Here is a 144,179-nt window from a genome sequence, read left to right as displayed (position 1 = left end):
ACATATTAATGCTGCTGTCCATCCCACATATTGGTGGTGCCAAACCCCTAAACTCTCCTCTCCAAAATACCCCCTACAACTTCTTTCTTTTCCATCCTGGACCTAAAGGATGCTTTCTTCACAATTCCTCTCCACACGTCTTCCCAGCCACTCTTTGCCTTTATCTGGTCTGACCCCCATATTCATCTTACTCAACAGCCATCCTGGACAGTGTTACCTCAAAGTTTCCAGGACAGTGTACACTTCTTTGGATAATTCCTCCAGGCAGATCTAGCCTCTATTAACCTTAAACCCAGCACCCTTCTTCAATATGTTGATGATCTTCTATTCTGTAGTCCCTCCTGAGAGACCTGTCTCCAACATACCACTAGTCTTGAACTTTCTAGCTGAAGAAGGTTATAGGGTATCTCAAAAAGAAGGCTCAGCTAGTTTCCACTTCTGTCACCTTCCTGGGACTTCTCGTGATGCCAGGCACTAGTGCAATTCCTCCAACCTGAAAACAAGTGATATGCTCTCTTCCTTTCCCATGTGCTAAACATGACCTCCTCTCTTTCTTGGGACTTGTGGGATACTTCCACAGATGGATTCCAAATTTTTCTTTTATTGCTAAACATCTCTATGAAGCTACCAAGGTTGATCTAGATGAGCCCTTACAGGAGACCTCCCTCCTAGAGACCACATTACAAACCCTAAAGAAAGCTCTTCAACAAGTGCCTGCCCTAAGCCTCCTTAACCCACTTAAGTTGTTCCTCCTCTATATCCATAGCTCTAAGAGGCAAGTACTTGGTCTCTTGTCCCAAAAGGTCAAAGACTCTATTATACCTGTAGCCTATTTCTCCAAACAATTAGATTGGGTTTATTAAGACGAGCCCCAGTGCCTAAGGGTTCTGGCCACAGCAGCCCTTCTAATACCTGAGGTCCAAAAGCTGACTCTTTATCAACCCTTACAAATTTGTTTCTCCCATGGGTTGTTAAGACCACCAAGTTTTTCAATCTATATCAGCTTCTCGCATCCAAGTTCTTCAGTCTACCCTGCTCCAGCCCAGCACTACTTTACATCATTGCTCCTTTCTCAACCCAGCTTCTCTCCTCTCGAGTGCCCTTTCTGATCCCCTTGAACTCCATTCCTATGCTGACTTCCTTGATTTTTCCTTAACTACATTTCACCACCTTATAAACACTCCTATTCCCAAAGCCCCTGATTGGTTCATTGATGACAGTACTTCTAAAACTACCCCCTTTTCCACTGGGTACACACTAAATGAGGGGTACTGTGATGATGCCTCTTCTTCTTTCCCCCATAGGGTCATAGAGGATAGGCCCCTACCTCAAGGCACTATCTCCCAACAGGCCGAATTGTTAGCCTTGATTTGAGCCTTCACCTTAGCCAAAGGAAAGACAGTTAATTTATATACAGATTCCCTTTATGCCTATAATATCAGCCATTCCAATACCCAGATTTGGCAAGAAAGGGGCTTTCTGATAGCCCAAGGGACCCTTAAACTAAATGGCAAGCTGATTAAAACTCTTCTTGATGCTGCCCAGCTGCTAACAAAAGTTGCTGTTATTCACTGCAAAGGACACCAGAAAGGTAACTGATATTGGAAGTGACCCCTAAAATATACATATAAAAATGTGGTACTTCCGGCGCTGTGGCTCACTTGGCTAATCCTATGCCTGCGGCGCCAGAATCCCATATGGGCACCGGGTTCTAGTCCCGGTTGCTCCTCTTCCAGTCCAGCTGTCTGCTGTGGCCCGGGAAGGCAGTGGAGGATGTCCCAAGTGCTTGGGCCCTGAACCTGCGTGGGAGACCAGGAAGAACCACCTGGCTCCTGGCTTCGAATCAGCGTAGCTCCGGCCATAGCGGTCATTTGGGGGGTGAACCAATGGAAGGAAGACCTTTCTCTTTGCCTCTCCCTCTCACTGTCTGTAACTCTACCTCTCAAATAAATAAAAAATCTTTAAAAAAATGTAGCCCTTAAAGTTCCGCAGAAGTCCCATCTGGGGTGCCACCAGAATTTGGGGTGCCATATGATATCACCATATGCTTATTAATAAATCCCCAATATTAATAAGTCCAAGAGCACTCTTGCCTAATATTTAGAGAAGAATTCTAAATACTGGCATCAATAAATGAGGCAGCATGTTACACTTTAAGTTTTTATTTAGTGCAAAAGATGCATAGAAGATTGAAAACTTTATCTAAGAGAGAGAGGGGTAAATCTGAGTTCATACTGAGCACCTGGAACCAGCCACATGGAGGAGCATGTAGGCCAGGAAGCCTAGGGCAGATGGCCTGAAGGCCATGCACCCTGGAGGCGCAAGGCTACAGCAAGCCCCTTCCTGGCAAGAGGCCAGAGAAAAGAAGCGAGGCAAGAGATAAATCTGGGTTCAAGAAGCCAGGGAAGAAGAGTAGGGGAGGACAACCCTTGTTCCAGGCTTTTAACCCACTTCCAAAGGGGAGTGGTTAATTAACCTGATTGGCTGGTGGACACCCAGGTGTGGCCAGGTAGGAGCATGAGGTCACACAGGGGTGTGGTAAAGGTATCAGGTAGGGTGTGAAGTCTCACAGGGGTGTGGAGAAGGTGTGGTCTTCCAGCTCACAAACCTAATGAATTTTAACCTGTATGCCTGCCTACTTTAGTAACCAATACCTATCTGAAGCTAACAATAAGGCTGATCTGTCAGCTAAAGCAACAGCTCATGGGGAAACTATCCCATCTTTTCTCTTTAACTTAGCTCCTGTATATTCAGACTTAGAAATCTGTCAGTTCCAATGACAAGGGGCGTCTAGACAGGACTCATGGTGGTTTCTAGGTGAAAAACTAATACTTCCTTCTTCTCTCCAAGTAACCTTTCTAAAAAACCTCCACTCTCTCTACCACTCAAATCCGAACTCTCTTCTTCACTTCTTGAGATCACATGTACACCTAACTCCTGCCATACAAGAAACTCTGCATAACATATCTCAAACATGTAGCATCTGCCAAACCTTTAACCCCGTCTCTAATATCAGGCCACCCCCATTCCCCACTCACCAGGTCAGTGGATCACTCCCGGGGAGGACTGGCAGTTTAACTTCACCCACATGCCACCAGTTAGGCTAACACATTACCTTCTGTTTATGATGGGCACCTTCTCAGGGTGAGTGGAAGCTTTCCCTACTACTAATAAAAAAGTTTCCACTATACTCTTAAATAATATTACCCCAAGATTTGGATTACCAGCTTCTATTCAATCGGATAGTGGACCAGAATTTACCTCTCACATTATTGCAACAATAGTTGCCTCTCTTCATATTTCATGATATTTTCACATTCTATATCACCCCCCCCCACTCTTCAGGAAAAGAACAGATGAATGTAATTTTAAAACAGGCTCTAACTAAACTCTCTACCCAGGTCCACCTAGACTAGGTAAAACTCTTTCCTTTAGCTCTGTTAAGAATTAGATCTCCCCAGAAGCCCATTCAAAATTCCCTATGGAAGGCCTCTTTCACCTAACTTCCATCCCCTGCAAAATTCTGAAGCTATTCCTCCTCCCCTTGCTTTATCTCTTCTTGCCAAAATGCGCTCCCACTATGGACCTATGCAGACATACATCTACCCAAACCTCACTGACTGTACCTTCTGATTATACTCCTACCTTTCAACCTGGAGACTGGGTTCATCTAAAACAAAATGAGGCTACTCTAAAGTCAAAATGGAGCAGGCCCTACCAGGTGAATTGACTACCCCCTCCACTGCCAAATTCAAGGGGCACACCCTCTGGGTACATTTTACTTCATTAGAACTAGTAACATCTCCCTTATATAAGTCTATTCCCACAGGACCCACCACTCTCAGGTTGACAAACATTCCCTGCAACACCAGAATAACCGTCTCACGTCCCTGACAGTTCCTGAATTCCACGAATTTCTCCAAATTATTCTACAGGAGAGCTACTGGTATTCATCTCCACCAATTTACCTTCCTGACCTCATCTCAGATTGCTGGCTTTAGGGAGATCTCTGTGACTTCACACCTATGCAGGTATCCTTTTTGACCTTCTGTTTATGCTTCATATTGAAATGTGCTGTCACCTTCTTTCAGTGTCTGAAGCTATAATCCTAGTCCTAACTTTGGCCATAGGCTTGACAGCAATTGCCCACACTAGCTGGACCTGTAGTACAGAACTTCTCTTAGCATGCTTTTGTCTTTTCTGGGCAGGATATTTTTCTGCTATCTTCTGCCTCTAACCTGGTCCCTTATCATGGTCCCAAGCCCCTATATACCTCTCACCCACATTCCCTCCCAAAATTCTTTTTTTTTTTTTTTTAAAGATTTTACTTATTTATTTGAGAGGTAAAGTTACAGACAGTGAGAGGGAGAGACAGACAGAAAGGTCTTCCCTCCATTGGATTTGGCCACAACGGCCAGAGCTGGGCCGATCCGAAGCCAGGAGCCAGGTGTTTCCTCCTGGTCTCCCATGTTGGTGCAGGGGCCCAAGGACTTGGCCATCTTCCACTGCTTTCCCAGGCCACAGCAGAGAGCTGCATTGGAAGAGGATCAGCTGGGACTAGAACAGGCACCCATATGGTATGCCGGAGCCACAGGCAGAGGATTAACCTACTGTGCCATGGCGCCGGCTCCTCCTCCCAAAATTCTTCCATACCTCTCATCAGCATTTCTTCTAGCCTACTTTTTTTTGAAGATAATCCTAATGTCTCTTCATGTTGGATCTGCACACACTCCTCTCCCGAGGGCTGACAAGCCCTCCCCACTCCCACACAGCTCTGGGAAGGGGCCTATGGATTTGTTTATATTATAAGGACCAGAATCCTTCTGGCAGAACCCTAGGAGCCATATGTCTTTTGGAGTTCCCAGGAAGAAATGCCAGCATGGCTAAGGAAGAAACACCGATACTGTATAGAGAAATAACACCTGAGGATCCATCTGCTATACCTGTTCAAGACATTTTTGATACGGCCTTGCTAATCGGTCAGGCTCCTTAATGCATCATGCATGTTTCCATTCCTTCTTCCTACAATGTGGGTTCATTACCCACAACACCAGTGACATAGTTGTCACTCTTCCAGGCCCACCCCCTACTTAACCACCTCTACTGCTCAAACCCAATGAATGCAGCTTCAATGGCATTTACTCATCTTACTGCCCTGCTGAATGAAAGCATAAAGGTTATCTCTTACCATATGGTCACATGCGTAGGACCAGCAACAGGGTCATTCTTTATCTGTGGTAACCAAGCATGCATCTGCTTCCCCACCGACTGAACAGGGACTTGTACACTTGCCTTCTTATTTCTTCCTTTGGACTATAGCCTAGACCAAGCTCTATTTTCTGTCCCTCTAACCCACCACATCAAGAGGAATTTTGGACTCACCTCCTTGATAATCTCGCTGGGTTTCTTGATAGAAATGGAACAGGAACTACTAGACTGGCCATTTCAGTAGGCAAGGCAAATAAAATTGAAGGTTTATCTCTCAGTCCCAAAGAAAACCTAAATGACCTAGCATAGCAACTGCCCCACCTCCAGGGTCAGGTGGATTTATTGGCAGCAGTAGTTTTCCAGAATCACCAGGGACTAGACCTCCTCACAGCTGAGAGAGGAGGGCTTTGCTTCTTTTTGATTGAAGAATGTTGCTTTTACACCAACAAATAGGGTGTAGTAAGAGATGGGATCGAATGCATAAAAAATGTGCTAATGAGATGTATTCCCAAGATAATTCTGCCTTGTTTTGGCCATCTTTTCTGCCATGAGCAATGACTCTAATACCTCTTTTTATCTGAATAATAATTGTGCTCCTATTTCTACCATGTATAATTAACTTATTCCAAACGTTCATGCAGGAATGAATGACTGCTGCATCTCAAGCCATCTGGCAGGAGCAACACAAGATTGCTCTTCTTTAATCAACCTGATCCTGAGTATAGATCCTCACTCAGATCCTTGCCCCACATCTATACACTGTACCAGCAGGGAGTAGCCAGAAAGAAATCGGCACCCCATCTCCTTATCTACACTCAGAGGCAGGATTGGATTGATGGAACAAGGACATAAGCCTCAGCTCTTCTAGCTCATTGCCCAAAAGATAGATAAAATTGAATTTATCCATTGTCCTTGAATCCCAATTCAGTCTCACACCCTATTGTTTCTTACCCCACCAACTGCATTTTCCCTCGGGTTCAGAAGCTAGTGGGCCAAACTTGAAAAACCTGTATGGAGAAGCTCACCTTGGCCTGCTGCCCCCCACTCCCACCCTTAGCCCACCTAAGATATAAAAAGCCCAGACATGTTCGGTCTGTGTGCATGCTGGCAGTTGGTCGAACTCTGCGAGTTTGCTTTCTTTGAATAAATTCCATCTGGCTACAAGTCCATATTTTGTCTCCTATCTGTTCTGCACCCTTTTCCTTACATTGGTGCCCACTTGAAGAGATGCCAATCTGTGCCCCTTTTCTTATACTTTCCACTCAAATCTGACGCTGGAATCCCCACTAAGCCAGTCCTAGCCTCTTCCCTCTGACCCACACAGACCTGTGGCCCTGCCTTCTATGACAAAATGTGTCCATGCTCTGTGGTCATTTCTTCCTAGGCTTCTAGTGTCTTCCTGGAACTTTCAAATCAAAGTTCAGTTTCCTAGAAGGCAGAAAGTTGAGCCAAAGCAGGAAGAAAGGACTGCTGGTGGAGTGATGTGCAAAAGGAGAGTGGGAGACTGATGTTATAGGCACATCCTGGGGTGCACTGTACCTCACTTGTTCTCTAACCTTTGCTTTAATATTTATTTATTGATTTTATTTCTTTGAAAGAGAGAATCAGAGCATAAAGTGAGAAATTTTCCATCTTCTGGTTCATTCCCCAAATGCCAGCAACAACCAGGGTTGGGCCAGACAGAAGTCAGTAGATTAGAACTCCATTGGTGTCTCCTATATGGGAGGCAGGGACCCAAGTGCTTGAGCCACCACGTGCTGACTCCCAGTGTGTGGAAGCTGAAATCAGAAGTGGAACAGGACTTGAACCAGGAACTCTGTTATGGAATGTGGACATCTTAAGTTGCATCTTAAGTGCTACACCAAACGCCTGCCCTTTGCTCTCTAATCTTATGCAAGTCTCCTTCCTTCTTGCTCTGATTATTTTTTTTTTTTGCTCTAAAAATGGGGGCTAGAGTGGGGGGTCGGGATTATTATGAGGAGGTACATGGGTAACAGGCATTCAGAGTGGTTCCCTGGTAGAAATTCGGAGTTGGGAAGTGCCTGAGAAAGAACAAAGACCATCTCTTTGAGGCTGTTTCCCCACAACACTATTACCCATGGACTACCTAAATAATCTGTTCCAAGCCTTTAGTTCTGGACTGGTGGTATGGTGCCTCTCAGTGTATCAGAGAGGGCTCAAAACTCAAATATGCTTGGAAAATGCTATGAGCTGAGGCTGACTCATGGCACATGGAGATTGACAAGGTTCAGATGCAGTTGTTACCCTGGACAAGTTACTTAACTGCTCTGCTTCCATCTTTCTCATCCTTGAAATGAGGTGAATAATAATTTGTTTCTCCTTTTGTCTTTGTGAGCACTAAATTAGGTGTCCTATGGCAAACATTTTGAAAAATACCTGACATATCACATGTGCTCAGTAAGTGGTAACAAGTGTCATTATTTTTGGCTGTTATGAACTTTGCCTATACAAGATGACAAACACAACTGAAAAAAGTGTTGTGTGTTCTGGCTGCTCCCTCAGTGAGCCATTTGTTCACCTCATCCTATTCTCCATCACATTCCTATCCCCTGACACCTAAAAATGTTGAAATTGTGTTAATGATGCTAAAGTAGTCTCTGGGTGTTCAAGTAAAAACTTGGATTCCCACTTTCCTCATTTCACGTAAACAGCTAGAATGATTAAGTTTAGTGTGAAAGGCATGCTGAAAGCCAATACAGGCCAAAAGCCAAACCCTTTCCATCAAACAGCCAAGTTGTGAAGGCAAAGGAAATTAAAAGTGCTACTCCATAGATCACATGAACAGCCTTATTTCGGTTGTTGAGAAAGTTTTAGTGGACTGGGTGGAAGACCAAACCAGCCATGGTATTCCCTTACATCAAAGCCTAATCCAGAGCAAGGTGATAACACTCCTAATCTGAGAGAACAGAGGAAGACAAGTTTGAAGCTCGAGGAGTCAGGTTCATGGGTTGTAAGGAAAGAAGCTTCCCATAACGTAAAAGAGCATGGTGAAATAGGAAGTGCTGTAGAAACTTCAGTAAGTTATCCAGAAGATCCAGCTGAGGGCACTGATGAAGGTGGATACACTAACAATGGGATCTCAGTGTAGACAAAACAACCTTCTCCTGGAAGAAGATGCCATCCAGCACCTCCATAGCTACGGAAAGTCAATGTCTGGCTTCAAAACTTCAATGGACAGACAGACTCTCTTATTGGGGGCTAATGCTGCTGTGATTTTACGTTGAAGCCCACATTTTACCATTCTGAAAATCCTAGGACTGGTAAGAATGACACTAAATAAAGTGATGAATCCCAAATTGCAGCACAACTATTCACAACATGGTCCATTGAGTATTTTAAGCCTACTGTGGACACCTATGTATGAGAAAATAAAGAGATTCTTTTCAAAGTGTTACTCCTCATTTATAGTGCACTTTGTCATCCAAGGATTCTGATGGAAATGAAGAAGGAGATTGATGTTGTTTCCATGCCCCTAACCAGTTACATTCTGCAGCTCACAGATCAAAGAGCAATGCCAACTTTCAAGTCTTGTTATTTAGGAAATACATTCCCTTAGCCTAAAGCTGCCATAGATAGTGGTTCGTCTCATGAATCTGGAAAAAGCACATTGGAAATCTTCTAGAAAGAATTCACCAATCTAGATGCAATTAAAAACATTCATGATTCATACAAAAAGGTCGAAACATTAGCAGGGGTTGGGACAAACATAATTCTAACCTTCGTGGAAGACTTTGAGGTGTTCAAGATTGCAGATGTAGTGGAAACAGCAAGAGAACGAGAAGTAGGAGTGGAGCCTGAACATGTCACTCAATTGTTCTGGTGATACAACTTGAATTTTCAAAGAGTTACTTCTCATGGATGAGCAGAGAGTGGTTTCCTGACATGAACTCTACTCATAGTGAAGACACTGAATCTCTTGAAACGACAGAAAAGAGCTTAGAATGTTAAATAAACTTAGTTGATGGAGCAGCAGCAGGGTTTGGGAGAACAGACTTCAATTTTGAAAGGAGTTCTACTGTGGGTGAAAGGCTATCCAAAAGTATTTCACGCTACAGAGAAACCTTTTAAGAAGGGAAGAGTCAATTGAAGCAGCCAACGTCATTGTTGCCTCATTTTGAGAAATGCCACAGCCACACCAAACGTCAGTGTAGGGTGAAGCTCAGGTCAGTCATGAACATTGAACACTTCTATTTTCCTTCAAGAATTTTTCCTTTGCCTTCACAACTTGGCTAAGTGATGCAAGAGGCTTAGCTTTTGGCCTCTCTTGGCTTTCAGCATGCTTTCTTCACAGAGCTTAGGGCAATTACATAACATCTGTCATCCTGGTCAGGCATCAATAAACATGGGGGCAAGACCTTCCCCTAGCAAAATGATTACAACTTACTGGGGGCCCAGGTGATCATTAGCATTTTTAGTAATAAATTCTTTTTAATTACAATATGTACATTAGTTTCTCAGACATAATGCTTTGGAACACTTAATTAAGTAGAGAGTAAACATTTATATGCAGTAGGAAACCAATAAATTCTTGTGACTCACTTTAATGCAACATTTTTTGTATTGTGGTGGTCTGGAATAGAACCCATGGTTTCCCTAATAAAATTCGTGTTATGTTAGATTGTGCCTTAAGTTTAACTGAAAAGTTCTCACATTGAGGAAGCAAAATTTTGTGGGAATTTTATTTTGCAGGATCCAATTTTCCCAGAATTAGTCTGTTAACATCAAGATCTCAGTGGCTCTGAAAAAGCCTCAGAAAAGTTAAGCCAAGTCGCTAGAGTTGAAGTCAGTGTCATCCACTGAGTTCTGAAGATTGTGTGTGAACACAATTATATGAAAAAGGATACTTCTCATAGCAGATGTCTGTGATCTGAAATTACCACCTTCTATAGCCATTCACAAGACAGAACTGTGCTTCCTTGGCTGACTACACCATGCAGGCAGTCCTATGTTACATTTTTATTTATATTTTACAGATGACAAAATAGGAAGATTAGTCATAGAAGGATGTCTCCTTTTGGGAAAAACTTGAACATGTATCTTATTTTCAGACAATTCTATTTTGTGAACAAATTCATTGAAAAAGAACAAACTGTTATCTGCTTCGTTAATCAATAGGATTCTTAAAAATAAACCTTTATCTTTCAATGTAATAAGCTTCCTTCATGTGCATATGATTATTAATTTTCACTACTTACTTAAGCCATCTATTTCATTATAAAGATTACATCTGAATTATAGTTGGAAGATAGTATGATGTGAAGTTTTCTATTAATTAAGCAGTATTCAGCAAAACCAATATAGTTCCATTGTGCCAGATAACTGCTAAACATTCATATTCTTGAAATGGAGAATTTAATTAAGCAGTATTTCTCACAAATGGGAATGACTAATCAATTTGGGTCAGTTTTATTGTTGGCTAATTGTCTAGAAATACTTGGCCACATCTTGTTCTCAGTGTATTTTACTAACATAAATAAGAAAATGTTAAGGAAATAGTATTTGGATTTAAAATCAATTACTTATTACAAGTTTTGTTCAAAAGTCTGTTGTAAGATGAAATTCCTTGACGTTCTTAGGTAATACTAACATAAAATGAGAAATTTTATCACCATCGCATTTGAGATTTCTAGGCAGAACTTTAAATGCCACCCATCCATATGATCACATTCAAGTCCTTATAGTCTTATTTTTATTGCTTTAGAAGACAAATTTGTTACTTTTACCTGGTGACAGAACTACCGCAAGAGGGCACTATGCTCCTAAATCACTCAAAAAGACGCTAAAATTCACACAGGGAACAGCACTGTCTTGGCTAACCCCAGAAGAAACTAGTTTTTGTAAAATGAACGTTTTCACGTGTTTGCTGTATTTAGGTGAAGACGAAACACATAAACCATTATGAGCCAATTATTAAAAAGCCAAGAAAACACATGCAACAACTATGGGTTTGTCAGCACTACAAGTCATTTCTTATTCTTGACACAAGATGGCGCCTCTTACTTAATTATAACTCCACTGCTAACACCCAGCCAAATGACAAATTTCTTTTACAAAATTTAGGACTGTGTATCAGCTCTGTCATTTTGAAAATAGAATATTTCTTAGAAGCTTTACTTGGAAATCTTACAATGGTTATGTTATCTTTCTTTTTCGTCTACTTATTAAAATTTGCCACTTTTAATATGTTCCTGTTAAAGTTGATCAAATGTTAGAGTAATGAAATGAAGTTTTTCTACCATATCTGAAGGATTTTTACCATTCTCTGAGCAGAGGTTCCATCATTTGTAGATAATGCTGATTTTCATATTGTCATGAAGTTCTGCTACGTTAAAGCTCTCTCTACAAAACCTTTAGCTTTTTTTTTTTTTAACAAATCCATCAGTAATAATTCACGCATCCAAACTCTGAAAAATAATGTAAAATTATTTTGGGTTGGAGCCAACATTGTCACATTGTAATTAAATCTGCCACCTGCAATGCTGGCATCCATATGGACACTATTTCATGTCCCAGCTGTTCCACTTCCAATCCCTGCTAGTGGCCTGGTAAAAGCTGCAGAAAATGATCCAAGTGCTTGGGTCTCTGCTGCCCACATGGCGGACCCGAATAAAACTCCTGGATCCTGGTTTTGGGCTGGCCCTGCCCTGGCCATTGCAGCCATCTGAGGAGTGAACTAGAAGGTAGACAATTCCCTCTCTCTCTTTCTCTCCCTTCCTCCCTCTTTATCTCTCTCTTCTCCCCTTGCTCTGTAACTTTCAAATAAATAAATAAATCTTTTAAAAATTATTTTTGGAACAATATACTTCATTACTTTTTACAAGTAAGATCTGTATTTATTTATTTATTTAAGAGGTTGATAGGTAGAGAGAGCTCCTCTCACTGATTTACTCCCCAAATGTTTGCAATAGGAGCTGGGAACTCAGCCCAGGTCTCCCACATGGCTGATAGGGACCCAGCTACGCCAGACATCTCTGCTCCTCCCCTCCCAGGGTCTGCATTAGCGGAGGACTCATGTGCACACAGTCTGATACGGGACTTGAGAGCTTTAACGCCTTGGCAAATGCGAATATTGCAATTAAATTTTCAATTATGCTTGATGAGTTCAGTAGAATAATCTATTCGTTTATAATTCTTGATCTTATTTTTAAATTTGGACTTGCACAGTCCACAATGAACATTCTTGGGCTTTGTTTATCAATGGCTGTGTTGTAGCACCTTAAGCCTTGGTTTCCCTTCATCATGTAAGGGAAAGAAAAGAGCAGCAGGGTTTATATAAGCAGTGTCTGTGGATTTATATAAGAAATACAGACTGATCTTATTGTTAATAACAACAATGATGAGTATTTTTAAAGAACCTCTACAGGGCTTCAGTGAACCAAGTGCAGATGTTCTTGTCCACCCATGAGACTGCGTTTTATTCAGTAGGTGTGAGGTAGGGATTGACAACCTTTATTTTTAGAAAATGTCCCAGGTGATTCTGATTCATATCCAGGTTTTACACTGACTGACAAGAAAACCATGAGAAAAGACCAAATGACAAAGAGTGACAACTTGAATTAAACCCATAGCAGTGAGGAGGACAGAAAGTATTAAGACAGGGACAGCTTGTGGGGATGCATGGATAACATCTATCATGAGCCCAAATGTTAGAGTGCGAGATGAGATGATGGTAGTGACAGTTCACCAAAAGAGGAACAGGAACATGGAATTTTTGGAGCAAGCTGAGTTACATTAGAAATATAATAAAATCAAAATGAATAAATATCCCCAAATTGCTTCTCTAGTCCTGTTTGGAGGTCAGGAATTATCAGAACACAAACAATGCTGAGTCCCAAGGAGAAATTGAAACCCTGGTGAACACCAACACTTAAGATGGAAGCTGCAGAGCCACGCCAAGGCTCACTAGGCTAATCCTTGGCCTGCGGCGCCAGCACACCAGGTTCTAGTCCTGGCTGGGGCGCCAAATTCTGTCCCGGTTGCTCCTCTTCCAGTCTAGCTCTCTGCTGTGGCCTGGGATGTGAAGGATGGCCCAGGTGTTTGGGCCCTGTACCCGCATGGGAGACCAGGAGGAAGAACTTGGCTCCTGGATTCAGATCAACACAGTGCGCCGGCCGCAGCGTGCCGGCCGTAGTGGCCACTTGGGGGGTGAACCAATGGAAAAAGGAAGACCTTTCTGTCTCTCTCTCTCTCTCACTGTCTAACTCTACCTGTCCAAAAAAAAAAAAAAAAAAAAAAAAAAAAAGATGGAAGCTGCTGAGTCACATAAATGCATATGGCAGGAACAGACCAGAATTTTTCTAATTAAAAAAATGAAATTTTAACTAAGTTTTATGTTCTATAATTTTGACAGAGACCCCTTTGTTTCAATTTTTTTTAAATCAAGAATGCAATTTACAACACATTCTTATTTGCCAGTTACCGAATTTGTGAGCCTAGTTTTTTGAAGTGGACAGAAAAGATGAAGATTGAGAAAGAAAGATTGGGAAAACACAACCAGTGGAGAAAAGTATGAAGTATAGAGTAGGAGGCAACAATCATTTTGTGAAATGCAACAGAGAGGTTCGATACATTGGCCTCAGGTGCAACCTGATTTTTCATTTAATAATTCACATAAGAAATGTATTTATTCAACAAATGTTTGTTGGCCACTTCCTTTGTACCAGGTAACATGTAAGGAACAAATGAGATAAGATAAATGTACTTCTTGTTTTCATGAAATTTATTGGCTAGAATACAGAAAATATACAGGAATGTAAGGCAATAAATCCTCTGAAAAAGGCAAATGAGCAATGGAGTAGGAACAGCTAAGCCAGATTTGGGAGGAGGGAAATGCCAGGGAGTTTCCTAAAGGACAGGATAGGACACCTGCAGCTGGCTTCTGTTTGGCTATGTGGCTTCCTATGGTGTGGGTCAACCTGGCTTGCCTTTGGCTTTCAGTTCTTCCCTGGCTCTTCAGTCTCTCCTGGTCTTAGCTGGCTCCATAAGATGAGTAGAAACTTTATTCCTGTCCCATCCACAGAAGGCAGATACATTCCCAGAGCCAGCTGCCTGTGGGTGTCCATCTAGGCAGTGTGATATTTTGAGAAGCTGGGGGCACCTTAAAATCCTCTGTGGGTATCCAGCCCCCTGTCAATCCTCCCAGTCAGACTCAAAGTCAGTGGGCAATGCAGATTTTTCCCTCTGGTAGAATTCCTGGATCATATGCATGTAAAAGAGCTACAGGCTGCAGCCCCTGCTTGTTTCACAGTGTTGCCTTCTTATGGGTTTTGCCAGGTGTATCCACCTGAGCTGCTGCTGCTGCTGCTACAGCAGAAAAGATGGCCTCTTGTCCCAGCCAGTTGCTGGGCATGCTCACAAGAGCTTCCATAGCTGCTGCTAAGGCACCAAATGGCACCCACCCTCTCTCAGCCAGTTGCTGGGAACTATTATTAGGAGCATGGGAAGAGAGAAATATACTCCCCCTTTATTTTCATTGGGTTAGCAGGTACCCTCTTCCCCTTAGGGCTCCAGGCCAGACTCATGCCAAGCTCTCCCTCAGGCTATATTGCCAGGGTCATGGGCTGGTGCAGTCTGGCCTCACCTCATTCTCCTAAGCTGATGCTTCTCTGGCTCTCGACCGCAGGGGTCGTGTGTTGTGTCCATGCTCATGCTATGCATGCACACCTTCCACACTGATCCACTGCATGCCTATTCCGTCTGTAGAATTTTCACTGCAGTTTTCTCTCTAACTCTCCCCCGAGAACGTACTTCCTTCACTTCTGTTTTTACCCAGCCTAGAGCAGTATGCCCTTCCCTCTTCAGCCCTCCTAGGATCCTGGAAACTTTCTATTCCTGCCCTAGCCACATGAATCTTCATGAATCACGTAGGTATACTTTTATTCTTATGAAAAGAATTTGGGAAGACAACAAGTTATTTCAGGTATCCTCCATAATTAGATTTTTGGACATGTAAGCGTATCAAAGTCATGAGTATGATTGGTATCAAAGGTGCTCAATAGTCTCAACTGAGGAGACGGAGCTGGTATTGTAGGAAAGACAAAGCTGCTACAATTCACAGAAGTGTGTGAGAAAAGAGGGAGTTGCACAGAAGAAACTTCTAGGAATCTTCAGGGGTCTCCATGAAGTATTCAATCGACTATTAAGAAGCTCATGTTGAAGCCAGGGCGGGGTGGGAGGAACTGTGCCTGAAGGTCACTCTAGGCTGGGAATAGTGCTAGGTAAGGTGGAAAGCTCACAATCCACTGGGCATCAGGTAAGGTACTCAGAAGCGGAAGGAGGCCAGCACCGCGGCTCACTAGGCTAATCCTCTGCCTGCGGCGCCAGCACACTGGGTTCTAGTCCCGGTCGGGGCGCCAGATTCTGTCCCGGTTGCTCCTCTTCCAGTCCAGCTCTCTGCTGTGGCCCGGGAGGCAGAGGAGGATGGCCCAAGTGCTTGGGCCCTGTACCTGCATGGGAGACCAGGAGGAAGCACCTGGCTCCTGGCTTCGGATCAGCATGATGTGCTAGCCACAGCATGCCGGCCGCAGAGGCCATTGGGGGGTGAACCAAAGGAAAAGGAAGACCTTTCTCTCTGTCTCTCTCTCTCACTGTCCACTCTGCCTGTCCAAACAAACAAACAAACAAAAAAAAGCAGAAGGGGAGAATATTTTTTGATTTATTTTTTATTTATTAGAAAATCAGAGTTACAGAAAGACACACAGAAAGAGTAAGAGAGATCTTCCATCCACTGGTTCACTTAACAAAAGACTGCAACAGCACAGGCTGTGCTAGGCTGAAGCCAGGAGCCCACAGCTTCTTCCAGGTCTCCCATGTGGGTGCAGGGGCCCAAGCTCTTGGACCATCTTCCACTGCTTTCCCAGATGCATTAGCAGGGAGGTGGATAGGAAGTGGAGCAGTCAGATCTTGAATTGGCAGCCATATAGGATGTTGGTGTCACAAGCGATGGCTTAACCTGCTACACCACAATGCTGGCCTTAACAGAGGGAAAAATATTAACCCTAGACTAGATACTGCTCTGATTCTATCACCAAAACTTGCACGTGGGTGCAGAGGCCCAAGCACCTGGGTCATCTTCTACTGCTTTCCCAAGACATTAACAGAGAGCTGGATTGGAAGTGAGGCAACTGGGATTTGAACTGGTTCCCATCTGGGATGCCTGTGCCTCAGGCAGAGGCTTAACATACTATGTCACAGAACCAGCCCCTAATTCTTAAAATACAGAAAGCAAAATTTTAAAAATGTCTGGCATTCAATAAGAACTTTCTGCGGGGCAGCACTGTGGCTCACTTGGTTATTCCTCCACCTGCAGCGCTGGCATCCCATATGGGTGCCGGGTTCTAGTCCTAGTTGCTCTTCTTCCATTCCAGCTCTTTGCTGTGGCCCGGGAAGGCAGTGGAGGATGTCCCAAGTGCTTGGGTCCCTGCACCTGCATGGGGAGACCAGGAAGAAGCACCTGGCTTCTGGCTTGGGATTGGTGCAGCGCCGGCCGTGGTGGCCATTTGGGGAGTGAATCAATGGAAGGAAGACCTTTCTCTCTGTCTCTCTCTCTCTCACTATCTAACTCTACCTGTCAAATAAACAAAACAAAAAAAAAAAAAAGAAAAAGAAAAGAAAAATAACTTTCTGCAAAATGTCATGCAAATAAATTAGAAAATACAATCCATAATGAGGGAAATAGTCAGTTGAAATTCATCTAAAGTCATCAATGACAGAAGTAGCAGACTTGTTATTATATGTAAGTACCATAGAAGTTGTAGATTTATTATTTAGCCACACAAAGGGACTTCAAAAAGTGTGTGGGAAATGGAATTAAAAATAAGGTGAATTTTTCATAACTTTGAAGACCCATATATTCAAAGCACTAATAGTAATATTGAGGATGTTAAGTAAAGACATAGAGAGTGTAAAAAAACTCAGTTCAAATGTCTAGAGATAAACATTACAATATCTGATGAAAAATGCACAGAATGGTAATAATGGTACACAAGGTATTGCTGAAGGAAAAGTCAAATTTAAAGATGCAACAATAGAAGCTATACAAACTGAAATATAGTGAGAAAAAAAGAGACTGCACTGGAAACAAGATAGAACACTGATTTATTTTGGGACAATATCAAGGGGCCAAATATGCTAGTACAGACAGTCCTGGACTTATGATGGCTCAGTTTTCAATGTTTTTATTTTACAATGATGTGAAAGCAATTTACATTCAGCAGAAGACATACTTTGAATGGTAGAGTGATGAGAGAGAGAGAGAGAGAGAGAGAAGAAAAGGAGGAGTCCAAAAGAAAGTTACTTAAATATAAGGATAGAAATTGATTAAAAGTAAAAGAATGAAAAAAAATGTACCAATAACATATATCAACTTAGTAAATAAAAATTATCTCCCTATGAGCAAGCATCTGTCTATTCATAAGAGAAGGACAGATGAAAAGAAAGCTTTATTCTATAGGGTATAATTATAAATATACCAATAAACCAAGTGGGAGAGCCAATATCAGTTGCAGTATTTACATTTTAGATGACCAGACATCAAGGGAAGTTGAGTGACTGTTGGGATGTTGGATCAGCCTTAACAACTCAGAGTAGCTCCCACAGCTCACAGTTGAGATGAGTCACAGTACAAGAAAGGCAGTACCGAGAACTCAACCAAATAGAGGGTAATTGCAATTTCTATCCTCATTATGACTGCACCCAACTCCAACCTAGAGCAAAACAAATGCTTGTTTCCATCCTGAAGTTAAAGATCCTAAACATCTTACATTTTCCACTGAAGATAAATCACAGTTCTAATAAATTATTTATCTCCATGATTTTCCAGCAAATACATAGTGAATTGTTTCATTATGTTAATTTTTTCATTTGTCTTTTATATTGGAATAGTACAAGACTCACAGGAAGTTGGGAAATGAATACAAATAGTTTCTATATACTCCTCACCCAGCCTCCTCTAATGATATCATCCTATATAATATTAGTCATGCATATTATCAAAGCCAATGAACTGGCATTGGTTCAATACAATTAACTAAACTACAGATAATACTTAGACTTTATCAGTATTTGCTGTACTGTAAGTCATGGTTTTATGAAAATTTTGTCATCTGTATGTTCTCATTAACTAGCACCACAATCTGGATACAGAACTCTCTCACCACCACAAAGAAACTTCAGTTTACCCCATTATATTCAAACCCTAGCTCAAATCTCCTCTCACCCCTGAGATAGGTGCTCCATCACTGCATTTGCATCTCTGTGATAATGTGTAAGCGGAAGCATACATTCTGTAACCTCTCAAGGTTGTCTTTTCACTCACAATCATGCCATTGAGGATTACACCAGGTTTTATGTCTATCGATGGTTCATTCATTTTTATTGCAGTACTATTTAATTGGTTGCATGGACCTGGTTAATCCATTCATCTATTGAAGGACATTTAAGTTGTTTCCAGCTTTTATCTATCATTTTAGCTTCTATGAGCATTCATGTAGGTTTTTACATGAAGCTAATGTTTCATGTCTTAGGTGTAAATATCTAGGAGTGTGATGGCTGAGTTTATGCTTAAATGTAAATAATTCGGTCAACCTTTCTTCTAAATGGCTGTACCATTTCATATTCCCACCAAAAATGTGTAAAAAATGTATTCAATATTGCTTTACATCCTATGAGCATGTCTTCAGAAACTAAAAAAAATTAGCTATTCTGATATTTTATATACACACACACATATATATGTAGTATATTTGTATGATTTTTATTACGTTTCTCTCCAGCTAGAGTGTCCATTCTAAAATGTCAGGAAGTGTGTCCTATTGATGTCCTGGTAAAGTCGATTGCTCAATAAATATGTGCTTTCTAGCTGAGAAGATGAAAGAACGAATAAAGAAATGAAGGGAGAACTGGAGTACTTAAGGGAGGAATAGGGAAGGACAAGGAAGAAAAGAGAAAGGATGAAGTCTGTGTGGGCTACAGATTTGGCTCAGACTCTAGGCTATTGTGTCTGCAAGTGTAGACTGCTGAACCCTCCAGTAATGAGCAGATGAGGTAGTGAGCATTTGCCCCCACAGTGACACATGTTTTTTGTTTTGTTTTTGTTTTTGTTTTGACAGGCAGAGTTAGACAGTGAGAGAGAGAGAGAGAGAGAGAGGCGGAGAGAAAGGTCTTCCTTTTTCTGTTGGTCCCCCCCCCCCCCCAAATGGCCAATACAGCGGCAGGCGCGCTGCGCTGATCTGAAGCCAGGAGCCAGGTGCTTCTCCTGTTCTCCCATGCAGGTGCAGGGCCCAAGCACTTGGGCCATCCTCCACTGCCCTCCCTCCGGGCCACAGCAGAGAGCTGGACTGGAAGAGGAGCAACCAGGACAGAATCGGCACCCCAACAGGAACTAGAAACCAGGGTACTGGTGCCGCAGGCGGAGAATTAGCCAAGTGAGCTGTGGCGCCGGTCCACATGTGTTATTTAAAACTAAACGAGGACCTCAATGATGTGTCACCTCTTCTAGCCCAGTCAGTTACATCTACTACCAAAGCAGAAGAAAGAATATCTCTTATCCCCTGATCCACTGTCCCATAACCTTGTTCTTGATTAATCGAGTCCCTCTCTAATTGCAGAAGACTGAAAAAAAAAATGTCTCTGTGGTGTGTGGAGATGGGAATGGACATTTTAAACTTGGAATTATACTTAGCCTTTTTACTTGTGAAACCATATTTTACGCTGTGATAAATATTTTGCTTTTTTGTGGCTCATGAGATAATTATTAAGTGTGAATAATATTGAAAAGTCTGAGATGTGTATCTAATGCTCATATACAGCATTATCTAAGGAAATCGGAGAGAAAGTTGTCTTAACCTCCATCTTAGTGCTCATCACCATTTGTGGATACTCTAGATACACCAACCAGGTCATTCCCCCCTGCCACCCTTCTTAGCCCCATCACATCCCCATTATATTTCTTCCCTCTCAGGGAGGAACAACAGCAAAATTTAATGCACTACCTACTCCATTACAAAATAACAATATTCTACTTTTGGAATTTTATGTAGCTGCCATGTAAGCAGTGGTCTGCCATTCATTCTGTATGCTCAAGAGTTTGTGAAGCTAAATCTCATGAATGGTTATCACTTTTTCTTCTAAACAAAGCAAGTCCTACCTACAAGACATGATCTTACGATAAGCTTATAGATCTGTTTATTGTGTGTTTTTTTAACTACTAATAAGATATATCATTAACGAAAAGCTTGGAGAAAATTCTGTTTAATTTGATATTACATGCCGTATATCACATTTGTTCATAAGGCTCTAAATTCCAATTTTTAAGTTTTAGCAGCATAGTTATGTTCTATTTAACATGTTGGACTTTTGCAAACTACTAAAAATATTTTTTAAAGATTTTATTTATTTATTTGAGAGGTAGAGTTACAGAGTGAGAGGGAGAGACAGAAAGAAAGGTCTTCCTTCCGTTGGTTCACTCCCCAAATGGCTGCAATTTTTCAGTTGCGCCGATCCAATGCAGGAGCCAGGTGCTTCTTCCTGGTCTCCCATGTGGGTGCAGGGGCCCAAGAACTTGGGCCACCTTCCCCTGCTTTCCCAGGCTACAGCAGAGAGCTGGATTGGAAGAGGAGCAACCAGGACTAGAACCGGTGCCCATATGGGATGCCGACACCACAGGTGGAGGATTAACCTACTGCGACATGGCACTGGCCCCCTAAAAAACATTTTATAAAGCAACAATGGAAATATCTATGTCTGCACATTTCAGAATCATCCAAGTAATCATTACAATAAAATTACTATATACCAATCATTGTGCTAAACTTAAATGGGTAACAAAGAGAAATGATGAAAACTTTTGAGTTAAGTCAAAAAAACCTTTTGAGTTAAGATAGAGAACATGAGTTTTTAACCAATGTTTAGAGAATTTTTAAAAATTTTATTCTAGCATCTTTATTGTACTTTGGTCAACTTTAAATAAACTTGCTGCATATTCTAATGTCAAAAGCAGGATTTAATGTCAATCATTCACATAAGAATAGGGGTAATACAAGGTATTTTTCCCTGGAGATTTTTAGGCATTGTGTAACAATTCCAAGTGAAAGAGTTTTACTAGTTTCAAAGGAAACGAACTATTTCTAAGGGGAAAAGATGAGCAAAATAGCATGAATTTCCACTTCAGAAGCATGAGACACAGGAAATATGTAAGTAAGTTTTTTGAGTCACTGCCAAATTCACACAGACCTATCTAGTCTTTGATTAAGTGCCATTCACTCAGCAAATCTGATTCAGTTAAAGCCAAATTTTAGTTGATTATATCTAAAAAGTTGGTATACAAAATAGAGAAAGCTATATTTGTTGCCAAGGATTATGTTCCTTAAATGTGGGAGCTTGCAGAGGGAGGGAAAAAAAAAAAAAACAAATAATGCCAGGTGCTCTACCTTCATTATCACATTTAATCCACAAGCAACTTTATAAAATTTGAAATTATTATCCCTATTTAACTGATTAGAAGACAGAAGCGTGGTAAGTTTGGATCTAGTTTGCATACATGTAGTTTGTAAAGTGATTGCAATGTAGGTCTTCCATGACTCTTGCAGTACAGTGTGCTGTTTCCTTAGCTTTTCTAAATAGAAGTATTCATTTTTATGAGTAGCTTTAAGTATTAATTGAGAAAGTTTGTGAAAACCCTTGGTAAGCACCAAATTATTATATAAATATATGGCATTTTTGTTCCCACTATGTGTAATTTTAAAATATCAAGGGGCAATTGGTTCAATTCATGCTTATATGCTACATTTGTAGATTATTATCCAAAATATTTTTCAAATTACATTACTTTTTTTTCACACTAAAGCAATTCCACACCATGTATTAGTGAGACTAGGAAATAAATGTTCACTAAATAAACTTCAGAATGAAATCAGAATCCTTATGCTATTAAAAATCAAAGGACAATGAATGGAACGTCTATAAAACAACTTTCACTTAAGAACTGTAATTTAGGATATGGTCTTCCTATGGCAAAACAACTCAGTTACATGACAATGTCCACAAAAATCACTTTAACTATTTACTTTTAGTGAGAGAAGACAGATAGAAAATGAAAAACTTGCAACAGGTGAAAAGATTCACTTATAATGCATTTGATGGGTTTGGCTTCCTACAATTTTATGCTCTCCTTGCTAGTCTATAAGGCGTAGTTTTAAAACTTAGTCTTTTCTTGAAACATAACCTACAGAACTGAAACTTTTCAAACATTGATAGCCTTATTTGTCCACATTTCATAAACACATTATTCATGCCATGGAATTCATCTTAGCATATTTTTTTTGACAGGCAGAGTTAGACAGTGAGAGAGAGAGAGAGAGAGAGAGAGAGAGGCAGAGAGAAAGGTCTTCCTTCTGTTGGTTCACCCCCCAAATGGCTGCTATGGCCGGCGCGCTGTGCCAATCTGAAGCTAGGAGCCAGGAGCTTCCTCCTGGTCTTCCATGTGGGTGCAGGGCCCAAGGACTTGGGCCATGCTCCACTGCCTTCCCGGGCCACAGCAGAGAGCTGGACTGGAAGAGGAGCAACCAGGACAAAACCGGCACCCCAACCAGGATACCCAGGGTACTGGCACCGCAGGCGGAGGATTAGCCTAGTGAGCCACAGCGCTGGCCTAGCATATTTTTTAAAAGATTAAGTTCTATTTTATTTGGGCTATAAACTGTACCACTGTAGATTAATAGAAAAATAGAATGTTTGTTGGGAAAATAGAGCAGCAAATAAGGAACGGATCAGTGAGCCCAAGAGGAATGCCTGTGTCTATTGGGATTTTGCAATTGCCAATGAACGGCTTGGAAACTTCAGAAAACTTGTTAGAGAAACCTGTAAAGTTAATTGTATGTCCTGGAGTTTGTTTTCTTGGGGAATGTTGCTCCATGACACTATAGCACAGTCAATGGATGTAGGGGATAAGAATGCTGTATAACTCCTCTTGGTCTTCCAAATGCACACTCATGTATTAAAGACTCTGAGAAGTTCTACAGGAAGCCCATTTAACTGTGTGGCCATTTCCCATGAGTTATTATTTCTTTTGTTTTTTAAAAAGATTTTACTAATTTATTTGTGAGGTAGAGTCACAGAGAGAGAGAGGGAGAAACAGAAAGAAAGACCTTCCATCCACTGATTTCATTCCTTAAATGGCTGCAACGGCTGGAACTGAGCCGATCTGAAGCCAGGAGCTTCTTCCAGTCCACTTGGGCCATCTTCCACTGCTTTCCCCAGCCATAAGCAGAGAGTTGGATCAGAAGTGGAGCAGCCAGGACCCACACCATTTGGGATGCCAGTGCTGCAGGTGGAGGCATAGGCTACTATGCCACAGGGCTGGCCCCACGAGTATTATTTCCCATGGAACACAGTTCTGTCCTGAGATGTAAGATATGCTACAAATCCATTCAGTGGACCATTTGTCAGTCACAGAGTATCAGTTTAACTATGTTAGATTTGGATATAACATCAGTTAAGGTCTTCTAAGGCTTAGACGGTCAGAAAGATATAAACGAGGTTCATTGTCCCAATACCCAATGGAAAAATCCTGATGCCTGATGATCAAATAAGCTTTTCATAAAGCTAAATGTATTCCATTTGAAGGGCTGACACTTTGAATCCTTGCATTTTCTGAGATAAAATGTTGGTGATACAGGGTTTTAGTTTTCTCAGCTGAGTTTTATTACAAAACTACAACCTGCATCATGTTAGAGATAAAATCTGGTTTTGCTGACAACTATAAGCTCAACTTTCTGGTTCCAAGCCAAATAGACTTTCATTAAAATTTTTAAATTAAATAACAAGTAATCATCCTGGTTAGCATAACCCTATATTGGGCTGATTATTGTTTCTTAAATTCAGAGTTCTTGGAATCACAGGTCTAGATGAAAGTCAAGTTTGCTAAAACATACAGATAATATTGCTTCAATAGCCTTCTCATCCTGTGGATGCCCAGAGATTACTCCTAGACCCTCTTGCATTTCACTGATGTCATGTGACCAGTCTTAGACAACAGAGCGCAAGTGGGAGTGATTTCTGTAGCTTCCTGTGTAGGTCTTTCTCCATTAGCAGACTGAATGCAGAGGACTGAAGGGCTCTAGGAATTATGGAGCCACAGGATCCTGTGTGAGGAAAGGTAATTACCAAATGAACCACACACACAGAACTATAAATTGAAGATGAAGTAAAATTTATTGTGCCAAACCATTGAGATTTTGGAGTTTGTTTTAGAAGATAGTAACATATGTATCTACATTTATACACAGATACACAAAAACATACACCTTCATACACGTACTAGAAGCATGTGCACTAGAAATTTGAAAGAGGTATTTTCTGGGTGACAGTATTAACAGATTCTATTTGTTTTCAAAATTACCATATTTCCTAAATTGTCTTCAGCAAATAGACATCACTACACATTAGGTTTACAATCAGGGGAAAAACACAAAATAAATATTAGATATTTTGGGGGCCGGCTCTGTGGCGTAGCCGGTAAAGCCACCGCCTGCAGTGTCAGCATCCCATATAGGCGCCAGTTTGAGACCCTGGCTGCTCCACTTCCAATCTAGTTCTCTGCTATGGCCTGGGAAAGCAGTAGAAGATGGCCCAAGTCCGAGGGACCCTGCACTCGCGTGGGAGACCTGGAAGAAGCTGCTGGTTCCTGGCTCCTGGCTTTGGATCAGTGCAGCTCCAGTGGTTGCAGCCATCTGGGGAGTGAACCAGTGGATGGAAGACCTCTCTCTCTGCCTCTCTGTAACTCTGCCTTCCAAGTAAACAAATCAAATCTTTAAAAAAAGTTAGATTTTTTTTAATGATTCCTAACTGAAAGCCCTCTTCCCTTTTTTTGTTTTATTTTAGTTTGGGGTATCATTCCTCACTTCCTGGATTCTTCAGATCTTTTGTCTGATTTGGATCTCCAAAGCAGGCACACACTTCATCTCCAGTAAGAACTGGCAAAATGACAGTCATAGTGCCTCCTTTCATGGATATTGGAGGATTAGTCACAATACAGTTCTTCCATTGTTACAACCATGAAATGAAGAGGTGCTCAATAAGGGAAAACATTTACCAGGATCACTGTAGTGTAGCTGGATCCTTCATTATTTAGTGTGCATTTCTAATTTTTTATTCTGAAATAATTTCAAACAAGAAATTGCAAGAATAGTATAAAGAACTCTAGACACTTTGCCCAGAGACCTCAATTGTTACCATTTTACTATATTTGAATGAATTGTAATTCTCTCACTGCAGGCAGATGACACGTGATAGATGACACAATACATGATGGACAGAGGAATATAGATAATTAGACAGAGACATAATCTGATAGATAGATGATAGACAAATGGTACATGAAATTATCCTGAAATATTTTAGAATAACTTGAGTATATATATCAAGATTCTTAAAATATGCATAATTATTTCTCTAGCTCCACTTATAGTAACTTAATTACAAGGAAACACTTAGAGACATGAGAAAGTTTCCATTATAAGAATGTTAGTCATCAATATTTACCTCATTGAGATTATAGTCCTTGAAGTCCAATATTAAGTGTTTATTAAGCCAATTTTATAGTTCAATCTATACTGCTTCCAAATGTCCCCTGTAGTCATTAAGATAAAGTTGAAAGCTCTTAATATTTCTGTTTCTGTTGACTGGATCACTCTCATCACATTTAGGATGCTTTAGATCTTGCCTTAACCTCAATCAGAAAAAAAAATGAATTTCAAGGGCCTGAATATATTGGTGTATTCTCCATTGTCTCTGCAGTGACAGGTCAAACCAGAGACTATGGTATATGGAGATTGTATTCTTGCTCAGAGCTCAACCACTTCTGCCTGAGAGCCTGGGGAGCAGATGATGTGCCTTGACCCAGAGCAGCAATAAAGGCCTCTAAAAGAAAGGGGAAATAAAATGCCTGAAAAGTCTGCTCAATATAAGAGGAAATAATTTAGGAGATACTTGGAATTCTACAGAATTTTCAACAAATAACTTTTCCTAATTTCAAATTAGACACCAATTCTTAAAAGGCATATGTATCACAAGAATCCTGGGAGAGGAAGAATGTTAGCTTTCTTAAGTAGTATCAGTGGAAAAACAGAGTCCCTGGGCTGGCCCCACAGATGCAATTTTCATCCTTTCCTGGTGGCTGTGTTCACTGTCCATACCAAGAACAATGAAAACAAATATCTATTATGTCAACTCCAAAGGAAATCATTTGACTTTGACACATCAACATTCAGAAAATTCCAAAGCAAAAATAAACATGAAATTTCAAATAGAGAGCATCTGGGATTATCATATTGCTCAAACAAATATTTGAAAGCAGAAATCATAGAATTTTAAATCATACTTTATACAATGAAAAGAAGTAAACTCTAAAATACACCTCATAAATTATTCAAACATGTCATCAAGTTCACAAAATCTAAGAATCAACAAGAAAACACTCCAAAACATATTTATTTAAATGATGATATGGTTTGTGTTGGGGACATTGTTTGCAGAATAGAAAGATTAAAAATGGAGTAGAAAATGCAATATTCTATTTTTACTGGCAACACAAGCACAGAGTCATCTGTTTCTCTCGAGGATTGTGTATGATATGACACAAAACTTAAAATTCATTTAGTTTATTAATGTGATCCAAATGGATTTAGACTAAGAAAGGCAAACAGGACAAAAATAAGATTTGGCTGACCTACACAAAGAGAACAAAAAGAGTGAGAAGATTTTGAATTGGTGATAATTTTATGTGGAAAGTTCATTTATAAACTAAGAAGATACATCTAGAATATCAACCATGACTCATCCGGAGCCAATGTGTGATACACCCTACACAGTCACTGAAGAACCACCCAGATCTGATCCCTTCTTCACTGGCTTACACTTTCTGAACTGAGCTTGGCACCTTATCAAGGACCCCGCACAGCACTGGGTTTGCGGCCAGCACCATTTTCTCCTCTGTGTACAATCCATTGCACACTATGTTTGTATTTCCCTTAGTTTCTTTCTTTTTAGTGAGTGGCAGAACTCAACCAGGAAGATCTAAGCAGGGAAGAGCTAAGGAACTACTCTGAACTTGAGAAGAGATGATTTGAGAGTGGCAATGGACTCAGATAAACAGGAGATTAGAGTGGGCATCATTAAAAAGCCCTGGGCCAAGGAGTCCATGAGTAATTCTCAGAACTGGGTCATGTAAAAGGCAACAAGGACCATAGTGACACTTGGAAGGTCACACTCAAAGAACAATAATGAAGGAGACAACTGGAATGGAGCCTGGTACTTTTCATATTTTTTTAAGATGAAAGCGTTTTTAAAAGAAACATAGAAGTCATATTAAAAAATGAAATTGCAGCAATGAGTATTTAACAAGGGCTAAGGAAGGAATTAAAGAATTCTTTTATTTCTGCTTAGCAGTTCCAATGTGTTTTTAAAGGTCATGTTAAGGCTGATTTTGATTTATTTGGACAACTGTACATAACATTAGGCATTTTGTAGGAAGAAACATGACTGATATCTCTTAGATATACCAGGAAGGGAGCATGGGGAGGGGATGGCAGTGATAGCGAGCGTGTGAGGAAAAGTTTGCACACCTTTTGTGTCCACCTCTTCATGCCCAGAGTGGACGCAGTCTTTACTCTGTACTTTAAACAATAGGTTCAGATCACAGAAAACATCATCACCAACTGCAACAGAATTAGCATCACAAGGACTTGGCACCCAGCGTGCTGCTGAGTGACATAAAGCACAGGAACAACTTGAGAAACACATTTTTGTTCAGGGAAGAGGACGATGAAGTTCCACACACCAAAGGCTCAGCTTTATACGGTCTCTCTATATCTGGAGGCAATGCTGTCATTCCTTGAATCTGAAAAGGAAAGATAAGACACAGCAGATGAGCAAGTGATTTAAGAGCAGGGCTGTAGGCATGCCTGCTCAACTGCTCACACTTCTAAAGGTGGCCAAGGAGGTAGGGGACAGTTGCTGAAGATGCATAAACCATTAGGAGAGTACAATTAAGGGCCTAGGAGGGAGGTCAAAACAAAGTCAGGCTCTCCTTTAGACAAGAGCTACTAAACAGGCTCCAGTGCTTTCTGAAACTCACATCCCCTTCAATTCCTGCTTCACATATCAATGTTAGCGAGAGCGACAGGAGTTTTCAGTTAACCCAATTAATCACTGAACAAACAATTACGAGTTACATAAAAAGGCCAACTGGACCATCAGATTTATGGACGTGTGCCTGTTCCTTAGATTTTCCTGTTGTACACTCTGGTAAGTGTGATGTTTAGGTTGAGAGGTTAAAACAATGTAGGGCTTACCGACCACTCTGCATTGTCTGTCTTGGAACATCTCACGTTCACTGGCAGGCTAAGAACAAGCTTGTTGAATGCAAGACCTTCCTTTTTAGTCCATTTAAACTTATTCATTGCATCCATGAAAGAAAGATTTTTGTACTGCTTGGGACTTTTGATGATGAAAGGCCAAGTCCTAAATTTAAAATAAATAATCACCATAATATTCAAGAAAAAAACCTATATTTCCTTTATTTTTCAAAATTCTAAGACACAGCTCATAATTGCACACTTTTACACCCAGGGTCAACTCTATGTAAAACTGCTAATGAACTCATTAGAGGTTACTAGAAGAAATAACATGCCAAAGAAGAATGATAATCCTTGTTTGGGTAGCAGAGGAGCATTACTTTTAGACAAATAATTTTACTTTTAGAAAAATAATTTTAGCTCAGAAAGACTCCCACAGCATAATAACAACTCAGCCCTTTGTTTTTGCCACAGTAAACTGGTAAGCATTCATCTCTAAAAAGTGCAATGCTAATGATGCAACAAAGAAACCTGTAGGTTGTTACACAATATTCTAATTCAAATCAATCAGTGGAAAAGCCTGACCCCTGCTGGCTGACATGTTACTGTTTGCCTACAAGAGAAGATGAATACAAAAATACTAATCATAAATCTTTTTTAAAAAATTGAATTTAAATCAATGTTTTAAAACTCCTATATAGAAAAAAATACTCTGTAGTCAATACATTTTGCTTATACTTGCCACTCTAAAAAAGTACGTTTAATATCCAAGAAAGAAAGATGAAATCATGAAAAAATAGTTCAAATGGCTTGAAAAAATAGCCATCAGGGATGTCTTCCATTAAATATTTTTTACCCTATTGATTTCTGGAAAAAGTAAAAGTAATTATTGGCACATCAGAAAAATTTACATCAACTAATCAGATGTAGGATTTGGATCCTAAGCAGGATTTGGATCCCCATGACTTCCCAGGAAGATGTCTCAGGGATTTCCAGCAGTTATTAATCACCAGCTGAGAAACCTACAGTTTTAACATTTGATCATTGTAATTTCACTTATTTATTCACTTTGTTAATTCACAGAATCTACTTAGGTACATTGAGTAGCATCTTTTCAAGTAATGCAAACATCTTTCAATTTTTAGGAGTTTTGAAGATAAATTTTTAATATCAAAATTAAAATAATTTCCTCTGTAGTCTAATAAGTGAGAAAATAAGAAAAACAACAGCTAGTATATCAAGATCTTTACCACCTTAAGTCCTAACATCCTTTTTCTTTTAATTAAAATCAATAATTAATTTATCTTTGTTGAGTTTTAAATCTATTATTTTACAGGGAGCTTAAAGGTAAATACCATAAAACAGCATCACACTACAATGAACATATCAAGTAACATTTTCAAATCTATAGTTTATTCATATTTGAATTGTGCTAACTTATGCAGAAATGCAGTCCATAATTAGTACAAAAGAAAAGCTTGACTTGAAAAGGGTCTATTATATTTTCATAGAATGTCCTTTTGACTGCACTAAAAGCTATAGGTAGGTTTGTTATATATAAAATAATTTTGAAATGAAATATCAACATTAAAATTTATTTTTCTTTTTTTTAAATGTGTAATTATCTTTTTGGATGGATGATACAAGGATGTGTTTTTAAACCTTTTTTTAAAACTTTTATTTAGTAAATATAAATTTCCAAAGTACAGTTTATGGATTACAGTGGCTTTTTCCCCCCTATAACTTCCCTCCTACCCGCAACCCTCCCAAATCCTGCTCGCTCTCCCATTCCATTCACATCAAGATTCATTTTCAATTATCTTTATATACAGAAGATCAATTTAGTATATATTAAGTAAAAATTTCATAAGTTTGCACCCACACAGAATATAAAGTGTAAAATACTGTTTCAGTACTAGTTATAGCATTACTTCACGGTGGACAACACATTAAGGACAGAGATCCCACATGAGGTGTAAGTACACAGTGACTCCTGTTGTTGACTTAACAGTTTGACACTCTTGTTTATGGTGTCAGTAATCTCCCTAGGCTCTAGTCATGAGTTGCCAAGGCTATGGAGCCTTTGGAGTTCGCCGACTTTGATCTTATTTAGACAAGGTCATAGTCAAAGTGGAAGTTCTCTCCTCCCTTCAGAGAAAGGTACCTCCTTCTTTGATGGCACTGTTCTTTCTACTGGGATCTCACTCGCAGACATCTTTCATTTAGGTTTTTTTTTTTTTTTTCCACAGTGTCTTGGCTTTCCATGCCTGAAATACTCTAATGGGCTCTTCAGCCATATCTGAATGCCTTCAGGGCTGATTCTGAGGCCTGAGTGCTATTTAGGACATCTGCCATTCTATGACTCTGCTGTGTATCCCGCTTCCTATGTTGGATTGTTCTCTCCCTTTTTGTTTCTATCAGTTAGTATTAGCAGACACTAGTCTTGTTTGTGTGATCCCTTTGACTCTTAGACCTATCAGTGTGATCAATTGTGAACTGAAATTGATTATTTGGACTAATGAGATGGCATTGGTACATGCCACCTTGATGGGATTGTATTGGAATCCCCTGGCACTTTTCTAACTCCACCATTTGAGGCAAGTCTGATTGAGTATGTCCCAAATTGTCCATCTCCTCGCTCTCTTATTCCCACTCTTATATTTAACAGGGATCACTTTTCAGTTAAATTTAAATACCTAAGAATAATTGTGTGTTAATTACAGAGTTCAACCAATAGTATTAAGTAGAACAAAAAAATACTAAAAGGGATAAAGTATTAAATTGTACATCAACAGTCAGGACAAGATAAGGTGTCTATTTTGAGAAAGAGAAAGCCAACTTTATAACCAGAGAAATGTTGGTAGTGAAATACCAGACTGACTACATACAACACCAGAAGGTGGCACCTGAGTCCCTGCTAAGATGGTGAGGTGGACTAAGTCCTCTGAATTTTCTGCAGCTTTGCTGGGAAGAGCGAATAGTGCAATTATCAGACAGAGATGGAATCTTCAGAAGTTTTGCTGCTATAAGTCAGTTAAGTAGTGTTCACTGAAATTGCATGATATAAAGTGACAGAAAATATGTAATGACATTCTTAACTTTTAGTATAGATATGCAGAAAAGGGCAAACCCAACAGCTCCTGTGTTGAAGACAGAATGACTGAAACTGGGAGACATGGGGACACAGTCATCAACCTCCCTGAGCTGGCATTTTTGTCTAATATTTTTTATCATCTCCTTTGCACTCATGCTAACTTTTACATCTATAATCTTGCCAGCCTGTCCTACACCATACTTCCAGATTACCTCCCTGGAGAAAAGACAAGACAGAAAAAGAATAAACCTCAAACACTAATTTTAAGTATTTATTCTGAGTTTTTTCCTCCAAAGACTAAGGTTTACATCAAAACACAGGTAACCATAAAGTAGTAAGGACTTTTGCTGTTGGGAGAATGAGGGTTAGGGTAGAAATATTAAAAGTGTTATAGAAATGAAAGCACACTTTTCCAAGCCTCAGTAGTGTCAAAATGCTTAGCCAGATACACATATAAATAAAACTGCATTATTTTTATAATGCTCTAGTGGATAAACACAAGTCATGTTCATATTAGGATTTAATAGGGATTGGTAATTTCCCTTTGTAACTTCAATCTAAACTCTGAGATGTATTTTTCTAGGAAGGTAGCAAGGTTTATAACACATGATCGTAGAGTACATTCTAACTTTCCAGCAAATATAAAGCAATTTATATTTGTGAATTCAGATTGACCAATGGGAATTTAAAAGTTTGGTGATTTTTATAATTGGTATCCCTCCTTGCTCTTCATAAACTGAGCAGATAAAGGAGGATAATGTGGTTCCATTTATTCCATGAGCCACTCTAGGTTCCAAATTTTTACTGCTAGTGTCTTTCTTGAGAGTAGAAGGAAACAAGATGGAAACATCTAGTTAAGAAACAGTGTCAGGTACATAAAGCTGACTGAGTTATATCACAGACTCTTATCAAAAACTAGTAAAACAAAAACAAAACAAAACAAAACTTTATCAGCAGACTTCCATTTCTGAATATGCTGGAGTAAGTAACAACACACTTATTCTCTTACTCTGAAGAACTCAGAAGCGAATAAACTAAATGAAATAGTAGTTTTGAACTTTGGAAAACTGTCAGCACAGAACCATACTCTTCTCAAAGCAGGAAACAAGTGGGATGTTCGAAGGCTGTGTTTATCCTTGCTTTCTCCCTGACAGCACCTTCTGGGCTATCACATGTCAAGGAGGATTTCCAAGCAGAGAACATGGTGGTCTCAACATGCTAAGGAGACAAAAATCAGGGGTAATGGACTCTGAAGAGGCTGGGATTTCCAAGAAAAGGTAGTAGAGGAAAAGAGTACACTTTGAAATCAGTGCAAGGAGCATCTGAATTTGTGAATAAGTAATAAGCAACTATATTTGGAACAAAATTCCACAGGGCTGAGCAAATAGTAACTTGGAATTTGGAAGCCAAACAATTTCCAGAGCTCATAGAGGGCTAGCAGATATTTGAACTCTGGCTAGCCAGGGTAGAGTATCTTTGTTGACTACACAGCATTCAGTAGAGACCTGAGAATGGGTAAGATCTTAGTAACGAAGCTAATTAAGCCCTAAACATCTCTTTTAAAGATGCCAAAAAGTTTCTTAAAAATTAAAGATGACCTAGTACAATTCAACATAAAATTCATAATGTCCTATATCTCTATCTAGTCAAAGATTACTAACAAAATGAATAAGTTTGTGAATGTGAACCTTAACCAGAAGAAAAATCAGGCAATACTCCAAGAATTAGAAATGGCAGAGATTAAAAAATTAAAAGAAAAGGATATTAAAGCATAAAATGAAGTTTTATTAAAAATTATCCAAAACTTCTACACTGAAAACTAGAGAAATGAACACTAAATAATTGAAGATTCCATGTTCAGAGAGTAGAATATTCAATATTGTTAAGATGTCAGTTCTCTCAAAGTGACATAGAAAGTCAACATAAACTCAATCATTTTTTAAAGAAATTACAAATTGATGTAAATGTGTATGTAAAAATGTAGTAAACTTACACTCAAAACAACTTTGGAAAAAGAAAAAATATGGCTAAGCTTGAAGACGTACATTCTCTTATTTCAAGGCTACTTATGAAGCAATAATAACCAAGTGTGGTACCATAAGGCTAAAGTAGTCCAGAGGGAATCAACATAACTTCACAAGATCTTCCAACATTCCAGAGTAATTCAATAATAATAGTTTCCTCTCATCAAATGATTCTTGAATAACTTAATAACCATGAACCTTTGATTTAACACATATACCACACTAAAATTCATTCAAAATAGATCATCAACCTCAATGTAAAAGCTAAAATCGTAATCTTTAATGGAAAGAAAAGAGAAATAATCAAAATCTTGAGTACTCAAAGATTTCTTACCTGCTGGGGTTGGCGCTTGGTACAATGGCTAAGACACTACTTGTGATACCTGCATCCTATATCAGAGCACCTGGCTTTGAGTACTGGCTCTGCTTCCAGTCTCAGCTTCCTGCTAATGCACACACTGGTATGCAGCTGGTGTTGGCCCCAGTGCTTGCATACCTGCTACCTGTATGGGAGGCCTGGATTGAGTTCCAGACTCTGGGCTTCCTCCTGGATCAGCTCCAGCTATTGTGGACATTTGTGGAGTAAACCAGTGGATGGAAGATTTCTTTCTCTCAACCTTTCAAATAAATAAAATAAAATATAGAAAAACCTTTTAAAAAAAAAGGTTTCTTACTTGACAATGAGAAAGGGCACCTTAGAAGTAGTGGGCATAAGATAAATAGATAAATAAAATAAGTCACCCAAAACTTCAAACTGTGGTATAGAGAGAACAAAACCTAGGATCATATATGCTCAGAAGGAAGTCAGACATTCACCTTTATTTTATCAGCATAAAAAGAAGTTTTGCAAAGTGACTCAGTATAAACAGAAATGAAGAAAATAACTGCAAACAGAGTAAAAAGGAAATTATATTATATTGTTTATAACAAGGAAAAAATCTGAGTCTGGAAGAAAATATAAACTAATTACACTGGAGACAATTCCAATAAATATTTCTCTATGTTTATCTAATAATACAAATTCAATGAAATAAGAGCTCAAATCAAAGATTAAAAACCCAGAATGAGGTGAAAAGGAAAATTGCAGACCAAAGAAAATAAATTTAAGACAAAACATATTTATCACCAAATAAATTAGAAAAAACAAGAGGCAGAAGAACAGCCCTAAAAAACATAAAATGACAGAGAAAAATCATATCATGAAAAAATTTTATAAATATAATTTTTACAGATATAATATAAAAATTTCTGTGAAATAAAAAAATCTGACTATATGTGCTTCAGAAAAAATTTCATTGAGATGTTCAATACTAAAGTAAATTCAATTTAACTTCTGAATCCTACAGGCAAAAAAATTCTTTCATTCGTATAGAGGCTTTACAAAAGATAGTATGACCCCCAAATAATATATCCAACCAAAGTGCTGTCTAAAGAAATGTGTAGAAATTCTCAGACATGAAAGAACTTGGGGCAAAAGCACCCAGAGGCCCTTCTTGCATAAACAACTTGTGCATAAAATTATGATAATTCAAATCAAAGAACTCATACATGTAGAAATCATACAATATTAGAGGTTACCAATGAATCAATTTATTTTTTTAAAAGATTATTTATTTATTTGAAGGGCAGAATTACAGAGAGGGAGAGGCAGAGGCAGAGAGAGAGAGATGTATCTCTCTCTTGATGTAGCTGCTGGTTCACTTCCCAAAAGGCTTTATCGGCCAGGTCTGGACCAGGCCGAAGAAAGGATCCAGGAGCTCCATCCAGGTCTCCCACATGGGTACAGGGGGCCCAAGCACTTCGGCCATCCTCTGTTGATTTCCCAGGCACATTAGCAGGGAGCCGGATCAGAAATGCAGCAGCCAGGACTAAGTGGTGCCCATTTGGGATGTGGGCACTGCAGGCCACTACACCACAGCGTCAGCCCCCAAGGAAACAATTTCAAAATGCATATATGAATATAAATATTGTGGGACTATGGCTTCAGAAATAAATATAAAAACTAAAAATATTGAAAATAAAAATATTATAATATGGATAATAAATATTTGGTGGTATTGAAAAGAGAGGTGGGGGGAAATGATAATTTGAATGTTCTTATCTTTCATGATTTAAAACTGAAACAATTTTTCAAAACGTGAGTAAAATATATTCATGTATTTTATGATCTCTTCTGTTTTTTTATCAAGATTTATTTACTTATTTATTTATATGATCTCTTTCAAAATAAATATCCCCTTTATAAAATAATATCACTTCTAGTGATAAACAACAGCAACATTTAATTAAAATTCAACAAAGTACAGTTTTACTATAGTTTCTCTTTTTTATGGTAAATTAAAACAAAAGTAAAACAAGGGTTTTGTGTAAAGCAATTTAGAAACTATTATTTTTTTATTTATTCATTTTTATTATTTGAAAGGCAGAGTTACAGAGAGAGAGACAGAGACAATCTTCCATCTGCTTGTTCATTCCCTAAATGGCCACAACATGCAGAGCTGGGCTGATCTGAATCCAGGAGCCAGGAGCTTCTTTCGGGTCTCCCATGTGGGTAAGGGGCTCTAGCACTTGGGTCATTTTTTCACTGCTTTCCCAGGCACTTTAGCAGGGAGCTGCAGCAGCCAGGATTCAAACCAGCACCCATATGGGATGCTGGTGCCACAGACCAGGTGGCTTTACCTGCTACAACATCTTTATAGCAATGTATGCATTCAATAATGTCTTTCATAACATTCAGTTAATGATGGTAAAGTTCATCTCTAACAGAACTTAAAGTACTGCTTTTGCCTTCTGGTTGAAAACTTACTGTGTATAACAACTATTTATAACAAGCATGCATGATTTTTAAATAGTAACAACATAAAATAATTTTCCTGCAAAGATAAGAGAAATTCTTCTTGATCGTTTAAATAAATGGTGCTAGGAACACAATAACTTTCCATCTCATAGACTCACTGAAAGCACATATTCAGGGCTGATGGGTGGTACAACAGAGAATACACAATTCATCTAACCTCATGATCTAGTCTGTGATCTGATCTTTGTGAGATTTTTGTTTTTCCTTAAGTCTTGCCAGATCTGTAGGAGGCAAAGGAAAATGTTATCCTGCAGAACAGGCAATAAAAGTTAAAATAGAGTTGTCTCTATTTTTCTGTTAACCTAGCCTCTGAATCTTAGGATTGATCCAGAATGTTTGCAACAAAACAAAACACCTAATGAGCTATGACATTAAAAGTATGGAAGAGAAGATTTAGGATCATATTTTATACATTATTTTTAGTAATGTATCCTAAAACACATTAATAATTTTTTTAAGCAAAACAGGAAAAAAAACCTAAATCATTTCTCTTTTTGATCATTGAGCCAGTACCTTTGGCCTTCACTGTCATTTATGTCACTGTGATGATGAACAGATTTCAAAGCCTTATTTAAAGTCTAAATGTGGGTTTTAAAACAGAGGCTCTTTTTTGATACATATTTTTGAAGAATAAATTTAACCATGAAGCTAAATGGTTTTTTGTGGGCAATGACATCTCAAAACTGGCCTTGTACTGTGAGGCAATTCTGTCTGTCTCTCCAAGGACTGAAAAACCCAACTTCAGTATTTCCTGGAGGAGATCAAAGGTATGGACACTGGCAGGCACATTGAGAAACAGGATTAGGGCATTTTTAGAGGTGTCACACAAGTTCAACAACAACAACAAATAATTAGGCCATAGAAAGCATTTCATTCATCTTATAAACACACAGCTTTGAATATCCACTTTTTTTTTAACATTCTCTCAAGTTAATCCTTCCTTGATTAGGAAAAGTCTCTAACATGTAAAACGTATTCCAAAGGAAAAAAAAAGTGCTTAAGTCTAAAAAAGGAACAAATTAATATCAATATTTTTAAAATGATTATTCTAGTGTTTAAAACATTTTATCTACTGCTTTGATCTTATTAATTTTATTTGCATACATACTTATTTATTTTAGATGTATTTTATTCATATATTTATTAATTTATATTTATGCTTGTATATCTTAGAGACTAGAGTATGAACCCCAACTCCCCCATTTATTATATACTCTGTGATGTTGAGCGGTTTCTTAATATTTTCATTTCTATTTCCTCTTTCATAACTTTACGTTTGCAGTCTTTTCTGTCTATTAGAATTATATAAAAGTAAATGAAATGAAAGCATGCATGTGAAAATACTAGTAAACTGCAAATAAGTGATTCAAGCATTTTATTTATATTTTATTAGAAACTTGGAACTGACTAAACATATCTAACAGATGATAAATTTAATTTTAAAAGAAAAGTGTTCTTAATTCATAATTTGTAACCCCTATAACATTTAGCAACAAAAGTCATCCCACATTTATATTTTTCCTCAGCTTCTTTAAATTGCCATATCCTCATTTTTTTCTTAAAAAACAGTTCTTAAATATACTCCAAAATCTATGTGTATATTTCATCTAATTATATCTTTCGTTTCCATTTTGAAAAGTCCTAATCATTAAAAATTCTTCCTTTTATTAAAGGAAACCCTCTATTTCCAAATTTCCACAAAGCATTTTGAATCTTCACACTCATATCACTAAATATAGGTAAACTCCTTTTACTACATCAATGTTAATGTATCCCAAATAGAAGTCTCCACAGCACTTCAAACATGTTCCCTAACACTACTCATATATCATCATTGAACCTTTATTCTTCTCTTTCCCTCTCTCCTCCCAGAAATGCAGGCAACAAGTCCTGTGGTGCAGTTTGAAAAGGTAACCAGAATATAACCACCTCTCTTCAACTCTAAGCCCACCACCTGTGCCCAGGGTGATCTCACCTCTTAAATGGACAATCACAATTGCCTCCTGTCATGATTATTTTTTCATATCTTGCCCTCCTAGAAGGCTTTCTCAATGCCAAACTGATCCCATTTGTATCCTACAACTTCTCTTTCCAAATGAAGACCTGTTACCCATGAAGTCCTCCCCGATCTGGTCCCACTTCCACTCAGACCTCCTCACTTTTCAGCTCTGCTCCAGTCAAACACTCCCTTTTGCTAGTCCTCAAACATGGTGGATCATACCCACCACAGGGGCATTCCACTGGCTCTTCTCTCTGTATAGCATGTACTTTTATTCTTTCAACAGCTGGCTTCTCTGTATATAGGTCTCTGCTTAAAAATGATATTCCTAGAGAGGCTTTCATCACCCTATTGACAACAGCTATAAATTTCCTTCACCAGTTCAATTGTCTTCAAAACATATAAGAGTTAAAGTTTTATATTTATGGGGTGAGCACTTGTTGCGGCTATTCTAAAGTGCTGCTTAGGACACCAGCATCATGCATCAGAGTGCCTGGGTTTGAGTTCTTGCTCTGCTCCTGATTTAAGCTTCTTGCTAATGTGCATTCTGGGAGGTACTTGGGCCCCTGCCACCCAAATGGAAGATCTGGATTGAATGGTGTGTTCCTGGTTTCTGCCCAGCTCAGCTCCAGCTGTTGTAGGTATTTAGGGAGTGAACCAGCTGAAGGAAGACCTTTCTCTCTGTGTCTTTAAAATAAACTAAAATAAATAATTTAAATTGGTTATGTGTTTATTTCCTCTTCCCCACTCTAGAATATAATCTCAACAGACTATGAAAAATGTTGAACTTGTCCATGATTTTATCTTACATGGTGTCTTATGATAATCAAAGATGCACAGAGAGTAAGCACAACAGATGAGACTGTTACCCTGAAAAAAGTCTGCTTCCAAGATTAATTCTTGGTTGGCATTTGAAAACTTAAATAGTAAATGAGTAAATAATTTTCTATACTAATGTAAAACTTTCTCTAAATGATAAAAGTGACTCATTGTACCTACACTATTTTCATAAATAAAGCAGTTCATGATAATTTGCTTTCTGCCTGGGAGCCTGGACTTTATGATACATGCTATGAGACAATTTCCCATGAAGAATTACAAGCACTGAGTCTGTAGCAAGCTTCTTCAGTGGACAACACTTTAACGCATATCATCCCAATCTGATACTGGTGGAATTAAAAGCACTGTGTGACTCTACTGGGTAAGGCCTCTTTTGAAAGCTTACACTGGCTTGCTCTTGACCTTGTACCTCATATCTTTTCTTTCTTTTTTTTTTTTTTGCTTTGTATCCTTTCAATGTAATAAATATGATCCATGAGTATATCTATCCTGAGTCATTTTATGTGTTTTATGAAATCAGGGGGCCCAAGCGTGGTTTTATGGATCCTGGCCACAGCAACAAAGAACCTTACCTGATCTCAGGTAAGCTTTGAAAATAATCTAGTAGAACCCAACAGAACAGCACATAAAAAAATTCTGAAATATGTTAATGAATCTAATAAAAAGATCCATCTTTCTTTGAATTAGAATATCCCTACCATAAAGCTCTTTTATTACTTACGTGACTGGTCTGTAGATCTCCTTAACACCAATGAACTGAAGCTGCTCCATAATGTCTGGAATACTTGCACATCGAGTAAGGTTAATTCTTGGGTAATAAAGAAGGTACGAGAGACACATTTCATTTCTTGTGCTTAGTCCTCCCTGAAAATGGAGATATTTTATTTAGCAAAGTATGTGTTTCACCAAATTTAACATTTACAATATACAGATCATCAATACCACATACCTTTGTCCAAAACTTAAATTTAACAAATGCTTTTAAAATATTTATTTATTTATTTGAAAGGCAGAGAGAAACAGATAAAAAGAGAGAACTTTGTATTTGCTGGTTTACTTCCTATATGCCTGCCACAGCCAAGATAGGATCAGGGTCAAAGCCAGGATCTAGACACACAATCCAGGTCTCCCATATGGGTGGCAGAGATCAAATGACTTGAACCACCACCTGCTGCCTCCCAATGTTTCCACTGGCAGAATGATGGAGTCAGTAGCTGGAGCTGGCACTCAAACCCAGGCACTCCAGTGTAGGATATGAGTATCTTAACGTCTAGACTAAGTGCCTACCCCCCAAACTTAGTACAGTTTAAAGCTGAAAATGAGCAACTTAAGTGATGCTTTGGCTTTTAAAAAAGTTAATGATACACTTAAAATTATTTATATCTCTTTAAAAGTTGTCTTTCTTGGGGCAGGCATTTGTCACAGTTGTTAATTCACCAGCTGGATGACTGCATCCCATTTCAGAGGACCTTGCTGAATTTGGCTACTCTGCTTTCAACCCAGCTTCTTGCCAATGCACATCCTGGGGTGCAGCAGATAATGGCTCACATATTTGGGTCCCTGTCACCCACATGGAAGACCTAAATGGAGTTTCAGGATCTCGGCTTCAACTTGGCTTAGCACTGGTTGTTAAGTGCATTTGGAAAGTCAAGCGGTAAATTGATGATCCTCTCTCTCTCTTTCTCTCTCTCTGACTTTCAAATTTTTAAAAAAAGAAATTAACAAGAACTTTAACAATAAATAGATAAATAAAAGTTGCTTTTCTTATCTAGTAATCTTAAATTTCTGCTAATGGCATGCATGTAAACTTACAACACACTGAACATTTCAGTGGATCATGAGTATGTTTGTTTAACATCAAGCCAATCTATCAGTTTTAAGGTGTTTTTGACTGATTGAACTAAATTTTCTGAAATCTGCATCATTTCTATAAACATCAGTAGCTACATAGCACAGGGGAAATATTTATTATTTTGAATCTAGATAATTATCTACTAAAATGTTTTTAAAAGATCAAAGACCCTCAGAAGAACAGAGTCCAGAGTTGCTACAACATATCATCTACTATGTCCAATTTTCAACCAAAAATTATTAGGCATAAAAAGAAACAGAAAATTATGATTTGCAGTTGGGGTAGAAGTCAGTAGAAATAGATTATGAGAAGATACAAATTCTAAGTTTAGCAGACAAAGACTTAGAAACAACCATGAGAATGTTCAGAGCATTAAAGAAAAATGTGTTCAATTAAAAGCGATGTTTAACTATGGAATAGCTCCAGGAAAAGAAAAACATTTTAATAAATGAATAAAAGAAATTCTAAAGCTGAGTAAGAACTACACAGGATGAGCTCAACTGCATTTTTGAAATAAGCGAGGAGAAAATCAGTGAATTTGATCAATAGAAATGATCCTAACCAAGGAAAAAAGAAAAATAAAAAGGAAAGTGAACACACTTCAGAGATCTGTGGGACAATATTAAATGTCCCACCACACACATAATCCAAGTTCCAGAATGGGAGAAAAGAGAAAAGTGGATTAAAAAATGAAGAAACAATGCTTAAACTCATGCCAAACTTAAAGGAAAACATTAAATACAGACTGGAGTAGCTCAACAAATGCCAAAGAGAAATACAAAAAGAACCATACCTAGACACATCACAGTCATACTGCTGTAAGCCAAAGGCAAAGAGAAAATCTTGAAAGCACCAAGAGAAAAGCAAGACATCACATACAGACAAACAATGATACAACCGACAGCTGACATTTCATTATAAATGATGGAAGGAACAAAAATAAGTTGGAATTCCATATTCAAGTGCTACAAGGGAAAGATAAATTGTCTTTTTTTTCTTTTTTTATTTTGTAAATATAAATTTCCAAAGTACAGTTTATGGATTACAATGGCTTTCTCCCCCACCCATAACTTCCCTCCCACTTGCACCCCTCCCATCTCCCGCTCCCTCTCCCATTCCATTCACATCAAGATTCATTTTCAATTATCTTTATATACAGAAGATCGATTCAGTATTATTAAGTAAAGATTTCATCAGTTTTCAACCACACAGAAACACAGAGTGTAAAATACTGTTTCAGTACTAGTTATAGCATTACTTCACATTGGACAACATATTAAGGACAGATCCCACATGAGAAGTAAGTACACAGTGACTCCTGTTGTTGACCTAACAATTTGACACTCTTATTTATGGCATCAGTAATCTCCCTAGGCTCTAGTCATGAGTTGCCAAGGCTATGGAAGCCTTTTGAGTTCGCCAACTTCAATCTTATTCTGGCAGGGTCATAGTCAAAGTGGAAGTTCTCTCCTTTCAGAGAAAAGTACCTCCTTCTTTGATGGCTCTGTTCTTTCCACTGGGATCTTACTCGCAGAGATCTTTCATTTAGGTCTTTTTTTTGTTTGTGTGTTTTTTTCCAGAATGTCTTGGCTTTCCATGCCTAAAATACTCTAATGGGCTCTACAGCCAGATCCAAATGCCTTAAGGGCTGATTCTGAGGCCTGAGTGCTATTTAGGACATCTGCCATTCTATGAGTCTGCTGTGTTTCCCGCTTCCCATGATGGATCGTTCTCTCCCTTTTTGATTCTATCAGTTAGTATTAGCAGACACTAGTCTTGTTTGTGTGATCCCTTTGACTCTTAGACCTATCAGTGCGATCAATTGTGAACTGAAATTGATCACTTGGACTAGGGAGATGGCATTGATACATGCCACCTTGATGGGATTGTATTGGAATCCCCTGGCACGTTTCTAACTCCACCATTTGGGGCAAGTCCGATTGAGTATGTCCCAAATTGTACATCTCCTCCCTCTCTTATTCCCATAGATAAATTGTCTTTTAAAAAAATTTTTTTAACAGGCAGAATTAGACAGTGAGAGAGAGACACAGAGAGAAAGGTCTTCCTTCCTTTGGTTCACCCCTGAAATGGCTGCTACAGCCGGCTTGCTGCGCCGATCCAAAGCCAGGAGCCAGGAGCTTCCTCCGAGTCTCCCATGCGGGTGCAGGGCCCAAACACTTGGGCCATCTGCCACTGCCTTCCCGGGCCACATTAGAGAGCTGGACTGGAAGAGGAGCAATTGGGACAGAATCTGGTACCCTAACCGGAACTAGGACCAGGGGTGCCGGCGCCACAGGCAGAGGATTAGCCTAGTGAGCCACAGCACCGGCCAAATTGTCAACTAAGAATCCTGTATTCAGTAAATCCACCCTTCAAGAAGGAAGGTCAAAAAATTAGTACTACCATTCCTGGTTACAAAATAATGTAGTGGTTAATGGACAAAATTTTTTATTAATTCTAGAAACTTAATGTCCTTACTTGCTCAAGGCAGGACTGGGCAAAAGGAGAAGATGATATGTGAAAGAGGTTGCAACTGATGCCCCAGTAAATATCGTACTTTATTTATCTTTGAGCTGGGATGACCATTCAGAGCTGTACAGAATTATAAGAAGGCAGTTGAACTACTATAGTCTCATATTAACTCCTCGTTGACTTCTGGCTGCCCAACTTCGTGGAACTGAGTGTTCTCTAAAACAAATAGTAATTCCCACAACAGCAGCTCCCACTGTGGAACATGGGTGTGTGCTATCATGTCATCACCTGACATTCCCAGGGGCTGGAGTTGGTTGTATTGGCCATAAATAGGCTATGAAGGTAGTGCACTGAAACATCTGCTACAATAGTAACTTATTATGTCTTTAGTAAAACATTTCACACAAGTAAAAATTATATGTAATGCATGAGGAAAAATAAAATCAACACCAGTGCATTGATTAACTCTGTGTACCCAGCTCCAAACCCATTCTTCTCAACCTAACCAAACATGATAATTGTCTTAATTTTTTTTAATCTTTCTATTGTTTTTCATTACATTTTATTCCAGGTTATTAAAACATTTTAATTTTGTATGTTTTTGAGTTTTACATAGACATTGCTTTACATAAATTCTGCTACAAACAGCTCTTTTCAATCAACATTATGTTCTTCAGGTACATTAATGTTAACATATGTAGCTCGCCGGCACTGTGATGTAGTGGGTAATGCCACTGCCTGTAGAGCTGCCATACCATATGGGCACTGGTTCAAGTCCTGGCTGCTCCACTTCTGATCCAGCTCTCTGCTATGGCCTAGGAAAGCAGTAGAAGATGACACAAATCCTTGGGCCCCTGCACCCATGTGGGAGACCCAGAAGAGGCTCCTGGCTCCTGGCTTTGGATCAGCGCAGCTCCAGCCATTGCGGCCAATTGGGGAGTGAACCAGCTGATGGAAGACCTTTCTCTCTCTTTCTCTTTCTCTCTCTTTCTGCCTCTCCATCTCTCTCTGTGTAACTCTGACTTCCAAATAAATAAATAAATCTTAAATAAAAACATATGTAACTCTGGTTTATTATTTTTCATAACTATTGCTATTTCATTATATAAAGATACCATAATGTATTTATTCACTTTCCTTTTTACAGGTATGTGAACTGTTTCCAGTTTTTTTTGTTCCTGTGTTGTTAGGCATTACTATGAATATTTTACACAATAGTGTCCTGAAATTCATCCTGCAAATATAACACCATGGGTAAATTTACACAGGAATGGAACTGGAAATAGCACATATGAAGCTCCAACTCTACTAGATAATCTCATGTTTCTACCCAATTAGGCTTTACAAATTTACATTTTCCTAGGCAATATCAGAATGTTTAGCTTTGTATGTAGGAATTGCAACTTTATTGCAAAATGGTGGGTATAAATATCTCACCCTATTGTGCATTTGCATTATGCCATTCTCCACAAAAACATTGTGCCCTTTTTAAAATGTTTCTTAATTAACTGCATTTTTATTTCTGTGTAATATATTTGTTTTCCTATTGTGTATCTGTCTCCTGTTACTGATATTTGGAATTTTTTATATGCTGGATAATAATGCCTTGTTAATCCATGTATTATACATTTTTTTAGTTTAAAACTTATCTGTCATTTTCTCAATAGTGGTTTTTGATGACGGAGAGCTTTAAGGTAGTAATTTATCATTAAAAAGCTTGTGTTTTCTATGTTTTGTGTAAGAATTTCTTTACTTCTTGGTCCTGAAGTTATATTCAGAATTTTTCTTTCAGTAGTTTTAAAATTTGCTCTTCACATTTAAATATTTAATTTATCTGGAACTTATTTTTATGTATTACATGAGATTAAAACTCAATTTTATTTTTGTCATATGGATATCAAGTAGTCCCAGAACCTTTTAACGAAAAACTCCAACCTTTTGCACTTATCTGAATACAAGTTTCCAGATACAGGATTTGAAGATGGATTTCTAGGATTGCTATTCTGTTTCACTGTTCTAAATCTGGATCCAAATCACCCTGTATTAATCACCACGTCTTTAAAATAAGCCCTCATATATCATAGTTTATCTTCCATCTCATTCTTTCTAGTAGTGTTTTGTCTATTGTTAACATTTTGCTTTTTGATGTAAATTTTGGAATCAACTTGCTCTGTGTAAAAGCTAAAAGTGTAAAGTTATTACCAAAATCAAATCTTGAAAATACTAAATAAATATTTAAACATGAAGAGATCATCTTCATAGCATAGTTAGGTGAAGGCTTCTTAGTTAGGATATCAAGATTGCAAATCATAAAATATCTTAATTATTTTGCCAAATTTATAGATTAATTTAAATTGAATGAAGGAATTTTCTCTATTGTACTGAGCTCATCTATCCATGAACATGGCAGCTCTTAATTTTTAGGTGTCCTTTAATGTATTACAATAAAGATTTCTAATTTTTCCATAAAGGTCAAATACATCTAATGTTAGATTTTATTTCTATACAACTTGTCATTTTAAATTACATTTATTGAGATAATTTCTTACACCCTGATGCGTAATTAATTTTAAATATCAATCCTGGCCCTATTGAGATAATAATACGTTTTTTTTCTTCAACCTCTTAAGGTAGATTGGCATTAACGTATTTTCTAATTTAAATAAATATTAACTAGGGGTTGGCACTGTGGTGTAGTGGATTAAGCCACCTGCAGCTTCAGCCTCCTATACTAGAGCAGCAGTTTGAACCCTGGCTGCTCTACTTCCAATCCAACTTTCTGCTAATGTGCATGGGAAAGCAGTGGCTAACACTCCAGTATTTGGGCCCTGCCGCCCATGTGGAAGACGTGGATAGAGTTCCAGCCTCTTGGCTCAGACTGGCTTACCCATGGCCATTGCAGCCTTTTGGGGAGTGAACCTGCCATGGAAGCTCTCTCTTGTTCTCTTCTCTCTCTCTCTCTTTCTCTCTCTTTCCACGCCCCCCTTCACTCTGTCTCTCAAATAAATAAAAAATAAATTTTAACTAAATCCAAATTGGCAGTAACATTAGACTTACATGTGAAAGTTACTTCAAAATGTTTTTGGAAAAATTTGAAGTAAAAAGTAAGTTTGGGTGCAAAACTATTTGAAATTCATGCAGTTTTTTTCACTATACAAATTTTCTATGAACCTTTTTGAAGATCCCTTAAATAATGCAATATTTGGTTTCTCAATTCTTTGTCAAAGTTATTTCAATCAGGTGTACATTATTAGTCTCTTTCATGCTGTTCTTACGAAGTTTTAGTATTAGTAGTGCTAACCTCATAAAATGAGTTCGTGGAAGATATTCCCTCTTTTTGTTTCCCTGGAAAAGACTGAAGAAGTCATGAATTATCAATTTCTTGAATGCTTAGTGGAACTACCCCATAAATGTGCTGGGACAAGATTTCTCTTCGGCTCAGAGGCCCTGATGTCATGGAGTTCATTCTTCCTTTTGAAGCCTGGATTTATCTAAGTCCAGGCTCAAGTAGACAGGCAGTTAATAACCATGTACTTTTCATGAAAGGATAAATAAATTACACTGTGAACACTACTATAGCATCATTAGTTAACTTGAAGTCTGATAAAATGCTTAAAATGGCTCTTATTTCAACTCAATGATGTTTCATGCAGAAGACTTTTAAGAATTTTATTTCTAAATGGAAATGGTTTTTCCTTTTTAATCTAAAATTAAAGCTTTTCCCTTTCCATCCATACATGAACTTTAATAACAATAAATATATTCTTACCCAGGTCATCCCAACTCTATCCTTTGTGTTGTAGCGACATTCGGTGATTAAGTTATCTCCCTAAAACATAAAAGTAAAAGCAGTCAGGGTGAAGCTCTATGCTGTTATTTAGTTGAGATACTTGTAGGATACTAGTTAGTATTTCCTGTAAGAATGGATGTATCCAGCAATTTGATTCAAGGAAAGGTTTTTGATCTGTTTACCTTTTGATTTGCTAGTATAAAAAGCAAGGAAACACAGAAATATGCTCTTCCGTGTCCAGACCAGATTCCATAATATTCTAGCTGGATAACCTAGCTAAGGAAGTGAATAATCCAGGTACAACTTGTTCATCTAAAAGAAAATGATAAGTGCCGACATTGTGGTGTAGCAGGTAAAGCCATTGCCTGTGACACCAGCATCCCATATGGGCACCCATTTGTGTTCCAGCTACTCCACTTCCAATCCAGCTCCCTGTCGTTGGCCTGGGAAAAGCAATGGAAGATGGCCCAAGTGCTTGGGCCCTCACCACCGACATGAAAGACCTGGATGAAGCTTCTGGTTCCTGGTTTTGGCCTCGTCCAGTGCTAGCCATTGCACCCATCTGGGGAGTGAACCTGTGAATGGAAGACCTCTGAATTGAGATCTGAATGGACCTGTGAATGGAGACTGTCTCGTCCTCTCTCTCTGTAACCCTGACTTCCAAATAAATAATCTTTTTTATTTATTTATTTATTTTTTTGACAGGCAGAGTGGACAGTGAGAGAGAGAGACAGAGAGAAAGGTCTTCCTTTTTGCCGTTGGTTCACCCTCCAATGGCCACCGCGGCCAGCGTGCTACGGCCGGTGCATCGCGCTGATCTGAAGGCAGGAGCCAGGTGCTTCTCCTGGTCTCCCATGCGGGTGCAGGGCCCAAGCACTTGGGCCATCCTCCACTGCACTCCCTGGCCACAGCAGAGAGCTGGCCTGGAAGAGGGGCAACTGGGACAGAATCCGGCGCCCTGACCAGGACTAGAACCTGGTGTGCCGGCGCGGCAAGGTGGAGGATTAGCCTAGTGAGCCATGGCGCCAGCCTAAATCTTTTTTAAACAAAGAAAGTGATTTTAAAAAACCACTTGAAAGATTGTTGTGAGATTAAATGAAATTATGCATATTCAGTTCTTAGTAGAGATCACATATTTACAATGTTGGTCATAAAGACTAATTACTGTGATCACTTCTTCATTTGTATTATTTTAAGCTCTTTAGTCATGTTATATGTTCTTTTTTTTTTTTATCTTTGACAGGCAGAGTGGACAGTGAGAGAGAGAGAGAGAGAGAGACAGAGAGAAAGGTCTTCTTTTTGACGTTGGTTCACCCTCCAATGGCCACCGCGGATGGCGCGTTGCGGCCGGCGCATTGTGCTGATCCGAAGCCAGGAGCCAGGTGCTTCTCATCTCCCATGAGGGTGCAGGGCCCAAGCACTTGGGCCATCCTCCACTGCACTCCCAGGCCATAGCAGAGAGCTGGCTCTGGAAGAGGGGCAACCAGGACAGAATCCGGCGCCCCGACCAGGACTAAAACCCGGTGTGCTGGCGCCGCAGGCGGAGGATTAGCCTATTGAGCCGCGGCGCCGGCCATGTTATATGTTCTTACAACAGAATTGTGAAGAAAATCAATTGTAACTTATTCTAATCTTTTCTTACCTTTTGAACATCATAGCATACATGGAAAATAATATGTTTGTGGCTCCTCTCTAAGATAAGTGGATGAAGCAACTCATGGTCCAGAGCCAGCCACCTCTGGTGCTTGCCCTTAGATTTTCCCTCCCTCCTCCACTATTCAGAGGCCCAGAGGTCAGTATCTCAGCACATAGATCCTACTCATGGAACATCTGTTAGAAAGATCTGAGATAATTCTGTTTGAAAAATCCTAAGACAATACAAAGAGATAAAGTGCAGTCTTTAAACAATCATGACAGGGCAATTGCTTCTCAAATGTCATCTTTCTACTCTGAGGACATTAATAGCAAATTTCTGCAAGAAATACAGAAAACTGTGGACTTAAAGGACAGTTATTAGAAAGAAATTCCTTCTTTTCATAACTTTCTTCTTTTATTAATTTTTCAACTTACATTATGTTGTACTATGCCTTCTCATCTCACTTCTTTTTGTTTTTTAAATATTTATTCATTTATTTGAAAATCAGAGTTATAGATGAGAGACAGAGAGCATGCTTCCATTTGCTGGCTCACTCCCCAGATGGCTAAAATGGCTGGGGCTAGGTCAGACCAAAGCTAAGAGCCTGCAATTCCATTTAAGTCTCCAATGTGGGTGCAGGGGTCCAAGGATGTAAGCCATCTTCTAGTGCTTTCCCAGGTACATTAACAGGGAGCTGGATCAAAAGTGGAGCAGCCAGAACTTCAAGCTGTGCTCATATAGTATGCTGGAGTCACTGGTGGTAGCTTTACTTGCTGTGCCAGAAAGCCAGCTCTCATTCTTTCAAATACTTTCTCCAGCATCATGTAGAAAGACATTGCATCACTTCTCAGCCTTTTAGCTAAGATCAAGTGTGAAATACTTTGCTATTGCTATCATTTCATAAGTAGAACAAGATGTGACTTTTAAGAGTGGGGTAAAAGTAGGAAATTGTGATATTTAATGGTCATGGCATAAAAATTTTGAAAACATGAAATATCACAAAAATGTTACAAAGGCTTTCAATATTCTAAGGCATGCAATTCTCTCCTACCCTTTTACTGTAACTCCAAATACTGTTTCAAGCTGGGTTACATTGCACAGTAGGAATGAGCTATGTTTGAATACTTTTGTTAAATGAATTATTCTTATATTCATTTTTACTGAAAAAAAATTTCATAAATTATCCCATATTGTTAATATGGGACAAAGCTCTGATTCAACCATTACCAAAATTGCAACTCAAAAGATCACTAATTGAGAAATCAAATTAAAAAAAAGTATTGTTTAGTGTTTAGAACTTGATGTTTTTTGTTTTCTGCTTTTTTTCCCCCTAACTATTTGAATGACTTCTGGAATAGTAAGAAAAAATGAGTTGATTTTGGAAAACAGATCAAACACATTCCATCAGGGTTGTGCAACACCCACACTGGGTGGCTTTAAGAATGTGGAGGTGATGATTCACTTTTCTGTTATATCTCAGCAGATACATATCTCATGGATTTTATTAAATGAAAATGATCAAAAACATGCATACTGGTAAGATTGTTCGTTCTTCCTTTAGATACTGGAACTCCTGGAAATTGAAGTCGAAATCATCGTCATAAGCAAGTAATTTCATTTCATCCCCTTTGCGAAAATGACGTAGCCTGATGCCCCTGCCAGCCAGGTGAGCATGGAGAAGAACAGCAAACACATGAATTCCACTTGGCTTTTCAGCTTCCAGAGCCTGCAGGTACACCGAGGAAGACTAAGATCAGATGAGCACAAACAAACTCCTGTACAGACAATTCACCTTCAAATGCACTTGGAGGGACAACTGAGAAGAAAAGCTAAAGCAATTTAAGTGAGTGCTTGAGTTGCCAAACATTTTGAATTTGGATGGTTTAGTGTTCTCTGTGAAGCAATATTGGTGCTAGGAGACAAGCAAAGGAACTGAAGCTTACTAAGGACATGCCAGACCATTCCTAAATGTTATTTTTATTACTTCTTTCTTTTGGGAGCTTAAGAGACAGCCAGCACTCCCAGCAAAAAGCTTTCAGAATATTTGTAACCTTAGAATCCAAACATTTTTTTTAAGATTTTTGTTATTTATTTGAAAGCCAGAGTTACACAGAGGCAGAGGCAGAGAGAGAACGAGAGAAAGAGAGGTCCTTTTTTTTTTTTTAAAGATTTTATTTATTTGACAGGTAGAGTTACAGTGAGAGAGAGAGACAGAGAGATAGGTCTTCCTTTCATTGGTTCACTCCCCAAATGGCTGGAGCTGTGCCAATCTGAAGCCAGGAGCCAGGAGCTTCCTCCCGGTCTCCCACATGGGTGCAGGGGCCCAAGGACTTGGGCCATCTTCTACTGCTTTCCCAGGCCATAGCAGAGAGCTGGACTGGAAGAAGAGCAACTTGGACTAGAACCAGTGCTCATATGGGATGCCGGCACTGCAGGTGGAGAATTAACCTAGTATGCCATGGTGCCAGCCCTCAGAGCTCTTCTATCCACAGGTTCACTCCCTAAATGGCTGCAATGGCTGGAGCTGAGCCTATCCAAAGCCAGGATCCAGAAGCTTCTTCCAACTCTCTTAGGAGAATGCAAGAGCCCAAGAACTTGGGCCATCTTCTACTGCTTTCCCAGGCCATAGCAGAGAGTTGGATCAGAAGTGGAGCAGCCAGGACTTGAACTGGTGCCCATATGGGATGCCGGTGCTGCAGGCTGGGGCTTTAACCCATTGTGCCACAGCACAATGGAACCGAGAATCCAAACTCCTAAAAGGAAAAATCATTCTCACTTTTTCAGATAAGAAAGCCAAGGTGTGTCAGTGGAATTAAATAGATCACCCTTGGTCTTACAGCCAACATGGTGACATGGCCATCAGAGTCATGGTCTAAATAACTCAAAAGAGCATAATCGTTCTCCCACTGCACCAATCTGCCATACTGTCCACAGCACAAGAAAAACAGAAAAAATGAAATGAATGATGAAAAAAAATTTGCATACAAGGTGAAGAAGAGAAAGGAAAGACTATACAAACAAAGATATAAATTGTAAAAGATTAAATAAAGTATCTAATATAAACAAATGGAAGGAGTAAGAAGGAAAAATATCCTACAAGTTATTCTTGTCTTTGGAATTATACTCCTGTGGACTTCATGACTTAAAAAGACAATATTTCTGCTCAAAATATCATAATGGTTTCACAATGTGCTGGCAAGCAAAATAATAAACAAACATATAATTTTTCACACCGTAGTTTCTAAGAGCACTGCTTAATATTTAGATAGCTGCTCAAAAACTCAGATACTGCATACCTCTTCCAGGCATTCCAGAGTGCAATGACCCTCGGACCGGAATTCTGGCATCCCTGGAGGAATGGTATGGAAGAGGCTCACCCAGAGGCCAGCCTCAATTACTCCAGCATCATATTCCCTTATATCCGTTGTATGAAATAACCGCAGTCCAGAATTATCTATTAAGCCTGTAATAAGAGTACATCATTAAATGTATTTGATTTTTAAATTAAAACCCTTGTATTTAGTTGAAATTAATTTATTTTCTTTAAATCTCACAAGAGAAATGATAGAAGCAGAGATTAATGTAAGACAACAATTAGTTTCACATGAAAGACTTAAAATGAGTCACCACGTTGTCTGCCACTGTGGTGGACACACAGATCACATCCTGAGGGAAATTACTGAGATAAAAACTGATACATTTCACTATTATCTAATATGACAACAGAATGAAAATTATAGTCATCATGAGAATATAGAATAACTCAATAAAAGTGGCTTTTATAGTGTTTAGAGGTGAAGTTCAATGACATTTATTTTGAAGTGAAAACTTTTGGGTCTAGAAGCCACCTACTGATGGAGAACAATGCTAAGGATGAACTGTCTATAGTTTGTCACCAGTGTCTTATTCATTCAACAGTCATTCAATTAACAAATAATTATTAAGAATCTCTTACATGAACAGCACTGCATTAATCAATGTGGATATGAAACATGAATAAGTCATGTTCTTGCTATGGCAAGGTTATGACAAGGTGAGAGATTACGAATCTCAAGTACTTCCAAGAATTTTGAACCATGTGCACCACACACCTCTGACTCTGTGACATTACCAATTATATGCTGTCATAGTGTCAGATATCCTGGCTTTGGGTCAACTAGCATTTATACAATTTTCTGTTAACTGATGTGATTATTTTATCATTTCTTTTTCCCACTAGTCTGTTATTTCCGTGTGCATTGACATGGTGTTGCTTTTTCATTCATGTTATATAATCAAGAATAGACCTAGTTGGTGGTTAATATTTGCACAATAATCATATGAATCAATGTAAAATAATAACTTTAAGTTGCTTATTTTGATAATTATATATAAAATCTAGCAATTTCTTAGTTTTGAAATTAAGTAGATTCAGACATCAAAAGTGCAATGCCTCTTTCTTTAACATATTGCACAGTGCCACTACATAAAGATTTATTAAATATGTTTGTGAGTTACAACAAAAAACTTAGTATATTTTATCATAACAAATGATGGCTTTTCCATATATGCAGTTAGAAAGAAAATATTTCACAAGCACCGTATATTTGGAACTAATTTATATCACAAATGAAAAATGTCTATTATTCTATTTCCTGGCAGGTAATATGTAAGCTTTTTTTTTTTTTCAGATTATAGCCATATGTGCCCATTTGCCTAGTTCAGTGTGTTTTAATGCTGACTGTCCCAGTATAATCATGAATAGTGCTTTTTTTCACATTACAAAGTACCCTAATTTGGATGATAAACATATAGGTCAATTTGTTGCAACCTGTTTGCAGTTTTGTTTCAACCCTTTTTTTAAAAGATTTATTTTATTTATTTGAAGGGCAGAGTTATAGAGACAGAGAGGAAGAGGTCTTCCATCCGCTGGTTCACTCGACAAGGGGCAGCAATGGCAAGGGTTGGGCTAGACTGAAGCCAGGGTTCAGGATTTTCATCTGGGTCTCTCACTTGGGTGTAGGGGCCCAAGGACTTGGGCCATGGTCTGCTGCTTTCCCAATCACATTAGTAGGGAGCTATATCAGAATTGGAGCAGCCGGGACATGAACCAGCACCCATGTGGGATGCTGGAATTGCAGACAGTGGGTTAATCCAACATACCACAACGGCAGCCCCTCAGTAAAGGTAAGAGCTACAAACTTTTTAAAAATTAATAAGTAAAATATACAAAGTGTTAAACTCACCTTTCTTATGAGTTGGATTGTCATAATGGACTTCTAGGAGCACATAATGTGGATCTAACGGAGTGCCAAGGGATAATCCCACGTGAGGTGGATAGGAAAAACCCTAAATATGGAAAATTCCATGAGACGATATACCATGTAAGTCCCTGACAGCTCTACTCCACTCAGAGGCCAAGGATTCTGTAAGATACTTTGACCCTTTAGAACTCCATTATTCTAGTATTCAAACAGTATTTTTCACTTCGTGTTTCTATGTGGGTGCAAACTGTTGAAATCTTTACTTAATATATGCTAAACTCATCTTCTGTATATAAAGAGAATTGAAAATGAATCCTGATGTGAATGGAAGGGGGGAGGGAGGGAAAAAGGGGAGGGTTGCGGGTGGGAGGGAAGTTATGGGGTGGGGAAGCCATTGTAATCCATAAGCTGTACTTTGGAAATTTATATTCATTAAATAAAAGTTAAAAAAAAGAACTCCATTATTCTATATTTGATTAGATAAAATGATTTACAGGAAGAATCCTTTCCATGAAAACAGAAATACACCACCCTCATATCAAAAATAGTGTGTAGAGCTTTACTTATTAGAACTGTATTTGGGAGGGTGGGAACATGATCAGTTACTCCTGCTACATCTCAGTGATCATTAGCCCCACCTCTCCACCAATGGCCCAGGCAAAAATCACGGTCTCGCAAGTGAGGAAGGCATCGGGCATGTTTGGGTGGTAACACTCATGACCGTAGTCCAGGACACTGTCATTTAAGCTGCTACTGCACTGATAGAGCAGGATGTGGTGGACCAGACTCTCGTGTCCTCTCTGTATCACTGGCTCCACCTGCACAGACACAAACAAGAAGGATGTGATGGGGAGAACCATGTTACAACATCCTACAACAAGTACAAAACTAGCATAACTGATCACCAGTTTATTGTCCAGACATCCTTCTCAATTATGCATTTCAGGTATAATTTGTGCTAGAGGTGATGATGATGATGATGATGATGATGATGAAGAAGATGATAATGATAAGGGCAACAACCAAGATAATTATTTACTCCAAGAATCAGAGGACTTTACTTGTCTGCTTATGTTTTGTTTTTAACTCACATTTGTTCTCTTTACCCATTCTGCTAAGCAACTATTTAAAAACTTGCTTACATTCTTCTAGGTTTTACCTTGCATTGATCCTCTTCCCTCCTATTTTTTCCCATGCACTAGAAGAAAGAATTCAGAACTATAGGTGCAAATATTGTTTCCTCTCCCACCTCAAAATCTTCTCTTTACCCATCCCTATTGGACATGATAGATGATGTCCCATTTATTTTTATATATACACCTGCTTAGCACAACTTAGGATTCAACCATGGTTATTTTATTTTGATGATTAAGATCAAATTTTAATAATAATTTTTTATAATTTGATAAAGAGAAAAAGAGGTGCATGACACTGCTCAAATTAGAAGAAGCAAACCAGAAAGTGGTTAAAAGGATGAGTAGTGAAGTGGGTCCTAATACTGAAAGCGTAAGCAAGGTGTGAAAACTCCGTCTGTGTCTTCTCTGTAAGTTCCCTTCATAACATTGGCCTACTTTAGACCATGAGCTTGGAAACTGATTCGGAATGAGTGGAGCACATCTTAGCATCCCAGAGACCCCTACATCCAGATGAAATTGGAACCTAAGCAGCCTACCTGGGCTGTAGGTATTCCCACCAGTAATAGGGTTCTTTGAATAAAGAAACCCTGGTGTGCTCCTAAATTTCAGAGACACAGCTGCCATAGAGCCCTTGAACCCTTCTGCTTTTAGCCCTAACTACTCAAATTCAGGCACCGCATTTTGAAAATTTTGCCTGCTCTCTGCTTCAGACATGCATATTTACATGATGTGTTTTCAGCTATTTTATCCTAGGGCTTTCCATTTTCTCTACATCGTTTCTCTTTCCTGAAGGAAAATCTAAGCAGTCAAAGGGACAAAGGGGATGCAGTGGATAGAAGTCTCAATGTGCAAAGAATCCAAGCTATTAAATCCAGTTTTCTTTTGTGTTCCATAGTGAGTCACGCCACACCTTACCCACATGTACAATGGAGACATCACAGTCACAGGAATAACACTACACATGGTTTTGTTTGTACTTGTCTAGTCTCTCAAAGGTCGTAAGCCCTGGAGGCAGAAACTGTTTTTTATTTTTCTTGAAATTGACAGTTATTGTTCAAGCATGATTTCATAATAACTAATGATTGCACAGAAGTGTAACATAGGGTTCTCATTAGAATTTAATTTACACATTGAGTGTGAGCTTTCTCATGAGACTAGACTTGTTCAGATGCCTCAGGAGTCCGAGAGGGACAGGGCCCTGCTGATGTGTGCATAGCAAAATATTCAGGCATATAGAAGGTTTTTGTTTGTTTTGCTTTGTTTGTTTTGCTCAGAGAGCATTTTAAGTTCAGGCAGACCCTGAAGATTGATCTGAATCTACAAGGGAGATTTTGAAATGAAGTCACTAGGTCCAATGAGAGCTGTCTGTTGCCAAGGCATCTACAGAACTAAAGGTCTTCATTGAGGAATAGCAAGAGGTAGCAAAGAGTGTGGCATGGAGTATGCAATGTTAGGTGGTACCTGACTTTAGAGAGCTTCAAATAAACCGCATTCAAAAACCTTTCACCAGCAAGTGCCCTTTTTATGGCAAGTCCTGAAACTAACACCAAGCTGCCAAGCTACCAATGCATTCCTGAAGTATTACAATAGTATATCTTTTATTTAATAATTACAGTAATAGGTCTTTTATTGAACACCTTCTCCCACTATTATTGCTCATCCTACAAATTTTATTTAATACTTACAACAAATACATAAATTAAATGTTACTCTGTTCATCTTGCAGTCGAAAAAACTGAGACCCAGGGAGATCAAGCAACAAAGTTCACAGCTAGGAAGTGGTAGATGGGGATTTGAAACCAGGCTGACTGATTCCAGCACTTATGATCAAACAATAACACAGTACAGCAGGAAGAAGTGTTGGAGATCAACAGGGACACTGGAAGTCGATGCCAGTGGGAAGGAGGATGAAGGTAAATTGTTGACAGCTGTCATCCAGGGTGGTGATCACGTCATGAGCCAATGCCAGAAGGTGCTTCTAGGAGCCACTAGCAAGAACCACACAACACTGCCATCAGAGACGCAGCACCAGACTCGTGTGTGTGTGTGGCTTTGGGGGGCTCATCCTGATCTCCTTTCCATCCTAGTCCAAGTGTTTCTTGGCCTCTAGACATTGCAGACAGAGCTTTCAATTTTCTTTCCTAAAGGCAGAAGATAAAACATCTCTTCTGTCAACCTTATGAGGCATTCAAGAATTAAATTGTGGATGTGAGGGTGATCTGGCTGTGACATCTGTCACCCCACTGATTGCCAGGGTTGACTCGCTTGATCTGGCTGGCTAGGCTGGTGCCCCTTTTCCCCCTCACTGCTCCATGTGCATCCCTCCTGAAGCTGTGCACTCAGTCTAAGAGGACAATCTTCCCCACTAGAGAAAGAAGGACCGTCTTCTGTCGAAGGTATACGAGTAGCTGTGCTCCCCTGCTAGAACCTCCAAACAAGCTCTCAAGAATTAAATCATAATCCAACATCTGTGGGGAGCCATTGCACGGCGCCCTAAAGATGGCACCGGCTCCTTTCCCCCGGAAGGACTGGCGAGAAACAAACATCTCCTAATAAGGAGATGTTTGAGCTCCCTTCCAGCTTCCGCGTTGCTGTACCAATCAATGCTTGCCACTTGGCCGCTTTTGATTGGTGCGCGGATGGCTATAAGAGGGAGGGGAGAAAAAAGGGCGCGGTATTAGAAGTTTGAAAGAGGTTCCTGAATAAACTGCTGGAAGAAGAGTTCGGGTCGTGTCTTCCTTGCTGGTCGAGGGACGCGACAACTGGTGGCCCGTACGGGGAACATCTCGAACGCGAACTCAGAACTTCCTGCAGTCAGGGCAGCGCTGGTAAGTCCCCCGGGAAAATAAGGTGGGGATCCGCGATAAGAGCGGGCAGTCCTGCGATAATAGCGGGAGGGTAGTTCTGCGATTAAAGCAGAGGAAGTTCTGCGACAAAAGCAGAAGGAGCTCTGACCCGTGGCCAGGGAAGGAGCGCAATTTTTGATGATGGGTAATTCACAGTCCCATGAAATTTTTCTGGCGCTGAATGCGCTGCTTCGGGAAAACGGTTTGAAACTTAAGCCTAGTACGTTGCATAGGTTTTTACGTAACTGCGATACCATTGCACCCTGGTATGGGGTTTCGGGAAGCCTTACTATCCCTTCATGGGACAAACTAGGCAGGGATTTGGATTTTGCATTTGAACAGGGTAATCTTGAAGGGGGAGTGAGACCAATATGGAAGTTAGTGCGAGCATGCCTCGAGGATGAGCAGTGTAGTGAAGCTATTCTGAGCGGTCAAGCTGCCTTGGAGGAGCTTCAGGAAGAGCGCTCTGAGAGAGCTGCCAGTGAAAAAGGGAAAACTTTGAAGGAGAGTCGGAAAAGAACTAGGAAAAAACTGTACCCCGATCTTTCCGAGTTGCGCAGCCCCTCCTTAGTAAGTAGTTCTAGTGCAGAAAGTAGCTCAGAAAGCAGCAGTGAGTCTGAAGAGTGTGGCGATAACAAAGAGTCTGATATAAAGCAAGTACGGGAATTAAATCGGCAAATGAGGAAATTGCAATTAAAAGGAAAAAAGGAACTTAAGCATGGTACTTTCAAGGGGAACTTAGGGGAGGAGCCTGAAGCCGCTCCTCCTCAGTATGAGCCTGTATCCGCGCAAGAAAGAGGGCGGACTTTCTGTCCAGGAGTCTGGAAACAGGTTGGTGCGGAGTTGTTAAGTGCCTATCCTGTCTTCCAAGATCCACAAGGGCAGAGGTACGAGGAACCCCTCGACATAAAGATAATCAAATCACTAGCGGAGTCAGTAAGAGCCTATGGCATCAGCGGCTCGTTCACGCTGGCTCAAGTAGAAAATCTTCAAAGATACTGCATGACTCCAAATGACTGGAGCGGGTTGGCTCGTGCCGCATTGTCACCAGGACAATACTTAGACTTCAGAGCTTTCCTGATTGACTTTGCCAATGAACAAGCGGCAGAAAATGCAGCGGCAGGGAATCAGCATTGGGACAGAGATATGCTGCTAGGCATAGGGAGATTCGCTAACCAGCAGACAGGTTACCCACATGCAGTGTATGAACAAGTTAACAAGATAGCCATCAAGGCTTGGAAGTCTATACCCAACAGAGGAGAGGTAAGTGGGAATTTGACAAAGATTACACAGGGACCCACCGAGCAGTTTTCAGACTTTGCAGCGCGCATGGTGGAAGCTGCGGGTAGGATTTTTGGAGATCCAGATCGCGCCATGCCGCTGATAGAACAGTTGGTTTTTGAGCAGTGCACTAAGGAATGCAGAGCCGCTATAACACCATGGAAGAGCAAAGGGCTTCAGGTATGGATAAAACAATGCAGGGAAATAGGAGGGCCGCTATCCAACACTGGCCTTGCTGCAGCAGTCCTTCAAATCACGAAGGGCAATAGGGGATCAGGGAATGCTGGAGCATGTTTCAGCTGTGGAAAAATGGGACATATGAAGCGGCAATGTCCGCAAAGGGGAAGAGGCAAAGAACAAAGACAGGAAGGACCAGGAATTTGTCCAAAATGCAGGAAGGGAAAGCACTGGGCCAATGAATGCCGCTCGGTAAAGGACATTGACGGCAACGTCCTTGTTTCTGGCAATGGTGGGGCGCGTCCAAAAAACGGGCAGCGGGGCCCTCGTCCCCAGGGCCCGCAAATATATGGGGCATTCGAGAGTCAGCATCAGGGCGCCCATCAGGACCAGCAGCAGGGGAGGCAAAGTCAGTGGCCCAGCTTCAGACATCCCAGAGACCACGGAGAGCCACTGCAGGCTCCGCAGGCCTGGACCTCTGTGCCACCACCAGACTCATACTGACACCAAAAATGGGAGTGCAAGCCATTGAGTCAGACTTTCAGGGACCCCTAGAGGAAGGGACAGTGGGATTGTTGTTGGGACGTTCATCCTCTACCTTGAAAGGTCTCATAATTCATCCAGGAGTCATAGATTCGGATTATACTGGCATGGTGAAAATCATGGTTGAGTCCCCTAGAGGTATAACAGCTATTAATCCAGGAGATAGGATTGCACAACTTGTAATCCTTCCTAGCAAGCATTTGCAGTTCAGTGCATCAAAGAAACAACGAGGAAGTGAAGGCTTTGGGTCCACAGGCGTAGATTGTACCTTCTTGTCTTTAGAACTAGACCAGAGACCAACCTTAAAGATAAAACTAAATGGAAAGGACATTCTCGGCCTACTAGACACAGGTGCAGACCGTAGTATCATTGCCTCCAAGGATTGGCCTCCAAAGTGGCCTAAGCAGGCATCCTCACAATCCCTTCGGGGACTGGGATATTCAGAAACTCCTGAGATGAATGCAGTAATGCTGCGCTGGGAGGATGCAGAGGGACATTCAGGCACGGTGCAACCTTATGTTTTGGATTTACCTATCTCTTTATGGGGCCGAGACCTTTTGAAAGACATGAACTATAAATTAAGTAATGAATACTCCCGTGTTTCTCAAAAATTGATGAAGGATATGGGACACCATCCGAATTATGGAATAGGAAAATTCTTACAAGGAAGAAATGAGCCCACTGAAGTAGTGCAGAGGCCTTCTCGCCAAGGGCTGGGTTTTTCATAGGGGCCGCTGAGGAAGGTATTCCCATTACTTGGAAGCACGAGGACCCAGTGTGGGTTCCTCAGTGGCCTCTGTCCTCAGACAAATTGGTCGCAGCGCAGCAATTGATTCAAGAACAATTGAATTTAGGACACATTAGACCCTCTGTATCGCCTTGGAATACTCCTATTTTTGTAATAAAAAAGAAATCCGGGAAGTGGAGGTTGCTACATGACTTGAGAGTTATTAATATGCAGATGCAGGTCATGGGGCCGGTGCAACGTGGGCTGCCTCTTCTATCTACACTTCCACAGGGATGGCCCATAATAATAATAGATATTAAAGACTGTTTCTTCTCCATACCCCTACATACAAAGGATTGTGAAAGGTTTGCCTTTACCTTGCCGGCGTGCAATCATGAGCAGCCTGACCAGAGGTATGAATGGGTTGTGCTTCCACAGGGCATGGCTAACAGCCCCACAATGTGTCAGCTATTCGTGGGTCAAGTGATTGGGCCTTTATGTAAGAGATTTTCTTCCCTAAAATGCATCCATTACATGGATGACATCCTCTTAGCAGCAAAAGACGAATTCGTATTAGATGATGGCTTTGCATATTTGATTCAGTTGTTAGAAAGTAAGAGGTTATTTATTGCCCCTGAAAAGGTTCAAAAAGGAAGCATTGCAACTTATCTGGGATCCCGCATAACTAGTACTCAAATTGTTCCTCAAAAGGTGGAATTGCGCAAAGATAGTTTAAAGACTTTAAATGATTTTCAGAGATTATTAGGAGATATAAATTGGGTTAGGGGTTATTTGAATCTTCCCAATTATGAACTTAAGCCACTTTATGTCATTTTGCGTGGTGATTCGGCATTGGACTCACCGCGGTGCTTAACTCCGGAGGCCAGGGAGGCCCTAGAGAAGGTAGAAAAGAAATTACAGGAGGCATTCTTATGCAGAATGAATGAAAATCTGCCATTGTCATTATGCATTCTCCCAACGCTTAGCCAACCTACAGGGCTAGTATGGCAGGAAGGTCCGCTTTTATGGATACATCCAAGGAGCTCTCCAGCCAAGTCTATTGAGTATTATCCGGCAGCGGTGGCAAAGCTAGCACTGGAGGGTTTGCAACAATGTTTACAATATTTTGGAAAATTGCCGTGTGAAGTGATTGTTCCTTATGATGCCAAACAAGTCAACGTCCTATGTGCTCTTTTAGATGATTGGGCAGTGTTTCGCTGTGGGTTCCCAGGCTTTATAGACAATCATTTACCAAAAAGTCCATTGTTACAATTCTTTAAAGAACATCCGGTAGTATTTCCAAAAATTACAGCCGCTGAGCCATTACTAGGTGCTCCAAATATATTTACGGATGGGTCAAAAACAGGCTGTGGGGTTTATATGGTAGAGGGTAATGACCCGGTATTTCATCAGTTTCAGCCAGGCTCACCTCAAGTTGTGGAGTTAAAAATAGTTATTGAGGTCCTTAAGCAGTGCTCTTTTGCCTTTAATTTGTTGTCAGATTCCTTATATGTGGTGAACGCATTAAAGATATTGGAAACCGCAGGGCCGATTAAACCTTCTAGCCCAATTGCATCCCTATTACATATAGCCCAGCAGTTGCTTTGGTCACGGAAAAATCCCTTTTTTGCTCAGCATATTAGAGCCCACACAGGCATGCCTGGTCCTTTATGTGAAGGCAATGCGCGAGTAGATCTGTGTACTAGACAGGAATTCACCTTTTTTACTACTTCCGCAGAGGCTGCTAAAGCTTTCCATCAATCTTTTCATGTCAACGCGCGCGCTTTGCAGCAGAAATTTCATCTTTCCCGCGCAGATGCCAGACAGATTGTACTTGATTGCGCTGACTGTGCTGTTACTCGTGCACAACCTAGTGTTGGCGTAAACCCTAGAGGGTTACTGCCTGGGAGAGTATGGCAGATGGATGTGACCCATGTATCGGAATTTGGGAAATTGAAATATGTTCATGTCTCAGTGGACACGTGCTCAGGCATTATGTATGCCTCTCCCCTCAGTGGTGAATCTACACGTCAGGTGATTGCTCATTGTCTGGATGCATGGGCCGCCTGGGGGAAACCCCAGGTGCTAAAAACTGATAATGGCCCGGCCTATACATCTCAAACCTTTACCACCTATTGCCAAAAAATGGAGGTTCAACTTGTCCATGGATTGCCATACAATCCTCAGGGCCAGGGCATAATTGAGCGAGCACACCGCACACTGAAAGAATATCTTTTAAAACAAAAAGGGGGAGTTGGCTATAGCCGCACCCCGAGAGAGAGAATTGCCTTAGTCTTATTTACAATTAATTTTTTAAATTTGGATGTGCATGGGCACTCAGCCGCGGACAGGCATCAGCAACAAGGAAACCCAAGTAGAGGGTTGGTAAAATGGAAAGATCTCTTGACGGGCCAGTGGCGTGGCCCTGATCCCGTGCTGGCATGGGCACGAGGTGCTGTTTGTGTTTTTCCACAGGATCAACATGACCCGGTGTGGGTTCCGGAGCGAGCGGTCAGGCGGGTCTGCCACGAGGAGAATCCTGCTGTAGCTTTTGATACTTCTGCCTCAAATGCAGCGGACACTGGCGGAGCAGAGATGGGGGATTCTATCAGTATTCCCAAAGCCGATGCCGAATTGGTCCGCGGAATTTGACTACACCTTGGAGCAACTGCGCCTTGCCGTGGTCACCATCAACTCCACGCGTGTGGATGTCTCCTTCGCATCTGGACTGTCATCCCAGATCCAGCTGTCTCCAGCCTGAAGGAGTGGGTGGGACTTGGAGCTTTGACGGGGTTGCTGTTACTTGTTGTGTTATTTTGCCTGTGGTGTTTGTGCAGGATGAGGACGGCTCATTGGCGGGAATTGGCCATGATAGCTCAAGCCTTTTATGCCCTTGAGGCTGGACAACTGCCGCAAGCATGGCTGGCCTTCCTTGAATGCTAGGCATGGGTGCAGGGTGCGAGGCAAAGCACTGCAGAGAGAACGAGCCATTACGTTCTCTGGAAGGCAAGTCTGTCTGCATGTGGGTTGGCATCCCAGATCCCACCCCCGCGAAAAGGATGCTGTTCCAGGTGGATGCCTGGCAGTGGGGGACAGACCCCTACCTTCTCCTGTAATCCTTAGATGCCTAGTTCTAAAACAAAAAGGGGGAACTGTGGGGAGCCATTGCACGGCGCCCTAAAGATGGCGCAGGCTCCTTTCCCCCGGAAGGACTGGCGAGAAACAAACATCTCCTAATAAGGAGATGTTTGAGCTCCCTTCCAGCTTCCGCGTTGCTGTACCAATCAATGCTTGCCACTTGCCGCTTTTGATTGGTGCGCGGATGGCTATAAGAGGGAGGGGAGAAAAAAAGGCGCGGTATTAGAAGTTTGAAAGAGGTTCCTGAATAAACTGCTGGAAGAAGAGTTCGGGTCGTGTCTTCCTTGCTGGTCGAGGGACGCGACAAACATCCAGAATACAATGTGAGGGTGCAGCCTAAAACATGAGGATTTAATAGGGAAAAAAAAAACACACTCCTTGAACAGCAAGGAGATTTTCTGCAAGTTGGGGTATTAACCACAAGAGGAGAAGATAAAAAAAAGACTTGGATAAGCAAAGCCTGGTGCCAAATATAAAGCATGTAAAAGAAGAGAGGCAGAAGGAAAGAAAAAGAAGTGGTTGGCAATTATATAAGGACAACTATGAATTAAGGAGTCACTACTGTAGAGGGACAAAGACACTGGTTATCAAACTCTTAAAGATTAGAAGTTCTGGAGATGGAATTTAAGAGCAACATGGAGGATAATTAAGTGAAGCACCAAAAATGGTCCTTAAGAATGGGCATAGCAGATTGAGTGGACGGTACAAGTTCCAGGAAGCAGGAGTACTTTGTTCATCACAGGGTAGGGCCATCAGCTCAAGGGGCTCACCAGGGGATAGAGTTTTTCACAAGGTTCTTATCATGCTTTTATTTGTTTAATTAAAGCTTTATTAGGGCATAGCCACATTCATCCATTTATATACTGATGTAGATGAAGACACTACACTATAGCCTACAAAGCCTGAAATCTTTTTTATGATTTATTTATTTATTTAAAAGACAAAGTTACAGAGGGGCAGGGGCAGAGAGAGAGAGAGAGAGAGAGAGAGAGAGACTGGTTCACTCCCCAAAGTAGCTGTAATGGCCGGAGCTGGGCTGATCTGAAGCCAGGAGCCAGGGGCTTCTTCAGGATCTCCCACGTGGGTACAGGGGCCCAAGGACTTGGGCCATCCTCTACTTCTTTCCCAGGTCATAGCAGAGAGATGGATCAGAAGTGCATCAGCCAGGTCTCCAACTGGTACCTATATGGGATGCAGGCACTGCAGGCAGAAGCTTTGCTCACTTCACCACAGCACTGGCCCCACCTGAAATATTTTGTTTTTAGGATTTATTTATTTGGGGGCCGGCGCTGTGGTGCAGTGGTTAAGCCTCTGCCTGTGGCACCAGCATCCCATATGGGCACTAGTTCTAGTCCCAACTGATCATCTTCTGATACAGCTCTCTGTTATGGCCTGGGAAACCAGTAGAAGATGGCCCAGATGCTTGGGCCCCTGTACCTGCATGGGAGACCTGGAAGAAGCTCCTGGCTCCTGGCTTCGGATCAGCTTAGCTCCAGCCATTTTGGCCATTTGGGGAGTGAACCAGCGGATGAAAGACTTTCTGTCTCTCCCTCTCACTGTCTCTAACGCTCTCTCAAATAAATAAATACAGTCTTTTTATAAAAGATTCATTTATTTATTTGGTTCATACCATGTTGATGAAGGCTAATCATGTATGGCATAATAATGGCACATATATGGTTGCCACCAACCCCAAAATGATAGCTCATCATTTCCTTTTGCTTCCCCAAGCAGCTCCACAAGCACTTTAAGTCATAAAACTTGTATTTTAAGTCATGCTGTGCTATTGTTCTGTAGCCCAAGTAAGGCTGAGTTGCTAAGTAAGACAACTTCTGAGTAAATGCTCCATGGCACTTCCTGTCTGTTGATTGAACGCAAACATTAAACACTGCCATGTCATGTGTCCTGGGAAAGTCTTCTCCTTTCACATCATCACAGTATTTGGAATGATGGCAGAATAACACATTTTTTACAATTCAAAAATGTGAGCACTGTAAGGCTAAAATGAATCAATACAGCAACAAGCAGAACTTTGAAACCACACCCTACTTTGGTAGGATACCTCATACATGTGCCATTATTATCACGATCAAAATGAGAATGCCAAAAGTTGCCTCTATTCAAAAAAGCTATTAAAGGTACAAGAATTGTTCAAGATGTCCGTGGCTATATAAAGAATACAAATGTAGATAAACTGGTATTTCTGAGACAGGGATGAGCATTTAATTTAATTTTGTTTTCAGTCTGGCTATCTGATGGCAGAAGAAATAAATAAAAAGGATTGGAAAGCCATGCATATGGAGTGGGTGGCCATGACGCAAACATGGAACAAAATCTTCTAATTATGTATCAAACTTAATACTGATCAGCACATTCTCATCAAAGGTGGGATCTAGGGGCCGGCACTGTGGCATAACAGGGTAAGCTGCCTCCTGCAGCACCATCAACCCATAAGGGCACCGGTTCATATCCTGGCTGCTCTACTTCTGATTCAGCTCTCTGCTATGGCCTGGGAAAGCAGTGAAAGATGGCCCAAGTGCTTAGGCCCCTGCACTCAGGTGGGAGACCTGGAAGAAGCTCCTGGCTCTTAGGTTTGGATCGGTGCATCTCTCCCTGTTGTGGCCATCAGGAGAATGAACCAGTGGATTGGAAGCCCTTTATTTCTGTCTCTCCCTTTTTCTGTCTGTAACTCTACCTTTCAGATAAATAAATGAAATCTTTTCTTTTTAAAGTGGGTTTGAAGGCAAAGAACAGACGCTTGGCTCAGTGCTCACCTTCTCAGATACTAGAGGCCAGGCAAGGACAGCCTGGAAGAAGTGAGTTATGTTAGCCTCAGTCATAGGTAAAGAACAATCAGGAACTAAAATACAGAGGAAGAGAGAGGAAGGGAGGAAAGGGGGGAGGGAGGGAGAGAAGGAGGGAAGGAATAAAGGAAGAAAAGAAAGAAAACAACAACCTAAAGGCACTAGAGTATTGCCCATGAAACTGAACCTGGAAATTGAAAAGTTCCAAATAGTCATACTGGTTTTCCTGATGCCATCATCTCTCACCCTCATTATCCAGGTCAAATATGCCTAACATAACCCGGTCCATACAGAGTAGTTAATAAAATGTATTGAACTGAAAGAAAATGAATGCTACCCTCTGCATGAAGCCAGTTTCCATGAGCCTGAACCATCACATCCATTTGCCTCTTAGTTTCTTAATGATGGTCTCTGCTTCAATGATTGGATCTCCCTGTCACAGTCTGTCCTACTGCACTACCTCTGAAACCCTTCATCTCTTTTTCCTGCTCTTTTGGCTTCTTCACCCTCCCCAAGTCGCTCACACCACCATTCCCTCCTGAGAAGTCACTGAAATTATACACTCACTAACCCATCCCATTCCCTCACAATGGTGGGTCATCCTATAATCTGCCCCTTCTTCCCATTTGCTTAGGAAACTGAGAAGACTTAAAACTATTTACATCTTGTAAGATCTCACAATCCAGAACTCAGGGGTAGGCATTGTGGTGCAGCAGGCTAAGCTGCCACTGGGATGCCCACATCCCTGTTAAGGTGCCTGGGAACAAGCCTGACTCTGCTTCTGGATCCAGCTTCCTGCTACTGTCCCTGAGAGACAGCAGATAATGGCCCAAGTATGTGGGTTCCTGGCACTCTTGTAGGAAACCCACATGGAATTCCTGGTTCCTGGCTTTGGCTTCACTCAGCCTTGACTATTAGGGGCATTTGAGGAATGAACCAGAGGAAAACTGTTCCTTCCTTCCTCCCTCCCTTCCTTCCTTCCTTCCTTCCTTCCTTCCTTCCTTCCTTCCTTCCCTCCTTTTCTTTCTCTCTCTCTCTCTTTCTTTTTCTTTCTTTCTTCTCTCTCTCCTTCTTCCTTCTGAAATATATAAATAAATATTTTTAAAAGTCATTTGCTTTTTTAGCCTTAAAGTAGCCAATTACCCAAGTAATACTCCTTGCTGAAAAAAAAAAAAACAAATTAAAACTGAATTTTTAATTTAATTTTCCTGTACTGGGTTAAATTGTGTCTACTTAAGATTCATATCCACCTGGAAACTCAGAATGTCATCTTGTTTGGAAAAAGGTTCTTTGCAGACATAAGTAGTTAAGATGATTTAATACTGGATTAGGGTGGGCCCTAAATCCGATGACTGTGTCTGAATGAAAGGGAGATTCAGACATGGACACACACAGAGAAGATGGCCATGTGAGGGTGGAGGCAGAGGTCAGAGTCATTTTGTTGCAAGCCAAGGGATACCAGAGGCCACCAGAAGCTAGATAAGGCAAGAAACGATGCTTTTCTCAAGCCTTGGAAGGGAGTTTGGCCCTGCCTACAACTTGATTTAGACTTCTAGTCTCCAAAGCTATGAGATACACATTTCTGTTGTTTCAAGCTAACCAGGTTATGGTAATTTATTAAGGCACCACTGGGAAGGTAATATCTCTGTTATCCTCAACTTTTTATCCATAACTGGCAACTTGTTGATTTGTACTTCATACTATGTTATGATCCTGTAATTGTAACACAGACTTATCACAAAAATGCATATTTCATTATGCAATTGAAGTTAAACAGGTTTGTTATTTATCTACTTTATGTGAGAAACACAAAGAAATTGCCTAGAGCTCTTCTGAATGATTTTCCAATATTCATTTTTCAAGTTTATCTTTTAAGATGTGGCTCCTTGCATGTTGAAACATGAGTAGGCAAGTGGAACACAGCTCTCCAAAAACAACTTTGAACTCACTGAGTTAAAGATTAAAACAAAAGGTGAGAGGTGATGGTGGAATCTGTAATGAGCTGGAAATTTTGTAAATTCCCATTGCTTTTCTTCCTGCCCATTCTTGTTCCTCCTGGCACCCAGCTTTATGCACCTGCCTGAGGCAGAGGTCACTGTCCATATAGAAGCCCATAACCATCTCTACCCAAAGATCAGCTGCCTTAGAAAGTGACAATACCTAACAGAACATTTCGGCCAGAACTAGCAGCATAGATAGATGATTATATGACTATGCTGACAAGCTGGTGTGATGGACAATAGGACCATTATCTCTCCCCTCTCTTCCCCCTACTTCCATATCTTTTCCCCTAATGGGCAGTGCAGTTTTAGCACAACAATATGTCCAAGTTATGAAAGGCAACCAAATTTGGCAAGGGGATAGTTATCGTTGTCCCAGAGGAATACCACTTTGAAGAAACTCAGAATTCAAATCAAAACTTGATTTATTGAAGTGGTGTCAAGGGGCTATAGCATGAATGGACTTGGCAGCTAATCTAAGGGGTGACAGCAAGAAGAGGTCACATATGATAGAGATGAAGAAAAGAACAGAATTGAAGGAGAGGAGACTTCTGGGAAATAATTCACCCCTTACAGGAGTACTGAATTCTCATGGGAATGACCATTGCCAAATGATCTTGTTCTGCCAGCCTCAACTGACTAGTTCAGAGATGGGTACCTGTCGCTCCCCCTCTTCGCGGAGGAACGACACAGGACCCTGCGCTGTTCTTTCGTCTGCTCGGCCCTCCCCGGGTTTGCTGCTGGTTCTTCCCGGGTTGGCTACCGTCCCTTCCACCTCCGTGGAAGGGCGGTTCCCCCTGGCCACTTTCCCCACTTCCGCGGGGGAGCGGCACACCGCCGGCCGGCTCTCTCGGGGGCTGCACAGGTGTTCCCTCAGGTAGATGTTCCCCTTAGATGTTCCCCGTGCATGTTGTCTCTCTCCTCCTTTATAGTCCTCTTCCACCAATCCCAACTCTGCTACCCACACGCCGAGTACGCTGCTCTCCTCCAATCAGGAGCAGCTCCTGCAGCTTGTCAAGTTGGTGAGAGGCAGCTGGGTAGAAGCTGTTTGCTCCTCTCCCAGCGCCATATTGTGGGAGAGCAGATGCATAGAATAAGTCTTAATTCCAGTAACAGTATAGTCCGAGTTGCTCCCCACAGTACCCAACCCATCAGTCTTTCCTTGGGATTTTTTTTAAACATGCAAACTAATTTATCTACCTCTGGAAGTTGGATGTTATGTGGGTCAGCAATTCCTGGGATGTTTCCAGCATATGAAAGGAGCAAGTTTGCAGAGAGAAACAATAAAGTCATTATATAGCAGTATATCAAAAAGAAGAAAAGACAGTCTTGACAGTTTGAATTTATAACCGAGTTGTTCCTGGACCCAGTTGCATCTCTGTCGTTATATGGTTTTCTAATCCAACTGTTCCTCCTAATTGATGAGTCAACGGATCCTTTTCTTTCTCTTAAGCTAGTTACTTGAGTTTCTGTTACTTGCAACCAAAAATCCTAACTAATAATCAAACATAAGTAAGGAAATTTAATCAATTCATCAATATCTGTGAGCACTGATATAGGTATTACCCCAAAATTCCTTTTTTCTGCACTAAGTAAAACTTCAATTTAAAACAGCCTTTGTTTTTACTTTTCCAGGTTATTTTAATTGGATTTGAGTAAGCTGATAAGAAAGTTACTTGAGTAAATGCCCTAACTTCTCTGTGAATTCTGTTGTGGGTGAGTTACATTTAAATTTATTTTAAAATGTATTCTTATTTGAAAGGCAGAAAGAGACAAACAGACAGGAAGACAGATTTTCCACATACTTCTTAATTTCCCAAATACCCAAAACAGCTGGAGCTGGACTACACCAAAACCAAGAGTGGGGGACACCATCTGGTCCTGTCACATGGACTGTGGTGAACCATCACCTTGAACCATCACCTACCACTTCCCAGGGAGCACATTAGCTGGAAGCTGCAAAGAGAAGCAGAGCTGGAACTTGGAAGCCAGGGCACTCTGGAATTGGATGTGGGTGCCCCAAGCACAATCTCGCCTTATTTGTAATCACTTACACCTGTGATCTTGGGATGGATCACTTTGAAGAGAACAAGAAGTACCAGAAAATAGACATGCCTCCGGGGCAGGTGAAAGGTAGATATCTAAACATCCTGTAACTTTGCATCAGGTGGGAAAAACCCTAAATGTAAGCTATGTTCTCCATGGGATTAGCTTGAAGCTGGAACTACAATTGGATCACACCCTTGCTCAATTTTTTCTTCCTCAGCCTTATTCTCCTTCTACCCATCCAATGTTTTCTCCTGCTACTTCCTTAGTAAATAGTTTGCACATAAATCCATATCTCATCTGGAAAGCCAACTAAGGTAAGTAGTATAATGGAAGAGTGGTTTTGGGACCACATATTCATGGATTTGAATCTTTATTATTTTCTATCTATTTTTCCTACTTATTGAACTTCTATCTCATTTTGTTTACCAATAAATCAATCATAATGAAGCTTATTTAGAATATTAATTGAGAATTAAATAGTTGGACCATGCAATTACTTAACAATTAAATAGTTGGTACATGGAAAGTAACAAATACCCTATAGGGGCTCAAATAATAATACTAGTATTATTATACTAGTTGGGTTTTAAAATACATTATTAACATTGTTTAGCATTTTTCTCCCATAGACAATAATCAAATCAATACAAATAGTCCATTCACAAGTTCCAATATTTCAAAGTTTAATTTTAAACTTGCATGTCACAAATGTTCAGACAAAAATTTTGCCATGGTCAAATGTGCCAGCTCAATTTATTAATGATTTGATTTTTGAGTTAATATGTATGAGACTAAGCTATATTTTCTGCTGAAGTATGACCTCTTTTCTCCTAAGGAAACTTGTCTATGTTAACACTTCTCATGACTGTTTATGCATGACTTTGAGTATAAGTTTTTCCTAACACTCTGACCTATAAATATTTTCCCTTAAAAGATATTCCTAACTCATTTGTTAGTTAATTCATTCAGGTACTCAACAAACTCCCACCATCCCCCCGAAACCCTATATCTATTATGTACTCTTTGTTAGGTGTTTAGGGAAGAAACCATGATGCATCAGACATGAACCTGACAGTGACGCAGTTTACATTCTAGTACAGTGAGAAACTAAAGCTGGAAAATAACCATTTTTGGTTGTCTTCCAGCATCAAATCCTTCAGGTCTTTCTATCAGAATCCTGAATACTTTAGCAATACCACTTGGTTAACAGTGATCCCCTAATTCCTTGAGTCATCTAAACCAATGTACGTGATCCTGTCCTTGACATTAACTGAAATTTTCCCAATCACAAGGAATCCTTTGACTTTTATATGAGAGTTAATGGTTATCCTCTCCTCTCTCCCATGATGTGAAAAGAAACAACACTATCTCAGGAATTTGTGTTGCTATTTCTGTATGTGAGGAAAAACAGTCTAGAGATGAAATCAACAAAATGCTGAGGTGAAGTTAAAAATGAAGCTAAAATGTGTTACAGGTTCAGTATCATCAGCTCTGGACTAAAGGATTTATTTAAGTAAATCCAAGCAACACCCAAGAGAAACAAAAATGGGCATGATAGTCATACTGCCCATACAAATTAATGTCTTCAATAGCCCTTATTTGCTTCTCCTTTTCAGATAAGTAACTAATGCTGAAGTGACTGCCCAATTCTGGAGTAAGTTAGAAATTTTGTTGTTAGACTTTTGAAGAAATAAAAAAAGAGTTTCCAAAATAACTTTCCAAAGTAGCTAATCTTGACTCTACAATATTTTCAAGAGAACACTGAAGATTCAGGACATGCTGAAATAATACAACATATTCTATTTCCTAATTCTCATCTTTGAAATGAACTTCAATCTACCTTCCAGTCATAGTAATCATCTTTATCCATACCTCCCATCGACATTTTCTAAGTTATACAAACAGCCACCTATTTATCTTCTTGAATATTGCCATAATCTGAATGTGGTCTCCCAAAATCAAATGTTGAAGCTTAATTATCAACGTGATAGTGTTAACTGGTAGAACCTTTGACAGGTGATTAAGTCCTGAGTACAGAGCCTTCATGGATGGGATTAAGATCCTTATAAAAGGAACTGAAGTACTGGGCTCCTTCCCTTACCTCTACCTTGTTCCACATGAGGACGCAACAACAGTGTGCCATTTTGGAAGCAGAGAGCAGCCCTCAACAGCCACCAATGATGGTCTCATGAAGTTGGATTTGTTAGCCTCCAAAACTGTGAGAATCGGATGTCTACTCTTTATAAATGTCCCAGTATGAAGTAACTTGTTACAGTAGTATATATGCACTAAGACAAATATTTAGCAACTGGCCTTCTGGATAACACTCCATATCACTACTAGACAGTAATTCAAAATCAGCACTTCTGAATTTGTTAGCCTGACCAATAATATTCAATGGGACCCATCTTCCAGCTGATCAAGTCAACATGTCTTTTTCTGATATTCAGGGCCCATTGTCATTGGCTATGTGCTACCTACATAGTCCCATACACACAGAATTTCCCTGTGTAAAGCATGTTCATTCTTAATGGCATGGCTTTATTAACACTGTTGTTTGCATCCTGTTAAGTCCTCCACCCCACACCATGTAACTCGGCTTATTGAAATTTTATTCATTTATGAAGGCCCAGTTTTGTTTTCCCCAGATGCCTTCTTTGACTACTTTGGCCCACATTTGTGCTTTCTCTCAACTTCTTTCAGGAGGCAGTCATGGGTGATAACCTGAAGCCAAGGACCTGGTTTGGAATCAGCTGCCGTTTACTAGCTATGTAGCTGGAAGCAAATTACCTAACCTTACTGAAAATCAGTGTGCTTATTTATAAAATACAATTCATTTGATCAAGGACAAGAAGGAAATGGGTGGGGCCAGCACTGTGGCATTGCGGATAAAGCCACCACCTGTGGTGCCAGCATCCCATTTGGGCACCAGTTTGAGACCCGGCTGCTTGACTTCCAATCCAACTCCCTGCTAATGCACCTGGGAAAGCAGCAGAAGATGGTGCCCAAGTGTTTGGGACCCTGAACCCAGGTGGGAGAACCCAAAGAAATTCCTGGCCCCTGGCTTCAGTTTGGCCTAGTTCCAGCTGTTTAAGCCATTTTAGAGAGTAAACCAGAGGATCCCAATCTCTCTTTCTCTCTCTGTGCATGTGTGTGTAACTTTGCCTTTCAAATAATTAAATACATTTATATAAGAATTAAATGAGAAACACGTCTAGTATATCACTTGTATTAAACATTAGTTTAACATTTTACCTAGTTCTTTACAACTTAGCAAATATATAATTTTTACTGAGTATAATCATTTCATATATGATATTTTCTCTACATTAAATCAGAAAGTGTTTTATCACTTTCTGTCAATTCATTGCACAGAACATGTTTCCAAAGTCTTTATTATATATGCATGTGTATAATTAAGAAAGCATAACAGAAAGATTAGATCTTACTGCTTACTTTTTGACATGCTATCATTTACATCTTTATAAATATGAATTCTTTTTAAAATTTTCAATTTATTTATTAGAGAGAGAGAGAAATCCTACTACTAGTTCACTCCCTAAATATTCCCTGCCCTCTTGCAGCCTGAAGCCAGGAGCCAAGAATTCAGTCCAGGTTTCTCATATGAGTGGGATCAAACCACCTCAGCCATCACCACTATGTCTCGGTGTCTGCATTAGCAAGAAGTTGGAGTCAATATTGAACTCAGGTGCAAATATGAGACACAACCACTAGGCTATGTGCCTGCCCATGTGTGAACAGTCTTTAAATGATAAAATGATTTGTGTATTAGATGAACATGCATTTCAAATTCTGGCAATTCAGATTCATGTGGCTCATATAAAGTAGTGATACGTGATCTTGCTATTTCACATTGCACAAGAAAATGGTTCAGAGAATTTTCCCAACAGTACTTTTGGCCAATACATGCTCTTCAGTGCAGCAGGACATCAAAGGGAAGAGTATATCTGGGTTTCTGCCAGTTTTGTGAAAGATAGATACTCACACAGGGACCAACATGTTTTATTGAGGATAAACACTTCAGACAATGGAAACTTCTTACAGGAACACAGTTCCGCATCACAGAACAACAGGGGAGGCAAAACTCTGAAATAAAATTCATGGCTATTCCAACTTAATTTTATGGCACCACACTCCTAATCTGAAGCAAGAGACTAAAAGTATAAAAGCAGTATTGGAAGATTCAACTGAGTACACATAAGTAAACATTAAGTGATCAAAAGGATGGAGAAATTATTTGCAACATTTATGTGAAGCAAAAGGCAAAGTCTCTTCTTTTATGCTCTCAGAAAACAAATCAAAATCCCATTGAATATGGGCAAAATACATGAACAGAAAGTTCATAGAAAAGAGATCCAAGTGGTTACAAACAGATAACAATGTTAAAAAGTATTCACAAATAAATGGGAATGAAAACAACAATATTTCTTTTCCCCCTATCAGATTGGCAACATTTTAAAAGTCTGATAATAGGGGCAGGTGTTTGGCCTAGTGGCTAAGATGCCAGCTGAGATGCCCAAGTCCCACATCAGAGAAGCTGAGTTCCATTCTTGGCTGTGGTTCCTGACTCCAGCTTCCCACTCATGCAGACCCTGGGAAGCAGCAGTGGTGGCTCAAATAATTGGGTTCCTGCCACCCAAGCAGTAGAACTGGATTGAGTTTCAAGCTTCTGGCTTCAACCTGGCCCACTGTGGCCCTTATGGGCATTCAAGGAGTGAACCAGTAGATGGGAATGCTTTCTCTCTCTCTCTCTCTCTCTCTCTCTCTCTCCTCTGTCCTCTCTCTCTGTGTCAACATTCCATTCAAAGAAATGAGTAAATCAGTTTTTAAAATATACAGTTAAATATAAAAAGCAAGTGGCAAAGTATGCAGTGTCTATATATCTTATCAGAGTCTTAAAAACTATATGAGTCTCTATCTCCTGCCTCACAGGACAATTAGGAGAATTGCATGAGATACTATAAAATCTCAGACAGTACAGAATGCATACAAAGAATTCACCAGTTCTCACATTTCCCATCTATAAGCTATCTAGAGCAGAGTGTTTCCTTGAAAATCACACTTGTATTATATTTATGGTATATTATCATGCTTAATTATATATTAATATTCCCAAACCTATTTCCCTAATAATTTAGTTAATGCAGCATGATGTATCTCTTCTCATCCTTTTAAAAAAGCTCATATTTAGAGTAATAACTGATGGGGATGAATTTGGAACTAGGTTTCTAGAACAACATATTTTTCCTCTAGAAAACCAATCATATCCTCTGAATTTTAGGCTCTTAGAGAGTGTTTGTGTGCAAATCTGCTGTCCTGGCTTCTGCATGTGGCTACAGCCTGGACAGAAAACAGCTCTGATAGGAGAGTCCTAGCAAGCACACGATGGCCATTTGGTGCTGCAACAAATATTTTTGTGTTTCTTTGTATTTTTTTTTTTCCTTTTTTGGTCTATTTTGAAGATACAATTGCTGGTCTGTTTTTGTTGTGGTATTGTTGTTGGGGGAAATTTTTTTTTTAATTTCAAGACCTCATCATTCTATCTTAATTACCAACAGATGAAAATGTCATAGCTCCAAAAGAGGAGAAAGTTTTTTTTTTCATTTACCCAACTCAACTTACATATAAAACAACCAACTTAATTCAGCATGTTTTTAAAATTAATTTCCTTTGCAAAGATGTTTTCACATCCTAAAATTTCTAGTACCTTGGCTTACATATAATTTGTCATAATAATGTTGGCAGTTTTAAATAAAGCATATTACTGCCGGCGCCGTGGCTCAATAGGCTAATCCTCCACCTTGCGGCGCCGGCACACCGGGTTCTAGTCCCGGTCGGGGCGCCGGATTCTGTCCCGGTTGCCCCTCTTCCAGGCCAGCTCTCTGCTATGGCCAGGGAGTGCAGTGGAGGATGGCCCAGGTGCTTGGGCCCTGCACCCCATGGGAGACCAGGAAAAGCACCTGGATCCTGGCTCCTGCCATCGGATCAGCGCGGTGCGCCGGCTGCAGCGGCGGCCATTGGAGGGTGAACCAACGGCAAAGGAAGACCTTTCTCTCTGTCTCTCTCTCTCACTGTCCACTCTGCCTATCAAAAAAAAAAAAAAAAAAAAAAAAAAAAGCATATTACTACAGCACCTATTCATCGTAATTTAAGGATTTTATTTCATGGAGAAATTTAGTATATGGGCTATGTTTATTTCTTCTGGAAGCAGGGATATACTATTAATGATTCTGTCCTTTCCATATTGTCTAAAGATGAGTTCTAACTGTAGCCAACAAAAGTTAATGTCATTGCTTAATGCAAAAGGCTCTGTTGGCATTTATACAAATGCCTAGAATTCATCACTCTTAAATGCCTGCAAAGAAGAATCCCATTTTATTTTGCAATGAATATAATAACTGACGTTAGATGTTTTTCTCTAAGATACAAAATAAGGTTAGATCTTCAAATCATGGTTTACGTCATTGGATTTTGGTTTCTTTTATTTTTTAAAATTTTTAAATTTATTTGAAAGGCAGTAAGATAGAAACAGAGAAAATCTTCTATCTGCCAGTTCACTCTTCAAATACCTGCAATGTCAGGAGCCTGGGATTGCATCCAGGTCTCCTAGATATATAATCTATAGTGCCATTCATTCAAACTTAATTTGTCCCAAGGATAAAATAGATTTTTAAAATATATTTTATTAAAATACAGTATACACTGCAAACGATGCACAGAAGCATACAGATCAGTGAGCTTTTTTTGTCATTTGACACACTCATAACCGATATCCAAATGAAGAACAAAGCACTACTAGTACTCCAAGAGTCCTCACTATTTCCCCTTCTCCATTTCTTTAACATGTGAAATAAAAGTACATTGTCATCTACATGAAATGATTCACCAAAGCAATATTTATAATGATATAACAAACGATCTGACATCCACACAATTTTTATCCTATTTGTATATGTTAACTACTATAAGCAAGAGAAAGTATGACATTTTTCTTTAGGGGCCTGGTTTATTCACTTAGCATAATGATCTCCAGTTGCATTTTTTTTTTGCAAATGTCAGGATTTCACTTTTTTATGATTGACCACTATTCTATAGTGTATATATATATCATGATATACCATATTTTCTTTATCCATACACCAGTTGATGGGCATTTAGGTTGATTCTATATCTTAGCTAGTGTGCATTGAACTGCTATAAACATGGGAGTGAAGATAACTCTTTGATTTTCTTTCATGTATTCCCAAAATAGATTGTTTTGAGCACCATTTACAACTCACCATTATTGAATTCAGTCATTCATCCAGCAAATGGTTACTAAAAACTCTCAGTAACTGTGTCCAGGGCTAAAGATCCAAAGGCAAGCATGGTTTTCAAAGAGCTGAAGTCATACGGTCAGGTGAAAAGAGAATTCCCATAAAAAATACAGCATCAGGTACTCAAATAGTGAACTGAGGGCCACATTTGCCAATCAAGGTGGGGTGGCTCAGGGATGGTAATTTTTAACAGATATGATCTGAATTTTTGCCCTAAACACATCAACCATATCCTTTAAATTAACCCTAAAATATTTTTGCAGTGTTTTTTTTAACCAGAGTATATTCTTAAGTTTATAATGATAGAAAGTATAACAAGTTTTCTACTCACGAAAGAAACACATAAAGTATGAGTGACGTATTCCATTATCTCCCCATCAGATAAAAGCTACAGTCAATCTAAATTTGGTAATTCACAACCTGCATATGTATTCAAAGAAAAAAAACTCAGTTCCAGAAATGGAGCCAGTTTCTTTTCTTGGCAGATGAAAGAAGCTGTAAAAAGATCTGATAAACTGAGTTATGATAATGGTTCCAAAAGCAAACTCATCATCTTCTCTCCCCCATGAGGCATCACTTTTCAGACTTTATTATTACAGTTCTAACTACTCACATAAAATGAGGTGCCAAGTCTTTCAACTTCTACCTCCATGACAATCTTTGTTTACATGGTCTCTTTACTTCCAAAGCCCCTTTCCCAGAGGAGGCTGCATTTACTCACTGTCCTAACACGCAAGATAAAACTGCTGGCTCTAATCATCTGTATTCTAATGTATTTACAACACATCATGCTATTCCTCCAATTGAAAGCCAACAGTTCTACTTCAACCCAAGGAAAACACATCTTCTTGGCCTGCTATTCACACTCTCTGTGATCCTCTCACGAGACTCCAAAACTACCATTTACGTCTTTCCTCTATGCCTTTGTTCATGGCATTGCAGCCTGGTCAATTCCAAATCTGACAAAACAGCCTTGTACCCATAAGAACATGAGCTTCAAGTAGAAGGATAACTAAATCATCTGAATACCTCTCATTTGGTAAATACTTAGATGCTCAGAAATGTGTCCTAAAATGTATTGTTAAACTCAGCAAGAATTTAAGCAAATCTTCCCAAAAGTAAAGGGATATTCAAGCTGTAAATAAAACAGCAGCTAAGCCTCCCATGAAAATATATGCCTGGGCTACGATCCCATTTTCTTTAGGAATAGTGGTTTTAGGATGGTCTAGCCAAATAATTGGGAAAGACTTAACTTTCACACTTCTCTCTTTCCCTGAACCCTTCATTTAGACATAGCTCCTAGACCCCTCAAGCCTATTCATCTCCACTGAAATGGTAAACCAGAAAAAAATTAATTGCTTGCAAAGCAGTCAATGGAAAAGGCACACTGCCCTTTATGGCAGAATTAATCTATTCATGGGGACAGACGCCTCATGGCCTAAATGGTAAGTACTTCCCATTAGGCCCAAATTTCCATCACGGTTATACTGGGAATTAAGATTCCAACATGTGAATTTTGGGTCAATGCATAACTTAAAAGGGCACTGCTTTACCCTTAAAAGAAGAAATCAAAGACTTTGCTCTCTTGTCCCATGAGTACACAAAGAAGAGGTCATGTGGCACAGAGTGAAATGGTGGTCATGTTCAAGTCAAGAGAAGAGTCCTTGGAATGAAGCTTACCTCACTGGCCCCTGCTGGCACTTTGATCATGGACTTCCCAGCCTCCAGAACCGTGAGAACTAAAGTTTTGTTATCTAATCCATCTAGTGTAAAATATTTTATGACAACCCAAGATAAATAAAATATGGGGAGAAGAGAGAAATCATAACATTCTACCATGAAGTATAAACACAGATACACTCATGTGTGACACTGGGAATAGAATCTGTAGACCTAAACAGTTATAGAAATCCCAAACCAAGAAAATAAAGGATCCTTCATGGTATGCATCCCCCTGGCTTATGTCAAAAGCAAACATGATATAGTACTTGTTTGAATAAAGCATCCTAAGTCCAGCACCTTGGAATTCTCATGCATTACAGGCACTTAACAAAATCTAACATATGCTTGAGGAAACAAGAGACCATCTACAACACATTTAGATCCCCAGAGACTTGAGTTTTATGTGCGTGGCATAACAGAGAAGACTCTGCTTGAGATGCTCCCATCACATATCCAAGTTCCTATGTTTGAGTCCTGGCTTTGATTTTGTTTCCCATTTCCTAATAATGAGGATCTCAGATGGCAGCAGATATGGCTCAAATAGAAGGATCCCTGCCACCCATGTAGGAGAAGGAGATCAAATTCTTGGCTCCTGGCTTTAACCTGGTCTAGCCTAGCTGTTGCAAACATTTGAGGAGTGAACCAGTGGATGAAAGATTCTCTCTCTCTCTTCTCTGCTTTTAAAACAAAATGAAAATAAATAAATTTTAAACATTAGGATATTATATTTGCATGTTTAAAGAAGTAAAAGGTAGACTTAGATGGGTAAGAAATATCAAACTTGATTCAATTGAAAAATAGACTTTCTAGGGGCCTGTGTTGTGGTGTAGCAGGTGCAATGTCGGCACCTCTAGCTGGTTTGAGTCCTGCCTGCTCCACTTCTGATCTAGCTCCTTGCTAATGGCCTGATAAAAGCAACAGAGGATTGCCCTGCCATCCACGTTGGAGACCTGGAAGAAGCTCATGGGTCCTGGCTTTGGCCTGGCCCTTCCCTGGCTGTTGCAGCCATCTGGGGAGTGAACCAACAGATGGAAGATTGATCTCTCTCTCTCTCTCTCTCTTTTTCTCTCTCTTTGTCTCTCCTCTCTGAGTACCTCTTTCAAATAAATAAATAAATCTTTAAAAAAAGAAAATATATTTTCTAGAATCAAAAAAGGTACTTGAAATTTAAAGCCATGATTGAGTTAAATGACATATTAAAACAATTAAGGAAAAATTACTGGGTATCAAAAAATCATTATGGGGCCAGCACTATGACATAGCGGGTAAAGCTACTGACTGCAGTGCCAGAATCCCATATGGGTGCCAGTTTGAGTCCCTGCTGCTCCACTTCCAATCTAGCTTTCTGCTACAGCCTGGGAAATCAGCAGAAGACGGTTCAAGTCCTTAGGCTCCTGCACTCATGTGGGAGACCCAAAAGAAGCTCCTGGCTCCTGGCTTTGGACTGGCTCAGCTCTGGCCATTGCAGACAACTGGGGAGTGAATCTGTGGATGGAAGATTCTCTCACTCTAGCTCCCCACCTCCCCCAGTCTCTCCTTCTCTCTCTGTTTAACTCTGGTTTTCAAATAAATAAGTAAATCTTTAAAAAATCATTATTACATCAACATTTTTCAAGAAAACATTTTTCATTTTTATTAAGGTGTAATTGATACATACTCTCCTGTTCATATTTAAAGTAAACATCAAATTTGACAAATTTTGATGTTATGTAGCCACAAAACCATCATTGTGATGAAGATAATGAAAACATCCATTATTCCATGAAGTATCTTCACTGTCTAAGTAACCTTCATTTTCTTCCTATCTTGCTGCTTTCTCACCCCCTGGAAGCTGCTTAATGACTTTATGTCACTCTACAGAAATTACATTTTTTAGAATTTTATTAAAGGATCATATTTTATGTACTCTATTTTGTTTGTCTTAACTTATGCAGAATAATTTTCTCAACTTAATCCATGCTGATTGTGTTTATTAATAGTGCATTCCTTTTAAATGCTGAGTAGTATTTCATTGTATGGTATTCCAAAATTTGCTTATCCATTTACTAATTAATGAATAAACTTGACTGCTACAAACAAAGCTGCTATGAATACTGTCATACAAATCTTAGAATGGATACATACTTTCTTTACTCTTGGAAAAAAATATATATATAATAGGATTCCAAGATGGAGGGAGCTTACTGCTCTAGACAAGGGGGAGATAGTTAAAAAAAAAAAGTAGAGAGTGCAACCTCAGGGAAGAAAACTGCAGTAGAAATTCCATGGAAGGAAGAGAGATCTTCCTGGAAGGTGTGGATGTGCAGCACGAGCACAGACAACACAGGATTCCAGCAGCCAAGAGCCTGACCACCAGCTTTGGAGAGTGAGGTGAGACCAGACTACAGCAGCCTATCCCATTGATATAGCAGCAGGGAGAACCTGCCGTTAGTGCAGTTTGTATCCCTGTGGAGCCCTGTGGATACAAACTGCACCAGCTCATATCCACACACCCAGCAACCACCTGAGAGGAGATGCCTGAGTCTGGCTGGAAGGATTGACAGAGGGCTAGAATCTAGCTGCGAGGATTGACAGGGGCCGGGCACCCATGCAGGACTGTGAGGTACATCCAGGCTCACAACACATCACAGGCTCTGGGGCTCAAACTGCCTAGGTTGAGCACCACATGCAGCTGACTCTGGGAGGATGTCTACCTCTCTGTGGTGGGACAGACAGTGAGTTGTGACAGAGCAGATCCTAAGCACCCATGACTGTGGGAGCCTTGTGTGTTGAGGTTATGGGAATTGTGTGACTGCAGGAGAAGGCACAGAATGTAGCTGGGTCTCTGGGCAATGACTGGGAATGGCTCCACACGCTCAGAGCTCTCTGATTGCCTGGAATAGGTCACTGCAACAGGATCTGTGCTAACACTAAGGACTGCACAGATCCTTTGTGTGGTTCTTATGGCAGTATTGATGAGTATTGCACCCACAGCAGGCTAACACCCAGGCATTTCTCACCTTGGAAGACAGGAAGAGAGGGTGTGACTACACCAACAGAGCTGATCAAACTCTCCCTGCTGATAAAAAAAAAAAAGAGGAGCTCTACATACCCAACCTGGGTGTCACCCTGGATACTCACCCACCCTGCAACACTGACAAGACCTTCCCAGCCATACCCAGCACACACTTCTGGGTATTCACTTAAAGAGCAGACACCCCACTAGTCCACAGAAGGATAGTCCAAAGATAAAAGCCACTAGAGGAAAAAACCAAAAAATATTTCCACAAATGCCTAAAAATATGTGGAAATTCAAGAAAAAAAAGAAGGAAGACAACATGTCCCGCCAAAGGAATACAAAAACACTTCAATATTAGATGAAAAATGAACAGATTGAAGAAATTCCTAAAATAGACTTCAAAAGATGAATCACAGGAGTACTCAAAAGCAATCAGAAGCAAATCAATGAATAAAAGAAATCCATTTATGATGTGAATGAAAAATGGAGATTTTTAAAGAAAAAACAAAATGAAATGTAAGAAATGAAAAATCCAATATATAAAATAAAAAAATGTGGTGGAAAGCCTGAACAACAGACTTGGTGAGGCAGAAGAAAAGCTATCAGAGTAGAAGACAAATCTTTGAAAATTTTTTCTGCCAGACCAAAAGAAAGAAGAAATTAGAAAAATTAAAAATAGTGTTGGAGATTTAAGGGATACTACCAAATTACTTAACATACGGGTTATAGGAGTTTCTGAAATCATGGAAAGAGAATGAATTAGAAGGCTTTTTTAGTGAAATGATTACAGAAAAAGTTTCCTAATTTGGAGAAAAAAGGAGACATCCAATTACAGGAAGCACATAGAACTTCTAATAGACATGATGAAAAAAGAACTTCACCACAAGAAATTGTAGTCAAACTATCCACACTGAAACATGAAGAAAAGATTCTAAAATGTGCATGAGAGAAACGCCAGATTACTTTCAGAGGATCTCCAATTAGACTTACAGCTGACTACTCATCAGAAACCCTACAGGCTAGGAGAGAATAGTAAAACAAAGTCCAAGTCTTACGAGAAAAAAAAAAAAACTGTCAACCCAGAATACTTTACCCTGCAAAGCTCTCATTTATGAATGCAGGTAAAAATAAAGATTTACCATAATGAACCACTCACCTAGCCTTATAAAAGATGTTTAAGGATGTGCTACACACAGAAACATAGAAACACAGTCATCACTATGAAAGAGTGTGAAGGTAGAAAATATCCCAGTAAAAGTACAAAGGACATCCAAAGCAAACAATAGAAATATTTATGGAAAAATAGAAGAACCAAGTCAATACTTATCAATAGTAACTTTGAATATAAATGGTCTCAACTCTCCAGTTAAAGATACAAATTGGCCGAATAGATTAAAAAACAAGATCCATCTATTTGGTGCCTATGAGAAACACACCTCACCAGCAATGATACACACAGACTGAAAGTGGAAAAAAAATAGAAAAAGATATTCTATGCTAATGGAAAGCACAAAAGAGCCAGTTTAGCCATCTTATTATCAAAAAAATATAGACTTTAGCGAAAAATTGTTAAAAGAGACAAAGAAGAGCACTATGTAATGATTAAGGGATCACTTCAACAGGAGAATGTGACTATAATAAACACATATGCACCAATTACAGGTCACTTGGCTATTTAAAAGAAATGTTAATGGATTTAATGGAGACATAGACTCCATTACAATAGTAATGGGGGATTTCAACACTCTACTTTCAGGATAGACAGATCAACCACACAAAAAATGAGCAAAGAAACAACAGAGCTAATCAACACTATAAACCCAATGGACATAACTAATATCTATATCATCCCACAGTTACAGAATACACATTCTTCTCACCAGTGCATGTAACTTTCTCTAGGACAGACCACATTCTAGGCCTTAAAGCAAGTCTCAGCAAATTAAAAAAAAAAAATTGAAATCATAGCATGTATCTTCTCTGAACACAACAGAATAAAGATGGAAATCAACAACTCAAGAATCTCTAGATCATTTGCAAACAATGGAGATTGAACAACTTGCTCCTGAATGAACAGTGCATCACAGAAGAAATCAAAAGAGAAATAAAAAAAAGTTTCTATAAACAAATGAAGATGACAGTACAACATTTCAAAACTTATGGGATACTATAAAAGCACTGTTAAGATGGAAGTGTATAGCAATTGGTGCTTACATCAGGAAATTGGAAAGGCACCAAATAAGTGATATATCAACACATCTCAAGGACCTATAAAAACAACAAACCAAATCAAAATTAGTAGGAGAAAATAAATAATTTATATTGGAGAATACACAAAATTAAAACAAAAAAATATAAAAGTTCAGTAAAATGAAGAATTGATTTTTTAAAAAAATGTACAAAATTGATACACCATAAGTATCAAACAGTCCAGAACCAGAGGGCTTGACTGTTGAATTCTACCAGACATTGAAAGAAAACTAATACCAATTCTGCTCAAGGTATTTAAAATAATTGAAAGGGAGAGAATTCTCCCAAACTCCTTCTATGAAACCAGCATCACCTTAATTCCTAAAATGAAAAATATACAACAGAGAAAGAGAACCATAGCAAATTTGTCTGAAAAACAAGAAATAAGTCACATCAGTGCTCTAGTTTCTAGGCTGATACTCAGGAGGTAGAAATAAGGGAGAATCTAGAATTCTCCCTGAGTTGAAGAGGTAAGGTTGGGGGGCCAAGGAACACTATATGGTTACAGTTCACAGGGTATAATGTAGGTTAGGAGATGGATGTACTGACAGAACCCCCAGCATCTGCATGGGGTCCACCTAAAGTATTCTACTGATCCTCTCAAGTATAGATGGAAACTACCAAAAACCAGGTAAAATCCACTATTAATGATTATAGGAACTAGTCACATTCATATCACAGCATGGAGACTAGTGTCTTCCCAACAACCACAATGGAAAACCTCATCATTCATATAGCCTTTGACTGGGTAAAATTAGCATCTAACCAAACTTAAAAATAAGACCCCAAAGATATTATTCCAGTAGTTTAACTATACAACAGAAGAATGTTCAAGAATATCTGGAGTACTACAAACATATTCAGCATTCAACAACATAAAATTAAAAATGTCTACCATCCAACCAAAAATTATTAGCCATACAATGAATTATTAAAATAAAATACATAATGAGAAAATCCAGTTAAATCAACCTAACACCAAAATTGTACAAATGACAGAAGCAGTATACAGGACCCTAAAACAGTTACACTTGTATTCCATATGTTCCAGAAGATAGAGCAAAGATGAACACGTTAAGTACAGACATGGAAGATACTAAAAATTCAAATCTAATTTTTAGAGATTGAATCTATAATATCTGAAATGAGAACTACAGTGCATGGTATAAAAAGCAGATTAGATGATTAAGAAGATATTGTTGAATTTGAAGATAGAACAATAAAACATATTCAAGAAAGACTGAAAAACATAAACAGAATTTCAATAAGCTTTGGGATAACCAGAAGCAGCCTAATATATACATTATTGAAGTCACCATAAGAGGGGAGAAATGGAAAAAGCTAAAGCTAATAGCATCTCCAATGATAAAAGGTCAACTATTTTCTTCCTAAAGAAAAAGTAAGCATTTCTTCCCTCTATTTCCAGTCAGCAATATACCAGAGGATTGACACAGCCCAATAAGGAGAAGAAGCAAGAAAGGCAAGAAGAAAGAGCATCAGATTGGAAAGAAAAACTCTTTATCCTCAGATGACATTATCACCCATGTGGAAGAGTTGGTAGATTCAATGATAATGGTACTAGAACTAACAGGTGAGTTTAGCATGTTTGACAAATACAAGATCCATATACAAAAGATTGATTTTATCTATTAGCAAAGAAGAATCAGAAACTGAAATTACAAAGTAGATACCATTTAAAATAGCATCAGAAATATGAAAGAGTTGGGAATAAATCTAACAAAAAAGGTATAATACTTCTATATAAAATCAAAAAACATTGCTTAGATGAATTAAATAACAATTCATGAGTTTGGATTGGACAAAACTTTTTTAGTTACAGACTATGAAAATTGAAGTTCAGTTCTTTAAAAATACTATAAATATTTTCAAAACAAATATTTGCAAATCACAAATGTGAAAACAACTTAGAATATTAGAGTATTCAAGACTAAGTAATAATAAAAAACATTCAATTTCTTAAATGAATAAAGATTTGAAATGTATTTCACCAAAGGAAAGCATATGTTCAACATAATTATGTTCATTATGTTCAACATAATTAGTCATTAGAGAAATGTAAATTAAAACCACAATCGATACAACAATTAGAATGGTTAAAATTTAAAATGACCAATTTTTCCAAATATTGGTCAGAATGTGGAGCACCAGAAACCCTCCACTTGCACATGAGTATATAGCATAGCCAATTTGGGTAACAGTTTGACAGCTTTTAAAAATGTCAAATATGGCCGGCGGCGCGGCTCACTAGGCTAATCCTCCGCCTAGCGGCGCCGGCACACCGGGTTCTAGTCCCGGTCGGGGCGCCGGATTCTGTCCCGGTTGCCCCTCTTCCAGGCCAGCCCTCTGCTGTGGCCAGGGAGTGCAGTGGAGGATGGCCCAGGTACTTGGGCCCTGCACCCCATGGGAGACCAGGAAAAGCACCTGGCTCCTGGCTCCTGCCATCGGATCAGCGCGGTGCGCTGGCCGCAGCGCGCCGGCCGCGGCGGCCATTGGAGGGTGAACCAACGGCAAAAGGAAGACCTTTCTCTCTGTCTCTCTCTCTCACTGTCCACTCTGCCTCTCAAAAAAATAAAAAAAAAAATGTCAAATATACTACCTACCATATGGTCCTCCAATCATTCCATATTAGGCATACATCCAAAAGAAAAGAAACAGTATAATCATACAAAGACCTAAACACAAACGCTCATAGCAGCTTTATTTACGATAGCCCCAAATTGGAAACAAACCACCCAAATATCCATCAACAAGTGAATGGATAAAGACTGAACTGTTCAAATGTGGAACAATCTAAAAAATCTCAGAACAATTATGCTGATTAAAATAAACTAGATCCCTGCCCCCAAAAAGAATATATATACTGTGATTCTACCATATACAACTGTATAAAATAGAACCTAAACTGTAGTGACAGACAGTAGCTACATCTTTGACCAAAAATGTGGAGAGGGAAGGAGTAGGGGTGGTTACAAACAACTATGCTGAAATTTAGGGGATATACTCATTGTATTTACTGTGATGATGATAACACAGGTGTACATAGAAATCAAAACTTACCAAATTGTACACTTTACAGATGTGTACTTTATGAACAATTATATCTCAATGAAGCTCTTTAAAAAAAAAAACACTATCATCACACTCTCTCTAGAATGGCCAGAATGAAAGTACTGATAATATCAAGGATTGATGAGGCTACAGAGTAAACAGACATTGAAAAACTGTGAAATCTCTCAAAGCTTAATATTCAGATTTATGACACAGAAATTTCATCCATATGTATGAAGGTACTTCAAAAATTCAAGAAAATAAATGTAATTAAAAAGAAATTTGGCCATCGCTGCAGCTCACTAGGCTAATCCTCTGCCTGCGGCGCCGGCACACTGGGTTCTAACCCCGGCTGGGGCACCAGATTCTGTCCTGGTTGCTCCTCTTCCAGTCCAGCTCTCTGCTGTGACCCAGGAAGGCAGTGGAGGATGGCCCAAGTGCTTGGGCCCTGCACCCGCATGGGAGACTAGGAGGAAGCACCTGGCTCCTGGCTTCGGATTGGCGCAGTGCGCTGGCCGTAGCGACCATCTGGGGGGGGGGGTGAACCAACAGAAGGAAGACCTTTCTGTCTCTCTCTCTCACTGTCTAACTCTGCCTGAAAAAAAAAAAAAAGAAAGAAAAAGAAATTTACTTTTGGTGTAAAATGAAAATGAAATCCTTACATAGTTATTTGAAAACTCCTGATTTCAATTTTTTATATCAAAATAAGTCTATTTTTAGTTCAATTTTCCATGATTTTTTGAAGTACCTTCAAATACATTCAATAGAAATATCTAAACATGTTCATAGACATGTACAAGCTAGTTTATAGTACCAGTAATTGATATAAAAAAAAACCTGGAAGTGATCCAAGTATCTGTCAACAGTCAAATGACAGGTAGACAGATTGCAAAAATTTCCTCAACTGGTTGTAAAGATTTCCCCAGTTTGACTCTGTCTTTTTTTAATTTATCTAAAAGTCAGAGTCACATAGTGAAAGGAGAGGCAGAAAGAGAGAGGTCTTCCATCCGATGGTTCACTCCCCAATTGGCCACAACGGCCTGAGCTGCACCAATCTGAAGCCAGGAGCCAGGAGCTTCTTCTGGGTCTCCCACACACATGTAGGGGCCCAAGGACTTGGTCCATCTTCCACTGCTTTCCCAGGCCACAGCAGAGAGCTGGATGGGAAGTGGGGCGGCCTGGTCTCAAACCAGTGCCCATGTGGGATGCCGAAACTTCAGTCCAGGGTGCTAACCCACTGCATCACAGCGCCGGTCCTGCCTCTGTTTTATATTCATGCCCATTCCATTGCGATTTCGAAGATTTTCCATCAAGGGGCAAAGTCTATTTACTCATCTCTTAGACATAGGCTGAATTTTCTTCTTGGAGTAAGAGTAATGGTATATCAATCCCAAAGCAAACTAAAAATAATTTCACCATTTCTACTCTTTCTTTTGAAATCTTGCCACCACCTTTTGAACGATTTGTTGAAATTTCTAGAAAACAAAATAACTGTAAAAAAGGGCCCATTTGTCCCAGAGGATGCCTCCTAGACCAGATTATTCTCAACCAACAATATGAGCTAACTCCCAATCACACGAGAACTCATCCATCTTTAGAGATGCCTACTCAGCTGAATAGAGACCTAACAGCAAGCTCAGTTAAATAGTGATCAGTCTGGCTGACCTGTAAATTACAATAAATGCTTATTTAAAGCATATTAAAATCTTAAAGATTTTGAATTTTGAGGTGGTTTAGTACACAGTAACTGATTCAGATTAACTAAACATTTTAGTGTATTCAGACAATGAAAACTAGACCAAGACAAAAATGGACACATTATTTTCTGCATGTAATGATGTGCTATCTTTTGCATCATGTTGGGCTTCTAAAAGAAGTCAGATACAAAAGAGTACTACTATCTAATTCTATCTACACACAGTTCAAAACAGGCAAAGCAATCAAAGTCACAGTAGTGGGAGCTTCTGGGGAGACAGCCTAGGAAGGGCCCAACAGCATCTTCTGGAGAACTGGTAGCATTATGATTTCATGTGTCAATTCAGTTTGTGAAAATGCAATGTGTTGTGTAATAATGTTTGCCTATGCTTATACATGACATTCAATAGAAGTATTTTTACAAGAAGAAATTGGTAAAGGGTTGAACAGACAATTCCCAGAAGAGGAAATATAAACAAAATGAGCATCTATCTTGAGTACTCTAGTAGATCTAGAAGAACAACTCAAAGCAATCAGAAATATTAGCATCACTCATCAGTAAGCAATTAACATAAAAGACTAAGTGGGAATGAGAAAATATTCATATATTGCTGGAGTGTATACTTTAGAAAATAATCTGACAAATGCACTAATGTAAAATATATATAATTTTGACTCAATGTACTTTGCACTCAGTCTTATCAATCTGCTAATACACAGGATATGCTTTTAAGAACATTAATTAAAACATTTTTATAGTAGCAAAAAACTTAAGTCATCTTGAATGTGCATCAATTGTGAATGACTATAGATGTTATGGTTTATACTTAATAGAGGGCTATGTTATGCAAATATTAAGATAAATATATCATTACATTTCTATTTTGACCTGTAATAATTAGGGTGGTAATTTGAAAAATCAAATTTTAAAGTTATATATATGTATATATATGTAACAAATTTAAGATCACGATATATATTATAGTTATTCAAATTAGCATATATAGTATTTACATATATTGATCCTAAATTTGCTTATACAGGTAAGATTAGCCCAGTGAAATTTAAATAATACTGTAAATGTTTTCTTACACAAATCTGTTAACATTAGTTACCTCAGGGAAGTGGAATTTGGAGGAAAGGTTTATAACATTTTTCTTTTATGTATTTTTCACTTTTTACTTGTTCTTAACAAGTAAATGTCAGATTCATGGTGAAAAAAACATATGCATTAGAAAACAGAGTGTTTTCTTGAGAAACAGAGTACAGAACCAATTCAATTTTTCAAGTGAGTAGGCACAAAATGTTAACGATTGTGATCTCTTTTCAAGAACAGTAAAGGCCACTCCAGGAGCATATCATATTGCATATGAATTTCATGTGATTATTAAATCAAGCTAAAGAAAAAATATTCTATAAAATATCTTTTATCATTTGGAATAAATATAGCTTAAAATAATATGATCAAACCAATAATCTGGTGGAAAATTTTAATTGCTATGTGAATGGATAATATTACTCAAAGTCCTGTCATTAAAAAAAATAACCTTAGTTCTCTAACCTTGTAAATTTGATTCAACTGTGACTGTTACAAACCCGTACAATAAGAGCTTGTGTTACATAATAAGTATGTTACATTTGGCAGTTCAGTTCTTAAAAGCACTAAGCTTTATCTCCAAAGTGAATTTAGAAATAAACAGCAAAGATAGTGGAAGGAGTGAATTCCAAGTTATAAAAGAACTGATAAACCATATAAAATCCAGTTGGATATAAACAGACATATTTCCACATTCTTCCTGTTTTAAGTGTCCTAAAAAAGTCAATAAGATCAAAGCTGGTTTCTAACTGCCCTAAATTATTATTGGATAATTACATCCCAGTAATTTAGAGCTTTTTCAAAAGCTTTAAAAATTCTGTAATTACAGATTATTAAAAGATGACACAGTAGAAAGGGATATAAAATCTAAGGTGTATTTTTCACCTTGAAATTGTTTTATATTTCATATGTTGAAAGAGAAATAGATAAGTGGCAGCAATTTATGACCTAAAGTTGAATCCCGGTTTCATTTAATCAACTGAATGTGAAAGGCAGGTTCTCCCCTCCACTCCCACCCCTGCCCAACTTGGTTTCATTTTCTACAGCCATGAAATAAAATGATGACAAAAGAAAATAGAAGGCCTAGACTGTGAGAGAGAAAATGTTTTAACAAAATGACAACATTTCCTGCTTATCAAGCTTACAAACATTCTCAATTTCACAATAATCTCATGAATAGGTAGTATCTCCATTTTGCCAATGAGGAAACAGATTCATACAAGTTCTATAAGTAACTCAAGGTCATGCAAGTGGTAAAATTTATGTGCCCAGAAAGAGCACTTCAAACTTAGACTCATATAAAATATTAAATAAGTTGTTCCAGTTAACACCACTATATAACGCCTATATGCTTGTCAATAAGTAAGAGCTCAGGCATTAGAATCAGACAAGATATCCATGTTTACAACTTTCCAGCTATGTGACAGTAGATAAAATATCTGATTTTTCTGAGCTTCCATCTCGACATCTGAAACACAGCCCCAGTAGTAAGTAGAGCACAGTGTGATACGTAATGAACACCAATAAACAGATGTTTTCTCAAATTCAACATTCTTAAAGCACTTGCAGACATCTTGAGATGACAGGAATTCTTATTCCCATTTTACATAAGGAGCATGTACTAATGTTAAGGTCACAAAAGTTAAGGGAAAAGTAATGGTGCATATTAAATAATAGGCCATAAATCTGACTATAATGATGAAAAACTTGTACTCAGTGTCCCTTCAAAAGGACTAACTTCCCCTTGAAGTCATGAGGTTAAAATTAGCTTCTATGTGGAGAAAATATCCAATTCAATTAATTCAAATAGAGCTGATTTTAGAAAACGTATGGAATATTTTAATAATTAGGAGGCACAAGTGTACATGTGGAGGATGGCTTTAAGACAGCATTTTTTCTCAAACCTTGAACAATAAACACACAGTCTCTTCAGGTCTTTGTTAGGTCCTTTTTTAGAATAAAGTGAACATCTAAGTAATGCAACCTCTTCTACAAAGAGGCACACACATATCATATACACTTAAACTATTAAGAAAACATGACTGACATTGACAATGGGAATGGCCATCATTCCAGCAAACTCAATAGTCATATCACGAGCTTTGAGGAAGACCCCTTCATTTCCACATTTCCTGAAAGGCCATCACCCTCGTAGAAACCGCATGCAGTTTTATGTTAAAGAACTAAACAGTTACACATATATGTGTGCAATTAAGAAGTAGCCTTGATTTCTATTTTAGAAAGTATGATGCAATTTGCGAGTTTTAACACTAAGTAAAACTTGTTAAAGCCACACAATGGTTTCATTCAAGATAAAATCAGTGACCCCCATTTAGGTATTAAAGGCCACAGTCTGCAGTCCTTTTCAGTATTTCACACTAGGGGCTTTGCTATAGTCAAGGCATTCTCTGGTCAAAAAATGCAGTTACCCTGACAACAAGTAACTGCAGGGATCCTGCTTTCTAATTTGACCTATTAGACTATGGATTTAAAGTTAAGCCAGCAGCTGCTGGTTGGCTCCAAGAAAGACAGATGTTGGTGGCAGCATCAAGCATTCTTTGCCACATGTGGGACCAAATGGAGCTTTCACATAGCCCAATGTGCAATACTGTACTTCAGAATATTAATACTGAAGCTAGAGTCCTGTGAATGCCATTTTCCACATTTCTAAAAGTTGTGTTTTGAGGCTAAACCAGCAAAAGTGCTAATGCATGTTTAGTTTTTAAACATCCTATTTTTTGCAGAGAAGAGACCAAGAGGAATATCATTAGCAATGGACAAGTTACTTAATGGTCCTGGGCTTCCATTTCCTCATCTGTAAATGAAAACTCTGATACTGCCTGCTTCAAGGGCTTTGTATGATGAATGACAACCCCACAAAACGGACAGCACTCTCAACAAATGCTGGTCCATATCTGGTATTTTACTTTTGGGTATAATCACACAGAGGATGCCACCTAGTAAGTACTCTGCCACCTCCCCTACCAAACACCCACCTACTTTGCAGTTTTCAAAAGTCATTCCTTTCCATATGGCATAGCACTGTGTCCACACCATGACTGCCTTCTCTCTTTTTCCTCCCTTTACTGTTTACACCATGTATTTTGACCCAAATGCTCATTGTCTAGCTTTGGGGATTCTACAGTATGTGTGTGTGCATCTCTTCTCCCCATATAGTCTATGAGGTCCCTGGGGAGAGAACCATGTTTTACATTGCCAATATCTGACAAAAGCCATAGCACTGAGTGCTATCCACAGAAGACACTCACTACATACTCACTGATTCTTCGTTTTGATGTACAGGAACATGTGAATGGATGTTTCTAGCTGACTAAAATATATACTGGGCATACAGAGAACATACACTTCAGAAACACAACATAAACCAAAGTACTTATCCTGTATTTGCAGGATTGTCATAGGCCAAGATAAACCCTAAGAGGCTATTGATAACATTTACACACTCATTTACATAATCTTGTCTTTATATTTTTAATTCCAGGGGTGAGCATTTGGCAAGGCATTTAAGACATCACTCAGGACACATTCCATATTTCAGTGTCTGAGTTCAAGTCCCTGCTTCACTTCTGACCCAGATTCTTGTCAATGCACACCGTGGGAGGAAGCACTATGTGAGTATGTGGGTCCCTGCCAGCCACATTGGAGATCCTGATTGAATTCCAGGATCCAAGCTTCAGCCAAGCCCAGCCTTAGTTATTGTGGGCATTTAGGGAGTTAACTAGCAGATGAAAGATTTCTGTGTTTCTTTCTGCCTTTCAAAAAAATGAATTCATTTTAAAAATTTTAAATAAAAAATAAACTTCACATAGAACAATGCAGTGATATTTCATTGATGAAAAGCTCTCCTTTTACTGGTAGCTAACAGAATGCAACTTGAAGTCAGTGGGGTGGCCTGCAGGATACAATTTCCAATTTAAGCCCATTCCGTTATGATCATTAATGTATAGAGTTAACTTCTATGTATATGTTTCACTAGAACATAAATCTTTCCCATCATAGAAGAAAATCTCTCTCTTATATCTGAATTAGTTCAAACTTTATAATGAAATGCAGCTGTGGTTCCAGGAAACAGCTGGCATTTTTGCCTCTCTACTCCCACAAATATGTAACATCTCGAGGAATAAACTATGTCAGACCATAAACTGCTTAATTCTTTCTCATGTGTAGACAAATAACACAGTGAATTTTGATAGTAGATGTTCAATCTCTGAATACAATGTTTGAATAAAACCGCCTTTCACTATAAAAATACATACTAGTGCTTCTTAATAGTAGGTACCATAAAATCAGTTAACAAATGCAGTCTCCTGGGAAATTTTAGTAAGTACAAAACAGTGATTCTTAGAAAACGGGATTTTAGAAGGGTCACTTGTGGAACTTTTTCATATAACAACAACCAACATCACCTCACAAAAGCTAGGACTTCATCCCTAACGATCTGGGTCAGATGATTATAATGTGTACCCTAGAAGATGAATCAAGAAAAGTACAACAATGACTCAATGAAGTGAGACTCAACCATACATTTTTGATACACTACTGTAATTTTCATCACAAAATAGACATATTATTAGGGGCCATCATTACATAGCACAGCAGCGTAAACCACAACCTGAGATGGGCCAATTTGAGTCCCAGCTGCTCCATTACTAATCCAACTCCCTATTAATGCACATGGGAAGGCGATGAAAGATGGCCCAAGTTCTTGATCCCTTGCCACCCACATAAGAACCTGGATGGGGTTCCAATCTCCTGGCTTCAGCCTAGCCCAGTGTCAATCATTGCGGCCATCTGGAGAGTGAACTAGTGAATGGAAGATAGCTCTTAGGACCGGAGCTGTGACGTAGTGGGTAATTCCGCCGCCTGCAGTGCCGCCATCCCATATGGGCGCCAGTTCAAGTCTCGGCTGCTCCACTTTCAATCCAGCTCTCTGCTATGGCCTGGGAAAGCAGTAGAGGATGGATCCAGTCCTTGGGCCCCTGCGCCCATGTGGGAGACCCGAAAGAAGCTCCTGGCTCCTGGCTTCAGATCGGTGCAGCTCCAGCCATTGCAGCCAAATGGGGAGTGAGCCAGCAGATGGAAGACTCTCTCTCTCTGCCTCTCCTGTCTGTGTAACTCTGACTTTTGAATAAATGAATAAATCTTTAAAGAAAAAAAAGATAGCTCTTCCCCTGCCCCCATCCCTCTGCATTTCAAATAAATAAAATCCATCTTTGAAAAATATATTATTGAACTTTATATATTATCTGAATTTTGACACAGAAATACATCCAGATTAAACGCACCAAGACAGTGCTGGTACTTTAGAGACTGTAATGTGCAGCCTTATATAAGTTGACTAAAGTTGTGAAAAATTATTCTCTGACTTACATATTGTATAAATTTGAGTATAAAGCATCTCATTTATGCAAAGTAAGCTTCTATTACATATGAGGGTACTTCAAAAGGTTTGTGGAAAATAGTATTAAAATGTAAGATTATTTGGGAAGAAGGAGGTACCTTTCTCTGAAGCAAGGAGTGAACCTCCACTTTGACTATGACCCTTCTAAATAAAATTGAAGTCGGTGAACTCAAAAGGCTTCCATAGCCTTGGCAACTCATGACAAGAGCCTACGATTACTGACACCATAAACAAGAGTGTCAATTTGTTAAGTCAACAACGGGAGTCACTATGCACTTACTCCTCATGTAGGATCTCTGTCCTTAATGTGTTGTCCAATGTGAATTAATGCTATAACTAGTACTGAAACAGTATTTTACTCTCTATGTTCTGTGTGGGTGCAAACTGTTGAAATCTTTACTTAATATATACTAAATTGATCTTCTATATATAAAGATAATTGAAAATAAATCTTGATGTGAATGAATGGGAGAGGCAGAAGGAGTTGGGAGGGTTGTGGGCAAGAGGGAAGTTATGGGGGGAAAAAAACCATTGTAATCCATAAGCTGTACTTTGGAAATTTGTATTTGCTAAATAAAAGTTAAAAAAATTTTAAAAATGTAAGCTTATTAGGATGCAAAAAAATCCTTTGAACTCATGAATATGAGGGGTCTTAAAGAGGTTCATAGAAAAAGTGTATTATGTAAAAACTATCCATGGATCTCAAGATGTTTTTGCACCAAAATAAATGTATCTTTTAATTCCATTTTTCATTAATTCTTGTAAGCATCCTGGTATATAACTGTTTTGCTAATTATTAACAGCTCATCCTTGAAGATTATTAAAAGTTCATGGAGTGATGGATGTTATCCTATTTTGAGAAGCATACAATTTCTAAATTGAAAATAGATATTAAATTAGAATTGATATAACATATGAGAACACACAAAATTATCTTCATTCCTTTTATAATTTTTAAAATTAAAACTAATTTAATTTTATTTTTGATTTAATTTAATTTTTAAAATTAAAATAAACTGTTGATTACAGTTTATTTTATAAATTCATAAATGCTATAATATATATTTTAAATGTACTTTATGAATTTCCAGCTTTGTCAAACCCAATACAAAGTAAGTCACAGAATTTTAAGGTTTAAAGATAATTTAGAACAATCTCTCAGTTATACAAATTTATAGTGATTTAATTGTATTATTAGCATAAATGTGATCTCTCAGTCTCTGAAGTATAATGACTTCAATTTTCTTTTTTTTGAAAGATTTATTTATTTATTTGAAATGAAGACTTATAGAGAGGCAGAAGCAGAAAGATAGATAAGATAGAGAGAGAGAGGGAGAGAGAGAGAGAGAGGTCTTCCAACTGCTGTTTCACTCCCCAGATGGCCACAATGGGCAGCGCTGAGCCGATCCAAAGCCAGCAGCCAGGAGTTTCTTCCAGGTCTTCCACACAGGTGCAGGGGCCCAAGGACTTGGGCCATCTTCCACAGCTTTCCCAGGCCATAGCAGAGAGCTGGATTGAAAATGGAGCAGCCGGGACTCAAATCAGCACCCATATGGAATGCCAAAATCTGCAGGTGGTGGCTTTACCCTCTGTGCCACAGCGCCAGCCCCAATGATTTCAACTGACAAATGGTTATGGCAGGATTAGAATCTAGATACTCTATCTGATTCTTAGGCCATTCTGAGATGTAAACATTTCTAGTTTTCTCCCCAAGAACAAATGTCTTCTTGCTTTAGGGTACTTTAATATGAGTATTTTGTTATAAATTTAACGGTCCAATAAAAAGTGTAGTGTTTCCTATCAGAAGTTGTTTTTTATGGCCTGTTTTCATGAAGGTGAATAAAAGAGTATGTTACCATTATTTTCACTTCTCTAGAGGACTTTAACTCAGCTTATACAGCAGGCCATTGGCTTGTTTCCAATAATCCTTATGTTATAAGACATGTCCAATCGTGTCCAATAAGATTAACAGGCTCATTATCTTCTTTCCAGAAAATTTTTTCAAATTCTTTTCTCTCTAACATCATCTCTGAGATTTAACATTATGAGACTTTTATAGCCATATGCATAACCTTTAATCTAATCACCTTGACTCTAATCTTGCTTGAGTGACTTCTTAAGTCACAAGTTATAAGTGTCATCCGTTGCTAATGTTTCTATTCTTAAGGGTAAAAACACCAGGCCTCAGTGAATTCATATGCTGTCCAACTAGGTAAAAATCAGTTCCCAGGATCTTTGAATAGAAACTTTTGGAAGGTTCGGGGGCAAGGGGAATTCTGTTCACATAGCCTTGAGTCTATGCACCAACATCACAGGATTCAAAAGTAGCCTTGAACACTATGACATTGTGCACTTCAAAATTTGTTAAAAGGGTAGATCTCACACTAAGAATTAGTACAGTAACAATAAAACAAAGGGTTGTGAGGGAAAGACTGTCTATTTCTTGATTGTGATGATGGTATTACAAGTGTTTACATGTGTCCAAAATCATCAAGTTGTGCACATTAATACAAGGGATATTTAAAAATTTAAAAATGTATATTATGAAATTATTCATTTATTACAAAATTGTTTTGCACCAAAATAAGCTTGTCTTTTAATTCCTCTTTCCATGAATGTGTTGAAGTTCCCTCACACACTGAAAAAAATCATAGGGCTGCAGCTAGTAAAACTGCATAAAGAAAGATCCACTCTTTTAGCTAAGGAGATCTATGTAAAGTGTTGATCCTGCTTCACACAATTCAGTGTAATGTTGAACAAGTTACTTAAGCTTACTCTGCCGCAGTATGTTCATCTGGAAAGTGGAGATAACTAAACTCATGACAGATTGTAAAAATCTAGTGAGATAATGTATTTACCATAGCAAAAAACAGGTAAGCATCTTAGCTACAGACTTCCCTGTATATAAGTAAAAGTCATTCATATCTTAATGCTACTGTACATCTTAATCCTGTTGTGTCATTAACACCTAGAATTCATACTAGTTGTTCAATAAGAGGTCACTGATCAAATTATTTAACAATTTTATAGCCAATAATTAGCATTAATTGCACTAGTGCTTCTCAATTTTGTCACCCAAACACAGTACTTCAAAAACTACACTGTACTGGAATAGAGTTCGGTAATAGAAGAAAAATTAAGGAAAGTATCTTTTACGTATGTTGAAATTGGTATCATTTAAGGTCATAGAATAGAAGGCTAAATGAATGACCTAAGAATGTGAAAGAACATTTTGCAGAACATAGTCACCAGTTGGTTCTCATCCTTCCTTAGACAAGAACAGAAGGAAATAAGCTTAAATTTCATTTTGTTTAGAGTAATGGAAGTAAGCTATGAAATCTAATTCCCAAGGAATCTTTTCTTTAAAATAAAATAGACTTACTGTCTATGAAAGTTTCAGTGCAGCCTAGATGCTAAGTATGAGACGGTACCAGATGAAGTTTTAGTCATCCATCTTTATAATCCCCGTCAAGAGAAGAAAACAAGCAATTACCAGCCTATTATGCAACAGGTGTCCTCACTTGTGTTCATTTAATCGTCACTGAAAATTATTTTTCCTCCTCTGCAAGTGAAGATTTAAACTCTGAGACTTTAGTTTGTCCAAGGGCACTGAGATTATGAAAAGCAGAGTTAAAACAGATCATTTTGTGCCCTACCAACCTAACTCAGTAGAGCACTGCTCACTCTGGCCCTCTTCCTTTTTATCCTTGCTTTAGAATAACATTAACTCCATGATTTCAAAGGTATCTTAAAAACAAAGTAAACTGGGAATACACGTAGTACTTACTGAACTATCTAATATATGAAAAGCCTAAGCACTCTATAAGAAATTACTGCATTTGGTAAAGACAACTAAACAGTAAAAGCAAGTACAATTATAGCCTGTTTTACAAGTGTCTTCCTAAGATTCAAGGAAGTTGAGTTGCTTGCCCTTGAACACACACTGGTAGCTCATGAAGCCAAGATTTGAACCAGGTGGTCTGATCCTATGGCTTTACACCAAAGCCACTACTAGATAATAAAAAATGCTATAAATATTTGTGGTTTCATAGTTTGATTTGATGTGCATACTTGAATGTTCATTACAATTTTATGTATATAAATAGCATTATTAGAGAAACTTAATAAACATTAAATAATATATTAGTGAAATGCTCAGTTAAGTGCATGGGCATTTAAAGATTAAACATTGAGTGGTGTTAACAGTGAGTCCAGAAAATCAGAAAGACTATGAACCTTGTTAAAAAAAAAATCAGGTATTCATGTCAACATACCAAGTAATCATACATGTCTAGACATTCTGGATTCACCTAGGTGTTCTGACATGTATTAGCAGGCTCTAGAAAAGACTAAGATGACACAAAATACATGCTAAGAAAGCCCATTTTCTACTTAAAGGAGGCATTTTTACCCTGGCATGAAATGAGACTGTAAGAAGCAAGCACATCAGAAACTTGGACCACAGAGCATCCAAACCCCAGCACAGACTTTACTTTTTTTTTTTTTTCTATCAAGTCATAGTTTCAAAAAGAAAGAGCCAGTTGAGATTATCTGATCTAATCCCTTTATCTTACAAAGAATTTGAGGTCCAGACAAGGTTAAATACTTTCTCTAAGGTCAGAAAGCTGACTAGTGACAGAGCAATAAATCAGTTCCACAAAGACACGCTTTTAAAGTAGATTCAACTACCTTGTAATCTCAAGTGACTTTTAAGGACTCCCACATAACTAGATAATCTCCAATCTTGTTGTGAAGTAGACATAATCTAAAAGGATCTGGAATGTTGTTTACAACTCTGGGCAATCTAAGTTCAGTGGAAGCACCTGGCTCCTGGCTTCGGCTCAGCCATTCGGGGGGTGAAACATGGAAGGAAGACCTTTCTCTCTGTCTCTCTCTCTCTCTCTCTATTTAACTCTATCTGTCAAATAAATAAAAAAAAATAAAATAAATAAAGTTTATATAATGGGTCTAGCATAGAAAAACCAGTTGTTGAGTGAATATTTCACAGCTCTTTCTACTTCTACAGCTTTAAGAACATTCCATGGCTATTCAATGTCCATTTTCTCACATGTCTTGATGCTAGAAGACATTTTCCAAATTAAATTGTTGAGATTTACGAGTGCCACTCATGGCAGAGAACAGCAATGTCCGATGTCATGAAAAGGAAGACTCCCTGGTCAGTGGTAAATAAAGCACAGCATTTTCCTTCCTGCCTCCATTGATGACAAAAACAATGATGATAATGCTTTGTTTACCTCAATTTCACATTTCTCCAAAGCAGAAAATTTCCAAAATGTTCCTCCTAAATGAAACAACTGGCAATCTAGGATTTATTTGGAAATTGACTCTGTAAATGGGGTTGGCTGTTTGGAGATTGTCTAGCAACCCAGAAAATGAACAAGATGACAAGCAGATTACCAACTGTGTATTACTAGTAATATACATAATTTTAATTAATTTATTTAGGGGACACTAAGTGCCAGACATTGTTCTAAATACTTTAAAAATACTAAATGCATTTGATTCACTTAACAGTCATAACAATAGTGTTAGGTAATGGCTATTATTATACCAATTTCAGATGAAGAAACCAAGGCACAGAGAGGTAAATAACTTGCACGAGGGCCAGTACTGTGGTATAGAGGGTAAAGCCACTAAGCCACTGCCTGCGGCACCAGCATCCTATATGGGCATCAGTTTGAGTCCTGACTGTTCCACGTTTTTTTTTTTTTTTTTTTTTTTTACCAGGCAGAGTGGACAGTGAGAGAGAGAGACAGAAAGAAAGGTCTTCCTTTTGCCGTTGGTTCACCCTCCAATGGCCGCCGCCGCTGGCGCACTGCGGCTGGCGCACTGTGCTGATCCTATGGCAGGAGCCAGGTGCTATCCTGGTCTCCCATGGGGTGCAGGGCCCAAGCACTTGGGCCATCCTCCATTGCACTCCTGGGCCACAGCAGAGAGCTGGCCTGGAAGAGGGGCAATAGGGACAGAATCCGGCGCCCCGACTGGGACTAGAACCCGGTGTGCGGGCGCCGCAGGCGGAGGATTTGCCAAGTGAGCCGCGGCAACGGCCATGAACAGTTTTAAATACAGACCTCTGTACTCTGAAATTACAAAGTTGGTAAGAGCAGTCCTCTATGACTTGCTGTCCTTCCCTGGAATTCCCCCTTGCTCAAGGTAAAGAACTTTTGTTGTTCGGTAGACCTCCAAGCATGTTAAAAAATTGTCCAAAGACTTTCATTTCACTAAGATCCCTCTTGATAGACATGTTTCATAGAAGACAGCAGGGTAGTCCCAGCAGTTTTTAATTCTAAGCCCACTTATCGAGTATTATTGTGATGTTAGTGCTAGGAAAGCCAGGTAGGAATTCTTAACTAAGGATTCGAATTTATAGTCAGTCCCCTTTCACATGCACAAAATAGAAAATAACTTATTACACAGAGGCAAATAATTCATCTACAGTCAGATTGTTGGTAGGTCTTCTGTTTGCAAAAGTATCCTACAAATATTTAGGACTACCTATTAACTCAAATATTCCCAAATTTCACCACTATTGCCTCTCTATGTAGTTGTGAATCATTGTGTAAACAAAGGCAGATCTGTGCAACTGGACAAATATTTTAGAAATTAACAAGTTTAAGTCAATTTATAGAATGCGCTCAGTGTTCCCATCTCTGCTGAAATGTTTTGAGGTTGGTAGGGAAAATGTGATGACTTTCTAAAGCCATGCAGATGAGGAAACCAAGGCGTAGTCACCCAGAGTGACTTACCTGAGAACACAGAGTTAATTAAAGACTGGACCTGTGATTCAAACCCACATGTTCCCCTCTAGATTCCAGAGTCGAGGAATTTGCTCTCCTCTAACATCCACACTGCTTCATTACCTAGTCTGGGGGCTGACGGGACGGCTGCAATGTCTGGCCTTTTGAATGTTTACAGTATTCCTATTCCAAGTCATTCTTTCTTATGTCTTGGCCACCTCTCCCACAATCTAACTTAGATCCTATCTTCATTCTCTGTGAAACTGCCAACAATTACTAGTACAGGGCCAAGGCAGCTCCTGTAACTTTGAAAAATTGGTTGTTCATTCAGTAACTAGATGAAAAAGTTTTAGAAGGCCAATCCCAGTTGGGTGCAAAGAAATTGTATGCCAGAAGCAAATCTGTTTTTTTTTTTTATTATTTCATAAAAGTTCACTAACTTTCTTTTCTTTCTGTTTTCAGAAAAAGGTATAATGACTTTGATGACAGTATCCATTCCTTTCAATGAATCAAATACTCTCAGATAATACTGATGGAGAATGTAACATTGCTGGGTATAATTTATCAATAAATAAACAAATTTATGTATAATTTTAAAATTATACTTCTAATTTTAGAAGTGTTACCTAAATAAACAAGTAGAGGTGTTCAAATATATCCCCAAACTCCTACATTTGACATTTAAAATTAGATAACCAAAATATTAGCTACAATCCAAACTTTCAAACTCCTAGAATATTTTGTGGGGCAACCAAGTCAGATCTTTGTTCTTGAAATAACTTTTAAGTAATTGAAAATCATTTGAATTTTTTTGCTGTTTTTATTTTTATTTTTTTAGATTTTATTTATTTATTTGATAGGTAGAGTTACAGTGAGAGGGAGAGACAGAGAGAAAGGTCTTCATTCTGTTGGTTCACTCCCCAGATGACCTCACCAATCCAGAGCCAGGAGCCAGGTGCCTCTTCCTGGTCTCCCATGTGAGTGCCGGGGCCCAAGGCCTTGGGTCATCTTCCACTGTTTTCCCAGGCCATAGCAGAGAGCTGTATTGTAAGAGGGGCAGCCAGGACTAGAACTGGCACCCATATGGGATGCCAGTGCCGCAGGGGGAGGATTAACCTACTGCGCTGCGGAACTGGCCCCAAGCTGTTTTTATTTCGAGGTTATCAATATCTTCCTTTATCCAGACAAACTAAGTTTAGTCTGTGAGTGAGTCACATACCTTTATTATGTGATGTTTTTCCTGGAACACAGGAATCTTAAACATTTGACACCAATATGTTGTACCTTTGTTTGGGATGGGGACCTGTCTTAATAAAAAGGGGAAGAAGACACAAGGTCACATTGTATTCAATCCAATAATGTAAGCAAAGCCTCTCTTATACATCTTCAATAAACCCATATGACAATCAAACAACCTAAAAAAACTTACGTCTTGATTTACCAGGTCAAAGTATGGTGAGGCTGTAGACAACACACTGGTTTTCTCAGGATTCAATAACCGAAGACTCTTAGTACCCCGATTGGAGTCATGGTACTTGGGTCCAGCTCCTTCCACATCTTCATGATGGTAGGCCCAGATCACTCTCACTGTACTATCCTGGAGATCAGACATAAACACCATTATGTCTCATGACAGCGCTTTCCTTATCTCCCGAGGTGAGATTAAAGAACTCTATCAAAGCAGGATACAGAAACGAAGAAAAGAGGGTAAGGATATTTGGAGTTCTCAACATTCATTAGGCAAATTTTATTAAGACACTAAAGATCTGAGTAGATGACTGACTTTTTGGAAGGAATTGGTTTTTTTAGCACACAAGATACATGTTCCAAAACAGAGGGAAAGACAATTGACTAATTACGAGTATGAAAGAGTAAACAATTATGCCAAAACTCTAAACTACCAACTAGTAATTACCAAGCAAATATCCTTGATAAGCAGCAGGGATTTTGAAAAATCGCAACCCACATTATTACTATGAAATATTTTAAGGGAAACAAATAAATAGAATGAAAATTAATATTATCTTCAGCCTTTTTATTTATCATAAATTGTTTTCCTAGATGCTAGCCCAATCAAATGTATGTACTTACAGAAAGTACAAATGAAGAAGGAATTTCTGAATCTGGTTTGTCTGTGATACAAGAGTCATTTCATACATCCTGGGAATTTCCAAGGGGTTGGGGTACCCCAACTAGGGAAAGTACTGCTTAGTGAAATTAGTTTCCATTGAGCAACCAAGAGAAATCACACAGAGGGTTGTGGGGTGGGGAGGTTTTGCTGGGATATAAGGAAAGTGCTCAGTCCTCTCAAAGAAAAAGCTGTTTGCCAGATCTTTGTAAGAAGAACTTTGAAAATAAATAACAAAGTGAAAGCTACATATTTTAAATGTTCCCTTTCCTAACTTTCTTATATTCTCTCTTAATAATTCAAATGACTATAATTATTTTTCCAATTAAAGTATAATTGCACCATATATTATATAAAGTGATCCATGTCTTTGCATGTTTTTTCTCCCGTTTTTACTCTTTATGTTGAATGTTAATTAAAACTACTTCTGATTCTTTTACATTCCCATTTTTAAAGCTTTGATTTACCATGTAAAAAAGATCACTTTATTGGTCTACACCAAACGAAATTCATCCAAACAATGTATGGAAATGTATGAAGAACCACATGAATTATATATTATTTAAATATTTAACTTGCATATGCATAATGGTATTAATTTTTAATGAAGTCATAAAGTAAGAAATCTGGCATACTATGCCAATAGACAATTATAATTAGCCTACTATTCATCTTGATTTTAGAAATTCACGGCCAGCGCCGCAGCTCACTAGGCTAATCATCCGCCTTGCGGCACCGGCACACCGGGTTCTAGTCCCGGTCGGGGCGCCGGATTCTGTCCTGGTTGCCCCTCTTCCAGGCCAGCTCTCTGCTGTGGCCAGGGAGTGCAGTGGACCTGCACCCCATGGGAGACCAGGATAAGCACCTGGCTCCTGCCATTGGATCAGCGCGGTGCCGGCCGCGGCGGCCATTGGAGGGTGAACCAACGGTAAAGGAAGACCTTTCTCTCTGTCTCTCTCTCTCACTGTCCACTCTGCCTGTCAAAAAAAAAAAAAAGAAGAAGAAGAAATTCACGACAATGATTGAGATATAAATCATATAACTATATTCTAATAGTATCATAATTATCTCTTGTTTAATACACTTCTTCTAATCTGTACCTATAATCCATTTTCAAACTTTATAAAGAAGCTAAAATACATTTATAAGTCAAATCACTCAAACTTTTTTTTCCCAAAGAAACCTTTTATTTAAGAAGTACAAATTTGGTAGGAACAACTTTAGGAATATAGTGATTCTTCCCACCATACCTAACCTCTTACCTCTACTCTCACCACAAACTCCTCCTCCCTTTCCCATTCCCAGTCCTATTCTTCACTAAGATTCATTTTCAATTAACTTTATACACAGAAAACCAACTCTATACTTAGTAAAGATTTCAACAATTTGCACACACATACACACATACAAAAAAAAAACTGACAACAAGTTTCACAGTTAATTCTCATTATACAACTCATTGAGGACATAGGTCCTGCATTGGAAGTAAGTGCACAGTGACTCCCGTTGTTAATTTAACAATTAACACTCTTATGTATGATGTCAATGATCACCCGAGGCTCTTGTCATGAGTTGCCTAGGCTATGGAAGCCTTTTGAGGCCACAATCCCCATTAGTATTTAGATAAGGCCATAAGCAATGTGGAAGTTCTCTCCTCCCTTCAGAGAAAAGTACATCCTTCTTTGATGGCCACGTCTTTACACTGGGGTCTCATTCACAGAGATTCTTTGTGCAGGACTTTTTTTGCCACTGTGTTTTGGTTTTCCATGCCTGAAATGCTCTCGTGGGCTTTTCAGTCAGACCAGAATGCCTTAAGGGCTGATTCTGAGGTCAGAGTGCTATTTAAAGCGACTGTCATTCTATGAGTCTGCTGAAATCACTCAAACTTTAAACAGCTCTATAAATTGTTAAATTCACACAATAATGCCTTTATTGAAATTTATCATCTTAAATTTCTTTTTTGGATTTTCAAAAATATTCCAAAAGACTATGACTTTGTTTTTAAAATTATTTTAAAACATTTTTCTTTCTATTCTGTCAAGCGTTTCAAAGTATAAATAAACCATTTATTCTTGCAAGCATTGTTCCTGGAGTTCTTACCGTTATACTCTTATCATTTGTGTCACAAGTATGCAGTTCTCTGCTAAATTCAATTATTGTGTGTGTACTATTTTCCATAGCATATTCCAGGTGGTAATCTTGTTGAGGATCTTTTTTCAACTCTTTATTTGCACTTGTAAAATAATCCTGTGAAAATAAATGAAGAAGAAAAGTCAGGGGATGGGCATTGTGGTGCATCAGGTTAAGGTCTCACATGGTATGTCTCCTTCCCAGATCAGAATGCCTGGTTCCAATCCCACCTCTGCTTCTTATCCAGCTTCCTGCTAATGCACACCCCAAGAGGCACAAGGTATGACTTCAAGTACTTGGTGCCCTGACACCTCATGGGAGACCTGGGTGCAGTTACTGGCTCCTGGCTTCAGCTTGGCCCATCCCCAACTGTTGTGAGAATTTGGGGAGTGAACCAACAAATTGATGATATTTCTCTCTCTCCCCCCCCTCACTCCCTCTCTCCCTTTCAAATAAATACAAATAAATAGATAAACAACAAAAGTGAAAGAAGGGAAGGGAAGGAAGGAAGGAAGGAAAGATGGAAGAAAGGAAGGTAGGCAGGCAGGAAGGAAATGGGTGCTGTGGTGCATCCACTTCTCAAATCAGAACACTTAGTGTACCCAGTTACTTTACACTTCCAAATCAGCTTCTTGCTTGTGTACTTCAGAGGCAGCAGATGATGGCCTAAGTACCTGGGCCCTGGGTCCCTGCTACCATAGCCAGATAGAGTACCTGGCTCTTGGCTTTGGCTTGGCCTAGCTCTGGATATTGCAAGCATTTGGGGAGTGAACCAGAGGATGAAAGACTCTCTCTCTCTCACACACACACATCACTTTTCAATTAAATAAATAAATCTCATAGAAAAAAAGGAAAAAATTAAAAGAAAAATCAGAATATCCCAAATATAGAGCAAAAAAATAAGAGAATTTATAGAACTGAAAAAGAACAATTTTGGTCATCTGCATTCATGTTTATAGCAGCACTATGCAAAATACCTAAGAAACAGAAATAATCTAAGTGTCCATTAACTGACAAAGAAAATTTCACACATACACATAAATGGAATACCCTTCAGCCATAAACATGATTAAATCTTCTCATTTGCAATAACATGGATAGAAGTATAAGCCATTTTGTAAAATGAAAAAAGCCAGGCACAGAAAGATGAGTACTGCATTATCTCCCTCATAAGTGAAATGTAAAGATGTTAACCTTACAGAAGTTGAGAGTAGAATGATAGTTACCAGAGACTGGAAGGAGTAAAATGGAGGCAGGTGGAGTGTCTACAGATTGATTGACTGGTATTAAGCTATATTTGTGAAGGAGGAATGAATTCTGGTGATTTGTTCAGAATAAGGTAGCTACAGATAATGATAATATACTGTGGTTTTATTTTTAAAAAGCTAGAGGAAAGCATTTTTTAAGTTTTCACCATAAAAATGATAAATGATTGAGAATATAGATATACTTATTCTGATTTCAACATTACGCCAATGTATGTATATCAAAACATCACATGGTACCACACAAATACTTACAATTTTCTGCATTAGTTAAAAATAAAATAAAATAAATAATTCTGAGTTTGCTTATTACAAAACATGGACCTAGAGACATTTTCAAAATCTGGAGAATTTTCAAGGAGCTGGAATAGTCCAATCAGGGAAACAGTTCCCTAGGAAACTGGTTGATATTTAAACTTTTGGTCCTTTAGAAAAATGCAGTATAGATTTATAACATCATAGAGGGCCAAAGGAGGTAGAGTGAATGAGCACTTGAAATTTCCCAGAGGCATACAGCACCATGAAATGTCTTACCCCAAAATAAAATACCTTGACAGCAACAAAGCCAGAGCCAGCCCAGGGTTAGCACTCTCCACTGTTATGACTGGTGCAGCAGCCCTTCACCATTCATAAGTAAAAAAGACTTATGGGAAAAGGATTGTATTGTCACATTATGAACGTTAGTGGGATGTGCTTTTGAAAGTGAAATGCAATGGAAAAATATGCAGAGATGAAATTAGTTGAGTTAAAAGATACAAAAAACTAGGGGCAAGTGCTGTGGCATAGTTGGTAAGGCTGCCACCTGCAATACTGGCATCCCATATGGGCACCAGTTCAAGTCCTGGCTGCTCCACTTCAGATCCAGCTCTCTGCTAATATGCCTGGGAAAGCAGTAGAAGATGGCCCAAGCACTTGGGCCCCTACACCCACATGGGAGACCCGAAAGAATCTCCTGGCTCCTGGCTTTAGATTGGCCCAAGTCCAGCTGTTACAGCCATTTGGGGAGTGAACTAGTGAATGGAAGATCTCTCTCTATCTGCCTCTTCCTGTTTGTAACTCTGTGTTTCAAATAAATCAATAAATATTTTTTTAAAAAAAAGAAGATACTGAAAACTAGGGAAGCTTGATTTTATGGATCAGGCATAATTTTTAGACTAAACTTGTTTAATGGTGTACAGTGACTTTGGGGAGGCAGACAAGTTCAACAAGGAAGACAAATGACTAACATCTAACCCTAAACAGCTTTAAAGAGTTGCTGAAGTTGGGGCCAGCACTGTGGTGCAGCAGGCGCCCTGGCCTGAGGTGCTGGCATCCCATATGGGCGCTAGTTCAAGACCCAGCTGCTCTACTTCTGATCCAGCTCTCTGCTGTGACCTGGGAAAGCAGTAGAAGATGGCCCAAGTCCTTGGGCCCCTAAGCCCACGTGGGAGACCTGGAGGAAGCTCCTGGATCCTGGCTTCAGATCGGTGCAGCTCTAGCCATTGTAGCCAATTGGCAAGTGAGCCATCAGATGGAAGACCTCTCTCTCTCTGCCTCTCCTCTCTCTGTGTGTAATTCTGACTTTCAAATAAATAAATCTTTAAAAAAAAAGAGTTGCTGAAATCAAACTCTGAGAGCTTCAGTTTTAACATTAGTAAAATTGTCATAATGCATGCCTATTTTATAGATTTTCAAAGATAAGTAAAATGAAATAGCATGGTGGGACTGCCTACCAAGGTTAGTATATTTTCAATGCCAATTATTTCCCCTACTTTGGAATACAGTTTTCCCTGAGAAAATATTTCTTTGTCTACTACCATGTGTTTACTCTGCTGAAAGTTATCAAAATCATGTTAATTTTCATCATTTATAAAAGACACAAAATTTGTCATGATGTTTTTCCAGTTCCTAATGACATTTATTTTTGAAACACTGTGAAGGTTCTTTTATAACATACAGGCTGAAATATAATTAATTTTATTAACTTTAAAATTGTACTTAAAGAATTGATCACTAATCTTGACTGAGGACCTACAATATACCAAAAAAAACCTTAAATTGCATAAAAAAAGTCACACTCAAACAGATGATAGTTGGCATTTTTATTCCTAATACCTTTTTCAGATAATTATCAAGAATATGCAAATTGATATCCAGAGTACCTGTTCGAAATATTCTTCAATATGTTAAGACTCAAATTACTGTCAATGTGTAGAATCCAGGGAATCTTTTTTTGCCCTGGGAACAATAACTACAACTTACGAATATGTTCTATGCACCAGGTTCTGTTTCAGCATGTTACAGTAATGAACTCATTTCATCTTTATGTCAAATCTATGAGATAAAACTATTTTCCCATTTTACAGACACAAACTCTGAAGGACACAGAGATTAGGCAATCTGCCCAGGATTCTGCAGCTGGTAAACATAAGGGCAGTATTCAGACCCCGATGGTCTACCTGGAGTCTGTGTCCTTCACTATTCTACACTATAGAAGTTTCTACAGAATGAGGATGGGTTACCCTGGTTTATTTTTGGTTTTCTGTCTATAAAAATTAGCTACATCAGTTTTTTTTTAATTTTTATTTATTTGAAAGGCAGAGTTACAGAGAGACAGAGGGAGAAATTGAGAGAGAGAGAAAGAGAGAGAGAGCTCCCATCTGTTCACTCCTCAAATGGCCACAATGGCCAGGGCTGGACCAAGCCGAAGGCAAGAGCCAATAGCTTCATTAGGGTCTCCTATGAGGGTCCAAGGGGCAAGCACCTGGGCCATCTTCCACTGCTTTCCCAGGCCCCTTAATAGAGAGCTGGATTGGAAGTAGAGCAGCCAGAAATCCAGCCGGAGCCTACATGGGATCTAAGCATGATCCCAGCCAGTGGCTTAACCTGCTATGTCACAACAGTGGCCCCTACATCAGTTTTTAACATAAAATGTTGCATTCCTACTGCCAATGTCAGGGTTTGTCTAGAAATTTATTCTGAGAACCAGGTTATAATTGTGGAAACAATTTAGACAATGCACTCCCATGTGCTGTGATATCTCATTTTTCATCACAAAGATTTCAATATGGAAATGAAACAATGCTTATGGACAAAGAAGCATTTGAATTAACTAGCTGTGCCTTTACACTAAACTCATCTCTTTACATAACTCATGCAGTCACAATTTTTGCAAACAAAAAGAATACAATACAAAGTAATCAGTTGAAAGAGTAGAATGATTATCCTAGTCTTGTAAATATGTGTCCAAAATCATTAGTTCTACAAAATATACATCTGACTTGCCAATTTTCCACTTGTTTTATTTTCACTCAAACAGTCCTAACTCCATCTAGCCACTCCATCTTTTTCTGGCATTTCAGAAAACTTAGGAGAAATTATCAAATTTCAGATATCATAGGAGAATCTTCAATCAGCTTATATTGAAGATTCAGTGAGCTCATCTGGCCTGAACAAACCCCAACAACCTCCTATTTAGAAAAGACTACTACCAGTTACCTCAAAGTTTTGGATTCCTAGTAGAATGTGATTGAATGAAAGGTGATGAGTTCAAACTTAGGGAAAATACAGTTGGATTTTACTAAAACTAAAATTGAAATGTGAACTAACCTAACTTCCATTGCAATTCTATTATTACTCTTTCATGTTTTTCTAATTTTAGTGCCTATTACAGGCATATATTCAGATTTGATCATAAATAGCAGTAATATTATTATTTACATGTTTGCTTCAGCAGAATCCTCATTAACACACAAGTTAATCTCTCACTATTTTCCCAGATCTTCCAAATATTCTAAACCTTTTCTATGCAAGATGTTAACCGCTCTCCACTGTCAGCTTATGATCTAATCTCACTATTATAGAAAATCCTAATTATGATATATGAGGCCTCCTATCCTGCCTTATTCTTACCCTAAACAAAACTCACCTCATGCAGTAATAAAAATAATCTAAAAAGAAGCAGAAATTAAAAAAAAAAAAACAGTAGAGAGGATAAACTGAAAACCAATGCAGTAAAACAAAGGAGAAACATCACCAAAGAGCCTACAGATAATAAAAGCTAAATAATACTACGAAAAGCCATTGTTATGATGCAACAGGTTAAGTTGTTCATTGCAAAGCCAGCATCCCACATCAGAATACCAGTTCAAGTCCCAGCTACTCTGCTTTTGATCCAGTTCCCTGTTAATGAACCTGGGAAAGCAGTGGATTATATTCCAAATACTTGGGCCCCTGCCACCGACGTAGGAGACTTGGATGGAGTTCCTGGATCCTGGTTCAGCCCTGGCTATTGGTAGCCATTTGGGAAGTGAATGAGCAGATGGGAAATCTGTCCCTACCTCTATTTTCTCTCTGTCACTCTGCCTTTTAAATAAATAATATAAAAAATATTATGAACACTTTCCTACCTCCCCCCAAAATTGAATAATTCATACAAGAAACCAAGTTCTTGAAAGACATAAATCATCAAAACTCACTAAGGAGGGCTGGCACAGTGGCTCACTTAGCTAATCCTCTGCCTGCAGCACTGGCACCCTGGGTTCTAGTCCTGGTTGGGGCACCGGGTACTAGTCCTGATTGCTCCTCTTCCAGTCCAGCTCTCTGATGTTGCCCAGGAAGGCAGTGGAGGATGGCCCAAGTACTTGGGTCCCTGCACCCACATGGGAGACGAGGAGGAAGTACCCGGCTGCTGGCTTCGGATCGGTGCAGCACCAGTCATAGCGGCCATTAGGGGAGTGAACCAACTGAAGGAAGACCTTTCTCTCTGTCTCTCTCTCACTGTCTATAACTCTCTCTCTGTCTCTCTCTCTCACTGTCTAACTCTGCCTGGCAAAAAATAAAAAAAAAATCACTCAGGAAAAGAGCAATATTCTGAATAGCTTTATCTATTCACAGCTAAAAATCCTTCTTAGCAAAGAAAATTCCCAAGCCAAGATAATTGCACTTGGAATTTTATCAAATAAGGAACAGGATATATCACTACCTCATGACCTCTTCTAGAAAGTAAAACAGGAAGCACTTAACTCATTTTTCTGACAACAGCATTACCCTGATACCAAAATTAAAAACATCATCAAAAAAATATACACTTATATCTCTCATGACCATACATGAAGACTTTCTACTGAAAAATAGTTGGAAGGGAGTTTTACAGCAAATAAGTAACCACTTGGGATACCTGCATTCTATATCAGAGTGTCTGGGTTAGAGTCCCGGCCCCCGTTCTGATCCAGCTTCCCGTTGATGTGCTTCCTGAGAGACAGAAGGTAGTAGTCGGGTCCCTGCCACCCATATGAGAGATTTAGATTGAGTTCTAGGCCCCTGGCTTCAGCAAGTTCAGTTTCAGCTGTTGCAGGCATTTGGGGAATAAACCAATGATGAAAGATTTCTCTCTCTCTCTCTCTCTCTCTCTCTCTGCTTTTCAAATAAAAAATAAATAGACAAACTCATAGTCAGCATCTTATTTAATGAGGAAAAGTTGGAAGCATTTCCACTAAGATCTGGAACCAGACAAGAATACCTACTTTCACCACTGCTATTTAATATTGTTTTGGAAGTTTTAGATAGAGCCACTGGGCAAGAAAAAGAAATCAAAGAGATACAAACTGGAAAGCAAGAAATCAAATAATCCCTGTTCGCAGATGACATGATCCTATATACACAGGAAACAAAAGACTCCACTAGGTGACTATTAAAACTCTTAAGAAAAGTTTGGTAAATTTGCAAAATATAAAATCAACACACAAAAATCAATAGCATTTGAACACAGATGATGCCATGGCTGAGAAATAACTGCTAAGATAATCCCATTCACAATAGCTACAAAAAATTAAGTACCTTGGAATAAATTTAACCAAGGAGGTGAAAGATCCCTATAATGAAAATTACCAAGCATTAAAGAAAGAAATGTAAAAAGACATATAAATGGGAAAATCTTCCATGTTATTGCATTGAATGAATTAATATCATCAAAATGTCCATACTGCCAAAAGCAATTTACAGATTCAATGCAATCTCAATCAAAATACAAAAAACATTCTTCTCAGATCTAGTAACAACAATGCTAAAATTCATATGGAAACACAAGACACTTTGAAAAAGCAAAGCATTCTTAAATAATTACAAAACCAAAGTCAGAAGTATCACAATACCAGATTTCAAGGTATACTACAGGGTAGTTATCAAAATGGCCTGGTACTGGCACAAAAATAGACATGTAGACCAAAGGAACAAACAGAAACTCCAGAAATAAATCCACACATCTACAACCAACTAATATTTGGCAAAGAAGCTAAAATCAATCCCTGGAGAAAGGACAGTCTCTTCAAAATATGGTGCTGGGAAAATTGGATCTTTGCATGCAGAAGTATGGATCAAGACTCCTACCTTACACCTTATATAAAAATCAACACTAAATGGATCAAGGATCTAAATCTAAGACCTGTTACTATCAAATTACTGAAAGAAAACATTGGGGAAACTCTGCAAGACATTGGCATAGGCAAAGCCTTCTTGGAAAAGACCGCTGAAGTACAGGCAATCAAAGGCAAAATAGGTAAATTGGATTACATCAAGCTCAGAAGCTTCTGCTCTGCAAAGGAAACACACAAAAAAGTGAAGAGGCAACTGACAGAATGTGAGAACATTTTTGCAAACTATGCAACTGATAAAGGATTAACATCCAGAATCTATAAAGAGCTCAAGAATTTCAACAACAAACAAACATTCCAATCAAGAAATGGGCAAGCAACTTGAATAGGCATATTTTGAAATATGAAATTCATATGGTCAATAGACATATGAAAAAATACTCAGGATCACTATCCATCAGGGAACTGTAAATCAAAATCACAATAAGATTTCACCTCACCCCAGTTCAAATGGCTCCCATACAGAAATTAAAAAAAATGTTGGTGAGGATGTGAAGAAAAGAATATCCTAATACACTGTTGGTGGGAATGTAAACTAGCACTGCCATTGTGGAAGACACTATGGAAATTTCTTAAAAATCTGAAAATAAATTTACTATATGACCCAGCCACCCAACCAACCCAAATGAAATTAAATCAGCATATGGAAAGAGTTATCTGAATCCTCTTGTTTATTGCAGCTCAATTCACAATAGCTAATATAAAAAATCAACCCAGATGTGCCTGAACAAATGACTGGAATAAGAAAATGTGTTATAAATATACTATGGAATACTACTGAACCATAAAAAAAATTGCAGCAAAATGGATACAACTGGAGACCATTATACTTGGTGAAATATGCCAGTTCAAAAAAGGCAAATACCACATGTTTTCTCTGATCTCTGGTAACTAACAGAGTACAAAAACATGTAATGTATATGAGTGAAATTGACATTTTGAGATTTGATTATTGTTTACAGCCCTTGTCTCTATATTTTGGTACAGTGTTTTTATTTGCTTACTATTTGTTTAATTCTTTACTTAGTGGAGGATTAAGCTTATGAGTATAAAACAAACTGAAAGTATGCAATTGCAAAAATTAAGAGAAAGAACAATAAATGAAGGAAGAGGGAGGGTAGGAGCATGGGCAAGAGGGAGGGTAGGGTGAGAAGTATCACTATGCTCTTCAATCTGTACATATGAAATACATGAAATGTGTTCACATTATATAAATAAAAATTGAAAAAACAAAAATAAATAGATATTTTTTATCAAAGAGAACCCAGCAATATAAACAACAATTATCAGGTATCACATATAACATACTAAATCCAATATATAACAACTATGCAGCTTTGATATAACACCTATGCAGACTTGTTTCAATATTAGAAAACCAATGAGGGCCGGCGCTGTGGCTCACTTGGCTAATCCTCCACCTGCAGCGCTGGCACCCTGGGTTCTAGTCCCGGTTGGGGCACCGGTTCTGTCCTGGTTGCTCCTCTTCCAGTCCAGTTCTCTGCTGTGGCCCGGAAAGGCAGTGGAGGATGGCCCAAGTGCTTGGGCCCTGCACCCACATGGGAGACCAGGAAGAAGCACCTGGCTCCTGGCTTTGGATCGGCTCAGCACGCCAGCCATGGAGGTCATTTAGAGGGTGAACCAATGGAAGGAAGACCTTTCTCTCTGTCTCTCCATCTCACTAACTCTTCTTGTCAAAAAAAAAAAAAAAAAAAAAAAAAAAAAAAAAAAAAAAAAAAAAAAGAAAGAAAGAAAAAGAAAAGAAAAGAAAGAAAACCAATGAATGTAATTCATTGTATCATTATATATATCAAAAGTCTTATTTGAAAATAGCCATTCATAATAAAACCTCTCAGTAAGCTAACAATTGAAGGGTCCTTCATCAAATTTATCTACTACAGCCCCATTGACAGTTAATGGTGAAAGACTGAATTCTTCCCCACCATGTTTGGGGAAAAGTCGTGAGAACAAGGAGACGATATCCATACTTTCCATTAGCAAGAAGCCCCACTGCTGATAGTCTACTTGACAGTTTACATCTATTATTCTCTGCCTCTACTTTTCCCTCTACTTAGCCCTAAGGACTTCAGATTTCTGTCCCTGACATTATATTCTTCTGTCTTCATATTTCACCCTTTGAGAATCTCCTCTCCAGCAGTTTCAAATCATATTCCTTATCGCACATTCAAAAGTCAGTTTCACTTGGACTTTTTTTGTCATTTCAAATGCAATGCACCCAAAACTGAATCTACCTTTTTTACGTAAGACTAGTTCTCCTGGTTCTCAAGCTTACTGCCATTCTCCTAGAGCCCCATATTCAGAACTGCAGTCTACTTTACCTTCTTCCCTTTCACTCACAGTCCCATAGATGGCCCTGCTCCTAGTAAGTCATCCTTTGGAAAAATAACTTGCCTTTTACTTCTGTTTCATTCCAGTTCTACCTCTCTCAGTTCATACTGCATCATTTACAAACTTCTGTCAAGGGCTTCCCTGAAGAATTACTCGCTATGGGTCATTGTGCTTTATTCAACAGTATATCGTACTAAGTCCTAAAATTTAGATTCCAAGTTCCTTAAAACTTAGTCTAACATGGTTTACCTTTACCTCTTATCATATGTCTTCTGTTATGTTGCTATTGTTCCTTTAAAATACTCAGCTTTCCCCCAACTCTTTGTTTTCACTCATTCTTCCTGTCTCTCCTACTCTTTTCTTTCAACTGAGGTATGTTTTTGACTAGCTCCTCCTATTGACACTTCTTTCCCTTAAGGGTTCTTGATTCTATTTCCTTGGTGAAGTTCCCTTTGATTATCCCAACGGGAAGGGATAATTCCTTCTCTGAATATGTATTCCTCTATTTACATTTCCATATAAGCATGATTATATTCTAGAAGTTGCAGTATTTTCTCAACTATGGGGTAACTGTCTAGAAATAGGTCAACAGATAATCTTGTTAATACATTATAAATTTGTATCTTTAGAATAATTGTTGACATGGAACCGAAAAAAAAAATGAGGCACATGGAAAACACATGAACTACAATCAAACAGAAACTTAATGGCATCCACACTACAATTAAAAACGGCATATTGGAAAATCTTAAAAGCACAGTTAGGTGAGGCAACTGGAAATAAAAAGACAAAAAACTCTCTGGGTGTCAAATTTCATGTATTTCAAACTATTCTGTGTAGAAAGAAAAAAAGAAGGAAAGAACAGAAAAAGAAAGCAAGTCACTCAAAGAACAAGAACAGTCAGTCTGCAAACCATCAGGTCTTGTGATTTAGATTGGCTAAACCTCTAAGCAATGCTAAATGAGATTAAGAGTTTCTCAAATTTGATTAAAGGGCATTCAAATGAGTAGTTATTTACTACCACCTTTGTCCAGGGGGAACATACTACAGAATGAAAATGACACAATAAAATTTGGCAGACTAAGAGTTGGAATACTGGTAAGGTCATCCAGAAGTTAATGTTCACCAAAGGATACTATACAGTACTTATGAGATATTTAAGGAAATTCCCAGGACTGGCGCTGTGGTGTAGTGGGTAAAGCCACCACCTGCAGTGCTGGTATCCCATATGGGTGCCAGTTCAAGTCGTGGCCGCTCCACTTCCCATCCAGCTCTCTGCTATGGCCTGGGAAAGCAGTGGAAGATGGCTAAGTCCTTGGGCCCCTGCACCCACATGGGAAGACCCAGAGGAAGCTCCTGGCTCCTGACTTCAGATCAGCACAGCTCCAGCCATTGTGGTCAACTGGGGAGTGAACCAGTGGATGGAAGACCTCTCTCTCTCTCTGCCTCTCCTCTCTCTGTGTGTAACTCTGACTTTCAAATAAATAAATAAATCTTTTTTTTTAAAATAAGGAAATTCCCCAGGTTATTTTTACATATGATGTTTGCTTTGAGAATAATAGCCAAATGATGCCTTCATTCCCATTCCTAATCCCATTCAGCAAATGGAATCAAAAGCAACCCTAAGTACATTCTGGTGAAAGCCATTCCTTAACCATCTTCTTGCACTGCTCAATATTCCAGACTTTTTAACTAAAAATAGGAGTATTGATCACAGTACACTCTGACTATCATGGCCTGATGTCACAGCCATAATAAAAATGTAATTTGTAATGTATGTATTAAATATATTTGTATATAGTATAAATACAACATAAAATACTGATAAATAAAAGCTCTAATTAAGAATCATTATAATGAACTTTATTGAAGTACAGGGGTTGGTCAAGATTCAAGTAATCATAATGCTATTCTGTAAGATTTTAAGAATAAAAATAGGCAAATGTTCTTAATAATGTAAACATTAAAACTGATATACAGAAGACACTCTTGTTTGTGCTTACATAGTTTTTATATCCTGCAATTTGAACTATGCAGTAATGTTACTCTCTATGAATGGCTTTATGTGAAGCTCAATTACATTCCAATTCAAATATCTAACTCAGGTTCCATATAAATTGTGATATAGATATTACTTTTTGTTCAGTTGTGGATTTTGCATTGATTTTGTATTCAGTTTGCTTACTTTTTTGGGTAAAATATTACTTGTTATTCTGGAACTTCTATTTCATCATTAGCCTCCTGTAATACAGTTAATCTTCAGCTATGGCACAAAAATATTACTCTTGAGACATGTTCTCACAAGGTATTTTTTTCTTTTGAACACTTTATGCTTTGAAAAAAACTTATGAAGTATTTAATTGAGGCTTCAAAATGTGGTGTGGCAGAAATAAAGCAAGTTACCATCAGTAGAAATGGGTAAGAGGTTGGTATTTATCATTTAGTTGATAGTGTGAGTACTAATTGCCACTTTGAAACTAAGATAACATTTTGCAAAATCTAGCTTTAATCACTGACAAAACTGCTATGACCTCTTGTTCAAAAACATGATTACACAGATGTTAAATCAGTTCTCACCCATTGTCAATCTTTCTTCTCTTAAATCTCTACTACAGAATAGAGCTTTGGCTGGTTCTGTGTTAAACAGGATGAAGTGAAAACTCTTTTGGATGTAATAAAAGATATGAATAGAGTTGGTTCAGCTTGGAGTACTGAATGCACGCACAGCTGCGGGGAGACCCTTGAGAAAAATGTTACCATCTGTCATCATTTTCTTTGACAGGTGCTTGTAGTTGTTCTTCTTTTTTCTAAATCTCAAAAGCCTTAGTCCTTCAAACACTGCTGTCTCTAATATCAATTTCTACAATAAATGTTATGGTGGTTTAGTAATATTGATGGTATAATAAGAAATATTTTTGTACTAAAAAGAATCTTTAATCCTTAAAAATCACAGGGTTATGTAAACAGGCTACATGAACACAATCTTCTGATTTCAATATAAACTGATCTTTAAAAGTGAATTGCTCACTGATCTAAGAAATTTGAGTGCGATGTCAAAATGCAAGGGGATTGCCCTTGAGAAACCGAAAGTGAAGCTCTGTGGCTCTAACGAGAGATCTATTAAATACTTACCAGAAAGTCAAAATTGGAACCCAGAGCTGTGTTCAAATAAGAAAGAGGCCCACCTGAGCAATCTGTTTGTTGTTCAAGTGCTGCCTTCTGAAAAAACACACCCTAAATTTTCCCTCATAGTCAATCATCTCATTTAGTTTTCATGCAGAATAACTTAATATTTAAAGTTAAGTAGTTAACTTTAATTACTATTTAATTATGGAATTATTGGAGATACTGCATAAAATAAAAGATTTAACTCTTCATCCACAACAGTATACTTCAGTGGAAAAAAAAAAAACAATTTCAGACTCTACCATTCAAGTAATGTATTATTGTACCTTCATCCTATCCCATCAATTTAATTTTTAAAAATGTAGATGACTTATCTGTCCATGACTACTCATTACAAGGAATAAATTTGGGAAAGAAAGCAAATTCTTCCTTTCCTTTTTCCCCTTCCCCTCTCTTCTTCCCACCCCTTTCTTCTTCCTACTTTATTTCCTTCTCTCCTTCCTTCTGCTTCTCATCCTATTTTCCTTTCTTCTTTTGTTCCTCCTCCTCCTCTGTCCATCCTCCCTCCAGCACATATTTTATTGAAAGGCTGTTTATCTTTAGTCCTTGTTTTACGGCTGTGCACACATGATGGAACAGGAGAGCAGGCATTTTTCTAGAAAATGGAACTTAATTTATTGAGAGTTGGAAGAGGGCAGACAATTTTTAAATAAACTTGAATAATCACATAAACAAGACATTATAGATAATAATTGTTTATTAGAAAATAAAAGAGATGACAGAGAGGGATCAGAGACTGCTTTGGGTTGGGTGACTGGAAAAGTCACCAAAAGATACTGAGGCTGAGAAGTAAACTACAATTGGGAGTCAGAGACACAATGTGTGAAGGAAGTAGTTTGCAGGAAGAGAGAGCAACTACCGAAAAGGATCTGGAGTGGGATCAGGCTATCCAGCGTGATGAAGCAAACAAAAGCCAGTGTGGCTGAATGCCAGTGCCCAAGAGAATGAGGTCAGTAGGGCATGGATGGGGCCCCAGACATTTTGAGATTTTATAAGTCACTGAAAGGCCGGCACCACGGCTCACTAGGCTAATCCTCTGCCTTGCGGAGCCGGCACACCGGGTTCTAGTCCTGGTCGGGGCACCAGATTCTGTCCCGGTTGCCCCTCTTCCAGGCCAGCTCTCTGCTGTGGCCCAGAAAGGCAGTGGAGGATGGCCCAAGTACTTGGGCCCTGCACCCCACGGGAGACCAGGATAAGTACCTGGCTCCTGCCATAGGATCAGCACAGTGTGCCGGCCGCAGCGCGCCGGCCATTGGAGAGTGAACAAACGGCAAAGGAAGACCTTTCTCTCTGTCTCTCTCTCTCACTGTCCACTCTGCCTGTCAAAAAAGTAAAATAAAATAAAATAAAAATAAGTCACTGAAGAGAATTATAAAAAGTGTATGTAATATTTCTTAACATCCACAACTTCCACAATTATCTATAACTTGAAAGACAATAATCTTGTCATTCTAATTGTTCTTTCTCCTGGCAAACGTTGCCAACTATTTCCCATTCCTCAGGTACCCAGAATTTCAAGAGTTCCAACCATCCTCGTAGTCCTCCTCCACAGTTCTCTCACTTGTCCTTTTAAGACCCTGTTCCTGTTGCCGGCACCGTGCCTCAAGAGGCTAATCCTCTGCCTTGTGGCGCCGGCACACCGGATTCTGTCCCGGTTGCCCCTCTTCCAGGCCAGCTCTCTGCTGTGGCCAGGGAGTGCAGTGGAGGATGGCCCAAGTGCTTGGGCCCTGCACCCTATGGGAGACCAGGAGAAGCACCTCGCTCCTTCCTTTGGATCAGCGTGGTGCCCGGCCACAGCGCGCCAGCCGTGGCGGCCATTGGAGGGTGAACCAACAGCAAAAGAAGACCTTTCTCTCTGTCTCTCTCTCTCACTGTCCATTCTGCCTATCAAAAAAAACAAAAAACAAACAAAAAAAAAACAACCTGTTCCTAGAAGGGATCTTCTAGTATGAGTAGCCTAGGACAGAGTGCTATGGCAATACTACTCCCCTTGTTGTGAACAGAAGGTCTTGAGGTCTAACACTGCATTTGTATGTTTAACAACCTCATCATATTGAACTTAAAATGATCAAATACAGATCATTTTCACATGAATTTCAATTTAGTACAGTTGTATACATTTTGTACATACACAGCTAATGTTTTCAATAAAGTTGCCAGACTTTATTTTTATTCCCAAGGACTTTTTAACTTCTAGTTTACTTTTCTTATGTTAGCATATCACTTTTTTAAGCCCTCATTCTGAAATCTAATGTAATCAGTCTGTTAAAAATATGTTCAGGGGGTGGGTGTTTGAACATTTATGATTATTCGGGGAAGTATTTAGTCTAGCAGTTAAGACACAAGTTAAGATGCCCATATCCCACATAAGAGTACTGGGTTTGATTCCTGGTTCTAGTTCCTGACTCCCAAGTTCCTGCTAATGAAGACCCTGAAAGTCACCAGTGATGGTTCAAATAATTGGGTTCCATCTACCCACATAGGAGACCCAGACTGAGTTCCTTGCTTCCAACCTGAGGTGTAGGCATTAGGAGAATGAACCAGTAGATGGGAGCTTGGTCTCTCTTTCTCCCTCTCTCTTCACCCACTAATAAATATTTATAACTAATTCAACTTAAGAGTCCATCTTCTGCAAGGATACCATGAAATGGATACTCAGAAAAATTCCTTACTATTCTTAAGAAATACCATTTATCTAATCTACATGTCTGGAAAATCAAATGCAAAAAAATACATAGTCTTCTTTTAAAACTGTTTACCAAAACCAGGCTAGCCTCTAATCATTCATGATTGCAAAGAGTCTGAAAATGCATTGCTTGAGGATCGTGCTGTGGCATAGCGGGAAAAGCCACCACCTGCAATTCTGGCATCCCATATGGGCACCAGTTCAAGTCCTGGCTGCTCCACTTCAGATCCAGCTCTCTGCCATGGCCTGGGAAAGCTGTAGAAGATGGCCCACGTCCTTGGGCCCCTGCACCTATGTGGGAGACCTGGAAGAAGCTACTGGCTCCTGGCTTCAGATCAGCACAGCTCCAGCCATTGCGGCCAATCGGGGAGTGAACCAGTAGATGAAAGACCTCTCTCTCTCCCTTTCTCTCTCTCTCTCTATTTTTCTCTCTGCCTCTCCTTCTTTCTCTAACTCAGAGTTTCAAATACATAAATAAATCTTAAAAGAAAATGCATTGCTTAAAATTTGTCCTTGAATTTTTCCCAAAATTGCTATCCATCTCCTCCATTTGTACAGTTATTTTTGCAAGCAAAAATTTAATATGAAATATTATTAGCCAGTAAACATAGTTAACTGTTCTAAAAGAATCAGAGGCTGCAAAAGAATATGAGAATACAGAATGCAGGGAACAGCTATTATCTCTATGGTGATCTGAGAAAGGAACAAACTTGAGAAGTCCTTCTACCGGAAGGCTGAGATTTAAATCTCAATGGAAAGAATGTGACTGCACTGGATGGCTGAGAAGTTTGTTGGGATTTTGTGAACTGGAGGTGTTAAGTAGGAGACCTCCTGCTATGATAGCAATAATTATTTTTAACATTTTAATTTTAATTTTATTTAGTTTTTAACAAATTCAATGTGATCTTTTGATACAGTTCTGAGAACATGATGATATTCCCGTTCTCCCACCCCCCACCTTCCTCCATTTATACATTTACACACACCTTTCTCCCCAAGTTGGAAAGCTGAGGGGATGGCACTGGCACTGTGGCATAGCAGGTAAAGCCACTGCCTGCAGGCTGGCATCCCATATGGTGCCAGTTTGAGTCCTGGCTGCTCCACTTCAGATCCAGCTCTCTGCTATGGCCTGGGAAAGCTGTAGAAGATGGCCCAAGTCCTTGGGACCCTGTACCCACGTGGGAGACCCGGAAGAAGCTCCTGGCTCCTGGCTTTGGACTGGCCCAGATCCAGTGATTGCAGTCATTTGGGGGAATGAACCAGCAGGTGGAAGACCTCTCTCTCTCTCTCTCTCTCTCGCTCTCGCTCTTGCTCTCGCTCTGCCTCTTCCTCTCTGTAACTCTGCCTTTCAGATATATAAATAAATCTTTAAAAACAAGAAAAAGAAAAGCTGAAATATTTGTCTTCATTAGTGTTATGACCATTCTCATGGTTCATTTAGTGATTAATCATTTTAATAGAATCTTATATTTTTCAGTAATTTCCATATGTCATATAATCTGCTAAAAGCTTTACATGCTCTTTAATTTAATCCTCACAGAAACCCTGAAGTTAAATATTGTAATTTCCCCTCTCCACAGAAGGGAACTGTCAGAGAGAGAAGTTTGCCAAAAGCCACACAATGAAAAAGTAGCCATCAGTGCCTGGATTCACACCTAGTTGACAGTATTTCCTACACTCAACTGCCCAGCAGCTATTCAGCAGGTATTTCCTGGGGATGTGCCAAACACAAGGAATTGTTTCTGCTGCCTGGAGAAGACTTGGCAACACTGACACAGTCACTGACTTCTAAATGTTCCATCCATGCCCTAATAAGATACTAATTATCCACCACTCCCTCAAACCTTCCTCCTTCTTCAGTAACTACAGCTTGAGGGCATTCCACTGTTTATTAGTAACTTTGGAAGTGAGGAGGAAAGGGAAAGATGTATTTATGTAATATACCGGGAAAGATGCTGGAGGGTTTTTCCAAACACAAAGGGAGTCCATTTGGTTACTGTTGGTTCTAATGACTTACATACAGGCTGAAAGTGACTTCAGACTTTCATTTCTAATTAAATGAAATAATGTTTCTCTGATGCCCTGTGACCACATATAACAAATAAATTTTAGACTCTATGTGGGCAGATATTCCTATTTCCTAAAAATACAGCAGCTGCCAAAAGGTGTATAGGAGGGTCAGGCATTGTGGCCCAGTAGGTTAAGCTACCGCTTGGGACACCCACATTCCATATCACAGTGCCTAGGCAGAGTTCCACCTCCACTTCTGATCCAGCTTTCTGCTCATATGCCTGAGAGGCAGCAGTGATAGCTCAAGTACTTAGGTCCCTGCTACTCTCTTGGGAGGCCAGAGGAAGTTCCTGGGTCCTGGCTTCCACCTGGCCCAGCCCTGACTGTTGCAAGCATTTGGGGAGTAACACTGCAGGTGGACAATCTCTCTCTCTCCCTCTCCCTCTACTTCCTCTCCATGTCTCTCTCTCTTTCCCTGTCCCTCTTCCTCTGCCTTTCAAATAAACAAATCTCTTTTTAAAAGGCTGGGGGGGAGAGAGGGAGGGAAAGGGAGAGAGAGAAAGAAAGAGAGAGAGAGAGGTTTATTTCTAGAGAGATTGATTTTTAGTTCAGTATATTTTGAAACACACTCATTTTAGTTCAATTGTTGCTCTTTTCTAAGCATATATGTTTAAGAAAATACTTGGAACTATCGACAGCCTAATTAAATTCACCTCAGACATGTTTCCATGCATGAAAAAAAACACTTTATTTATTCCTTTTAAAAATTATCATAAACATCCAAGCATACGTTAGCCCTTGCTTCAAACATCAAATGATTGCTGTCATTGACTGCATGGAATCTTTTGTGCATCCTTAAACCCTGGGCCTGGAATCTTCCATGCTTCTGCAGGTTGAGTCACTCGATTCCTACTGAAGATGTTGACCACACAAGGCCAGCAGCCATGAACTTGTCTCCATGTTAGCATCAGTTGAGAAAACAGAATATAATGAAGCCTAAGTCCAGGGGTTGGTGTTGTGGCACAGTAGTTAAGCTGCCAGCCCATAAGGGCACCAGTTCATGTCCTGGTTGCTCTACTTTTGATTCTGTTCCTGAAAAAGCAGCAGAAGATGGCCCAAGTGCTTGGGTCCCTGCATCCTTGTTAGAGATCCAGGTGAAGCTCTTGGCTTTGGCCTAGTCCTACTGAGGCCATTTGAGGAGTGAGCCAGAGGGTGGAAGATCTCTCTCTCTCTCTCTCTCTCTCTCTCTCTGTAACTCTGCCTTTCAAATAAATAAATAAATCTTCATTTAAAAAATCTTATTCCACACCCCTGTCATTGTATTTTAACAGTGTGGGAAGGTGCCTGGGCTTTGGAATTTTTAGAAGATCACCAAGTAAATAGCTTGAACTAGAACCCAGGGACCCTGATATGGGATACAGGTGTACCAAGTGGCAACTTAAGTCACTGTGCCAAACAGATCTGCCAGCTTTCTGCTAATGCACACCCTGGGAGGCAGCAGACAATGGCTCAAGTATTTGAGCCCCTGCTCCCTATATGGGAATACCTGATGGAGTTCCTGGCTCCTGACTTCAATCTGGCTCAGCTCTGGTTCTTGTAGGAATTTGGGCATGAATCAGCAGGTGGAAGATAACTGTTATTCTCTCTGCCTCTCAAATAAAATGAAAATAAATACTAAAAAAAAAAAAAAAAAGATCCCGAAGTTGATTTTACCATACATATGAGTTTGAGAAACTTCTGACATAGGAAAATGGAATATTTTCCCAGATCTCAATTCTCCATTACATTTGCCTGCTCATCGCAGACTGTAATCTTCCATATCACGAATTCATCTGGCCTTGTGGAAAGGGACCTGAGTGTCCAAAGAACCAGGAAGCCTGGTGTCCATAAATTTCTTCTCCATGACTTTCCCTGTGTATGTGAGATTTCAGTGCATGTGCTCCGCAGCCAAAAAAAAGCACTTCACTTTTTTTCCAAAAACTGAGATTTCAAAATGTTAGCTTAAAAGTTGCATGGAGGGTAGAAATTCTCTTCAAACACACTTTGTGCTGTTGCTCTAGCCGGTCAAAGCTCTTAGCTGTTTAATGTTATTGAAGATGAGAAAGAATACAGGATATAAGAGAAAAACATTCACACCTACTATTAAGAAACTTCTCTAGATCAAAGCTTGAAAGACTCTAGTTGAGCTTACTAAACATCTGTGTAACAATGCCACAGAAATAGAAAAGAGAGCTAATGTGGTTCAGGCATATTTGAAAAACATTAATTATATTTTTTCCAGGTAGGTAGTCGCCTATATTTAAGGCACACTGAATTCTTTGATGCCCATACTAGATAATGTTCTTCATAATATAGAATATTTTGAATTGTAAACACTAGGGTTAACTTTGAAAAACAATCTTCTAAACTTGGGACACTTGTTTTCCTTTATTGCTATCAGCATCCTAAACATATCATGCTCCTTATCACATCATGTTTCAATTATCCACACAGCGCTTATCCCTTTCTGAGTTTTTCTTGTTTTTTTTTTTTTTTTTTCAGGTACCCTTAACCAAAACATGAACTCCATAATTTCACTTATTTCATCTCATCCAAAAATATGTCTCTAGTATCTAGAACTCTTCAGCAAACATTCAATGAACATTGACTGAATGAATGAGTGAAAATCCCAACATTCCCTGCCTATAAGTGAGTACTTTACCGAAACAGTCATGTGAAAACCACAAATGATTCCCACGCTGTGTGACCTGGAGCCCCAAGTTTGTACATCTACAAAAGGAGAGACATAAGATATTGACTGCACAGACTTATCTTGAAATTGCTGGCACAAGCACTTTCAAAGATTTTTTTTTTTACAATGCATGGCATATATTAAGAATTCAATGAATGAAAAATCATTTAAAATCATACCATAGAAATGTGTATGCAAACATTTATAGCAGAAAAGTTGTAAGAGAAATACTGTGATTTTATCACTTTGTCTTAAGATGTGCTTTATTAAACATTTTTTCACTTAGGAAAAAATGTGGATTGTGTTTCTTAATGTAAGAACAGGTTGCCTTCAGAAGAAAGGGCACCAGACCAGCACTCAGAGGAAATAAATCCAGGTTGCTGATCTGTGCCTGAATTGTCTCCAACAAGCCATTTAATAGTTACCTCTGGCATCGTTTCTTCACCCATAAAATTTGGGAAGGAGATTGAGGGCAGAAGGCTTGAAGGATTCAGTCAAACTCTGAGTTCTTAAGAGGCAGTAAGTAAACACACAAAACATCAGCATTTAACCTGTAAATTTTTCTCATAATTTTTGGTTACATTAGATGAATCATAGATTAAAATTGCTCTGTACATTATTTGTGTAGCACTCAGAAGGGATCTTAGAATTCCAAACTTATACTTCATAAAAATTATCTGCTTGGGGCCGGTGCCGTGGCTCACTTGGCTAATCCTCCACCTGCAGCGCCGGCATCCCATATGGGAGCCGGGTTCTAGTCCCAGTCTAGCTCTCTGCTGTGGCCCGGGAGGGCAGCGGAGGATGGCCCAGGTGACTGGGTGCCTGCACCTGCGTGGGAGACCAAGAGGAAGCACCTGGCTCCTGGCTTCAGATCGGCATAGTGCCGGCCATAGCAGCCATTTGGGGTTTGAACCAACAGAAGGAAGACCTTTCTCTCTCTCTCACTGTCTAACTCTACCAGTCAAATAAGTAAAAAAAAAAAAAAAAAAAAATTATCTGCTTGAGGGGCTGGCACTCTGGCGCAGCAGGCTAACACCATGGCCTGAAGCGCCAGAATCCCATAAGGGCGCCGGTTCAAGTCGCAGCTGCTTCATTTCTGATCTAGCTCTCTGCTATGGCCTGGGAAAAGCAGTAGAAGATGGCCCAAGTCCTTAGGCCCCTGCACCCACATGGGAGACCCGGAAGAAGCTCCTGGCTCCTGGTTTCAGATCTGCGCAACTCCGGCCGTTGTGGCCAAATGGGGAGTGAACCATCGGATGGAAGATCCCTCTCTCTCTCTCTGACTCTCCTTCTCTCTCTGTGTAACTCTGACTTTCAAATAAAAAATTATCTACTTGAAATAATTTTTGAAGTAATTTTTGCATATACACTGTATGCTTTCCTTACTGATAAATCAACTTTTATTTATTTTTTCATCTACTCTAGAATTCAACAAGTTAAAAGACAAAAATTTGGAAGAAGCTTCCTGGAGAAATATTTTTCTGTTTAAAAGTTCTTTACTAGCAGCAATAAAAAAACAGTGTGATGCATCCATCTGCATGATTTTTTATTACATATGGATTAAACATTTCCAGAAACATGATCATGTGTAATGAATTCATCCCTTTTGCCAACAATTTTATTTTACAAATGATGAATCAATAAAATCACCATTCACTTCCTTTAAAGTGGACTCTGGCCTCTCTTTCTCCAAGACTCCAAAATAGGCCGTTGGTTGCCCGAAGGCTTGAAGCGCATTTGTCAATTCAGGTGCATTGTTGCTTTCGCTATTAGGTCTTCCCGTGTCCTCAGGCTAATTATGAAATCATCTGCTCTGCCAAGGAGAAGCATACAGCTGTAGAGCATCCTCCTGCCTGCGCTAAAGCATTGCACTGGACCATGTGTCCTTGTTACTAATACACAAAGCATGAAGCTTGGAAAAGTCCCTTCGTCATCTGGAAATTGGGGGGCATAATCCAAAGACTTATAAATATCTCTTAACAAAGCACCAGCTGAGCTGTGTCAGCCTTGCACACTCTCTTCATCTTCCCCTTACAGGCTTTCAATTTGCTTTCCAAACATTTCTTTGTTGCCGTTGGCTGGGGTGCACTTAAAAGAAGCACATCGTTAACCACAAAGAATGCTCACTGTTTTCTGTGATTTCAACTCAGTTCCAAGCTCTTCCTCGGCGACTGAACGGCCCAGTAGCAATTACCCTGCTGCTGTAGACACTTCTCACAGAAAGGCTTCAGTTTTTGTGATAGCCAACAAGCAAGGCTGTGGCAAATGATGACATATGTTTTGGTCTGCATTCACTAGCAATTCATACCCCCATAGGAAGGGTGAATCCATTTTTGTGCAAATTCAACAGGCACATCCTACAATGCTGCTCTCTCACTCACACAAACTGGGCATTCATCAACCGGATTACTTGTCTCAAATGGGCACTCTTAGCTGCTAAATGGTTCCGGTGGGGGTGGAGTTGCTCTGTGTCAAAGAAGGGCAAAGAATAAGGAAGGGACAGGAATCTATCAGGAAAATTAGAGTTGAGCCGATTCATGTAGACAAAATAGTGAGGTTCTGAAAAGCCAATGCAAAAGGAAAGACAGTTCTCCACTCCTGCCTCAGTGCTTTGCGAAAAGACAATGTAGAAACTGACCTCAGCAGCACCCCCCATCCATTGATCCAGTGGGTGACACTGGAACTGGCTTTGCTTCACAACCACAGTGCTCCCCTCTTTTCTTCCCCATTTTTATCACCCTTTAAGGAAATATCTCCAGACAAGGTCAAAAAAGTTACCAAATAGGCAGGGAGAATTCCCAGTATACCAGTTTTAAGAGTGGCAAAGCCTTTTGCCAAGAAGCAAGGGAATTCAAACTCATTTTTTGACTCCTTAAACATACAGGCAAGCACACCACCCTCTGCAGGTTGTCTCACTGGATGGAATGCTGAATCAGTGATAGGCAACCACTGAAAACTATGGAGTGGCCAAGATTCAGAACTCTTGTTGGGAGGAGGGGCAATGGGCAGAAACAGAGAGAGCATGGAACATGAAGCCAATGGGAAAGGTACCAACTGTTTACCAACTCTATAACAGTAGGGTGTGTGTGTGTGTGTGTGTGTGTGTGAGAGAGAGAGAGAGAGAGAGAGAGAGAGAAAGGGAGGATAGGGGAGAAAGAGAGCAAAAGAAATGGTGAATAAGTAAACATTGCCTCTCATTTTAAGTAGTGTCAAGAGAGTAGATACATAAAGATATGTAGATAGACATCAAAAATGGTGGTAAGAAAGAGATTGTGAGAAGCCAGTGAGGATCGATATAGTATAAATATATTTTCCTAATATGACCACAACAATATATTTCATTCCCATGTAACCATATTATGACATAATATTGAGATGGAGTCTGAATCCATCTTGAATCCAGTGGGTCTGTATCCATAGCAAAAGTCACATGACCTGACTTAAAGGCAATGTCATAAAAATCTACACGGTTTCCATCTGGGCCTCTTGAGATTTTCACTCATGGTATCAACCCTTGGTATGCAAGGAAACTATGTAGTCACATGGAAAAGTCATGATCTCACCACAGTACTAGCTAAGATCCCAGTCAACAGCAAACATCAACCACCAGTCACACATTCCAGGGAGTGAACCTACATATGCTTTCAATCATCTACTTTGGAGTTGACACAAAGTGGAGCACAGGAGAGCTATCCCTTCCATGCCCTGTTCAAATTGCAGATCTTTGAGAGAGGAAAATGTTCTAGGTTAGTATGTTTTGCGGCAGTTTGTTATGTAGGATTGATAGACATTGGACAAAGGTGCCCAATATTAAACCCACTTCTTGGCATAGAATTAAATTGACCTAAAAGTAAATAGGACTTGCTTCTGTGCCTTTCATTGATTTTCATAAATTGGGTTGATTCTTTATTAATTTTAGCTCTTTTCCTCTTGGTCCAAGATTAGATTGCCTATGAGATACATCCCAACTGAAATTGTGTGTGTCTGTGTACTGGTGTATGTGCCCACTATGTGGTGCTTTGTACAAATCTGAACCATTGCCAATATTTAGTAGTCAGAAGATTTTTACATATGCACACACAAGCTAAATTTTTGTCTACTTCCAAAACAAAACAAAATATACAAAAGATCTAGTAATTCTGGCTTTGCATTCCTCTGTCAAAATTCACTCACAAAGTCTCCAATTCCCTCAACACCTCAGTGCCCTCTATCTCTGCTGTAAAACATCTGCCTGTCTCACTCAACTGCACACCACTCTGTTGCATTTCCTTCCTGACCTCTACCAGGTTTAGCCAACAATGCTCTACCTGCTTGTTGGGATTCACTCTTCGAGAGTTATCCAGAAGTGAACACCTTTTGTAAAAACAAAAACAAACAAAAAACCACACACACACATAATTAGAAATTAAAGTCAGAAGAATCCTAAAGAAACACTAAAACTGAAGCTTAAAATTAAAGAAAGAAGAAGAAAATAGATGGGAAAAAGCCTCAAGATGAGGTGACTGAGATTGTTATCATTAGGTCTGAAGACATTGCCCAACTATTAGTGGCTGCCCCCAGAGCAGATGCTTTTCCATTGTTCCACTAAGGTTCTCTCAAGTTACATGAAACCAAAAGTCTACTAATAGAACCACATACACCCCATTAAAGAATCTTATTTCTTTTTCAGTACAGCTTCTGAAGATACCCTATATTACACTAGTGTAGGAAGACTTGCCAATAGTTCCCAGGGAAAAGATTCAAGTTCAAGTCATGAAAAATAGGATCACCTAGCCCAAATGATTCAGCCAGAACTATATATTTCTTTTTATTTATAGTATTTTGTGTCTTTCCTCTATCTTTCCACTTAGTTGATCAGCATTTTATTGTATTTTATACATCTCAAAATGAGTAGAATGCTTTAAGAAGTGGATTGGCATAGAATGTCAGCCAAATAAGAAAATGATTATCCTTTATATATAAAACTAAGATCTTATTTCTTTAAGAATAAATATAGAAATGAAAATCCTACTTATTGATCTTTATATTGGAAAACTGTTTCTAATTAATCTAAAAGTGATACCTATTCAACAATTTCTTTAAAAAAGGATCCAGTTTCAAAATTGATCTAAAGACCATTTATGCAATCTTTATGAAAAGCGACCAGAAGTGTGAAGATATTTGGTAGTTTAGCAGAGTCTATGCCTTTGGTGAGTCCATTAACGGCACATTGAATCAGGATTCTACTCTTAGCCTTTTATTTGATATCAAATTGGGTGAGCGTTCTAAAAATGCTATACTTTTGGGAAAACATAATATCATTAATTTTCAAAGTCTGTCCTGTTCTGTAACACCGTCATGTTAAAATTTCTCATGTCCCTTCTGTAGAACACATACACATGATTAAGGGGCATGCTACAGTCCCCAATCTTCAAAAATAAGCATACAGACCAAACAACCAACCAACAACTTGGTTCAAATCATATTTAAATAAGTTGCTATCTACTTCCTAACACTGCAGATTGTCAGTCAGTGACGTTTACTTGGGGTCAAATTGTTAATTCACAAATTTAATGTCTGGGATGCACAGCAGGAGTATAGTAGTTTCCTCAGTGACTTCAGCAGAGTGCAATTATCATAAAACTTTACTTTATTGGAGCTTTAGAGCACTTATTCAGGGAGGAAACGTTTAATTTATGAACAACCTAGACCTTTGGGGAGCTTTGATTTTTTTTTGATTTCTGTCACTTTTTTTTGTAGCCAAGAATCAGGGTTCCAAACTGATGGCGTCTGTCAGAGCTTGTGGAAATAATACTTAGAAGTTGAGGATAAAATTATGGAGTCGTGCCCCTTGCAATCCCTCGTTGAGGATAAAATTATGAAGTCGTGCCCCGTGCAATCCCTCGGGAACTTTGATTAAAATACCAACCAAGCCTTCAGACAACGACAAAACAACGGGAGCTCTCACCTGGCTTTTTAACAAAGGACACTATTTTGAGAAGAGTATTTCAAATAACAGTGTATCTCCACCAGGATCCAAACGTTGGTCATGGTCAAAGATGTCCAAGACACCTAACTTCCTTCTTCTCCTCCACCTCCTCCACCTCCTCCTCCCGCTTTTTTTTTTTTTTTTTTTCCAATTCCTGAATGGCACCTAGGACCAGGCAACCTCGCTAAGCCATCTCCCTCACAGCCAATCGGCAGCTGTCACATTAACGCGTCTCCCATTGTTACTATTGTTAGCACTAAATAGGGGATTTTTGCCTGAGGACATTAGCTTTTGAAGGTCTCTAAGCGCAGTTTCCTAAACATCCCTCTGAATAGCAAAGTTCCTAAGATACTTAGGATACTTAAGAACCTTTCACGCTCCCTCTGCACCACGGAGCTGAACAGTCCCAGGCGCAGGGGCTTCCAGATCGCAGCCATTGGGGAAGTTCAAGATTCCCAACCCCTGTCCGCAAGGTGTAAAAGCTCTCGCACTCCCTCGGTCAGAGCCGTCCCGTTCCGTCCCCTACGCCTGGAGTCTCTCCTTTCCCACCAGGAATAAAGCGGGAATTGTGGCAGGTGTGGACGTGCGGGATTTACTTAGTGAGGACGCTGGGAACAGTAAAGGGTTCAGAGAAGGAAAATTATTGGGGCTCACCCGACCGAAAACTCGGAGCAGCAGGGCGCGGCGGAGCCGGGGAGCCTGGCCAAGGGCGCTTTGGACCGCGGAGGTACGGAAACAGACCGCCAATGTGAGCTCGCGAAGTGCTCGGGGCGCTGGGATGCAGGGAGCGAGGCTGGGATTAGACACGCGGGCGGCCTCGGGGGCGCTTCGCGCCAGCGCCCGCTCCCTCCGAACTGGGCTCGGCCGGGCCAGCTGCTCTGAGAGGTGCGCTTACCTGCAAGTACGGCTGCCCATGGGCCACGCCGCCCACTACGATGTCCGCCGCAGCCATGGTCCCGGTGGGCGAGAAGCCCAAGCCCACGTAGCCGGCGGTGCGCACTTCGAGGCGGAAGGCGAGCCGGCTGCCCCGCTGGCCCCAGCCTAGCCAATATTTGCCGTCCGAGTCAAGCAGGGTGCGGTGCGGGTAGGTTCGGCCCGAGCCCCCCGCCGCTGCCCCGGGGAGCAGCCCCCAGAGCAGGAGCAGCCGCCAGCCGCACATCCTCGGGGCCTCCTGCCCTCCGGCACCTGGGCTCCACCACTGGGGAGCGCCCAGCAGGCACGCGGAGCTGCGGCGGCGAGCGGGCAGCCTGGGACCGCCCCTGGGGCCGGCTGCGCGGGGCCCGGGAGGGGCAGGGCCGCTTTCCCCGCCCCGGGCGGCCCGCGGGCCGCGCCCCGTCCAGTGCCGTCGGGCCCAGGCCCCGCAGACTCTTCGCGGTGGCTGCCCCTGGCCGCCGATCCACCTGCCGCCCGGACCCCCCATTGGCAGGGAGGCAAACGAAGGGCTCCGTGGGAAGAGCGCAGAGCGGACGCCAGGAGCCGAGGGGAAGGACGGAGAGAAAGTCTTCCCCGCTTGGGGGAGGGACGCCTGGGAAACGACGGGGAAACTGACGAGAGTTCAGCCGGGAAGAGGGGGGCGTTGAGCGAAGGGGGTTTCGCTGGGTGTGGTGCGGAGAAAATCCCGCCACCCACGGTGACCTTCACGTCCCTGTGTGTGGCTGTGGGCTTTTCCCCATAGGCCCCCACAGGACCCCACAGCGCCTTTCCCTTCTCTCTCCCAGCTGCAGATCTTAAGGTCTGCAGCCGCGAAGTCTCCGCGCCCCAGGCTTAACCTTCCTCCCGCCTTCGTTTGGGTTTGGTTTTCCCCCCTTGGACTACTTCACCACCGGCAGAGGAAGTCAGGACGGGTCGCCATGTAGTCTTCATTCCCTGCCCTTTCAACTTATGGCTCTGGCCGTGTTTTAGCAAAAAGTTTGTTTTGTTTTTCGTTTCTACCTCTTACTACATCATTCTTGACTTCAAATATGGCAACTATTAAGTAACCTTCTTTATTCCTTTATTTTTATTCTGCCATGTTGCAAAAAAAAAAAAAAAAAGGTTCTAAGGAGGTGGCTTACAAAAATACAAAATACTAAACAGAAAAACACACAAGCGAGGATCTATCTCAGTTGGAAAATATGAGTAAGAAGAATATTGAAAAAAATGTGTTATTTATCTTGGATTTGGAGGCTCCACAGAAACCACCTTTAGGTTTTTTTTTTTTTTTTTCTCGAGCTTGTGTTTCTCTTGTTTCTTTTTCCCATAACTTCCAAAGCTTCCAGCATGCATCTAAACTATGTTCTTCTAAGGATACAGCACGTTTGGCTGAGTCTGGAAGGCAAACTGCATGTGGATGTGCTTCCCAAGGGGTTTGGGGAGTTTGTCCAGAAAGGAATTTGTACCAAGGATAAAGGAAGCAGGGGCCAGGCATCAGAGAAGAGTGATTTTGAAGGCTTGGGGTAAAGTGAGAAGTGAGACATGAAGGAATGGAAGAGGCACTGAGAAAGGGAAACACCAGCATCTGGGGACTGGGCTCCAACAAGATCCACCCTGCTGACTTCAGGGTTCCCAGCATCACTGCAGCAAGCAAAGGGTGCAACCTCAGAGCTGGGTTTCTGCAAGCACCAGGGGTTGTGGCAACGCCTGCTGCTGCTGATCCTGACTTCCTCCATGAAAATAAGGAGGAGATGCAGAGAGAAGAATAAAGTGCTGGATGCAGAGGCCCAGAGGATTCGGTCCTGGCACCCTGTGAGGCACACTCACCATGCGGGTCGAGCAATTCAGGAGAGTTAAAATCCTGAAGCATGGTCAAAGGCAGATCTTTCTCTTCTGTAACATTTCTTTGATTCCTAACAGGGAGGAGCCTGAACATACCTGTCTGAGGCTTCCTTATATAAACCCCAATTTACATCTCTTAGCAAATTATGTTTCCTTATGCAAGCAAAATGATGATCCCTCCATTTACTGTTCTTGCTTTACCTTCTATCACTCTCTTGCTTGCCTGTTGACCTCTAAAGCCATGAAAATGAAGTCTAGGATCCTCAGTGAGAGCCAGCCTTTTTCCCACCACTGTGCCTTGCAGGTGGCTTGCTTTGCCAAGTTTGCTTTTCAACCTCACCCAGCCCACCCCTCCCTTTTCCTTTGAAGTATTTTCTGAAACTCCTTCCCACATTTCACAGATGGCGTCAACCTCTCCATGGTGGGGCCCATGGAATATTTTGTGCAGCTCAAATAGCACCCCTGACACCTCAGTGCACTTTTGGTGCTATGCTTGTTTTCCTCTAGTAGCTGCTTTAAGGCAAGAACCTCATCAGGTTCCTTGCTGTAACCCCACTTCCTAGAATACAGACAGACATGCAGTAGGTGCTTAGTAAGTATTAGTAGGAAAAGTGCATAGTTGCATGTCCAAATCTTCCTGGAAGCATTCTCCTTAAAAAGTTGAACCATGGAGGGGAAACCTTTGCCCCTGGATACAATGGAATTTTCTACTTTGCATTGAAATTGAGGCAAAAACAGAAAAGCTTGCACCTGAATACTCAGAAAAGAAAAATTTGAATCGGTTTGATGATTGCATTGATTATTATCATTGAAGGTGAAACTGTTGTCTTTTTTTGTGATTAACTTTGCCTCTGGAGTGCAAGGAACATTAAAACTAGCATAATCATCTTGAGATTAGGCCAACAAACAAAAAATTAGCATAATTCATTCTCAGGAGACCCACTCTACTCTGACATGAATTGCCCCAGTGATAAAACAGAAGTTTTTACCTAAGTGTGCTTTGTAAGCTATCTGAGTTCTATGAATCAAAGTCAACTCTACATTTCAGTTGCATAAAGAACTCATTTTCCCTATTTGGAAAGCTATTGCTTGCCTTAAATTTTTAAGGAAAGCAGAAAGCAAGCACAGGTTCATTAAAAACACAGGCTGTGTGGCAGAGAAGTGAATGAAATCAGTGGTAAGAGGTTTGAAAATTATATTTTAAAAATAATTTGTTTTTGTGTCGAGGAAACCTACCTGTTTGAAGGGAAAATTTAGGAAATGTAGAAAAGTATAGATAAGTAAGTAAACTAAAAGAAAAAAAAATCACCTGGGAGCTGGCATTTTGGCAGCAGATTAAGGGGCCAGCTACAATACTAGCATCCTATTCAGGAGCCAGTTCAATTACAGGTTGCTTCACTTCCAATCCAGCTTCCTGCTATGTGCCTGGGAAAGCAGTAGAAGACGGCTCAAGTCCTTGGCCTCTGCACCCAACTGGGAGACACCAATGAAGCTCCAGGCTCCTGGCTTTGGCCTGGTCCAGCCCCAGCAGTTGCCACCATGTGGGGGATGAACCAGTAGATGGAAGGTCTCTTAATGTCTCTCCCTCTCCCTGTAATTCTGCCTTTCAAATAATAATAAATAAATCTTTTTTTAAAACATCACCTGAAATCCCACTATCCAAAAATAGTCTTGGTATTCATTTCGGGAACATCATTTCAGAACCTGGAGCCATAAAAGTGTTGGAGCAACAGCCTGTTGGGCAAGAGTTTGCAAAGAAACAGGTGAATTAATTTTGCAAGACTCCACTTGAAATAAACAGAGTTGCTCTAAAGATGCTCATTACAATTGTGTTTTCTTATGCCTCTTTTTCCTCAATGTATCCTTTGGACACATGAATAGACAAAAGAAACAGAATAGACAGAATGAGAGTCTGTAAGATCTTAAGTTCAGGATGTTCAACTGAATTACTCATTCTTAAAATGAATCATTTTCTCACAATTTTCAATCAGGGATTTAAAATGTACTATTTATTTTTATTCCACACCCATTCTGATACACAGTTTGAGATCATTCGATATGACTGCACCCATGCTGAGCTTCCTCACCTTCAAACCCTCTGTTGCTAAGGTTTATTTATATTTCTATACTAATTAACTGCAAGGGGCTGGGAGAAGGAGTGAAGAAAAAAGAAAGCCCACAGCATGGATGGAGGATGACAAACCAACATAAAGCCACTTGGTATAAACTAGGATGGTCTGAAATAGGTTATTTCTTCTTGGGAGTAACATAATTTTCCTGTCTACTAAGGTGCAACAATAACACTAAATATTTATAAATTTCCTGTCTTCTAGGGAGCTCAAAGAAAAATATTTATATAAGTGATCTCAGCAGTTCTCCAACACTCAAATAGGGAAGCTGAAGCATTTTCTCACTTCAGTCTATAAACTAAGCCACTTGTGTGGATAAAGATGACTGGTTCAAGTTCATACTATGAGTCAGTCACAGAAGAGCCAGAAATAAAACTTTGGTTGTTGCTGGTTTTTGTTTTTTACCTACCTACCCACTCTACCCCTCACCTCATCGTTAATACAAAAAAAAAAAAATCTTTAAAACCACCAGATCATCATCATGAAGCATTCTCTCAGCATGGTTGATATTTTTCACATGGGCAAGATGCTCTGACTCACTATTTGCTCCATGTTATGCTGTTCATTTTAACAAAGGATAATATTTGTATTACTGAGGACAGTGGTGCGCATGGAAAGCATGAGGATATAGCATTTGCATTTATCATCAGGAGACTGAGAAATGCTCAATGGTATTCTTGAGGTGCCTTGGAAATTGACTGCCAGTTAGCCCTGAAAAGCACTTTTCACTGCTTATGAAAACCACAGAACACAAACCACTTTCTCTGTGCAAAAGTTACACTTTAGTATTATCTGTAAACTATGTTCTGAAATATAACTGTTACAATGTAAAAAAAAAGTCTGTGGAAGAAAAAAATCAGTGCTCTCACTCTCTCTTTTTTAAATCACTAATAACCATCTGTTAGAATTTCCCTCTAGAGGGATCCATGATGTGCGGCAAAGGAGAAGCTGATTTATTATATTACTATAAAACCATGTTTAAAAAGTTGTTTGGGGGCTGGCGCCACGGCTCAATAGGGATTCTGTCCCAGTTGCTCCTCTTCCAGTCCAACTCTCTGCTATGGCACGGGAGTGCAGTGGAGGCTAGCCCAACTCCTTGGGTCCTGCACCCACATAGGAGACCAAGAGAAGCAGCTGGCTCCTGGCTTCAGATCAGTGCGGTGCACCGGCCACAGCTCTCAGGCCGCAGCGGACATTGGGGGGTGAACTAACGGCAAAGGAAGACCTGTCTCTCTGTCTCTCTCTCTCACTGTCCACTCTGCCTGTCAAAAAAAAAAAAAAAAGTTGTTTGGGGGATTGATGAGAGTAAGAATCCTTGGTATCACACTGTTTATTAGAGTCAGCTTTAGCATAAGAAAAATAACCATTTCCTCACATATTGGCAAATCTCACTTCCAGGGAGAGCAGGTAACAGGAACTGACAGTGATTATAGGGGGAGAACAATGATTATAGGAGTAAGAACAATGCTCATTTACTATAGGAATGTCAACCTTGCAAAGAACCCTAGAGACTCTCTAATTCATACTTTTACTTTGCAGATAAAGAAACCAATTTGGGAGCCAAGAATGCAACCCAGGTCTCCCACATGTGTGGCAGAAACCCAATTACTTGGACCATCACGTTGGCCTCCCAGTGTCTACATTAGCAGGAAGCTGGAGTCAGCAACCAGAACCAAGAATTGAACCCAGGCTATGTGATGTGGAACTTACCCATCTTAACCACTTGGCTAAGTATCTGCTTCCCTTTTATTTCTGAAAAATGTTTTTATTATGGTATTTTTTAACATAAAAGCAGAGAGGTTAGTTGCTAACACAATGAACAAAAATGCCCAACTCCTTCAACATATTCCTTTTAACAGTTATTCTCGTGCATGCCTCAGGTTCAACAGTGGTATTGATTTTACACAATTTTAACTTACATAAACATAGAGTAGAAAGAAAGATGTCGTTGTGAATCTAGTGGTATTCTCTCCAAGCCATTCCCTAGAAATTACATTTGAGCTGCGCTATAGATTTGCCACTTACATACTTAACTTAAATATGTTTATATTCAGACTCTATAGTCTTGAGTTTAAAGAAATGTCTAAGCTTCATCAAAATGAGCACCCAGCATGAATTCAAAACTGAATAGAAATTTGACTCCACAATGAGAATGATGAAAGGATTTAGTACAACTTACTTGATTCCAAATTTCCACATGCGGTTTTGGAAGAACTTAAAAAAATTTGTACTCTAATGAAAGAATATAAAGACTAGAAATATAAATATAAATATTTAATTATCCTAAAACTTAACTGAGGTCATGACACTAATGACTTGGAATTATAAACAATGAATAGAAATTCTCTTAAATAAAAAATTGAAATAATTAGCAATTATTTTTCATATGGAAACTAGCAAATAAAAGACATTCTGAGAATAAGTGTTGAGCAAAGCTTTGAAACCCTCTAATCAATGCATGGAGAAGAAAAATGTGTATATTTATTCCTTTGCCACAACATTTTACTTCCTCTCATTTCTAAATCTAAGCTCTAGTCTCAATTCTTTGGAAATTGCCACATTGAATAATTAACTTAGCTTTACATCAATGTAGTTTGGTTTTCAAAAGAAAGACATCTTTTTCCTTACTTAGGTAATTGAATAAAAGATGGAAGCTTTATAATAATATTTAAAATAATTTATAATAATAGTTATATAATAAATAATAATAAGCCACATAATCAGGTTGCCTGTCAATTTATTAATTGGCAAGAAAGTCACTGTCACTTTACTAAAGCAGTATTTGTCCAGATGGGGTCTATCAAAGTCTCATCATGAAATCAGGTTTGGGAGTAAAAGCATCAACAACAATGAAAACACAGCATAACCAGAAGGGTATTTTCTGAAGAATTTGAAGCTGGGGACCATGTTACTATAGGAGAAGACCTCAAAAATTCATAGAAAAGTGAAATTAAAAGAAATTTGTTTTGGTGCAAAAAAAATGAGATCCATGAATGGCTTTTTCATAATATTCATTTTCCATGAACATTTTGGAGGTACTTCAGATTTGCAATGCCTTCTTTCTCTTACTTTTTATCTTAACATATTTATGGAAGTTAGTACTTGGTAAAACCAGTACCAATGGTGAACCTGAGAATCCAAAAGAATAATCCATCACTGTTAAGAGGAGGATGTGGAAGAAGCCAGGCATTGTTGATATTAGGAGCAAAATACCACCACCACCATCATCCTCATTCACATATTGAGTGCCACATGTATGTCACATGAGTTGTCTCATTTAATTCTGTAGCAACATCATAAGACTGGTGATGTTCCCATTTGGAGGAAATTGAGTAAGAAAATTTTTCTTCAATTTGTAAGACCAACAACAGGAGTATCTCTCAATTGTGAAGAAGTTTCTTATAATATTAAATACTTATCAATACCATAAATTATAGCATGTTTTAGAAAGTTTTAGATCTTTTATCAAAGAATTCTTTTGGTACTTATTTTGTTAGATATAAATGAACAAAACATAGAAAGTCAATATGCTATAGATGCTTGGAGATTTTCTCGAAATAAATTTCTAAAATTTCAGGCGGTTACTGAGTTCCTAGAGTAGTGGCTGTATACTAAAATTACATGGTAGCACAAAATATAAAATTTCAGTTATATAAAGGTCATGGTAGAGGCATAATGAAGAGAGGGGAAATGAGTTTGAATGAAACTGAAGAAAGCCTGTTAGTTCCACCCCCCCCCCCCTTTTTTCCCTCTCTCTCCATTACACACACTTAGGTGCATATACACATCAGCAAACACACACAAACACAGAAGTTAAAGTAGTTCAATTATTCCCATTAGGGGGAATGATTATAATCAAATCCATTTTTTTTCATATATTAGGAACAGGAGAAATAGATATATTAAAAATCTAAATTCTGTGCAGTATAAAGAAAGAGTGAATGTGTTATAAGGAACAACTAAGAAAAACTAAGTTACCTTTGAAATTCTTTTTTTCAAATATATAATCCATGATTAGAATTCATAGCAGCAATCAGTTACAAAGAAAATTGCTGTGATCACATTTTTCAAAAGGTGGGTTTATCTTATGAGCCTTCTAGAGATTTTAGAGAGTGAAGACATTAAGCTAATTCATACTCTGAGTACAGATGTATCATTAACCAATATGTGGGTCTGAAATATTTTGAAAATCTAATTTAAAAAAGAAAATTTGGCCTGCGCCGTGGCTCAATAGGCTAATCCTCCACCTTGCGGCAACGGCACACCGGGTTCTAGTCCCGGTCAGGGCTCCGGATTCTGTCCCGGTTGCCCCTCTTCCAGTCCAGCTCTCTGCTATGGCCAGGGAGTGCAGTGGAGGATGGCCCAAGTGCTTGGGCCCTGCACCCCATGGGAGACCAGGATAAGCACCTGGCTCCTGCCATCGGATCAGCGCGGTGTGCTGGCCGCACAGCGCCGGCCACGGCAGCCATTGGAGGGTGAACCAACGGCAAAGGAAGACCTTTCTCCCTGTCTCTCTCTCTCACTGTCCACTCTGCCTGTCCAAAAAAAAAAAAAAAAAATTATTTTTTAAATAGTGGTAGCATTTTATTATTGCTATTACATAGCAAAACTATTGTTATCAGGAGAAAATCAGACACAAAGGTGTCCCCAAAAATCATGATTTGAAGGGTGGGCATTTAGCCCAGCTATTAAGACAAGAGTTAAGAAGCTCGCGAACATCAGAAGCAGTGGTGGTGGCTTAAGTATTTGGGTTTCTGCTATCCACTTGGGAGTTCTGGATTGAGTTCCTGGCTCTTGGTTTTGGTCCAGCCCTGGCCATTGTGGGCATCTGGGGAGGGAACCAGGAATGGAAGATTGCTCTCAGCTATGTCTGTCTCTCTGCCTCTCGAAAAAATTTAAATTTTTTTTAAAAAAAATCATGACTTGAGATATAAACCAGAGATCCAAACATTATTTCTGTATCTCCAATATTGTTAAAAGAGTTTTTGCAACTAGCAG

General features: G+C 39.4%; 2 protein-coding genes across 3 annotated transcripts; one reads left to right on the top strand and one right to left on the bottom strand.

Annotated features, from left to right (window-relative positions):
• Positions 1 to 24,419: 24,419 nt before the first annotated feature.
• On the bottom strand, positions 24,420 to 135,796 carry MOXD1 (monooxygenase DBH like 1). 2 transcript variants are annotated; one of them, XM_051854327.3, is made up of 12 exons: positions 135,194 to 135,795; positions 107,664 to 107,810; positions 104,865 to 105,032; positions 104,655 to 104,738; positions 55,026 to 55,205; positions 54,370 to 54,472; positions 52,441 to 52,607; positions 50,679 to 50,870; positions 47,488 to 47,547; positions 40,116 to 40,258; positions 28,578 to 28,746; positions 24,420 to 28,123 (listed from the first exon to the last, which is right to left on the bottom strand). In XM_051854327.3, the coding sequence occupies exons 1-12, from the start codon at positions 135,716 to 135,718 to the stop codon at positions 27,959 to 27,961; spliced, it is 2,103 nt and encodes a 700-aa protein (XP_051710287.2). In that variant the 5' UTR covers positions 135,719 to 135,795; the 3' UTR covers positions 24,420 to 27,958. The 2 variants fall into 2 exon arrangements, with proteins under 2 accessions (XP_051710287.2, XP_089188797.1); XM_089332671.1 differs by lacking the exons at positions 50,679 to 50,870; positions 52,441 to 52,607; positions 54,370 to 54,472; positions 55,026 to 55,205 and having other exon boundaries at positions 26,697 to 28,123; positions 135,194 to 135,796.
• LOC149126469 (endogenous retrovirus group K member 5 Gag polyprotein-like) lies at positions 58,219 to 60,788 on the top strand. The gene is made up of 2 exons (XM_089332669.1): positions 58,219 to 58,351; positions 59,685 to 60,788. Exon 2 carries the CDS (start codon positions 59,699 to 59,701, stop codon positions 60,329 to 60,331), a length of 633 nt encoding a protein of 210 aa, XP_089188795.1. The 5' UTR covers positions 58,219 to 58,351; positions 59,685 to 59,698; the 3' UTR covers positions 60,332 to 60,788.
• Positions 135,797 to 144,179: the final 8,383 nt, after the last annotated feature.

This window comes from Oryctolagus cuniculus, chromosome 5, assembly GCF_051225735.1.
Source record: "Oryctolagus cuniculus isolate XC-2025 breed Fujian yellow rabbit chromosome 5, ASM5122573v1, whole genome shotgun sequence".
NCBI classification, from domain to species: Eukaryota; Metazoa; Chordata; class Mammalia; order Lagomorpha; family Leporidae; genus Oryctolagus; species Oryctolagus cuniculus.
The sequence above is the reverse complement of the archived record's forward strand: the minus strand, read 5'-3'. Positions and strand labels throughout refer to the sequence as shown.

Bases quoted from the DNA above. Each gene is read 5' to 3' on its own strand.
- LOC149126469 (XM_089332669.1), top strand. From the start codon at position 59,699: ATGGTGGAAGCTGCGGGTAGGATTTTTGGAGATCCAGATCGCGCCATG.
- MOXD1 (XM_051854327.3), bottom strand. From the start codon at position 135,718: ATGGGGGGTCCGGGCGGCAGGTGGATCGGCGGCCAGGGGCAGCCACCG. The intron at 107,811-135,193 runs GTAAGCGCACCT...TTATTTTCACAG, and splicing joins ATGGGCAGCCGTACTTGCAG to GATTATTTTACAAGTGCAAA. The intron at 52,608-54,369 runs GTGAGTTTAACA...CTCTTATTACAG, and splicing joins CAATCCAACTCATAAGAAAG to GCTTAATAGATAATTCTGGA.